Source organism: Felis catus, chromosome C1, assembly GCF_018350175.1.
Source record: "Felis catus isolate Fca126 chromosome C1, F.catus_Fca126_mat1.0, whole genome shotgun sequence".
Classification (NCBI taxonomy): Eukaryota; Metazoa; Chordata; class Mammalia; order Carnivora; family Felidae; genus Felis; species Felis catus.
The window spans coordinates 18,819,001-18,939,446 of NC_058375.1; the positions used below are offsets into that span (position 1 = coordinate 18,819,001).

The 120,446-nt window shown below is 44.7% G+C and overlaps 5 protein-coding genes and 3 long non-coding RNA genes across 15 annotated transcripts; 4 read left to right on the top strand and 4 right to left on the bottom strand.

Annotated features, from left to right (window-relative positions):
• Positions 1 to 4,350: 4,350 nt before the first annotated feature.
• On the bottom strand, positions 4,351 to 11,971 carry SYF2 (SYF2 pre-mRNA splicing factor). The gene is made up of 7 exons (XM_003989666.5): positions 11,819 to 11,971; positions 11,476 to 11,589; positions 8,925 to 9,050; positions 8,112 to 8,229; positions 7,665 to 7,755; positions 6,822 to 6,920; positions 4,351 to 5,552 (listed from the first exon to the last, which is right to left on the bottom strand). The coding sequence occupies exons 1-7, from the start codon at positions 11,843 to 11,845 to the stop codon at positions 5,387 to 5,389; spliced, it is 741 nt and encodes a 246-aa protein (XP_003989715.3). The 5' UTR covers positions 11,846 to 11,971; the 3' UTR covers positions 4,351 to 5,386.
• An 8,294-nt stretch (positions 11,972 to 20,265) lies between these two features.
• LOC101098728 (pre-mRNA-splicing factor SYF2-like) lies at positions 20,266 to 26,495 on the top strand. 3 transcript variants are annotated; one of them, XM_006934408.4, is made up of 7 exons: positions 20,266 to 20,418; positions 20,583 to 20,696; positions 23,538 to 23,663; positions 24,374 to 24,491; positions 24,580 to 24,670; positions 25,546 to 25,644; positions 26,160 to 26,495. In XM_006934408.4, the coding sequence occupies exons 1-7, from the start codon at positions 20,395 to 20,397 to the stop codon at positions 26,323 to 26,325; spliced, it is 738 nt and encodes a 245-aa protein (XP_006934470.1). In that variant the 5' UTR covers positions 20,266 to 20,394; the 3' UTR covers positions 26,326 to 26,495. The 3 variants fall into 3 exon arrangements, with proteins under 3 accessions (XP_006934470.1, XP_044891258.1, XP_044891257.1); XM_045035323.1 differs by having other exon boundaries at positions 25,494 to 25,644; positions 26,160 to 26,299; XM_045035322.1 differs by lacking the exon at positions 23,538 to 23,663.
• A 4,280-nt stretch (positions 26,496 to 30,775) lies between these two features.
• Positions 30,776 to 35,037, bottom strand: RSRP1 (arginine and serine rich protein 1). Its single transcript, XM_023258317.2, has 4 exons — positions 34,533 to 35,037; positions 33,308 to 33,459; positions 31,976 to 32,059; positions 30,776 to 31,223 (listed from the first exon to the last, which is right to left on the bottom strand). The coding sequence occupies exons 1-4, from the start codon at positions 35,035 to 35,037 to the stop codon at positions 31,107 to 31,109; spliced, it is 858 nt and encodes a 285-aa protein (XP_023114085.2). The 3' UTR covers positions 30,776 to 31,106.
• A 512-nt stretch (positions 35,038 to 35,549) lies between these two features.
• Positions 35,550 to 45,322, top strand: LOC102899922. Of its 2 annotated transcripts, XR_440868.5 has the most exons (3): positions 35,550 to 35,679; positions 38,737 to 40,429; positions 45,263 to 45,322. It is a non-coding gene; the product is annotated as an uncharacterized LOC102899922 (long non-coding RNA). The 2 variants fall into 2 exon arrangements; XR_006584012.1 differs by lacking the exon at positions 45,263 to 45,322 and having other exon boundaries at positions 38,737 to 42,252.
• A 2,022-nt stretch (positions 45,323 to 47,344) lies between these two features.
• On the bottom strand, positions 47,345 to 58,152 carry LOC123379520. The gene is made up of 3 exons (XR_006584013.1): positions 56,902 to 58,152; positions 51,479 to 51,604; positions 47,345 to 48,109 (listed from the first exon to the last, which is right to left on the bottom strand). It is a non-coding gene; the product is annotated as an uncharacterized LOC123379520 (long non-coding RNA).
• A 29-nt stretch (positions 58,153 to 58,181) lies between these two features.
• TMEM50A (transmembrane protein 50A) lies at positions 58,182 to 79,238 on the top strand. Of its 4 annotated transcripts, none has more exons than XR_006584010.1 (8): positions 58,182 to 58,340; positions 59,890 to 59,994; positions 62,210 to 62,322; positions 64,994 to 65,061; positions 66,844 to 66,936; positions 70,293 to 70,353; positions 75,815 to 76,030; positions 78,919 to 79,238. XR_006584010.1 is itself a non-coding variant. In XM_003989667.6 (7 exons), the coding sequence occupies exons 2-7, from the start codon at positions 59,902 to 59,904 to the stop codon at positions 75,858 to 75,860; spliced, it is 474 nt and encodes a 157-aa protein (XP_003989716.1). In that variant the 5' UTR covers positions 58,182 to 58,340; positions 59,890 to 59,901; the 3' UTR covers positions 75,861 to 76,283. The 4 variants fall into 4 exon arrangements, 2 of the variants coding, with proteins under 2 accessions (XP_003989716.1, XP_006934472.1); XR_006584011.1 differs by lacking the exon at positions 78,919 to 79,238 and adding an exon at positions 77,139 to 77,481; XM_003989667.6 differs by lacking the exon at positions 78,919 to 79,238 and having other exon boundaries at positions 75,815 to 76,283.
• On the bottom strand, positions 78,049 to 115,125 carry LOC101081236 (RH-like protein). Of its 2 annotated transcripts, XM_003989668.5 has the most exons (10): positions 114,862 to 115,121; positions 104,552 to 104,738; positions 100,687 to 100,837; positions 96,463 to 96,610; positions 95,545 to 95,714; positions 93,724 to 93,861; positions 91,426 to 91,559; positions 86,538 to 86,617; positions 82,775 to 82,848; positions 78,049 to 78,261 (listed from the first exon to the last, which is right to left on the bottom strand). In XM_003989668.5, the coding sequence occupies exons 1-10, from the start codon at positions 115,046 to 115,048 to the stop codon at positions 78,235 to 78,237; spliced, it is 1,296 nt and encodes a 431-aa protein (XP_003989717.5). In that variant the 5' UTR covers positions 115,049 to 115,121; the 3' UTR covers positions 78,049 to 78,234. The 2 variants fall into 2 exon arrangements, with proteins under 2 accessions (XP_003989717.5, XP_019691976.3); XM_019836417.3 differs by lacking the exons at positions 78,049 to 78,261; positions 82,775 to 82,848 and having other exon boundaries at positions 85,813 to 86,617; positions 114,862 to 115,125.
• LOC102900124 lies at positions 91,554 to 94,310 on the top strand. The gene is made up of 2 exons (XR_440870.5): positions 91,554 to 92,318; positions 92,561 to 94,310. It is a non-coding gene; the product is annotated as an uncharacterized LOC102900124 (long non-coding RNA).
• Positions 115,126 to 120,446: the final 5,321 nt, after the last annotated feature.

A 120,446-nucleotide genomic window follows, 5' to 3' on the forward strand; every position in this document is an offset into this window, starting at 1 on the left:
AGTGTGTCTACTTTATTACGGCAGAGGATCTCTTTCGAACTTATTCTCCCCTCATCCCCTCCCTCATAGCATTAGATGATGTTGAAGTTGGAAAGCAAGATAAAGTTTAAGCTAGGCCCTGCACACAATCTGGAGAGATCTTGCTCCAGACACGATGTTGGCTGAGGAAAGTCAGACCTAAAAGAGTAGCTGCTGTATGATGCCATTTATAGGAAGATCCAAAGCTGGAAAACTAATCTTAAGTGAGAGAGTCAGAATAATTGTTACCCTTGGGGGATGTATGATGAATGAGGGACCCCTCTATGGCTCAACATGGTTGGTGGCTGCACAACGTTTGTAAATATAAAAAGCCTCGTCTATATATATGCACTTAAGATTGTGCACTTTGCTGTATGTAAATTATACATCAGTTTTTGAAAAAGAAGTTGAAGATTGTCCTGTGGTTCCCATACTTAGGGATTTAATAAACCAATCAAATCACACACACACACACACTCACACACACACACCCCTCAATCAGAAGAAGTAATTTTCTACAGTGACTATGGATTGACGTAACTAGGAAGAAACAGAATGCTTGCTTCTTGGGTTTAAAAAAACACACAACTGGGGGTGCCCGGGTGGCTGTCGGTTAAGTGTCCAACTCTTGGTTTCAGCTCAGGTCATGATCTCCCAGCTTCGTGGGTCCAAGCCTGGCATCGGCCTCTGCACTGGCAGTTCGGAGCCTGCTTGGGATTCGCTTTCTCTCCCTCTCTCTCTCTCTCTCTCTGCCCCTCCCCCACTTGCACTGTCTCTGTCTCTCTCAAAATAAATAAATAAACTTTTTATTTATTTTTTATTTTTTTAAACATGTATTTATTTTTGAGACAGAGATAGACAAAGCATGAATGGGGGAGGGTCAGAGAGAGAGGGAGACACAGAATCTGAAACAGATCAAAATAAATAAACTTTTTTAAAAGTTTTTTTTTAATACACAACTGACTCGAAGCTATGCTCCTCAAACCTCACAAGGGGGCGCACTAAACAGCCGCTGTGATCTCAGAGGCTCTGTTTAACTGTCCCTGCTTTCCGTACCCACCCTCTTTAGACTTTCAGGCTGTCCCTGTGCACACCAGCCTCTAAGCAACCAGAGAGGTCTAGACCAGCCCTTATTCCAGGGCCTCTGTCATATTTAAAGAATGAGAAATGTCAAGACAGGAGTTTGTAAAACTTCTGGCATAGATTACAGGTTTTGCATTTAACCATCACACGTATGTGATAAACGATGTATGAAAGATTCCGTACATTCCAGACTGTATTTCTGAGATTGTTGGGTATTTGACGCATCTCTCCCCAAGGGGCCACTTCCAGCTGAAGAAACACACACCTGCCCCTCCCAACCTATCACACACACATACACACACACGTGCACACACAGGTTTCAGCCAGGTGAGATGTTGCCAGTATCTCCCAGTTTCTCATGGCTCTGTCTGCTGGCAGAGCATTCCCCAAAGGGGGAGATGTGTCCCACAGGTGAGCACGGGTGACACGGGCCCTTTTCAATCCTTTTGCAACCTGGTGACCATGTCGAGGGGAAAGCCTCAGCACGGTGCTAGCATGTCTTTTAGAACGCCTTTCGTGTTCACTCAGATTTGAACAGAGAGAGACTGAAACTTCAGATCCAGAGTCTTCATGGGCGGCAGTGTTTCCATCTTTTGGAAACTCCAAATTCCAGGTACAGGGCACACAACTCACTGATGCCCTGTTCACACTTTTTAATGTTTGTTTGTTTGTTTGTTTGTTTTCCTTCTTGGAGAACACAAGAGGGGAGAGGCAGAGAGAGGGGGACAGAGGATCTGAAGCGGGCTCTGCGCTGACAGGTTGATGGCAGTGAGCCCGATGTGGGGCTCGAACTCTTGAACCACGAGATCATGGTCTGAGCCGAAGTCAGATGCTCAACCATCTGAGCCACGCAGGCACCCCCTGTTCATGGTTTTTAATACCTTTTCACTCTCTACGTTGCATTTTTGACGGTTCCTGCTGCTTTGTCTTCAAGTTCACAAATCTCTTCTTCTGAGATGTCTGATCTGCGGTAAAACCCGCAGTGTATTTTTCACCTTGGACATGTACTTTTCATCTTTATTCATGTCTCTACTTAATTTTTTTTATCATGTGCGGTAGTAGTTATAATAACTGCTTTGATCTGTGTCCTAATCCAAACGTCTATATCACCTCATTCATTGAGTCCAATTTTCTAGTTTCTCTGATTAGATGCTAAACATTGTGAATTTGATATTTTGGGGTACTGGGAGTTTCTATGTTTGTTATAACAAGTTATTCTTTTTTAATATTTTTTCATTTTTTATTTATTTTAGAGAGAGAGAGCACAAGCAGGAGAGAGGCAGAGGGAGAGAGAGAATCTTAAGCAGCCTCCACACTCAGCATGGAGCCCATGGGGGGCTCAATCCTGAGCCAAAATCAAGAGTCAGACACTCAACCAACTGAGCCATCCAGGCACCCCTATAACTGGTTGTTCTTGATCCTTGTTCTGAACGCATTTAAATTATTTGGAAACCATTTGATTCCTTCATGTCTTGATTTTTAAGATTGTTTTGTAGACAAGACCCAAGCAGCATTTAGTCTACAGCTAATTATTCTCCGCTATGGACACAAAACCTCCTTAGTCTCCTACTCCCTGAATTATGAAATTTTCCATTCCAGCTGGTGGATAAACACTGTTCCTGGCCACACGTGAGTGCCAGTTACCATTCCCACCACTCCTTTCAGGTGGTTCTTTTTTCTCCCCCATCATCAGCTCACACACATGCGGATCATATTCAGCCTCATACTTGAGGGGGCAGAGTTCTGTGTGTGGCTCCCTCCTCTCTCGTACTCGGTACTGTGAGCTCTCACCACTGAGGTCTCCCCAGACTTCCAGCTCAATCTCCTCAACCAAGGGAATCTCTGGGCCCCACTGGGGTTCTCCCTTCCCACACCACAGCCTGGAAGTATCTAAAGACAGTAGGACTGGGGTGATCATAAGGCTACCCTTATTTCCTCTCTTAGGGACCACTGGCCTTCCTTGCCTGATTCCCACTACTTTGAAAACTTGTTTCATACCCACTATCCTTTTATTTGTTTCAAGTGGCAAGGTAAATCCGTTTCTTGTCACTTCATCTGGGTTGCAAGTAGAAGTCTCCTGTTCACTCCTTCAATTGGATTTTATTTTCTTCAGTAGGTCTTGTTCCTTATTAAGTTCCTGTCTGAATATCTAATTTTTATGGTTATTCTATCGCCTCTCCATCCCTAGGTACTTATATGTTTATATATGCATATTGACTTTTGCATATGTAATATCCATCAACAGGTGCCCGGAAATTGAACCACGCATCGGTCATCAATTTATTCAGTGGTGAGAAACAGGAAGACGAGATGTAGGCACCTAGGGCTACTCGGCAATGCCACCAGGGACTCAAGCTCTGCTCCACATTCCAGCACTTTTGTGCTCCTGCGGGTTACCTCATGGCACAAGATGGCTGCTACAACTCCAGGCCTCATGTCTCCGTTCCAAGCAGGAAGAAAGGAGGAGGAAGCAGGGAGTGGCAACTCCCTTACCAAGAAAGCAAAAAGTTTCTCAGAATAAGTTAGATGACGTCTTATTAGCCAGAACTCTAACATTTGACCGTCAGTAGCTCCATCTGGAGAAGCTAACGGTTAGCTAGAAATTTCACCACAAATTCACCAAAAAAATCAGGGTTCTGGTCGGTAACAAAGAACAGGTAATTGATATTGGAAAGGCAACTAATAGGTCTACAAAGCTATTCTTGCATTCTTAGAATAAACTTTGCTGGCTTATAGTGAACTATGCTTTTAAATACATTTGACAATGTTTTGACTTTTTTTTTTTTTTTGGCTATTGTAATATTCAGGACCAAAAACTTAAACAAGATAGTTTAAATGGAAGTAGAAACATATTCAATATATTCTCAGAGGCAGTATCAAGGCCCTGTGATCAGACCTGATTAACTGCACAAATGCTAGAAGCAGAAACGAGTACAAAAATAGAATGTGCTACATGATTTTTTTTTTTTTTTTGAGAGCATATGTGCGCCCCCCCACGCACAGGGGAGGGCAGAGAATCTTAGGCAGGCTTAGCACAGGGCCTGATGCAGGACTTGATCCCATGACCATGAGATCATGACCTGAGCCAAAATCAAAAGAGTTGAACGCTTAACCAACTGAGCCACCCAGGGATCCCAACGGCTACATACATTTTAGAAGGGAATAATCACCAGTGGTATTAAATTGTCTTTAAAAACAAATGCTGATATATTTATGAAATTTTCTCTTTCAGATTTGGAATGCCCCTCATTAGGTATTCAGCATTTTATTCAACACATAGAAAAAGCCATACCAATCTGTCTCTCTGGACTTTTCTTAAAACTATTGTTGTGATAACAACAGTCTTTATCTTTCAGGTACTAAAATATTTACAGACAAAATTATACATCTAATATTTGCTTCAAAGTCACATGGGACTCATGGAGGAGAAAGTAGATAGAAATGAAGAGGAAACAGGCTGGCTAGTTGATGATTCCTGAAGAGAGACACTGGGTATACGGGATTCATTGTATTATTCTGTCTTCTATTGGCTGTCTTGAATTCCCCATAAATGAAAAATTTTTTGTTTATACAGTGAAAGCACAGACTTCAGCATATATATATATATATACACATACACACGAGTATGTATATGTGTGTGTATATATATATACATATATATATACATATATATATACACTTGTTTTAAATGTTTTAGTGTTTAGTAGGGATTCTATTCCATAGGATATTTGCTTTTTATAAAAGGAACTGTATATGTCAATATTCATAGAAGACAGTTCTGCTGCTTCCTGAACTTGGTCCTAAACAGCCGTGGGTAGACAGAGCCCTCCAGTAGCCATGGCCACCTTCCTTCCTCTTCGCTGTACTTAGCTTCGGAGTCTACAAGCTCAAAAGGTTGCCGAGTCCGGCTCTAGATTTTGTCAAATTCATAACAATATTCAAAGCAACAATGACTGCATTTACGTATGCTGCCGATCATCTGAAGCCCAAACGCTTCAAAGATTAGTCATATACGTTTAAAATACATAGAAAAATAATTAGTATTTATACAAAGTAGATTTTTACAGACCAAGTACACTACATCTTAAAATGCATCTTCTATCCAAGCACAGAAATAGGGGAATATACATGGAAGTATATGTTTAAGAAAAACATTTATTTCCAAATGCTGATGAGGAAGGCATCGTAGAATGACTGCTGGTTTCCTGATAAAACTTTGAAGAGAACTTCAATTTGCCAGCATTGTCAAGCTTTTAAAAACAGTTCCTAACAGTTCCTGAAGGGATTAGACCGCTGTTCCTCTTTCCAAATTCTGTTTAATTTCAGCCGTATATTTCCCATAGAATCTTTCTGCTTTCTTGTTGAATTTAGCATTCCTTTCATTAATGTAGTCGATGTCTGCATCGTCGTTATAAGGACGTCTCCGGCTGTATTTGTCTCGTTTTTCGATTCTGGTGGAAGAAGAAAATTTACAGGATTCAAAATTGCCGTCTTTTTTTATCCAAATAAAACATGGCCAGATAGTTATAAAGAGAATCAGTACACTTAGAATAGCCCGCTTGGGGCTTGGGGTTGGGGGCAGTTTTTGTCAACATCAGGCTGAAACTGCTAGTTGACGGCACAGCCCTGGGTATGAACCCTGAAATTCAATAAATACAAACTCATCTTCGGAATTCTTCTAAAAGAGCAGAGATACATTGTCAGCAACGGGACACATGAAATTCTACTTTAAAAAATAATTACAGTATTTATATTACTAATAACCACAGCTAACATGGAGCACAAATGTACCAGATACTATACATATGTACTATGTACTATTCTTTTTAATGTTTATTTTTGCGAGCAAGAGACAGAGACACAGTGTGAGTAGGGGAGAGGCAGAGAGAGAGGGAGACACAGAATTCGAAGCAGGCTCCAGGCTCCGAGCTGTCAGCACAGAGCTCGATGCGGGGCTCGAACTCACCAACTATGAGATCACGACCTGAGCCAAAGCCGGACGCTTAACCAACTGAGCCACCCAGGTGCCCCGAATTTTAATATATATATATCACATATGTAACATATGTTACATATATTAACTCCTAAAATATAAATTCATTCTGCTCTGCCTAATATTCACCCATATCAGTATTAAGAAACACAAATATAACAAAGGTACATTTACCAGAACATTTGTACTTCTTCGAATAATGAACTGGTTATGAAGATAAAAGCCCTTAAAGAAGAATAATTTTCTTTGGACCTTTTCCTGCTTTGATTATAACAACTCAATTTCAGCAACAGTTGGCATCTCCATCCCAAATCGCACAGACTCAACTCACACTTGCTGTCTGTCCCCAGAATCACTACAGATGCTGAGTCAGAACGAGCAAGCACGGTATCCGCCCTTTCTTTTTTTTTTTTTTTTTTTTTTAAATTTTTTTTTCAACGTTTATTTATTTTTGGGACAGAGAGAGACAGAGCATGAACGGGGGAGGGGCAGAGAGAGAGGGAGACACAGAATCGGAAACAGGCTCCAGGCTCTGAGCCATCAGCCCAGAGCCCGATGCGGGGCTCGAACTCCCGGACCGCGAGATCGTGACCTGGCTGAAGTCGGACGCTTAACCGACTGCGCCACCCAGGCGCCCCGTATCCGCCCTTTCAATTCTCTCTCTGCACCCTCTGCCCATTTTGTCATCAAACGTTTAAAACTTCCGGCCGCTGTGCTGAGTACTCACTGCTTTTCCAGATCTGTGACCATCCTATCAACCTCCTCTGTGGAAGGCACGTGTGTTCCGTGAAGAAGACTGTTGGATGTTGGGAAAAACTCTTCTCCACTGAAAAGACAGAATAGTTTTAGAGTGACACTACACGGTTCCACATTTGCAAATTTCAAACTGAACCACCATTCATGGCGAGCGATACAATGCATACATATATTTACTGTGGGATCCCAACTTTTTTTTTTTTTTAAAGAAAATTTAGAATTGGAAGGGACCTAAGACATCACCCACCTCCTCCAACACCTTCATTCTACAGATGAAAGAGCCACGGGCCAGAGGTTAAAGGACTCGCTTCTCGGTTCAGGTTATTTCTCTTCCCACTAATGGGAAGGGTTCAGCGAACTATACCACCTGGTCTGGCACACATTTCACTGGGCCCCAGCCACGCCCATTTGCTCATGACTCCTCCACGGCTGCCTTCGCATCACACCAGCGGGGCGGAGTGGTTGTGACACAGACCAGAGCGTCCACAAAGCCTAAAGTATCTGCAGAAAAAGTTCACCCAGCCGGGCATTCGGCCTCTTAAAATATCTGAGTAACTATGATAATCTGGTTGTTAAACTCAACGCCCGGCTGGAAAAATAACAAGGTGGTAAGTTTACCTGCTGTGGAGTGAGCAATAAATGGTACTGTGAAGGCCAGAGAGCATTCTGAGGCAGATGTTGATAACCGGTACCCAAACATTCACGTGTGTTTGTCTTTATGCGTCTGTGTATGTATACACAACACACACACACACACACACCCCTATGTCCCTTCAGAATGAAAACAGGGCTTGCGTCGTTCCTGTCAACTTACTGTTTTTCTCTCAGTCTCTCATACGATTCCATGTCAGGTTTGATCTGTTTGGTCAGCCGATGATATTGACGTAACTGGGCAGCAGCATAATCTAAAGATAAAAGGAGAGTCGAAAAGATAAAAGGAGAAATCTATTTCCCTGTTTCGTCATTACGATCCACAGAATATCAAAATTATTAGTAATATTTGCACAAGACACTAAGCAGAGCTTCTGTCCTGAAGGTGCTGACAATACAGGCTTTTATCTTACCACAAAGAATAAAAAAAAATCCAGGTGATTAAAGTACAGCCTTTTTTTCCTTCTGCCCTAATGAGACCTGTTTGTATTTTTCTCGGGTTCAAGCCTCTTGGAGAATATTCCGTGAAGGGGCGTATCCTTTCTTAAAACCAGAAACACTAAAGGTAATGCTTACCTGACAGGGCCACTCAAGAAAATAACAGCTTTACCTGAGAATCCCAGGTCAGGGTTTTTCCTCTTCTTTTTCCTCTCCCATCTTTCCGCGTCTTCCGCACTGATCTCCAGCAGCTTCACTTTCTCATAGTCTTCCCCTCTTGCGGCACATTCCTAAAAAGAAAGAAAATGTTAATTCCTGCAGTTATGACAAAAGCAATTATTTGATCAATTTTAAATCAACGTGGAATAAAGATATCAAGCAAAAAATAATGATTAATACTTGAAGCAAATCTGGGCATCTACTATGGTATGTAAGAAGTGAGTGCATCAATTTAAAATACATATTCAACGTTTCTCAGGTGTCAGACCCCCTTTTAAATGTTTTACACGCACTGAATCATTTTTTTTATTTTTATTTGTAATCTTTATTTACTTTTGAGAGAGAGAGAGAGAGAGAGAGAGAGAGCGCGCGCGCGCGTGCATGAGCGGGGGAGGGGCAGAGAGAGAGGGAGACACAGAATCCGAATCAGGGTCCAGGCTCTGAGCTGTCAGCACAGAGCCCGACGCGGGGCTCGAACTCACAGACCCCAAGATCATGACCTGAGTCGAAGCGGGACACTGAACCGATGGAGCCACCAGGCGCCCCTACTGACTCATTTAAGTCGTAATTAACTCAAATAATTATTACAGTCCCCATTTTACAGTTCAGAAAACAGAGGCACAGAGAGGTTCAACAACTCCCCAAAGTGTTGCTACTAGTAAAAAGCAGAACCACCACGTGGACTCCAGCAGGCTGGCTCTTACTGTCTTGATTCAACAGAATAACTGAAGAAACAACTTATGGAGACAGCAGAGTAGATCCTAACCTTCTTCTTTTCTTCTTCCTGCAGTTCCCATTCCAGACGGGCCTTTCTGGCTTCCCAGTTAGCAGGTAACTTGAGTCTTTTATCTTCTTCAACAACTTCTTGGTGATTCAATTTGCGAGCCTCATTCTAAAACCGCGACACAAAAAGTCCGTCAGCTGAGACACAAAAATAAATCCAAACAAAATCTTGCGCACTTTGAGAAGGTCAAGTAAGTCACATTAACAAGGGGACGCCGTGTTATCCTAAAAGCAAGAGACGGCCAAAGGATTTTAAGCAAGGGAACAGCCTAATTAGGTCTGTATGTGCACAGTCAAGAAATGTGTTGGGCTGCACTGGGTTTGCTTTTCCAGAGGCCTGGACTTTCAGGTCAGCTGTGCCTCCATTTAGCCACGTGACCCCTTTGCACTTAGGGTTGGATCAGACAAGGTTCAAAACGTGAAGAAGGCGTACTTAAGGAGACGTTAGATGGCAAGAAATAATATTACATCATATGAGGAGAAAGATATTCTACTTTCAATTCTCTTTTAATCCTGATTAACTCAAGGAAAAAGCCTCAACTTGGGGCTGAGGGCTTTAGCACCGATCTTAATATCTCTAACCTTTTCCAAGCCCCTCCTCTTTTTTAAATATTTTAATAGTTTACATTATGGCAAAGGAAAGGTATTTTCCATTTTAATTACTGTATGAAGAGTGTGATTTATTTTAAAAAAAAATTTTTTTTTCAACGTTTATTTATTTTTGGGACAGAGAGAGAGACAGAGCATGAACGGGGGAGGGGCAGAGAGAGAGGGAGACACAGAATCGGAAACAGGCTCCAGGCTCTGAGCCATCAGCCCAGAGCCTGACGCGGGGCTCGAACTCACGGACCGCGAGATCATGACCTGGCTGAAGTCGGACGCTTGACCGACTGTGCCACCCAGGCGCCCCTGAAGAGTGTGATTTAAAATGAACTTAACTGGGGTCCCTGGGTGGCTTAGTCAGTTGAGCAGCTGACTCTTAGTTTCAATCTCAAGGTTCGTAGGATCGAGCCCCGCGTGAGGCTCTGCACTGACAGTATGGAGCCTGCTTGGCGTTCCCTCTCTGCCCCTCCCCACCTCGCACATGCGTGTGCGCTCTTAAAAAACAGACTTAGAAAAAAAAATGAACCTAACTGCACAAAGCATAATAAGCATATCATCTTAAGGACAACGTAAGCTAGATGTTTCTCAGGTCACAGGTTGGTGGCCGTTAGTCCAGGAAGCCAGGTCTCCTAATTTCCAACCACGTATATTTTACACAGTCCCTCCGAGTAAACACTTCAGTGTGTTTAATCCTTTATTAATGTTCTCTGGACAAAGAGAGGCACTGCTCGGAACTACCATCCCTCTTACATCCTCGTACCCTTGGCTCTGGCAACGCCCTCCGGTTGAAGACACCAAGAGCTCACCCTGCAGCCAAAGTTGTGTTCGCTGCACCGAAGGAGACGGCAAACCACGGGCGCTGTGGGTATTCCAGTGAGGGGTGTTAAAGAGGGGCTAGCTACAGGATTTAGGTTTGTGTCAGGTGACTGGGGCAGGGGCATAAGGCTCAGGAGAGTGTGGTTGTGCTCTGGATTAGACACCATCAGAAAGGCAGGGCATTCGACCACCAGGTGTCCTAGGTTCTTCTACAGGATTAAGGGGGGGTGGGGTGACTAACGCTGTCACTGGTCCTAACAGTCACTGGTGTGAGCAGAAGAGGGGAATGTGGGGTCATTTCTGTGGTCTGACCGGTCTTGCTTCTGTCTCACGCCACCAGTCAGAGTGATGTGGGAGGTTTGTGAGACCACAGCCAAGCTGGCAGTCAGGCTCCCTAAGTTGAAATAGGCTGGAGCCGCTTTTTCCTTCCTCAGCTCCCACTGCAGCCAGTTGTTTGCTGGACTCTTAGCTCTGCTATGAATCTCCTTATTTGCATTTGTTCCTCCAGCTTCTTTGTCTGGTAATACCTTACACATCTTTCCAACAGCAGTTTAGGTGTCACCTCTTATGGGAGGCACTCCCAGGAACCCCTCAAACTGTATCCAACTCTCCTCTGCACTCCCAGCGCACTCTGTTCCTCACGTTAGCACGCCCTGGCTATAAAGCTGTCTCTTCTCCTTAAGAGCAAAAGCCGTATCTGAATCATCTAGTTCCCCACCAACTAGGTGAGCCACTGACATTACAGGCTTGCAGAGATTTGCTGATTATCTTTGAAGGAACAGGCAACCAGCTCTCTTACTAACACTGGAGGAGTTTTTCTTCCGGTCCCCAGCTCTACATATCCCCTAGGTAAAACGAATTGTTTGTTACACAGCAGGGAGGCCGTTAGTAATAGAGACTCCCAAACCCAGCCCAGATGAGTTAAATCAGAAGCGGGTGGGAGGAGGGTTGTGTGTATTTTCAAAAGTGACTTCAATCTGTTGCCAGGGTTGAGAGCACCGGGATAGATATTTCATTCCACTCAGACGATCTGCCAAGCACGCTTTTGCAGCTTCCCGGTACGTCCACGAACGGGCACGGGGTGACCAGCCTCAGGTGCCTCCCGGGCTACTCACCCGCCTCAGGTGCAGCTCCCGGAATTTGCGAAGCCTCTGTTCGCGCTTCTGCGCGGCCAGCTCCGCCGCCGTCGCCAGGGGCTGCTCCCCCTCCTCCGCGCTGTCCACCGGCACCTGCGGCGAGAAAGACCCGCTGCGGGAGGGGTCGGCTCGGCTTTTCCCGTACTACCCTGGCCGATTCCCCGCCGGTCCCGAGCGGCCGGGCCAGGCCCTCACTCCAACCCCGACCTCGGTGTTTGCGCCTCCCTGGCCCGGCACCCAGACATCTCCTCAGCCTCTGGCCTTTGCCGTCCCCCAGAGCCTCCGCACACAAAAATCCTTGGGCAGAGCCGGCGGAACTTACCTTTTCGGCTAAAATTGCAGCCGCCATCACAAACTTTCCCTCGCCACTTCCGGCAACAACACACAACACTTCCGTCTGCCTTTGTCCCGCCCCGCCGATACATATTAAAATCAACCATTAGCCCCGCCCCTTCCTGGCCGTCTCTGGAATTTGGGACCAATCCCTGCCCCTTTTAGCAGTAGGAAGCTTTCGATTGGGTAGGGGCTTGCGCAGCCGCAAAAGGCCGCAGAGGCAAGGGCGGGGAGGGGTGAGGCGGGAAGAAGAGGCCCGGAAGCTCTCAGAAGCGAGTGGCTGCGAAGGGTTCCTGGTAGAAGGTCGCCCCGATTGCGTGCTACTCCCTCGAATGAAACGTGTTTCCCATTCGGCGCTTAGCCTCAGTGTCACCTCCTGCGAGGCAGGCGTCCCCTGACTACCTTGGCTCACGTAGGCCCTTGGTACTGTCACGTGGCAGCATTTTAATTCTCTTGGGTAGTGTGAGATATTTTTCTCTTCTGTGCCTTCTCCTTTTCCCCCACTGTAGAATTGTATAATGTTTCTGGACATGAGAGACTCCATTTTGAGAGAAGCTCCATTTTCCTTTGTAAAACAAACAGCTAATGAACTCTGGAACTGAGCAGAAAGACCCTTGGACTGGGCCAGAAACAGCAACTGTCTTAGGAGCAAGTCGTTCCTAAAGACAACAGGGGTACTGGCGTCTGCCCCATAAAACTGTCAGTGTGGACTTTACGAAGACAGAGTAATTAACGCATACTAGGAGTAGTTTTCGTTCATGAACAGCAATAAATCAGTCCATCAAAATGTAACCAAAAGCCGTTCAGCCTGTTAGTACCAATTGACTTTTTTTTTCTTTTATCCAAGTCATGTGATTGTCCCCCTTCCCCTTTCTCATAAAAATCCCTTGCTTTCCCCACACAAGGGACACATTTTTCTGTGCTGCCCGAATTGCAATTCTGAGACCCCAAATAAAGGCCTTTGTACTTTTTAATTTTGCCTCATTTTCCTCGGTTAACTTTTTTCTTTTTCTTTTTCTTTTTTTTTTTTTTTTTTTTTTTTTTTTTTTTTTTTTGTATGTAAGCACCGAGGAGGGCAGAGAGGGAGACACAGAATCTGAAGCAGCATCCAGGTCCTGAGCTGTCAGCACAGAGCCTGAACTCAGGAGCCGTGATCATGACCTGAGCTGAAGTCAGACACTTAACCCACTGAGCCACCCAGGCGCCCCTCTCAGTTATCATTTCTGGCGTCAGAATGGTGTGGGATGGAAGTAACAAACCACTCTGACTCCTGCGCCAGGCCGCAGTTGGATTTCAGGAAGGGTACCCTCCTGAGCAAATTGTGCTCTGCCTTCTCCCCAACCGGCTCTGAGTTCTGGTGGCAAATCTTCTTGGTTCCCAATCTCCCATTTTTGGTTGAGGTGTCTTTCTGGTGCCAGTTTCTATCTCTTTGATTTACAGAGATACGCTCTCTTCTCTGGTGATTCATTACTCAATGGGGTGTTTGGTTTCAAAGATGGCTGCTGGAGACCAGCCCCTGTCTGGAAGCCCAGCTGTATTTATGTTCAAGTCTTGTGGGTCCATTTCTTGTAAGTTTCTGGCTCGTTGGCCCAATCTGACTGAAAATGACTTGTTACGATGGCCACTTTGGGCATCTTTGGAGATTCCAAAATTAATGTATTTGCATGCACAACTGGAAAATGAAAACAAAACCAAGCATCTAGAGTGGGAAGCATTATTTAAATTGGTATTTGGAGTGTCCAAGAATTAAATAATTCTAAACTTGCTTCCTTATAATAACGCTAAACTTTCTAAAGCTAACTGTAACCGCTTCCAGAGAGGATCTAAACTAGGAAAGCTTGTGGAGTCTTCTGAGCTAACCCTTGTTGCTCGTCTTCAACCTTCTCCCTCCGCTCTCCACCCATCCGAAATCCCAGCCTAGCTGAACTCCCATTCTATAATGACAGCCCAGGGGTTCCCCTAGATACTCCTGTCATCCAAAACTCCTTCTAAAGTTAAACCTAATGAAGGAGGCTCTGAAACGTCATCAGTTAGTTATTCTCCTTGGACTAAGGCAGAATTACAAGCCATTTCTAAGGGCTTGCCAATGCCTTTGAAGACCCTCCAGGATTTGCTAAGGAATTCAACTTAGTTATTTAGATCTGTGAACCTGGTTATTCTAACCTTTATTGACTTATCTATATGCTTGTGAATGGTGGCCATGCAAGAGAATGGATGGGAAAACTAGGCTACACATAGTATTTGGATGATTTTTCTAAGTGAAAAGGCTACAGGGAAAAAAAAAACACAGAAGCTTTTAAGCCAACTGAAGAATTACATAAAACTATTCCTGGGTTTTTCCAAAGACTACAGATTAGAGAAAAATTCAGCAATGTACTCCACGGCCAGATGAACCTGATTTTGATTGTTATGATAGACAGGAAAAAACATTTATTCATTCATTCATTCATTCATTTATTTATTCCAAGCGGCAAGGGTCATTTATTGCAGGTTCGAACCCGGTCCTCCGCGCACTCGTTGCCGGTGATGCTAAGAGGCCAGAAAAAACTTTTAAACAATACTCTGATATTGACAAAATTAACCATGAAATCTCCTTTTAATTTAACTCCATCATTGCTAACAGGTTAGAAGGTGAACTCAGTACTTTAGTTAAATGACAGCAACTCAGCCGGGCCACTATGGAGTCTCATGATCTGGTTAATGTGGCTGATCAGTTATCTCGCACCACGGAATGAGCAGCGAAAAAGAAAGGACACACAAGTCCAAGCTTCTCAGATCATGCGTCTCCAATTACAACAATTAACAATCCCCAGAAATTCCCAAAATCTTCAGGGTCTTTCTCATGTCAAAGGTGTTTGCGATTACTGCAGAAGAACTTGACCGTTGGAAGAGGCTTGCTGCAAAACGTCAAGACAAAGTCAGTGGCAAGAGCCTCAGAGCACTTTCCCCTCTAAGGATACTAGCAGCTGGGGAAGAATGATCATATGGCAGAACAGGGTGGCTCTGAAGACAGGAGGGGGGTCTTCCCATGACTTCAAACTCACACCTTAGGGGAAATAAATCTTATTGGGAATGAGGTGACAGGAGCTCTTATGGTCATGGCAGCAACACCATCAGTTTTCCAACCCACCAGCCTCTCTGTCCTGCTTCCTCAGAGTACAGAAACACTACAAATGGTGGGAGTGGCTAATACCCCAGGACAGTTTTTAAATCCTAACCTATCCCTTTTTCAGCTGGGGCCTTTACAAGGCACTCATGGATTCCTTCTGGTCCCTGAATAGGAATTCGCCTGTTAGGCCACAATTTTCTTGAGACTTATCAGGCACACATTTCCTTCTCTCAAAAAGGGTAAATCCTTTTTTAAAAAAAAGTCTGGGGGGGCGCCTGGGTGGCGCAGTCGGTTAAGCGTCCGACTTCAGCCAGGTCACGATCTCGCGGTCCGTGAGTTCGAGCCCCGCGTCAGGCTCTGGGCTGATGGCTCGGAGCCTGGAGCCTGTTTCCGGTTCTGTGTCTCCCTTTCTCTCTGCCCCTCCCCCGTTCATGCTCTGTCTCTCTCCGTCCCCAAAATAAATAAACGTTGAAAAAATAAAACAAAATAAAATAAAATAAAAAAATAAAAAAAAAGTCTGGGGAGCCTGGGTAGCCCAGTATGTTGAGCTCCTGACTCTTGATTTCAGCTCAGGTCATGACCTCACCATTTGTGAGAAGGAGCCTTGCATCAGGGCAGAGCCTGCTTGGGATTCTCTTCCTCTCTCTCTCTCTCTCTCTCTCTCTCTCTCTCTCTTTCTCAAAATAAATAAATACTTTTTTAAAGTGAAATAAATAAATAAATCAAAAGTGGGTGCCTGGTTCGCTTAGTCAGCGGAGCACCCAACTCTTGATTTCAGGGTCATGAGTTCAAGCCCCATGTTGGGTGTAGAGATTTCTTAAAAAGTTGGGGAGAGGGGGACGGAGGGTGTTTTTGGAAATAGCAAAACAGCACACAAAAAATTCTACACAAAAGGAGCCTCCATCAATACCTTGCTTTTCTGTAATTCAAAACCTATAGCACCACCCCCCCTCCCCACCCACCACCCCGGACACTGTCCCTGACACCCTTTGGTCCAAGTCCTGCTGACATCAGACGCACATACACTCTGCCCCTTCCATCTGGATGATCAGATTGATCATTCCAAACCACTCCCAGACATTACACAGTCTGAAGCCATTGAAGGGATTAAGCCTATAATTGAGGAATATATATATAGGTTTGATTATTCCATGCACGAGTCCTTATAAAATGCCAATTCTTCCCATACCAAAACCTCGTGGTGGAGGATGGAGGTTTGTACAGGACCTCGGAGCACTAAATAACATTGTTGTTCACACCACGCACTCGTGCCTCGCCCTCACCCTTTACTCTCCGCTATCCCCCCAGACAGCAAATCACAGAAGTGGATTGGTGTAGTGCCCTCTTCAGTACGCCTATGGACGCAGAGAGCCAATTTTTGTTTGCCATCAGCTGGGAAGGAAAAAAAATATACCTGGACAGTTAGATCTCGAGGTTACACTGAGAGCCCTACTTATTTTCCCCAAATCTTAAAAGCAGATGCCACTGATGTAACCTTCCCACAAAATTCTACTTATTCTAAGATGTGCGCCTCTTCTTTGCTCCCCTCCATAAAGAGTGGGTCCAATTGACAGTATCCACCTGTTAAAGTAGCTAAAAAAGGACGAAGGTAGCAAAAGAAAAAATTACAAGTTAAAATGCTCTAAATTCCCTCCCCAGCTTGCACTCTGTCTCTCTCTCAAAAATAAAAATTTTAAATGCCCCAAACCGGAGGATGGGGGTGGAGGTGGAGAAAAAAATAAATTAGAAAAAAAATAGGGGCGCCTGGGTGGCTCAGCCGGTTAAGCATCCGACTTCAGCTCAGGTCATGATCTCACGGTTCGTGAGCTCGAGCCCCGCATCGGGCTCTGGGCTGACAGCTAAGAGCCTGGAGTCTGCTTTGGATGCTGGGTCTCCTTCTCTCTCTGCCCCTCCCCTGCTCATTCTCTCTCTCTCTCTCCTCTCTCTCTCTCTCAAAAAAGAATAAACATTGGGAAAAAATGTAAAAATAAATAAATAAAATGCCCCAAGTTAAATATTTGGGATATGTCATTAGCAGACAAGGATTTTCTCTTCAATCCTGAAGTAAGAAGCATTGGCTCCTTTCCCCTTCCTCAAACCAAACAACAGTTGTGGGGATTCCTGGGACCAGCTGGATATTGCTGAAGTGGGATTCCTAATTTCTCTGCTATTGCTCAATCTTTAAATGTCTTACTTAAGGCACTCCAACCTAGAGCCCTTCCACTGGTTTCCTCAAAAACCAACCACAGGCTTTTGAGGAGGTGAAACAGCTCACTCCATCCCTGCTCTGGGGCACCCCAATGATCAACTGTCCTTTTTCCTCTTTGTTCACAAACGTGAAGGTAACGCTTTAGGAATTTTGACATAGAGACACGAAGACCAACACGGGTCTGTACGACAACTGCAATAATGTAATAGCTGGGCCAAAGAGTAAATGCCACTGTAATTTGTATAGATCTTGCCAAACTGCACTCCCTAAGAGTTACCCCAGTCCTACATGACCTCTCCATTTGGCCTGGGCTTCCCCAAAGAATGGTGGCTGGGTTCAAAGAAACAAGCATCTCAGGGCACTTGGCTGGCTCAGTTGGAAGGGCATGCAATTCTTGATCTCAGGGTTGTGAGCTTGAGCCCCACGTTGGGTGTAGAGATCACTAAAGAAATAAATAGAAACTCAGGGGGAAAAAATGGATCCCAAGAGAACCAGGTGGAATCTGTTTCACCTTTTATGACTTTGCCTCAGAAGTCACATAGTGTCATTTCCTCCATAGTCACATATTCAAGGATAGGGACATAGATCATGCCTTTTCTTGAGGCGTGTCAATGTCACATTGTAAGAATAGCACATAGATTGGAAGATCTTCTATCTTCCTGGAAATTTTCACTTTTTTTTTTTATTATTTACTTTTTTTTTTTATAAATTTTTTTTCAACGTTTTTTATTTATTTTTGGGACAGAGAGAGACACAGCATGAACGGGGGAGGGGCAGAGAGAGAGGGAGACACAGAATCCGAAACAGGCTCCAGGCTCTGAGCCATCAGCCCAGAGCCCGACGCGGGGCTCGAACTCACGGACCGCGAGATCGTGACCTGGCTGAAGTCGGACGCTTAACCGACTGCGCCACCCAGGCGCCCCTTATTATTTACTTTTGAGACAGAGAGAGACAGAGCATGAACGGGGGAGGGTCAGAGAGAGGGAGTCACAGAATCTGAAACAGGCTCCAGGCTCTGAGCTGTCAGCACAGAGCCCGACGCGGGCTCAAACTCACAGACCGCGAGATCATGACCTGAGCGAAGTCGGCCGCTTAACCGACTGAGCCACCCAGGCACCCCCATCCTGGAAATTTTCAATTGCCCACACAACTCTTTCTGTTCTTTTTACTAAATCCATGTAAATACAACTTGAACAAAGAATTCTTTAAGACTTCAAAACACTATAGGGGCACCTGGGTGGCTCAGTCGGTTGAGCATCTGACTTCAGTTCAGGTCATGATCTCACAGTTTGTGGGTTCGAGCCCCACATCAACTCTGGGCTGACAGGTCAGAGCCCAGAGCCTGCTTTGGATTCTGTGTCTCCCTCTGTCTCTGTCTCTCAAAAATAAGTAAATGTTAAAAAAAAATTTTTTTTTTGAAGACTTCAAAACACTATGAAATTGTTACCATGGCCCGTGAAAAGAACTATGCTGGGTATTTTGTTTGCTCCTTTACAACCACCCTCCTCCAGTGTCCACCCACCCATTTGTGGGTGTTCTGCACCCACAAATGCTGGCCTGTATGGACTACATCAATAAGCCCTGTTGTTTATTGCTCTCTTCTCATTGGGTCTTGCCAGTGAGTGGCATCTACAGAAGAGAAGTCTGGGAGAAATGAGGTCAGGATACTTATTCCCTGCCTGGATTATGGTTGCATTTCTTTAAAAAAATTTTTTTTCTTTTTTAGCATTCTTATTTTTGAGACAGAGAGAGACAGAGCATGAATGGGGGAGGGGCAGAGAGAGAAGGAGACACAGAATCGGAAGCAGGCTCCAGGCTCTGAGCCATCAGCCCAGAGCCCAATGTGGGGCTCGAACCCACAGACCGTGAGATCGGCGACCTGAGCTGAAGTCAGACGCTTAACCCACTGAGCCACCCAGGCGCCCCTATGGTTGCATTTCTTTACTCACAGCCCCTGTCTGGAGACCCTCCCCCATCCGGTCCTTCCCTTGCCTCTTTAGGATTAGGGGTAGGAATGGCTTCCCTCTGCTTCTAGCCCCAGAATGCTTCACTTTCTTTCGCTGGTTTCTCTTAACCCAGTCTACAGCTTTGTAAACAGCCCTTTCATTAAACTCTCCTTAAGTACTTGGTTTTGGTTTCTAGGGCTCTGACAAAATATTCTGCAAAACCTGTAATTCTGATGTGATCTTACTGAAAATAATTTTGCCACTGACATTTCTGTGTTCCTAAAGAATAGAAATACTTGTAAGACTCCTCTGTCAATTCATTCATGATACAGAAAAAAACAAAGGCCTACATCTGCTGCTTTAAAACTGGTTAAGAAACCTGTCTCATTTAAATCAACAGCATCAAACAAGTAATTCCACACTTATTTAATTACACTTAAGTAAACGCAACAAAGCAGAAAGTATGAAGAGCTGTAAGAGGGGACATTGACCCTTCAGGTGGTGGTGGTTAGGGCTTTCCTGAAGAAAGACACTTAAGAAAATCTCAGACAGGAGGGGGCACATCTAATGCCAACTGATTAAAAATCAGCAGTTCTCATCATTGGCTGCGGGTCAGGTGACTAGTTACAGATACTTCATTCATATTATCTAATTTGTCCTCAAGCTGCTATGTTGACATGGGTATTGCTGTATTATTTTTCATAGATGATGAACCAAAGAACAGACTAATTTGTCAATAAATAAGAGCGATTGTACAGTTCATTATTGAATGAATGGACAGATGTACAAAGAACGGCGTTCTGTGCAGAATTTTCCGAAGAAAGTCAAAGCCTCAAATTAATCCAAGAAATCTTACCGCATCATGAAGATGCTCGAGATCCCAAATAACCCCCAATTTGTTCCTTCTTTTCGATTCGTTACTCAGAAATTTGAACTACAAGGCAGGCCAGTTGACGGGCACAACCTGTGCTCTGGGTCGCTTTCTCATACATTTGGTGGCTTATTCCCTTTTTTTCCCCTCTTCCTCCTCTTTACCTTCCCCAACGCCGTTGACGCCCAGTCTCCGGTTTTAACCACGTCGACCTGGTGGCTCCACTCAAGGCGCCTGCGCACAGGCCTGGCCCAATCGGACACCACCCGGGGCTGCGGCGGGCGGGGATTGGTTCCTCATGTCCCAAAGCAGCAGAAAGGGGCGGGGTTTCTCCGGAAACCTGTGGCGCCTGGCCGCCGGAAGTGAGCAAGAGAGTCAGAAAAGTTGTTTGTTGTCGCCGGAAGTGTGGAGGATAAGGCGCTGTCGGGTGATGGCTGCGGAGGCTGAGGACAAGGTGGGTGGCAGGCTTTGTCCAGGGGTCTGGGATAGGAGCGTCTGCGGGTAGAGGTTTGGCCTAGACGTCGAGGCGATGCCAGAGAGGGAGGCGCACACACCGTGGGGCCGGCGGGGGGAATCGGCCTGGGCCGCCCCGGCTCCAGCGGGTCCTCCTCGCCGCAGGTGCCGGCGGACTGCGCGGAAGAAGGGGAGCTGCCCCCAGCTGCGGCCACGGAGCTGGCCGCCCAGAAGCGCGAACAGAGGCTGCGCAAATTCCGGGAGCTGCACCTGAAGCGGGTGAGTGGCCCCGGAGGCATCCGAGACCTGTCACCCAGGCAGGCCTGTGCGCGTTTGCGGAGGGACGGGGAAGCCGCACCAGCGCGCCTGACAGACCCGCAGGGCAGAGGAAGATCTTTCCCGGCGGACCGCAACCCCGGGAGCACACTGGAATCACTTTGAGAACTTTTAAAAAATGTTCATGCTTAGGCCTCACTTCCAGTGTCCTATTTAATCAGTTTCTCGACCCAGACATTGGTATTCTTCTTTTTAATTTTTTTTTAATGTTTATTTACTTTTGACAGAGAGAGAGAGACAGAGAGACAGAGCATGAGCGGGGGAGGGGCAGAGAGAGAGGGAGACAGAATCTGAAGCCGGCTCCAGGCTCTGAGCGGTCAGCACAGAGCCCGACGCGGGGCTCGAACTCACAAACCATGAGATCATGACCTGAGCCGAAGTCAGATGCTCAACTGACTGAGCCACCCAGGTGCCCCTGGTATTCTTCTTTTTAATCGACCTCTCCCTGGACCCTCCTCTCAGCCCGTGATTCTGTCAAACCCTTCTTTTTATGGAGGGGGGATACCGCGGACCAGAAATGGTCCAAGGAGTTTGTTTGTTGTCACACAGCAAGTTGGCTACTCATTCATTTGTACAAAAAGTGCCCACCACCCCCACCGTCCCCCCAGCTTCTAATGTGCCATAGCCAACAAGATAGTGCGGGTACTTTGGCAAATATGAGAAGTCTTCTGCCTGGTTATGGAGGCAGGTCCATAACCAATAATGACTCCACGACTTGTAAATGCCATTTTAGAGGGAGGAACAAAGTGTCTCAAATACAGAGAAGGAAAAAAAAAAAAAGAACTAAAGACTGATGGGACAACTAAGCTGCTTGAAAGATGAGTAGGATATTATCAGACAAGGAGATGGGAGGGAGAGGTATCCAAGCAGTAGCAACTAGTGGAAAGGTAGAGTCCTCATGGGGGGGGGGGGGGGGGCCGCAGGCAGCTGGAGACAGGGTATGCGTGAGGAACGTAGTTACCCGTATTTGTCCAGAAGAACTCCATCTGAAAACTAGTCAAGCACACATACTTCATTTGAAACCCTCTGTAGAGAATAGGGTGGATGACGCGTGAAGAATAATACAATTTGAACCTCACCCTTTTGCAGTCTTTCACGAATCACTGGATCTAGGTAATCAGTAACTGCAAACATCACAAAAAGGGAGCAAATCAGAGATTGCTTGTGTCTTGATAGAAGTATAGAACACTAGTTCCATATAATAGAGTTGTTAAAAATAACCTGAATTGAATGAAACCACCAGACCTAAAATTTACAGTAAATACAGGGGTCAACGGAGTATGCGAAAGGACATCATAGGAAGGCAACTAGCACTTTGAGAAACAGAGGACGGTCAGCCTGATCATTTTCACAGTCCCCAAAAAAGCAGAGGGCAAAAAAAGATGGAGAAGGAAAGTATAGATTAAATAAACGTTAGGAGATGTATTGACTAATCCCGATATATGGAACTTGTCTGAATTCAAACTGTCAAAATAATGAAGCCTTGAGACCATCAGGGAAATATGAACATTATAGGATATTTGATACTAAGGTATTAATGATTTGGGGAATGTGATGATGGTATTGTTGTTAAAGAGGTATTAAAATACTTATAGGTGGGGGGGGAGGGGAAAGCATCAGAAATCAAGAAATTTGAGTCTTGGCCTAACTCTGCCACTAACTCTGAGCTAAAAACTTTCTCAGCTTCATAAACAATAGGGGAATTAGGTTGGAGTCCTCATATCACCTTCATGGTTTATACGTGTGACCACCTGTCTGCTTGTTCAGTGTTTTTCTTTAAATTGCTATTTAAATTTAATATTACTATTTCAATGGTAATTTAAAATTTTTATGTCTTTTTAATCTGTAGGTTTGCTTTTCATCTTTTCTGTTTCTAGGTTTTGTTTTGTCTTTGAGTTTTGTGTTTTGTTTGTTTTGAGTTCTGGGAAGTCATTCTGTTTAATTTGGTTGGTAAAAAGATTGGTTTTTTTGTAGTTTTCCAGTCAAGATTTTGTGGTTGCATTCTGATGGTGTCTCCTGCCCCACTTGTTTTTAAAAGGTGTTAAGAAAGGTGTTTTCATGGGGCACCTGGGTGGCTCAGTTGGTTAAACATCTGACTCTTGGTTTCGGCTCAGGTCATGATCTTACAGTTCATGCGTTCGAGCTTTGCGTCGGGCTCTGTGCTGACAGCGTGGAGCCTGCTTGAGATTCTGTCCCCTCTCTCCTTGCCCCTCCCCTACTCACTCTCTCTCTCTGTCAAAAATAAACATTTAAATAAAAAATATGTTTTTAAGTGTTTTCGGAGGTGTTAAACTCATTAGTCACTGAGAATTTGTCTTGGACCCAGTTTGAACTAAAGAGATGAAAATAGCATGTGACTCTCAGTATGTGATTTGGTGGCATTCAGTAGCATGTAGCATCCTCTCGAGTAACTCTGTACCATGGAACTCAATACTGTGGGAAGCCCAGTTTCATCCGGTCCTAAAAATCTTGCTTACATCTCACAGCCAGAGAGAGTCAAGTCGGTATATCCCTCAGGCTTCTTACTTTCCATCCCTACCACATGGTTCCTTGAAGGTAGGAAAAGAATATTTAAAGCTATAGATACAGGTGTTTGCCTCCTAATCTCCCGCTCCCTAAAATTCCCCACCACGGATCCCCGCGTAAAATTCTCTAGTGACTCCCTTCCTTTCAGGATAAAATCCAGAAAGTCTGCTTTGGACGCCTGCCATACTAGGAGACAGGTCATGTCTATTTAGATTTGTTTCCGTACCTGGGCTGACAAATTTTGTGTCCTGGTGGTAGAATGAAGCTCGAAAGTTAAACCACCAAGAAGTTGTGGAGGAAGACAAAAGACTTAAATTGCCTGCAAACTGGGAAGCTAAAAAAGCTCGTCTCGAATGGGAGTTACAGGAAGAAGAAAAGAAAAAAGTAAGTACAGTCCGATCCTCAACAAGCTGTGGATTCCAGGGCGTGTTGTGTTTTGTCACGACAGCGTAGGGCATGGGGGGTAAGCATTCTGGCTCCGGTCTCCTCAGCTGCCCCTTAGAGAGCTGTGAGAATAGAATACGTGGAACACTTAACAACGTGTCTGTGAGCTACAGTAACAAAAGCTCCAACAATAAGAAACTGTAGGGGCGCCTGGGTGGCTCAGTCGGTTGAGCGTCCAACTTCGGTTCAGGTCATGATCTCGAGGTTTGTGAATTCGAGCCCCGCGTCGGGCTCTGTGCTGACAGCTCAGAGCCTGGAGTCTGTTTCGGATTCTGTGTCTCCCCCTCTCTCTACCCCTCCCCTGCTCACGCTCTGTCTCTCTCTGTCTCTCAATAATAAATAAACGTTAAGAAAAAAAATTTTTTTAAGAAACCGTAAAGCTCATGCGTCTCCCCTGTGTCAGTTCCTGGTTGAGCAGCCCAAGTGACCTGGCCTGATCCAGCTGCAGGGGAGGTTGGGAAATGGGCAGCCCTGAGCCCAGGAAGGAGGGGAGAAAGCATTTCAGTAGACACCTAATGTGTCCACCACAGCTGTTTTTGGTGTCGTTACAGATGTATTACTTTTTAGAGATCGTAGCCAATTCCACAGTTTTCTTTTCAGGCTAATCAACTTACAGTCTTGATAGCAGTCATGTTTTTCCCCCTTTTTAGGAATGTGCCGCAAGAGGGGAAGACTATGAGAAAGTGAAGCTGCTGGAGATCAGTGCGGAAGACGCGGAAAGATGGGAGAGGAAAAAGAAGAGGAAAAACCCTGACCTGGGATTCTCAGGTAAAGCTGGCTTTTATTTCATTGAATGTGCCTCTTAATAACAGGGCTACTAATGCCCCATCTAAAACAGTCTGGGCTCTCATTTTAGATTATGCTGCTGCCCAGTTACGCCAGTATCATCGGCTGACCAAGCAGATCAAACCTGACATGGAGACATATGAAAGACTGAGAGAAAAACAGTAAGTCAGTGTGACTTAATAGTGTTTTGTTTTGTTTTGTTTTGTTTTTTAGAAAGAGTGTGAGCAGGGCAGAGAGAGAGAGAGAGAAATTCTCTTTAGTCTCCATGCCCAGCACGGAGCCCAACATGGGGCTCAATCCCATCACCCTGGGATCCCCACGACCTGGAGATCATGGAGCCAAAATCAAGAGTTGGATGCTCAGCCGACTGAGTCACCCAAGCACCCCAGTAGCGTATTCTTTATATGTTACTGGAAGGGCTTGAATTTAAGAGTGCTGATTCTGGAGCTTTGCTTCCTGGCCTTGAGTTCTGGTTCCACCACTTACTAGACCTGTCATACAGTTTTTCTCCCTGTTTCCTCATCTGTATACAGGAAATAATAGTAGTGTTTATCTCCTAGGATTATTGTGAAGATGAAATGTACTCATACGGCATACTTAATGTTTGACACATAGTACTGTGTCATCATCCTCATGATTATTATTGTTGCTATTCCGTGTCCCTTACCTGTGCACTTGTGCAGTAAGCATTGCTAAGCTACACTTTCTTTCCCTAAGACAGGTAGTGTGCGTAAGGTCAAGACTGTTTCAGTGTGGAGAGAGCACTAAGTTGGGCAGAGGACACCATGTTTTCATTCAAGCTCTTTCATTTGTATGAACTCGGCCTCCCTTTGTGTCCATTAGCCTCTGGTCCTCAGCTGGCACCTCATTTGGGTACTGGAGTATATAATTTCTTAAATATCTTCTTTTAGGTCTGATTTCTATTTCTTTGAAATCAACTCTGATCACAAAGATTTCCATTTTTGCCCACTAAACATTGTCCAGTTCTGATGGCATAGAATCTCTATGGTGTTACTTACACCCCGCTCTTTCTCAGTGGAGAGGAGTTCTACCCAACATCCAACAGTCTTCTTCACGGAACACACGTGCCTTCCACAGAAGAAATTGATAGGATGGTCATAGACTTGGAAAAGCAGTAAGTACTATAATGCAGCCTTCAGCTTTGTACTGATTTCATGCCTCCTGACAAAAATAACTTCATGGTCTTCAAGTGTAGCAATGAGGTAGAGAGTAAGGAGGACTTGAATTACTAGTTTGAAGAGTGGTCCCATTGACCATCACTTGTGTATTTCTGTTTTGAATAGGATAATTATTAGGCAGAACCAGCAGTATACTATAAACTTTGAAAGTAGTATAATATATCACTGCCCTTGTATTTCAACATGACCCTGGGTTATTTCCCAATCTGAAGACTAGATCTGAAGTAAAGTACTATTGACTTATAAATTCAGGAAAGCTCACTGAACCCATTTCTTTATATAGAATTTCCTAACGATACTGCCTTCCATCTTAACTATGAGAACAAAAAAAGCAGCTTGGGATTTTGTATATTTGTTTCCATTACTGAATTTTATATTCTTAACTATTTGAGGTTTTATTAATATCAAAAAAGAAAGTAATTTTGAATGTTATAAATTTTTCTTCCTCTAGAATTGAAAAACGAGACAAATACAGCCGGAGACGTCCTTATAATGATGATGCAGACATCGACTACATTAATGAAAGGAATGCTAAATTCAACAAGAAAGCAGAAAGATTCTATGGGAAATATACAGCTGAAATTAAACAGAATTTGGAAAGAGGAACAGCAGTCTAATCTCCTTCAGGAACTGTTTTGACTGTCAAGTTGTAACAGTAAATCAGGGCTCTATTAGCTCTCTTTTTATAATTTGTAAAGATGTGTGGCTATGACTATTCATTTTCACTCATATATATATATTTATTATTCACTTGTTTCAGAAAAAAAAATGTCTTGTGTTTTCTGTATTCAAAGTGTGTGCTTCGTGTGTGCATCCTGCTGGGCTTTATTCCTAGTTACAAACGTGAATAGAATCATCATCGTCCTTAGATTCGTCTTGTTGGACTTGACCTACAGTTGAACTTGGGAGCTTCAGAGATAGAATGTTAAATTGGTACTAACTCTTCTTGTAAGCTATGGTAGGTGGTGAAAGGAAGGGGACAGTGGCTCCTGGAAATTCACCTTCAGCCCCCCTACCCAGCAGCAGTCACAATTAACAGGTGCTTGCCTATCCCATGCTCTACCCCATGGCCCATGTACATTTATGGGGCAAGCACAGAAGGTAGGAACCTGATTCTCTAATGACATTTTGTAAATACACCATTTTCAAAAAGCAAATTTCCTTGGAAGAAGGTAAATTAAAACATTTGGTCAAAGTATTAGTAAAACTTACATAGTACAATCTTTTTTTAAAGCCTAGTTAAAATGTTAACCTTATTTCAACTGTTAATTAGGACATGTAGTTTCAGTAGTAATTATGGGAAATATGGGACGGAAAACCTGAACGTCTGGAGTATCCCATAAAAGTAGAGATCGTGTCAGTTTACGTGACTAAAAAGACTAGGACTGGGATCAGTAAGTTGGGCACACCAGTATTTAGTGAACCAGTATTTATGAACATGAAAAGATGCTCCCATCTAGAGAGGCTTGTAGAAGGCAGAGAAAAAAATCCAGCATGTATATACTATTTACACTTGCCTCTGCAGAATGCAAACAGAAACAGTAACTTTGACTTCCTTTTCAAAACAATTCAAGACAAATACTGTCAAAAAGGTAATAATCTGCCAGTTGTATGAGGTTCTCCAGTATTTTCAAAGAAAACATATACCATAGTACTAAGGGGAAAAGGGGAAGGAAAGATTAGTCGGGATAGGTTTCAGAGAAGTCCTAATAACCTGGATTTAAAGGAAAAATAGATTTCTCTAAAGGAGAAAAGCACTCCCAACAGCCACTGCTGCTTCAAGCAAGAGATGTGTGATTTGAGGACTACTCTGAAGGTGACTGGATGTTCAAAGTCACCCATTCTAACAGGCAATAGCAATCATGACAATTAATATACACAGTAGTAAGTTCAGAGTAAGAAAAGTTCATTCATCTTGAAGAGCTGATGGGGTAGGCACTGGAAAAGAGCTCAGGAAATTGATCTGCGGTTAGTAGATGGTAGTTAAAGGCAGACAGTGGAGGAAGTTGCCAAGAGAGCCCGTAGAGGGAGAAGCAGGCCAAGGATGAATCCTAACAACGGGCAGGGCGAAGGACAAAGGGCCAGTGTAGAAAATGGAAGAGGTCAAAATAACAAATGCGTGTAAATCCCTGAAGGAAATCTTGAGGACTTTTATAAAGAAAGCATTAAAAGTAAGCACTCTTAAAGATGACATTTTACTAAACTTAATAGAGGTTTACGGCAAACAAGGCGAAAGAACAGCATGCTACTGTGAGTTAACACGTTTTCTCTAGTTTACGCCTTAAGAAAAAAAAAAAGCGTTAACACCTGAACCTATACACAGGGATGTGCTTTCCAAAATGGTGGTCATCCACCATATGATCATCTACTGATCCCCTGAAAAAGTGGCCAGGACAAATTCAGGTGTGCTTTAGGTCTAAAGTACATGCCGGATCCCAATACTTGGTACAAAAAAAAGCAAAAGAGGGGCACCTGGGTGGCGCAGTCGGTTAAGCGTCTGACTTCAGCCAGGTCACGATCTCGCGGTCCGTGAGTTCGAGCCCCGCGTCAGGCTCTGGGCTGATGGCTCAGAGCCTGGAGCCTGTTTCCGATTCTGTGTCTCCCTCTCTCTCTGCCCCTTCCCTGTTCATGCTCTGTCTCTCTCTGTCCCAAAAATAAACGTTGAAAAAAAAAATTTTTTTTTTAAAAAGCAAAAGAGCACTATTTATTGTAACATTGAAACGCTATCTTAGATATGCTGGGGTAAAAAAATTACACTACTTTTTTTACCTTTTTTTTAATGTTTATTTTTGAGAGAGAGACAGAGTGTGAGCAGGGGAGGGGCAGAGAGAGAGGGAGACACAGAATCTGAAGCAGGCTCTGGGCTCTGAGCTGTCAACACAGAACCTGATGCAGGACTCAAACCCACGAACCTGAGCTGAAGTTGGACATTTAACCAGTTGAGCCACCCAAGCCCCCCCATTTTACCTTTTGCAATGTGGTTCTTATTTCCCCTGGATAGCACTGAATTTGTCTCTTGGTACAATTTTTCACCATCAGGACCATCTATGCTGCCCACCAGTTATACAGTGATAAGGTATCTATCACACCTGGGCAACTGCATCCCACTAATGATGGCCAGTCTGGGTTTACACACACACACACACACACACACACACACACACACACACACACACACACACATTGTAAGTTATCTTCTATGTTACAAAGCCCAAAAACTGACACCACCATAGACCTGACCATGCCCAACAGACAAGGTCAATTTAGACAACAGTAATAGTACACCTGACAGGACAATTATAAAAAAGAAAAAGAAAAAAGGATATAAACTATACTCTCTTCAGGGCATCAGAAATAAAGAGAAAATGAGCCAACAGACTAAGAAATCAAAGAGGAAATAGCAAAGCCATTCAAGCATGCTAACAAGGTTGAAGGAAAAGCTAATGGTTAAGGAGGAAGGATCACTGTAGAAGCAAATGTCAGAAGGTGTAGGTGCAGACCTTTCTTATATGTGAAGGGGTTTGGCTGAAGAATTATAGGACATGTCCAGTGACTTAGCTCATAAGGGCTGGTATATTTGAATACAGGTCATAATCACGGTAAGTGTTGCTACCAGTGAAATGAAGGTAAAAAATGTCATTACCACATCATTCTTTCCCAAAGTCTCCCTCGCAAAGAAATCCTTTTGAGTTCTGCAACTGGGCTAAGGATACCAACTAAATACACTAACCAGGTGATCATGTTAACATTTTCAGTTACAACTCAAATCCTAATGTTTTACTGGACTTTGCTATAACCAGGCCAGTCCACCGATATTCTCTCTCGTTTCCTTAGAATAACAAACCCACCCCAAACTCTTACTCCTTTATGAACACAGGTCACCCTCCCAATAACTATGGTTAACCTAGATATAAACTGGACGTGTTCACACACACAGGAGTGCTGCTGGCTTTAAGGATGAGAATGCAACCAAGGCATCATAAATAATAGGAATTACATGTCTAGGAATGTATCTAGGTCACTGTTTAAATTTTTCGTAAGGCCAGGGGTGCACCTGGGTGGCTCATGTCCAACTCTGGATTTCAGCTCGTCATGAGCTCTCGGTTTGACAGATTGAGCCCTAGTCAGGCTCCACACTGACAGCACAGGGAGCCTGCCTGAGATCTGATCTCTCCCTCTACCTCCCCTGCTGAGTTATTCTCTCTCTCAAAATAAACACACTTGAAAAAATTTTAGAGCAGCTCTTTCCTATACAATGTTCTATGATAGAAGCATTCTATCTGTTCTCTCCACTAATACAGCCACTAGCCTTAACTTCAGAAGTGGTTAGTATGACTGAAAAACTAGGGGCAATAGGGTGGCTCAGTCTGTTAAGCGTCCGACTTCGGGTTGGGTCATGATCTCATGGTTCATGGGTTTGAACCCCACGTCGGGCTCTGTGCAGACAGCCCAGGGCCTAGAAGCCTGCTTTGGATTCTGTGTCTCCCTCTCTCCCTCGCCCTCCTCCATTTGTACTCTCTCTCAAAAATAATAATTAAGACATTAAAAAAAAAAAGAAAAAAGAAACTAGATGAGCTGTCAGCACAGAGCCTACTTGGGATTCTCTCTCCCTTTGCCCCTCCTCCCTTGCTCTCAAAATAAACGAATACTAAAAAACTTTATTTTTTAACTAGAAAAGCATAATAAACAAAACCTCAGATTTTAGAGCTCAATGAGGCATTTCCACTTCTCCCTCTCCTGCTGAGTTTCCTGCCCTAACGATTGCATTTTAACTTGTCCAGCACAACAATGTGCCAAAATTCCATAAATATTAGGCCTAACTTCTCAAATTTTAATGAAGACCCATATCAACTGGTACTATTAAGATTCAGGTTCAAATTCAGGTCTAGGGTGGAGGCAGATTCAACATTTCTCACAAACACCAGGTAAGGGTCAGTGAACCCTATGCTGTCAGTCCATGGATTTGGATTTGGGATTAGCAAGGCTTTAAACAAAAGACACGTTACGCTTCTTTAAATAAACACTCATTATGTAATATATACATACAAAACAAAGTGACACAAATAATTAAAAAAACAAAAAATTTATTAACAAATATAAACAGTTCAATTACTGTTTCTCTTACAAATTTCACTTTTACATTACATTGGTATTATACAAAACATTTACAAGTATTATGTACAAAATTCCCACCTGTACGAATCCTCTGGTCCATGTGTGTTATCTCTTATCTACAAGAGAAATCTCAAATGTTAATATTTAAATATTAAGGATTTACATATTACTGTATCACTGTAATTGCAACAATCATAAATGACTCTCAGAGATGGAATAATGCTTGGAAAAAAACTTGCAACAAAGTGCACTTCAGCCAACCTTATAAATCAGTTTTCTTTTCTTAGACAGGTACCCACAGTCCATATGGACTTTTTTTCTCATTTATTTTGGGAGATCCTGTAGAAGTCTCTTCAGTACCTTTAGCTGATTTCTGAAGCATTGGCTTTGCTACAGAATTCTGGAAGAAAACAAATTCTTAAGTCAGTTATACAAACACATACATTGTATTCAAAAGACTTGCATTTTACAAAACACACTAAATAATTTCATTAAAAATTAAAACACAAAGCAAAGACCCCATATTCATCACTCAATTCAAACTGTAAAGCCAAGAAAACTACTGGGGAAAAATCAGACATTGATACAAAGTATATTACAAAATAATGTTAAAATAGTTCTTAGTTTTTTTAAGCTCTTAGCTGATTTTTAAAATATTCTGATTACAGGGTTTTCTGAGATTTACTTTTTAAATTGTTCAACAAGTGTAAGAGGAGTATTTGAAAAGTAAATACTGATATCAAAAATGTGAATACTGAGGCACCTGGGTGGCTCAGTTGGTTAAGCATCCAACTCTTTTTATTTCAGCTCAGGTCGTGATCTCAGTGTGTGGGACTGAGCCCTGCACTGGGCTCTGCATTGACAATGCAAAGGGCCTGTTTGGGATTCTCTCTCTCCCTCTCTGCCCTCCCCTGCCTGCACATAAGCGCACACGCTCTCAAAAAAAATGTGAATATCAGATACAGAAGCAGCCATTATATTAGCCATTTGTAATGGTACAAAAAATTATGAAAAGTTCTATCGAAAGTGGCTTAGTAGATCCCAAATTATTACCATGTGGACAAAAACAATGAGCTTTCCAACAAAAATAAAAGCCCATATAATTATATTCTAAATCCAATTTTTGAGGGGTCAATGCTTAGATATACTTACATTAGAGCTGAAAGCTATGCTCTTTTGCTGGCAATACTTTTCATTGAGATTTTTAGTTCCATCTTCTGTCAGCTTTTCCGACAGCTTGACATGTAAGAGAAAGTGTTATTTTTAAAAAACCATACCCTTGGTTTATGATACCACATAAAATGCAGCCCAACTGTATATAAATTTAGTTATAGAGACACAAATGGAGCTGGATCTAATCATACAGTTAACAGTAGAAACGACATAGTACTCCAGCTTTCCCCATAACAAAATCAGTTAATAATCAGCTTAAGATACTCTTCCCCATAAAGCAGGATTATATTTCCCCTAGTGCAAATTCAAATTAACTCTGCAAGTAAAGTCATACCAGAAAATACCTAGTTTCAAAGAACCAAGGCATTTGCCGTTGGTTACCTAATCATTTGAAAAAGCAACTCACCTAAGATCTTGTTCACTACTAAACACTTAAGCAAACCCACATCTGGGTCTGAATGATAGGTTCACCTAGAGAACATCTTTCCTGTGTTAAATGATTCTATCAAACTCCTAACTACCTTAAACCTCAAAGGCTAGGAGTTTTCTACTTTGGATTTCATATCATTAACTTAAGACCACAGTGCAATTTGCCAATGCACATCCTGCACGTTTCTGGAGAATTATAATAAACTTATCTGCAAGTGAAGCAGGCCTCTTCTTCTGTAATCTCTCAAAACATCTGGAATATATTGCATATATTATGAAAGGGACAGATGCCCCACCATGACAAAGTGTTTACTTTTAAAAAATTGTCTTCGGTATCTTATCAAAACAGTTACCTGTCCCAAATTCTAGCATGCATAATGGATCTACCAACAAAAAACTAAACTTTCAGTCTGTGAACATAAACTTCAAATTAGTTAAACCTCTGATGCTTTTGCCCATGTATCAATTACCAACAGATTTTCTTCATCAATGTCTGGAGACCACATTCATGATTTCTATAAGACAGAAATAAAGCAGATAAACTATACTGTATGTTGAATATAGAATTTGCGGGAACACAGCGCTGCAAATGAAAGAAAGCTACAGATAAAATACTCTGCAAAAGCTGGACAGAAAAATTTGATAGCTGCATAAAAACTGCCAAAAATACCGCCTGCAACTATGAAAGTAATTACTGCTGTGTCACATGAAAATAAAGTTCACTAATCTCCCATTTTCATGGGGGAGAAACCCTCTCTAGAGCTGCTATTATGCTAACAAATTGTATTTAGGCTTTGTGAAGTAAAAAGTAAAAATGGCTCATTAGATCTTTCTAGCAGCAGCTTTCTGAAGATCTTGTTTGGCTAAGCCTAGAATACTTACCTCAGACTTTGCACCATTGTTTGGTACGGCTGTTCTGCGGTTTGTTTCTTTAGGTGCAAGGACAGTTCTGAGACTGGCCGGTAAGTCAAAGTTGACTGTCCCTAAAGCTTTTGCTGCATTGGCTTTTGCTATTTCTAACAGCTCCATTCGATCTACAAAAACAAAACAAGACATTCATTAATCTGTAGTACATTTCCCTGAAGAACTCCAAATTGCAAAATAAAGTTGTGTTTTATTTAGATGAATAGGTTTTATTTAGATGAATAAGTTTCAATCTTCTATTTTAAAGCATAAAACACAGCTCTGAGCACTAAAACAAAATTCTCTACCTCATTTTTTGCTGAAAAGCAAAAAAGTCCTAAATAATCTCAACAACTACTAAAGGCCTTTATTTCATGGTTGTTTTTGCTTTCTCTTCAACTGTGTATCCTGAACAAGTTCCTCTGTACATTTTAACAGATACCACAATTGTGACAGCTAATGAGTCAATACAGATACATTGCTTAAATCCATTTTCAGACTCCTATCTACAAGTTTTTGTTTCTGTGTCTTTTTCTGTGATCCTATCTAACAGCAAAACAAATCATTTGTTTTAAAATACTGGGACAAAATCCGGTTTTGTTTAAAAAAAAAAAAAGTTTTGAACTCTTCTTCCCGCTCAATAGGTAACAAAACCTTAAAACAGATAAACTACTGAGTCACCCTTAACATTTAAAAGGCCTCAACTAAGGGCCAGCCCCTAGGAAAAAGGATTTCCTCCACCCTGACCCACTGGACACCACAGCTGACTTCTAATCTCAAGGAGCAAAGAGCGTTCACTTCAAAACGGGGAGCCTGGGGCGGGCTAGGTGGCTCAGGTCCAGATCGGGATCTCGCTGGATCCTGAGTTCGAGCCCCAAGGCGGGCTCTGTGCGGACAGCTCGGAGCGTGGAGCCTGCTTCGGATTCTGTGTGTCTGTCTGTCTCTCTCGACCCCTCCACCGCTCACGCTCGGTCCCTCTCAAAAATAAACACTAAAAATTACAAATAAAATAAAACTGGGTGCCAAATAGAGCGGTTTTAACCACTAACCTGCTAAGCTCACTCTTTCCTCCCAAAGCAACTAGGATTACAGCCACCGAAAGCAATAAAAGTATCCAAAGTACACAGCCACCGCGGCTCCGGGCGCGAGCGGTCGCCAGCCACGTAGACGCGTGCGAAGGCCAAGTTCCCGGCAGATGACTCACCTTTCTCGCTCAGGCGAAAAGGGGTGGGGCTCCGCGACCTGGACCTGGACCTGGACCTGGACCAGCCCCTCCGACTGCGGCGATCCTCCGGGTACAAGGTGCGGCCGAAGCCGTAGTAGCGCCGCCCCGGCGCCAGCGCGTAGGCCCGTCGGTAATACGAGCGTCCCCGCGAGCGGGACCGGCTGCGGGAGCGGGGCCGCGACGGCGAGCGGCGGGACCTCCCGGGCGCTCCGTAGCGCCTGTCCCGGTAGCGGCGGCCGCGAGAGCGCGACCGGCTGCGCGAGTAGGAGCGCGAGTAGCGCCTGTACTTCCTCTGGTGGCGCCTCCGGGACCGGGACCTGCTCCTCGGCCGGGGCCGACTCCGCGACGACGCCCGGCTCGAGACGCTGGAGCGGGACTGAGAGCTTCGGGAAGAAGATCGGCTCCTGGACGCCGAAGACAGGCGGCTGGACTGCCCCGACCGGGACGTCGAGGGGGACTCGTCCTGCTGCGAGCCGGGCCACATGGCGTTCACGTAGTGGGACGTGACGACCCAAGACTACAAGTTTCCCCGCCCGGAAACTCGGCTCCTGGAAACTGGGGGGGGGACGGAAGTGAGTCGCGCGGGCGGCCGGGCCGTAAAGCAAAAAACTCCGATTCCAGGCGGTGGCGACCCCAAAGTCTGGCTTGCCCGCCCCACCAGCGGCCCCCACTCTGCGCCCCCGCGCCCCAGGCATGAGACCGACCCCCGCCAGCAGGAAACTTACCACCACAGGAAGTCGACGCCTCACCAAACACGAAAAGAAAGGATCAGCGGAAGCCTTCCTTTCGAAGCTGAACACGAAAAGAGATTTTTACAAAGCACGCTCGAAAGCCGGACCCAAGACCTCCACCTCCGACCTCCGGACGCGAACTGACGTGGGTGTCGGCAGACGCAACAGAAGTACCAGAAGCCTACGCGCTGAGCATGCGCAAAGACGTTGGCGCGGTGGGTGTGGCTCCCCTCTGGCCCAACCGCCGCCCTTCCTCCTCTCTTCCCGCGCCCCGCCCACTAGCGCAAAGTCTTAGACGCGCATGCGTTACCGAGGCGGAACTGCTGCATCCGGGTACTCGGGAGCCTATGCTGCGCGGTGAGGAGGCTTATGTTCTCTTCATTGAAAGCAGTAAGGTGAGGGATCTTCTCGCGGCGGGGCAACTGCCTCGGGCCTCGTGCCGGGCCGGTGCAGGCAGGGTCAGGGTCATTGCCTCCACCCCCTGGGAAGTTGCAGACTCGGGCTGAACCTTCCTGGACCCTTCGCGACTCCTTCCTGACCTGTGTCCAGAGGCTGGAGAGGGCGACCGCGTGGGGTTCCGCCAGGCTTCGGGACAGCGCCCTTCAGCGGACGTCGGGTCATCTCTGTCAGTGCAGTATTAACTTAGAAAAGGTTGCTCGCGCCCACGTTTTACTAGAGTTTAAGAAAGATGGAGACAGACAATGGGAGACACCCACAGTTGACCCAAAACCTGAGAAGTCAGAATGGCGTCCGAGAAGTCAGTTCCGAGGCTTGGTGTTGGGGATTAAACAACTGTGACATTTATTTCCAGGATTTGTAAATAGGATACATCCAAACATACTGACGGTTAATAAAGCATGACAATTGCCTTAAAATAACTTTTCATTGAATAAACTAATCACATCTGTAAATAGAGTCATTCTATGAGCTTCTTTGCAAGTCAAAAGAGTGGCAGTTTTACAAAAGTTACTTTCTTTGGAGGGAGATACAAATTCACTTTTCCCTTGTTCATCTTCACCCCACATTCCCAAACAGGCAAAGAAATGGAGGGAATAAAAACCTTATTACAGAATCTGCACCCACCCACACGATCTGCCTTGGCACTGTCCACAGTATCATAAACATCTCCAAGGCAGCATCACGATGGAAATCATTCTTAAGGAAATGTTTAGAAACATTTTTCTAAATGGCATCACAAGTAAACTGAGAAGACACAGTGCCCATCTGCCAGGAACTTTTGCTGAAAGTTGTCATGAAGCTGTGTGAGTGGATGGAAAAATTAAATGAGTTTCAGATTTGACAAGTGTGAAAAGGATGTGTTCGGGGAAATAATGTGAAACCTTACATATAAGACGATGGCATCTTAAGCTTTTGGTTATTGAAAAGGACAGGGGTGTAGGAGTCTCTGTAAACGATTCAAAATATCAGTCAAATGTGTGCCCAAAATAAGGGGACCAGAAAAATCCTAGATGTTAACAGTAAGAATATTGGAAACACAATGGAAAGCATTACCTTGCCCTTGAGCATAATATTGGTATATTTGTATCTAGAATATGTGTAGTCTACCTGAGTTAAAGTCTGCAAAGAATGTCAGTGTTTATTTTTCTAAGCAATATAGTCTTTTCTGATCATCTATCCCCTCAATTCAAAATCCAGTTTTGGTTATCGGTAAAGCATCTTGCAGAGACTTTGTAGGCTAATGCAGGAAGAAATGACATCTCTTGACAATAGCACATCTTGCCATCCAAGAATGTGACACTTTAATATATTTGTTTAAAAATTTTTAGGTCCTTCACTGTGGTAGGCAGATGAATAGCCCCCAAAGATGTCCACACCCTGTTTCCCAGAACTTGTGAATTGGTTACCTTACAAAAGGATTTTTGCAGATGTGATTAAAACTAAGGACCTGGTGATGACATTATCCTGAATTACATACAGGGCTGGGTGAAGTCAGCCCAATCCAATCACAGGAAAGTTTCAAAGCCTGAGGATGCCACACCCTTTTGCTGCATCTGAAATGTTGAGGGCTATCTGCAAGGTCCTGAGAAGCCTCTAGGAGCTAAGGTCGGCTCCTAGCTGACTGTCACCAAGGTAACAGAGGTCTCAGTCCCACAACCTCATGGAATTGAATTCTGCCAACACCTGAATGAGCAGGGTGTTGGAGATTTTCCCCTGGTCTCCAAAAGGAACATAGCCCTGCTGACATCTTGACTTTTGCCCGGTGAGACTTCTCACCTCCAGAACTGTAAGATGATAAACTTGGTTTGATCCAAGCCACTGAGCCTGTGGTTATTTGTTACTGAAGCAATAGAAAACTAATACTTCCACTGAAATTTTATAGCTTTTTTCATCCACATCTTGCTCTTGTCTTGCTAGGTGTATTCTGAAATATTTTAATGGTATTTGCAGATTGTGAATAGGATCCCTTTTTTACGGGTTCATTTTGTTTCATGTACATAACACCTAACCAAATTTTTACACCCAATATGAAAGATTTTTTTCACTTGATAGGTAAATTCAACTCATTTACACTTATTAGAGTAGCTGCAATATGACATCACTTCAGTAGTGTATCTTATTTATTTTACTTTGCTTTTCTTTCTCACTTTTTCCCATTTTATTTTGCCAGCCTGATCAAATTTCTTCTTTTTCCTCCCTCCCACTATTCATTTAGAGGTTCTGCAATGCTTTACCATGCCATTACTGGTTTCCTGGCTACCTTTTTTTTTTTTTTAATCTCTACCAAACATTTAAACCTGTTCCTCCTCCCCTCCTGTCTCCTTCCACAAATATTTATAGAATGTTTATTGTATTAGATGCAGTTAGGTAGGTTAAGAAAAAATTAGTGGCTCTTTCTCCTACTAAAATTAAATTTTTTTCATTATTTAAAAAAAAATTTTTTTAATGTGTATTTACTTTTGAGAGAGAGAGAGAGCACCAGCTGGGAGGGGCAGAGAGAGAAGGAGACACAGAATCTGAAGCAGGCTCCAGGCTCTCAGCTGGCAGCACAGACACGACACGGGGCTTGAAGTCACAACGTGAGATCATGACCTGAGCCACAGTCGGACGTTTGACCAAGTGAGCCACCCAGGTGCCCCTGTCATTAATTTTCATGACGGCTAATTTTGTAACAAATGAGAAAATCCAAAGATATACAAAATAAAAGCTAATAATCCATTCCTTGGAGATATGGAATCCTCCAAAAGAGGTCCCCATTATTTTGCCCATAAATTAGAGGTAACCAATGTTAACAGTTAGCAAGCACCGTTGTGGATTTTTAGGAGTCTGGGCTCATTCTAAACAAATTTATTTAAAACTTGCTTTTATAACCAATAGTCTTTAAGATAAATCATATAGGTCTAATTTTTTTCTATTTATCAGCTGTATAATATTCCAGAGTCTGGAAATACTAGAAATTAATATTCTATCCCCTATTGCTTATTCACGGACAGTCATGTGGTATCCAGTTTCTCCACCACTGAACACTACGCCTTGGAACCAATGTTGGATTCTGAAAACAGCGGTGGTAGCAGAGCTCCTCTGAATGCTCCTACTCCATGCTTTTAAGGTCAACAGAGCTATGTTCAGGATACAGCCTGGAGCAGCTGATTGCAATGAAGACCCCAGCCCTATCTGAGGAGTCACTTCCAAGATACATGACATCGTAGCTCAGGTGTAAACTCAGCTCTCTCCGACCGAGAGGATCAGAGGAGCTTTCAACCAAGGAGGCTCATCTAAAGAGTGAGCTGCAAAGAGGAAAAAGTGCAGAGTGATTGTGACGCAGAAGAAGACCTATCCATTGACCTTACATCACAGATGAGTTGACATCAGACATCTCTGTTGCTAGAGCTGCTGTAGAATGGTTGCGAATAGTCACCAGTGCAGCATTCAAGGTAAGTAACATGAAGATCAATAAACTCCAGTCTGATGTGACATTCCTTCTAGTATGTCCCAAGGAACTCCTGCCATTGGTTCAGCCATCACCCATGTGGGCTCATGCCTCCACTGCCTACAATTACTGAGCCGTGCTATGGCTGAGCTGTTACTCCTACAGCTCCTCCTGATGACTATGTCTCAGGTTGGTAGCTCTGGCCTGGAAATATCACGCTTATAATGCTGTTTAAGAGGCACCCCTCGATATATCCAGCTTATATCTGTTTCCTGCCACGAAGACTTACCACATGAGGATGTTATCTGTGACATCACCACGGAAGCTTCTGCCTCTGTCCCCATGGCAGCCGCCATAGAGAGGTGTTAGGGATTCTGTACTGTCATTTGGCTTTGAAGAAGCCAGGAAAGCAAGTGAACAGCACACAGATCCAGATGTGTATCTGCCAATATCATTCCCGATAACCCACAAAGGTGCAATTACTGGTGGTGTTATTACAGTATAAGGACTGATGGGTGCCTCTGCCTAGCTAAGAATGTAACATTTGTGTCCATGCCTAATGGCCGCCTATATCACTCGTTTGAGAGTTACTCCATTCCACACAGCAATATAACTCTTCAGTGCACACCTTGCTCACCAGGGTGCTGCTACTTAATCAGACAAGCTGTCTCAGCCATTCTGCCCTGAATGTCAGAGGAACCATAATTAACCATATGTGGATTATGTTACATGACCTTCACAAGGAATTTGACTTCAATAATGGCACATCATGGGACGCAAATTAACTAGAGAATGTCAACTGGTCCAGAATGGAAAGAGGCAAAGTACTGCACAAGGCTACACTATCCATGCTGTAAAAGACTTCCTTTTCAAAGGTTACATATCACGCAGTCTACTGTATGCCTCCTCCCCCAAGTCCTTTCACAGCCTTTACGTGACCATGCTCGATTTTTGCGACCTTGGCTCAACAACCAATCCCAGCTACTGTCTCAGGAGACTCAGCACTTGTCTGGCCCTGTGTAAAGATGAACTATTCTGTCTTCAACCCAACAACAACTGACCTTTACTTCAAGGTACAATGCAGTGAAGCCATGATGCTTTACCAGTGGAACAGGATCTTTTACAGCGCTTTGCCTTCCAGAGACAAAGGATGACACATATCAAGCAGTCTGGCCAATAAAACATATGTTCTTGGGGTAGTCACCCCAGCCATTGCCCCCGTTTTCAACAACCATTTCATCAAAGCACATTAATGGGTAAGTTTTTACTGGGAGACATCCATCAGGATCTTATAGTAAGGTCTCATGTGCTGGATCCATTGTATTATGCAATTGGACCTAAAGCCGATTTCTCTGGAATATTCCATGCATCTCATGATCAGTGCACCTACTTCAATAGTACTTTTTGGCACACTAGATTACCTTAATTTCCTTTCCTCTGTCCACAAGCCTGGCTTGGGAAATTGACCTCATGGACAGCTTGGCTGGGTAGGATTTTAAACCAAAGTCACATGCCACTTTAAGTCCTGGCACTTTTACCGTTATATGATAAAATCCCAAAAGTGGAATTGCTGACCCTTCAATGTATAGAATTGCTGGGTCATTATATTGTACACCTGAAACGAATATCACACTGTATGTTAATTATACTCGAATAAGCAAAAAGAATGAATTTTGGGGTTAAAGGGTCTATGTGATTTAATATATTGCCATATAATTTCCCAAGAAGTTGTCACAACAACGTAGGAGAGAAAGCCATTCTGACACCCCAGACCAAGTTCATTTTCCCCATTAGAGGTTATCCTATTTTCCTGTGCCTCGTTATTATTAGGATTTATCACAATTGTAATAATTAGTTTTAATTCATTTTGTATCATTTTCCTGCTAGAACATAAATTACATAAGGACAGGCTTGTTTTTATTGAACTCCAGCATTCCAGACAGTGCACTGCATATAGTAGGCACTCAGTGTTTACTGAATACACAAATGAAACAGAATCTCAAGTAAGTCTTGAAGGATATGCAGAGGGAAAGAAAGGGACTATTCTGGGGAAGAACAAAGGTCTTAGCAAAATCTCAGAAATGGAAATGTCCATTTTATTATTTGGGGACAAAGTAAGTGACCTTGGCTAGAGCACAGAGTTTGTGGTGGGGAGTTTTGAGAAGATAAAACTGGAGAGTAAATAGGTAAATAGCTGTACTTAATTGGATTGGAAAGAAGAAATACTTGCAGGATTTGAGGAATAAAAATCAAAAGGCTTTTAGTTACATATGCTCTCCTTAAACAAATACTTAAAACAGTCAGCTATACTACAAAAAGCATAATCCCACATCTTATTATGCACTATAGAATACAACGATAAAATACTGTCTTTAATGAACACATTTAGCTTCCTTTCTACAACTTCCAGAATCATCTGTCATGACAAATTAATTTACCAGAGGAATGTTAAACTCTTTATTTTTCCTTGACATTCTGAAAAGATCTTGATTAAAACTACATGAGGGGCGCCTGCATGGCTCAGTAGGTTAGGTGTCCAACTCTTGATGTCGACTCAGGTCTGGATCTCGGGGTCATGAGTTCAAGCCCTGCATTGGGCTCCACGCTGGGTGTGGAGCCTACTTTAAACACACACACACCCACACACACACACACACACACACACACACACACACACACACACACTACAGGAAACAACAGGGCATAGAGGACACTGACGATAGTAATTTCTATGGCATAGTGGTAATGAAAACCAGTAGGCTCAATAAAAAATGTGGGAAAAGAGGCATCAAGATAGGTTTAGATAAATTAGACAACTCTTGAAATTGAAATGCAATGTACTTACCAGAACACTCATCCTTTTAAAGTATACAATCCAGTGGCTTTTAGTATATCTACAATGTTGTGCAATCATCACCACTAATTCAAGAACTTTTTTGTCACCCCCCAAAGAAATCCCCTACCCATTGGTAATTGTACCTCACCTCCCTCCTTCCCCAGTCCCCAGCAACCACTAATTTACTTTCCGTTTGTATGGATTTACCTATTATGGACATTTCATATAAAAGGAATCACGTGACGTGTGGTCTTTTGTGTCTGGGTTCTTTCAGTTTAGCATGTTGTAGCATGTGTCCATACTCCATTCCCTATTATGGCTGACTAATATTCCATTGTAGGGATATACCACATTTTGTGGAGGGTTTTTATTATATTTTTTTCACATTTTGTTTATCCATTCATCAGTTGATGGACATTGGGTTGTTTCTACTTTGGGGCTATTTTGAATAAAGCTGCTATGAGCATCCATGTACAAATTTTTGTATGAACATATATCTACAGTTCTCTTGGGTAAATACCTAGGAGTGGAATTGCTGGGTCACTTGAGAATGCTATGTTTACCTTTTTGTGGGATTGTCAGACTGTTTTCTACAATGGCTGCTCCATTTTACATTCCCACCAGTATTGTATGAGGGTTCCAATTTCTCTACATCCTTGCCAACACCTTATATTTTCTCTTTTTAATTACAGGGGGTATGAATTTAGAGGAGTTTTACTGTAAAGAGAAAAAAAGAATTGGGGTGGTGGCTAGGGAAGGTGGTTGAATCAAGCTTTTGTTTGTTTGTTCATTTGTTTTAAGAGGGGCCATATTATAGTGTATTCATATACTGATGGAAACAATCTAGTAGAAAGGAGAAAATGGATGATGTGGGAGAGAGACTGGACAGTTGTGGGGACCACATCATTGAGAAGGAGTGAGGATAGGTCTGGTGAACAAGTGGAGGATCTGGCCTTACATGGGAACACAGACAGTTTATCCAACATAAAAGGTAGTGCTATGGTCTAAATGTTTGTGCCCTCTCCATTCATGTGTTGAAATCTACCCCCCAAAGTGATTGAATTAGGAGGTGGGGCCTTTGGGAGGCTATTAGGTCATGAGAGTAGAGCCCTCATGATTGGGATTAGTGCCCTTCTAACAGAGACCCCAGAGAGATCCCTCACCCCTCCATCAAGTGAGGACACAGTGAGAAGTCAGCAGTCTATAACCCATAGGTCTTCACCAGAACCTGACCATATGGGCACATGATCTTGGACTTCCAGCCCTCAGAACAATGGGAAGAAAATTTTTGTTATTGTAAGCCACCCAGTCTGTATGACCTAGGACAGGTGGGAAGGCAGAGCATGACTACAGCTGGAGGTAGGATAGCTCAGTGGTGAACACTTGTGGAAATCCCCTTGAGAATTTACCCCCGTAGCTGAGATTGAAGAGAGGCAGGAGATACTAGGGTCTGAAGAGAAAGGAGAAGGACCAGCAGTCATCTAGGGTGACACTGACTAGACATAATAGGACAGTGAGGCATCATTCAAACCCACTTGAGTTTGTGATCATGAGTTTAAAATGAGACCAGTGAGTATTTTCCCCAGCATCTGATCTTCTTTTACCATATTAGAAGTTTTCAGTATTTAAATGAATGAATAGAGTTAATATTGAGTTTATATTACATGCACAAAATACACTTTTTAATTTGCTACTTCTCTGTTAATTGGAACTGGTTCCTGCTAGATTTTATTAAAATTAACGACTTAAGATAATAGCAAAGAGTAGCACACCCTGGTTCAGTTTTTCTGTTCAAGGTAATTAGAATAAGCAAAGATTTTATTTTCGTGCTGTTATTTCTCTTGAGGGTAATGTTGCTGAATAAAAAAAAAAATAAGAATGTGAAACTGACTAGTTTTGAATCTTTCCATCTACATATTTTTTTCAGAAAAGGAGAAGAGAAGTAAATGGTAGCTTCTTTAAGGATCTGGGATTCTCTAGAAATTCCTAGAATTCTGAATTATGCTTCATCATCCATTCATTTATTCAGTCAAAAGACGTTTCTCAGTATTTCCTCTTTTACAGTTACAAGAAAAATGAAACTAAATTAACTAATTTTTTTAATGTTTATTTTTGAGAGGGAAGGAAGGGTAGAGAGAGGGAGACACAGAATTCAAAGCAGGCTCCAGGCTCTGAGCTGTCAGCACAGCTGACAGGGGGTTTGAACCCATGAACCGTGAGATCATTACCTGAGGTGAAGTCGGATGCTTGACCAACTGAGCCACCCAGGCACCCCCAAAATGAAACTAAATTAAATATGATTCCTACCGTGAAGTACATCACAGGCATCTGGATATTACACTGTTTTTAGAAAAGGCAGATACACTTTTATTTCAACCAATTCTTTTAGAGAACTTGGTTCTATGTAGCATCACAGAAAATTAGCACTGATAAAGAATGTCATGAAATTTATAAAGTAAAAATTTCAAAGACATCAATAAGTTTACTTCCTTTATATTTTAAATCTTTCTGGGAGGATCTCTACTTGTTTAACTGTCAACAGTGTACTCCTAAAGACTGCTTTGTCACAACCACAATCATGTGCTTCATGGAATCTTAATGAGAATATACTATTACGGTCTTAAGATTTTTATACTTTCCTTTTTGAAGAGCCTTTCAAAGAATCAACGGTTTTGTGAACCTAGTAGTGTCTGTGTTTCAGACTTTCATGGAGTCCCAAGGGCAGAAGCCCATAATCATTTGGCCGCAGGACACACAGATGGACGGTGTGTGGCAGTGTTTAAATGCTAATGCCACAGTTCCACACTGCAAATGCATCCCACGATATTTTTCTCTTGCTCTGTCACAGTGTGTTTGCCAAACAGGACATGGAAAATGAATAGGCAGTTTTCTTGCACAATTCTTAATAAACGGTCAAAATGAACTCCGTTGCTTAAGAAAAGCATAAACACAATTTAGTCCCCGAACATGCCTGTATATAGGTTGTTACTGTGGGGGAGCCCTGGTATTAGTACCCAAGTATTATTTTCGTTGAAAATTCTGAAAGATCAAGATTCTTTTTTCCAATAATCCTTAAAAAATAAAAATAAAAATGAACATGCTGTCGAATTATCAAAGTTTCACTTTTATAACTAACAATTATAGATTAAAAAATTTGTGAATTTATTTTTCTGGGACTTTTAAATTATGAGCATTATTTGAATGAAAGAGAACCAATTTATTGATTTTTTTTTTTTTTTGTCTTCACGCCCAGTGCAGAGTCCAATGCGGGGTTGAACTCAGGACCCTGAGATCAAGACCTGAACTGAGATGCTGAGATCAAGAGTCAGATGCTCAACTGACTGAGCCACCCAGTAGCCCCTCTATTGTTTAAAAATGAAATACAGTTTTATTTTATGGATTTTTTTCCTCATACAGTACATAAAATAATGAATTTGATGCCACTCCCCAAAACATGGGGGGGGGGGGTGTACCTTCCTTATTATCCTTCACATTCTAAAGTGATTAATATCTTCACTCATGGTGATTGATTTCAGACTAGGTAGTGTAAACAACAGAAATTTATTTTCTTCCACAGCTTTGGAGGCTGGAATTTCAAGTGCAAGGTGCTGGCAGGGTTAGTTTCTGGTGAGGCCTCTCTTTCCTAGCTTGCAGATGGTTAGCTTGTCACTGCGTGCTCACGTGGCCTTTTCTGTGAGCATGTGTGCCCCGGGTGTCTCTTCCTCTTCTTATAAGGACACCAAGTCCTATTGGATGGGGGCCCCACACATGTGACCTCATTGAACCTTAATGACTCCTTTAAAGGTCTTATCTTCAAATATTCAGGTTGGGGCTCCAACATATGAATTGGGAGAGGGGGACACAATTTAGTCCATAACGGATTTGGTAGAAAGATCATTTTAATTTGTGGTTATTGTCTTTGTATATAAACTTTCTCAGTATTTCTCTGCCTTTCAAATACGCTATCATAAAGACTGAGAAAATGTGATTCCTTATTTCCCACATTGCCATTCCATCCCAGTTTATTATAATAAAGATAGGTCTATTCAGTGCTCAGTGTATTCCAGGAACTGCCCCAGATTCTGGGACATATCCATGAAAGAACCAATGCCCCTGTTCTTAGCTCATAATGTGACCAGACCTTTAGAAATTCAGAAAATTGCTACCTTCAAAGACATCTAGCAGTTCAGGAGTCCCAGATTGTGAGCTTTTTAAATTATTTTTTTAATGTTTATTTGGCGGGGGGGGGGGGGGGGTGGTGGACAAAGAGAGAGGGAGACACAGAATCCAAAGCAGGCTCCAGGCTCTGAGCTGTCAGCACAGAGCGTGACATGGGGCTCGTACTTACAAACAGCAAGACCATGACCTTAGCCAAAGCTGGACGCTTACCCGACTGAGCCACCCAGGCACCCCTGAGCTACCCTATTTAACAACTCAACTTGCTTGTTTAAAAAAAAAAGTATTTTATTCATTAATTAACATATTCAGCCAATGTTTATTGAGTGTTAACTTTGAGTCTAAGGTATAGCAATAAACAAATTGGATAAAGTATCTGGTGTGATGAAACTTGTATTTTCATGGAAGAGACAGACAATAAGCAAATAAAGAATATAATGTCAGGTAGTGATAAGTATTTTGAAACAAAGCGAAGGTGAAAAGATGACTTGTGGGGGAGACTGCTCTGCAAGATAGGGTGTGAGGACTGCCTCTCTTTACAGGAAACATCTGAGCAGAGACTTGAAAGGAGTGAAGGAGCTCACTGTGCATGGGGGATGAACGTTCCCAGTAGAGAGGCCAAGTGCAAAGACTCTAGGGCAGGAGCACGGGGTATTTCAGGGTCTGCAGCCAGTGCAACTGAGCCAGGGGGTAAAGTAGTTAAGTGATGGTACTGCTGAGGTGGCCAGGAGCTAGCGCACGAATGCTCTTGTAGGATTTTATTCTCCAAGACGAGAAGCCATTGAAGCATTGGAGAACAGAAGTTGTAGAATCTGACTTATATTTTAAAGCCTCTCTGGCTGCTCTATGGAGAAAAGATGGGGGAGTGGAGGCCTAAGATAAAGCAGGGAGACCACTGAGTGGTTAGAGTGAGAAATGATGGTGGCTTGCACTAAAATGATAGCATGGAGGTGGTATGCGTGTGTATGTGCGTGTGCGCATGCGCATTTAAGGTAATCACAGCAGGTGTTACTATAACTGGTAATTTTTTTTAACGTTTATTTATTTTTTGAGAGACAGAGCATGAGCGGGGGAAGGACAGAGAGAGAGGGAGTCACAAATTCCAAAGCAGGCTCCAGGCTCTGAGGTGTCAGCACAGAGCCTGACGCGGGGCTCGAACTCACAGACTGCGAGATCATGACCTGAGGCAAAGTTGGACGCTTAGCCAACTGAGCCACCCAGGCGCCCCCTGATTGGTAATTTTTAATCACAAAATGTTACACATAAGAAATCATCAACACCTACAATATTCATGACTGGTACTCCTCAAACCTGTCCATCAAAAACAAGGGAAGTCTGAGAAACTGTCACAGCTACTACATATTAACCTTATGCTTACGGCATTTTCAACTACAGTAACTCTGTGAGGCGCACTTTAGCTTCCTCTTCTAACCCCAACAAGAGGTAGTGCTACTCAAAGTCAATCTGTTAAAGACTTAGAGACACAGAGATTGAAGAAAACTGAGCTATCACAGTCATCCTCCGAGGGAACAGTCTCCAAGTTTTTCGTGATTCGCTTTCGGACAGGCTAAAGTTACTAGGAGAACTGGGGCTAACCCACATCTACTTCCATTTCAGTTCTCATTCCATTATCCATATGGATTGAACTTTAAAACATTGTAAACTTGAACTTCAGTAAGATATTGAGAATTTTCCAGACAGCATCGTTGTACAAATTGGCTTTGGTATCTCACGGGCATGGGTGATAACCCATAGTATAAGTTTAACTGCAAAGTTGGAAACTTAAACTTTAGCAAGTTATTAGACGTTTCTGGATAGAGGTGCAGGGTTTTGTGGGTTCTGCTGTCCCGTAGGCGCTCGTGCTAACTGGCAGTATTTGGCTAAGTCTTTGTGCATGCGGTTTTCTTCAGGGGTTCTCTGTTGCCTATAAAATAATATAACATCTAAGATTTGCTTCAAAAGAATCCAGTGAGGAGGGTTGGATACGTGTATAGATGAAACAAGATTGGCCAAGCGTTGATAGTTGTTGAAGCTACATGATGAGCAGATGAGGGTCTATTATCCTGCAATATGTACTTCTGTGTATGTCTGGAGTTTTCCGTTATCAAACGTTTAAAAAAATATAATTATTATTTACATTATAAAAGACAAGCCTGGTGAGTAATAGGATCTAGCTAGCAATAAAGTAATGAAGGGAAGGGCAGGTGGTACAGCTTGTAGATTGTTCTTTTTTCTACACCGTCTTCTTGTAGGTCAGCATATGCGGACATAGCTCAACTACACGACACTACCCCTGGAAGCTTCGATATCACAACCTCACTTCTGGCTCTAAGGTCTTATACACATCTCCATCCCCAACTATGACGTTTCTTCATAGGCAAGAATTGGTTTGCAGGGACTAAGGCAATAAGAAGCCTCTGACTTATTCAATCTTCTATTATAAGGGTGAGACTTTTATGGCCTCGGGTTTTCAGGGGTACTGTGGAAGCGGTTTAGAAGGATCAATCTGAATTTTAATGGGCTTGACGCTTCTGATTTTTTCCCCCACATCTGTGAAAAAGGCCCACAGAGTAGCAGGGATTTCAGAGAGATCTATAGCATCTACACTTCCATCGAATTTAATAGTCTCCTCAGGACAATCAATTTGGACTTGGAGAACACATCATGCTTCAGTGTCTGATGAGTCTGGAAACTCTATCTCTCCTGAGGAAAATTTTATGTGGCCTCCTAATATAGAAAGCAGGTCTCTACCTCGGAAATTCACAGGGGCAGTATCACATAATAGAAAGGTATGACTCAGAGAGAGGGCCAAGGGTAACAGCTATGGGTTCCAGTAAGGGAACTCTTTGAACTTGACTAGAAACTCCCACCACAAAGATATTTTTATTGCTCCAAGGTAGTTCTTCATGCATAATGGTAGGGTTTAAAGGAAATAGAGTTGCTCCGGTATCTATCAACAAGGTAGAAATTTCTCCATTTAAGTTTAGGTTAATTTTCCCTGATGATTTAAGGAATTATTGAAGTAGCTTACCAGGCAACTTCTCAGAGCTCTATCAGTGTTGACAGTTATCACCAGAATCTGGGAGCTGAGGGCACTCTCTTACAGGGCAACTGGATTGTTTAACAGGCGCTCTATTTAAAAGTGGGCAATTCTTGGGGCGCCTGGGTGGCGTAGTCGGTTAAGCGTCCGACTTCAACCAGGTCATGATCTCGCAGTCCGTGAGTTCGAGCCCCGCGTCGGGCTCTGGGCTGATGGCTCAGAGCCTGGAGCCTGTTTCCGATTCTGTGTCTCCCTCTCTCTCTGCCCCTCCCCCGTTCATGCTCTGTCTCTCTCTGTCCCAAAAATAAATAAATGTTGAAAAAAAATAAAAAAAAAATAAATAAATAAAAGTGGGCAATTCTTTTTCCAATGTCTCTTTTGATTACAGTATTGACAGGAATCTCTGTCAACTTGAGGCAAGATCCCTTGAAGTTAGGTCAGGGTCCTCATAATTGTTGCAGCTGTAGGACCATGACTTTATTTGTTTGATAACATTTTTTCTGTTCTATTATTCTTTCAAAATATTCCACAAGAGGTTGAAGCTCTGGGAGAGGAGTGATGTCCCATTGGAAATGGGACACATTCCACAAATCATTTGTGTCCCACAAATTTGTGGGACACGTTCCACAAATCATTGAGGTCTGCGTGAAGCCCATTAATAAAATGGGCACACAAGGCAAAACTAGCCCCAGAGTCTTTTGTGGCCAGGGTGTTGTCTAAATACTAACTCTAAATAAATTCAGAAGTCTGCCACTGGCTCATCCTTTTTCTGTTTACAGGGTTGTATGCGGCCCAGTATGTTCTCATAGGAAAAACTTTGAGAACTGCTTCTTGAAGCAGTTGACTCGTTTTTTTCCTCTTTTTATTTATCTCTGGAAGCATGTTTGGTGGGATCCTCAAACTCTTAGGTAGGGACTTTCCAATATAGTTCTTGAAGCCATTTTTAAGCATCTTTTGGACTCACTATCATGCTAACGAACTAGTAAAAATCAGGTAGTCTAGGATCACAGGCACCAAGAAAATGTTTCAATTCTTCTGTCTTTTTAGTGTTGTCCTTTTTAGATTCTGGAAAATCATTTACAATGGCTCAAAGTTTGGTTTGAGAACACAGTTTAACTTCTGCTGAGGCTAAAGATCCCTGGTTCATTAGAAGGTCTTATCTTAGGACGTCTGATATTTAAGGGGCTTGGAGGGAAAGGGTAAAAGATAAAAGTGGTTAGTGGGCTCAGAATAATCAGGTAAAGGAGGATAAAGAGGAGCAGAGGGATTAGCTGGAGGTTGCTCAAGTCTCTCATGTCAGAGGTTTGCCCTTGAGGTTTTCATTGGCTTGTTGTAATGATTCCTCTAGAGTTTATATTTTTAAATTTAATTCTATTCTATTCTATTCTTTTTTATTATTTAAACATTTTTTAGTGTTTATTTTTGAAAGACACAGAGAGACAGAGCACACTCAGGGGAGGGGCAGAGAGAGAGAGGTAGACACAGAATCTGAAGCAGGCACTAGGCTCCGAGCTCTCAGCACAGAGCCCAATGTGGGGCTCAGATTCACAAACTGTGAGATCATGACCTGAGGCAAAGTCGGATAATCAACCAACTGAGCTACCCAGGCACCCCTCTATTCTTTTTTAAGTAAGCTCTATGCCCAACATGGGGCTTCCGTGCACAAGTCCAAGATCAAGAGTCATATGCTCTATGCACTAAGTAAGCCAGGCCCCCCTAGGGAGTCTATTTTAGAGTCATTTTGTTTTTTGGAGGCCTCCATACCAAACAAGGAATACATTCTATTGTTGTTGCAAGGTTCAGGATCATCTCTTTCAGGAGTATCCCTACTAAGTATCCCTATCCTTAAGATAGGTGGACTATCTTATCGACTATCTTACTTAAGTTAAAGGTCCCCCAAAGTGGCCACTGTAACTCCAAGTTATCCTATATAGAATGCACCCATTTTTCCAAAACGGACAAGATCCTGGTTATTAAGTGAATATACATATAGGAAGTAGGAGTTTTTGAAAGAAGTAGGGAAAGAGTTTTAGGCCAATTGGAATGAATCTTTGCCATAGAGTCTCTAAAATGGCTGTATCTATAGGGATCTCAAGAATTTTACTCCTGTCTAGAAACTCAAGGAATCATGGGTTTTCCCCCCTTACAGACAGAAGGGTAACCAAGAAACTGGAACAAAACATAGATATGCACAATAAAGTCAGAGAGCTGAAAACACAAAGAGAATGGAGCTCTGATCCAGGAGAGACTTACCTGGAACTCCGTGGTTGGTGAGAAAGCAGTGAGAACAATGGGCTCGGTAGGTACTGGCACCCGGTTACTTACCACCCTTGGGGCTCTTCAGGGGACTAGTTCAGATCCCACTTCTGACACCAGAAACTGTCAAAAATAAAATCAGATCAAATTAAAATGTTGAGTTTATCATACATACAAGAAAAAAGTTCACAAAGTGGGAGACTTCAAACAAAAAATGACAAAAACTTCAAAGGTATGTTATTACAGTATGCTTATAATATGAGACTGGGGAAGTTGTTTAACTTTGCAATGATGGATTATTACAATGGGGGTTTCCTGACAGCAGGGGATTGGTTAAGAGTGATTATCTTACACCATTTTAAAAGAACAATTTGGGGCGCCTGGGTGGCGCAGTCGGTTAAGCGTCCGACTTCAGCCAGGTCATGATCTCGTGGTCCGTGAGTTCGAGCCCCGCGTCAGGCTCTGGGCTGATGGCTCAGAGCCTGGAGACTGTTTCTGATTCTGTGTCTCCCTCTCTCTCTGCCCCTCCCCCGTTCATGCTCTGTCTCTCTCTGTCCCAAAAATAAATAAACGTTGAAAAAAAAATTTAAAAAAAATAAAAGAACAATTTAAGTTTTGTTTATGATTATCAGAGGCATTTACAAGACATAGCCTAAATTAAAATTCACAAGCCTAGTATCCATTTTATTTCAACAGACCAATTTAGCTACAAGGCCCTTCCTTATCTCCTCAACCAAAAGTAATTATTTGGTGGTTCTCTTTAGCAAAAGATAATTGGTACTGAGGAGGTAAAATCCCAAAGAGAATCCACTTAAAACAAGGACCAAAATTCCATAATTAAGAAGGATAAAAGGACTGATTTAGGGACAGCCAATGTTGGACAAAACTAAAACAAACCAAAACAGACAGACACACACACACACACACACACACACACACACACACACACCATAATAGAAAATAATTATACACAAGTATTATAACTTTAACATAAAAATATGAAAGACTTGAAAATATATGTTCCATTCTTTATCTTTCGGTTACATAAATGGTATTATTTAAATAGGAATAGTTGGGGCGCCTGGGTGGCGCAGTCGGTTAAGCGTCCGACTTCAGCCAGGTCACGATCTCACGGTCCGTGCGTTCGAGCCCCGCGTCGGGCTCTGGGCTGATGGCTCGGAGCCTGGAGCCTGTTTCCGATTCTGTGTCTCCCTGTCTCTCTGCCCCTCCCCCATTCATGCTCTGTCTCTCTCTGTCCCAAAAATAAATAAATGTTGAAAAAAAAATTAAAAAAAATTAATAAATAGGAATAGTTAACAGAGACAATTAGTAATAATAGGACTAATTAAACAAATAACATATGAAAAACGTAACAATATTTTTATTGTCTCCTCTAATACAATAGTTAATTAACTTTTTAAAAACAATTTGAATATTTAAATTTTGAAGGTTATATTGATCTTTATCCTTTTTTTAAATATTTTTTTAAGTTTATTTATTTATTTTTAGAGAGAGAGAATCCCAAGCAGGCTCCACACTATCAGTGTGGAGCCCTATACAGGGTTTGAACTCATGAACCTTCAGATCATGACCTGAGCCAAAATCAAGAGTTGGGATACTTAACTAACAAAGCCACCCAGATGCCCCTAATCTTTATTCTTAAGATGCAAAAATATGTGACTTTTTAAAAGGAGAAACTAAATACAATAGGATTAACTAAACAGACATTTGCTATTCTTTTCATTTTTTAGTGTTTGTTTGTTGATTTATTTTGAGAGAGAGAGAGAGAGAGAGCAAGAATGAGCAGGGAAGGGAAAGAGAGAGAGGTCAAGAGAAAGAATCCTAAGCAGGCTCCACGCTGTTAGTGCAGAGCTCAATGTGGGGCTCGATCTCACGAATAAGGAGATCATGACCTGGGGTGAAATCGAGAGTCAGACGCTTAACCAACTGAGCCACCTGGGTGCACCAGACGTTGCTATTTTTATTAAAAAATAAAATATGCAATGGCATATTTCTTTCTATCTCGTAATTCAGGATATTTTTATTCTTTCAGTTTCCTTTTCCAATAATACTTCTTAAACTGCCTGCGGCCTTTAGAACGTCCTCCTTTTCTTTTATGTAGTGGTAAAACTGAATACAATGAAACGTAAAATCATCTTGACTTGCAACTGTGCTCTTATCAAACCCACATTACACTGATTCCTGGTGTCAGTCCAATGTGATTGCATCAACTGAAACAGCTTCTCAACAAACATATTTGAGCATGGTACGCTTAGGATCTTACTTACTAGCAACAGCAGGTTTTTAGGCTTGTAGGAGTTTGTTTCCAGCTCTCCCAAAATGTCCATCCATATTTATCTATAGCCTTCTTTTGGTAGACCAGCTATTTGTCAATCAGGTTCTTTGCATCCATAAATTCATCATAGAGGTTATCCATGTCTAAAATGTCTGTCATTTTTAAAAAATGTTAATTTATTCATTTTTGAGAGAGAGAGAGAGAGAGAGAGAGAGAAAGAGCAGGGGAGGGGCAGAGAGAGAGAGCGAGCGAGCGAGAGCCCAATGTGGGGCTCCATCCCATGAACCGGTTTGTTTTCAAAGACCACCAAGCAGTTGTGGAGTAACAGCATATAAATTTCTGTTGTATTGTAATCCTTTTCTCCATTTTCATCTTCAGTGTGTTTCCCAACTAGAGAAGGGCATTCGTCTTTTCCCACACTTTGAAAATAGGATTTTATGGTAGGCCAACACTTTAACATCTTTTCTAAGCCTGGCAACAATGACAACCATCTTGTAGGCATATGTCTAAGGAGTCTATCTCTTTCCATTTCTACGAAGTCAGAAGTCTCATTAACTGCTCCTCTGAAACTGAAGTGTCACCAAAAACTTTCATTACGTAAGAGTCAATGTCACAAGAAAGTAAATCACATCCCTGTTTAGCAGCCTGTGTACAAGGTGTGCAGGACATTTAACAGGTAAGAGGTTTCCATTTTTTTAGACTGAATGGAAGTTTCTGACATTTACATCCGTACTATCTGCTGAATATGCAAATAAGTGAGCCACGTCTAGATTGTATTTGGACAGGATTATCAATGCTCTTTTGTTTAATGTTTCCTAAGGTGTCATTAAAATCTTCACAGAAACCAAGCAGCCTATTTGAAACCCCATTTTTCAAATCAAAGAACCAAAGAGGTAGGGAGAACTCTTTTTTATTGCCATGATACAACACATCACTTGACATACTGCAGAAGGCACGATTATTGGTGAGATCTGACAGAATCGGCTCCATGCTGGAAGGGACCAATACATCCTAATCAAAAGTTCCCCTTTTGTTCGTCCACAGGACATTTTAGTCGCAACCTCTGAATCAGGAAATGTAACTTCACTCAGCTTCATAGAGCAATCAAGGAAGCAATAACGTAACACATGTTCATTTGGGGGGTATGCCCACACTAATTCAGCGACTGCTACCTTCCCTCAAGCACTGGCGTCTTTTTAGGAGAGGAAGACACTTGTAATTGATTCAAAAGTACTGCTTGTCTCATCCCACACTTGTGGTACTCAGTCTCCGTATGTTTTTTCACACCCCCCCTCCACCATACCCAACCCCAAATTCTTTTCTGCAAGTTGTGCAGTATGCTCTCTTTGGATCATTTATCCAAAACCAGTTGCCTGTGTCCTTCCGCCTGTCAGTAAAACAACACAGACGTTTAGTCTTCTTTTTCGGTATTGGCTGGGTCCTGCTGGCATTGGTGTTGTACTCTTGCATTTTCATCATCTCAACTCTTAGAAAACATGGTCACAATATTCACAAAGTTAAAAATTAAACTGCCATTAACTCCATCCAAAGCGCAACGGTTACATGGACTATGAACGCACGTGATTAGAATTTAAGTTGCTCTGAGGAAATGCCACAATAGATACATTATGGTCAACCACAAAATCATGGCTGCCAGTGTCAGTGGTCAACATAAGGCAGATAATCACCCTATTCATTTGTCACTAAAAATGATGTTGTCTTCCTTTTTGGGGGGAGGGGACATAATATGGGTTTTGTATCTCTTCCTATCCCCCAATCTCTGGCACTCTTTGCTGAAAACCCGGGCTTGTTACATCCAGGAAGGGTTTCTTGGAACGTGGGATTTTCAAGGACAGTCCCAATCTGGTATGGTTGGTCACCAAATATAAAGTTGATTACTCTCCCATTTTCATGAGTGAGGGCTTGTCTAGTATTTTCAGATCTGCTATTTTGACATTAGCAAATTATATTTAGCTAGAGTTTCTGGAAGTGTAGTCTAAGGCAAATCAAATAAAAATGGTTAACCAGGTCTTTCAGGCAATAGTTTTTTGCAAAGTTTTGTTTAGGTTAATCTGGATTGTCTTGAACTTTGCATTATTTGTTACAGCTGCTCCTAAGTTTCTTTCTTTAACTACAGGACCAGTTCTGAGACTGGTTGGCAAGGCCAACATCCAGCTGCACTGGCTTTTCCTGTTTCTAATAGCTCCATTGTACCTACAAAGGACAAAAACAAGCACTCATTCTACAACTTATCCCAAAAAGGCTAAGAATGACAAATTAAGCATGTGCTTTATTATAAAAGCCATATAAAGATGCTTACTTATGTTTATAAAATATTTGACAATCATGTTAACCCCAGTAAATGTAAAAAAGTGTGGAGAGAGAAAACATCGAGAAAGGAAAAGTTGATTAAAAAGCTCCTATGGGGGTGCCAAGGTGGCTCAGTTGGTTAAGCTTCCGACTTCGGCCCAGGTTGTGATCTTGAGGTCTGTGAGTTCCAGCCCCACATGGGTCTCTGCACCGACAGCTCAGAGCCTGGAGCCTGCTTCAGATTCTGCCTCTCCCTCTCCCTCTGCCCCTCCCCTGCTCATGCTCTGTCTCTCTCTCTCAAAAATAAATAAACATTACCAAAAAAGTTTCTATTAAGAACTGCCTGCAGTAGAATCCTCCACTCGGAGCCATTTAACAGTCACAATTAATCTTTAGTCCTAAGGGGTAAGAGCAATGCCCTTTAAAAATACGCTATCGATTGTATTGTACAGTTTTGCCTACTAATCAGCTAATGCCCCCACCCCCACCCCCCGCAAAACACAAAGCTACATTGTATGCATCAAAGGAAATCAAAGAAATTAAACGACACAACGACCTTGGTTCCCAGCTTCCTCATACACTGTAGCCCCACATGTAAAAAAGGTGAACTTTGCGCCCCTCTTGACGACAAATGACCCGCGCAACCTTTAACTTAAGCAAAACGGGGTTCTGCTCTGCGACCTCTTGCTGGATTTCTTCCTCCAACCACTGCATTCTTTCGGGTACACCCTAGGCTAGCGTATTATACCCTAAGCCATAGTACTGTTGCCCCCGAGTGATCCCGTAGTAATACAACCCTCCCGCAGGACCGGACCTGCTGCGAGAACTCCACCCGCTCAGCGAGTAAGACCACGAGTGGCGCCCGTGCTTTTTCTGGTGGCGCCTTCTGGACCTGGACCTGCTCCTCCTCTGGGGCGGCTCCGACTCCGGGAGAACCTCTGGCTAGAGCCGATGGAGCAAGACCAAGAGCTTCTTGGGAGAAGAGCAGGCGAGCCAGGCCACAAGTGGTTCTTGTAATCAAGACTTCATTGCTTCCTGCTTTTGAAAAGGGTCACTTCCCCCAAACCGGTATTAACAGCGGCTCTAACCTAGATGACTCCCCTCCCCCCAACGGGATATTTGGCAGTCTTGAGACATTTTTGGCTGTCACAAGAGCAGGAATAACCCCGGCATCCTGTGGGCAGAGGTCAGGGATGCAGATAAACACCCTACAGTACACAGGACAAGCCCCCATATACAAAATTATCAGGCCCCAAATGGCAGCAGTGGCTTGGCTGAGAAACCGGGCCTTAAAGCAAAGGGTGGGGGCGGGGAGGGGGGGTGGAGGCCAAGCCCCAGAAGAGGGTCAGCATGCGGATTTGGGCTGCACAGTACACCACGCCCTCACCTGGGTAGTCCCTGCCTCCTGGGACTGAGCCCGCCCCTCCTGGAGGCGGAGCTACAATGAGGGCCGGGTCAGGCACTGAGAAAATAAGACTTAAAAACCTAGAACTCGGGCATTCCTGGGTAGCTCACTGGGTTGACCCTCTTCTTGATTTCGTCTCAGGTCTTGATTCTTGGGTTGTGGGTTCAAGTCCCCCATCCGGCTCGGTGCTGAGCATGACACCTGCTTGGGATTCTCTCTCTCTCTCTCTCTCTCTCTCTCTCTCTCTCTCTCTCTCTCTCTGTTTGCCCCTTCCCCCACTCTCTCTCTAAAATAACCAAATAAAAAGAAAGAAACAAACACCCTCAACAACTTAAAGCTGGGGCGGGGGCTGCAAACCCAGAGCCACTCTTTGCCCCACGCGGACCGGCACTTCTTCCCGCCACCCCAGGCCCGAGATAACTGCAGGGCCCTCCGCAGCCCTCGAAAATTTACCACCTCACACAGGACAGATCCAGGGCCCAACTGACGCCTCCCTTTTGGGAAAGCTGAAGACCAAGGGCGACTTTTCACACCTCTGCCGGGAAGGCGTACTCAGGCTAGCCCGCCCATCTTCCAAACGCCACGAGCGCCCGGAGCACCAGCCCACTTTGGCGCGGGGCACTGGTTCCCGCCGGCCCCCAGTCTGCCCTTTCCCCTCCCCCTCCGCGCCGCCCCCTCCGCCCCAGTCTCCGCATGCGCGACCGAGCCCCGGGGGGCGGTGCTGCTTCATCCGGGTACCCGGCGGCGGTTGGCTGTTTTGTTTTCTTGGCTGCAAACTGGGGGAAAGTGAGGCGGCCGCGCGCGGCGTGACACCTGGCTCGGGACTTACTGCACTGGCGGGGCTGGCCGTAAGTGCCGGGCGGGAGTGGGGGAGGGGGTCGCCGCCACAGGCCGGAGAGGGCTCGGGCCCGGGCCCGTCTGCCCGGCCGGTGCCGACCGAGTCATCGCCTCCACCCTCTGGGAGGCTGCGGGCTCGGGTTGTGCCTCCCTGGACCCTTCCCGGACGCTTCCTCCGTCCGGCTGCCGGGCCGCGCCCCTCCCCGGGACGTCGCGGGGTCCCTGCGGCGTCCCCGCGGTCCCCTCCTTTAGGGTTGGAGAAACAGCCCCCGAGAGGGAGTGTCACCGGCGGGTTCACGCGGCAGGGGGTGGCCGAGCTAGAACGAGTTCCCACATCCTCCCAGCCCGTGTCCACTGCGGACCGAGAATCCCGAGCCTGGGGGCGGGGTTTGTGCGGCAGTGTGACGGTAATAAACTTGAGAAAAGTGGACTCGGATGGGCTCGGGGCGGGGACATTGAGACGAACCGAAACTAACACAAACTGGATTGCTCTTCCTCCCAGGGAAAAACAAAGGTGAATGGTCAAAACTGGGCTTGTCTTAAAAACATATCAGTATTGGTTACAATCTCAGTTTTTAATATTTAATGCTGAAAAGGGATGTTACGATTGGACTCGTTGTTCTTTTTTAGAATGTCATGTTTTTGGACAATCAGGATTGCTGGCTACAAGAGTAGTTGAACAGACGGGTTCAGAGTCGCTGGTAGGAGTTTGGGTGTGTCTTGGTAATTAGCAAGTTATACGTAATTCAGGCTTTTTCATGCTCTGAAATAGAGATAATCCGGATGGGTTTTAGGCCAGGTCTGCCTAGGTCTGCTCGCAGGAATGGTTTTATGTAATTTGTTAGGTCGGGATTCATCACAGCGGATGTTTTCGCGTCTGAATTAGTATTAACTTCAATTTTGTGCTTTCTTTTGGCTGGAAAACATCTGTTAGAATCAGAAACAGATATTAAAATGAAATTGGTGTTCTTTACTGGAAGTGACACTAACACAAAGGGTTGGAGAAGGAAAAAAAAATGAAGTGAAAGGACGGGATGTGAGTAGAAGACCCGTAGGGCAGTGTTTAACTTCTTAATCTGAGTAGAAACACATGTCCTATGATAAAATGTGAAAATTACTAATACAAGTATTTTTTCATCTAACTGCATGCTTTACCTCAGCCAAAGTCTATCATTGTCTCTCCATGATGTTAGTGCCCCTGGATTGTAAATGTTAAAATCACATAATAACTTAGTTTGGAATTAAAATTAATCATCGTTATAAATTTTTTTCAATATTTGGATACCCACCTTTGTTCCTAGTTCTTAAATATACCAAAACCGTCTTTTAAATTAAAAAAATAATAAGCTAAATGAATCTAAATTTTGCCTTCCAAAGTTTTGATGTGGAAATTCATCAAAAATTAAATATTCTGAAGAAGTATATGTAGCCAAAATAAAGTCTTTCACTTTTATTCAGTTACCCCTGAACTGTTAATTATCTTCTAGGAACAGAAGTCATGTTTGAAGCAAGTAAATAGAAGTACTTTATTTAGTTGATTTTTCTGTTTGTTTTTTTAAGTGACTTGAAAAAATGTCTGGATTTCTAGAAGGCTTGAGATGCTCAGAATGCATTGACTGGGGGGAAAAGCGCAATACTATTGCTTCCATTGCTGCTGGTGTTCTAGTAAGTGTCATTGGTAATTTGGCCATTCGTTATTTTGTTTGTTTTTATGTGTTTTGAATTCTGTATGAGGTTTTTAAATATGTACTATTTATTTTCTCTTTGACCACTAAATTTGTTTTAACAAATGTTGATGGTTTGTTTATGCGGGGGTTGAGTTATTCCATTTTAAGAGTTGACCTTATGGTTTGATAGTGATTAGTAGAATGGTTGGTTTTCTTTAAATGCATGGTATATAAGACAGTAAAGGTTTCTACATTTATTTCATTATATGAATAATGCCTCTTTTTTGTCAGTACATTAAGTAACCAGAAAGTGTTTAAGAAAGAAACAGGTCAGAACCAGTGGAGAGAGATGGTTGCACTTTTTCATAATCCAGAGTTAACTTTCTTCTCAATCTCATTGAAAAACAAAAACCAAACAGGAAACTCATTAAAGTGTATTGCCGAGAAGTAATCTATAGTGTAAAATTTTTATTGACATTGCAAATCCCTCAAGGCATCTGATATTTGTGTTTTATGCTCTTATGGGGTCATGTGCTCTAAATAATGGATTTTAAATAAACAAACAAAAATCTAAGTTTAGGGACTCCTGGCTGGCTCAGTCAGTGGAGCATGTGACTGTTGGTCTCAGGGTTTAAATTCAGGCCCCACACTGGGTGTTAAGATTACTTAAAAATAAATCTTGAAAAAAGAAAATCCGAGTTCAAATATCTCCTCTTTGCCTCGTCTGTGACATTTATAATTTATGAAAAATGATTACCCTATATTTTTCCAAAGTAACAGTAAAGTATAAAACTACTGTAGAGGGGCACCTGGCTGGCTTAGTCCATAGAGCATGGGATTCTTGATCTCGGGGTTGTGAGTTCAAGCCTCACGTTGGGCGTAGAGATTACTTAAAAATAAAATCTTAAAAAAAAAAAAACAAAAAAAAAACTGTAGAAATTCTGCTCTTACAAACATCCAAAAAAAAAAAAAAACTTTACATTTTAGTTTACGAAGAAAATATCTTGAATAAAAGCATTGAGATGAGGGTAGAAAAATGAAAGAGGTGGGGCGCCTGGGTGGCGCAGTCGGTTAAGCCTCCGACTTCAGCCAGATCAGGATCTCACGATCTCGCGGTCGGTGGGTTCGAGCCCCGCTTCGGGCTCTGGGCTGATGGCTCAGAGCCTGGAGCCTGCTTCCGATTCTGTGTCTCCCTCTCTCTCTGCCCCTCCCCCGTTCATGCTCTGTCTCGCTCTGTCCCAAAAATAAATAAAAAACGTTGAAAAAAAAAATTAAAAAAAAGAAAAATGAAAGAGGTACTCCGGCTAGCCGGTAAAAATGTCATTAATAGAGTATGGAGCTGTCTGTAACCTGATAAAAATAATTTGATTAGCCTAAATTAGTTATTTTTAAAGAATTGCCAGAAGATGTCAGTTCCCAGAGCTAACTGGGTCATGACTGGGAATGGGGGTAGGGTACGGTGTTATTTTCAAAACCTTCTCAGTTACTTACCAGAATTTGGTTAATATTTTACTCCTAAGTTTGTGGCTAGCTAATATTTGTGTAGTTTTAATGTTTTTCCTTATGTATCGGCCCCGGATAATATCCAGAACCAAATTCAATTAAGATAAATGATAACTTCGTGTTTAAATTGAATTTAACCTCACACGTAAAAGCATCCATACACCGCATTATAATGCATCAAAAGGAAAAGCGAACTGCGGGGCCCTTACCTATCTCACGACACCAAGAGGACGGCTCAAATGCTGCCAACAATCACTGTTCCCCGTATTGTTTTGAATAATTTTTTTTTGTCTTCGGTGATAACATCTTTCTGGAAGCTTATAACATCAGCCACAAGCCACTCCTTCTGTCGATTGGCATGTGAATCACTTTTTTCCTTTCTCCTGCCATGAGATTATCACAGTTTATTTCCAGTTCACACGATAAGATGACAGACTTTATTACAACAATATAAAATAATGACCAAAGTGGGCTTAGAAAAGAAGTTCGTGTTACGTGGTAATTGCTGGCCGACTTAAGGGTATCAAATATTTCCTCAGGAGTTAAGCCACGTGCACATTATATGCGAGAAACTGCCGGAACCTTTAAGAAAATTTTGAAATTCATCCGAAGGGGTCTCTTAGATACTTTGCTTTCTTTTTAGCTAGTAAGATAGGAAGTTACTGTAATTTCTCACTAGTGTCACATTTTTTTGTGCGTGTCTGCTTTAGTTTTTTACAGGCTGGTGGATTATCATAGATGCAGCTGTCATTTACCCCACCATGGAAGAATTCAACCACTCGTACCACGCCTGTGGTGTCATAGCAACCATAGCCTTCCTCATGTAAGTGTCACTGTCCACGCTACTTATGTAGATCGCCACAAAATAAAAACGTCTTACATGTAGTCGAGTAGAGTTCAGATTTTTAAATGTCATCAACGTATTGGACATGGATTAAAAGTCAACTCGCAGAGGAGGACTTACAAAGAAAAACAACCGTTCTCTTTCCTCTTCTCCCTTCCACCTCTCCTCTTCCACTGCCACCCCCAGCTTCTCTCCTCTCTCCTCTTCCTTCTGTACTGCTGATGTTTGTGACTTTACGTTTAGGTCAGAAACCGTGTCCTTTGTCTAAGCGTTTGTTTATTCACTCAGCCAACAAATATTCTTTAAGCTTTTGTGTTCTAGGCTCTGCTCTAGGTATAGGAAATACAGCAGTGAATAAAACAGGAGGAAATCCATGCACTTATGGAATTTATACTCAAATGAGCGAGGCAGAGAGTAACCAAGGAGAAATAAATTGTATACATAGCCTGTGAGATACCAGGAAGTGCTACAGAGAAGGCAGATAGATGTCAGCAAGGGTACAGAAATTTTCAGTAGAGTCAAGGAAGGCCTTATGAAGAAGGCGCTTGCATAGGAAAGGCTTGAAGAAATGAAGGAGGTGATTGTGGGGCTATATGAGAGAGGATCATTCCAGTCCTATGGAATAGCAAGGAAAGAGGCTCCATGGCAAGGAGACCAGGATGGCTGGAGTAAAGGGTCAAGGTCATAAAAGCCAGAGAAAACTGAGGAGACTAAAGAGGCATGAGAACGAAATGTGTTTCATGATTCTGCTCTTTTGCTGTTAAGAGCATTATTGGGCCAACTGGGGAACTTGAATGACGTCTGAAGATTAGATGGTGGTAATGCGTCATTGTTAGTATCCCAGTTTCGAGGCTTGTATTGTTCTCTGAAACTGTCTTGTTTGTAGGAAACACATACACATTTCTAGGGTGATGGGGCATCAGGTTGGCAACTTTCAAAATTTACTTGAACTGTACTTGACATCTTTTGTGTAAGTTTGAGATTATATGTGAAATTAGTAATGCCAGAGAGCAAATGGAGATTGTTCATTTCAGAATGTGCCTGATAGTGGAGACTGACATGGCAGGGGCGTGACTGTTTGACAGAGGGCTAGAAAGTTTATTGAGATGGCTCAGCAAGGAGAAAATCAAGAGCAAAGTACCACTAACCCAAGAACATCTGCATTTTTAAAAAACACTAAGCTTGTTTGGGGCGCCTGGGTGTCTCAATAGGTTAAGCGTCCAACTTTGGCTCAGGTCACGATCTCATGGTTGGTAGGTTCGAGCCCCCCGTTGGGCTCTGTGCTGACAGCTCAGAGCCTGGAGCCTGCTTCAGATTCTCCCTCTCTTTTTCTGTCCCTCACCTGCTTGTGCGCTCTCTCTCTCTCTCTCTCTTTTCCTCTCTAAAAAATAAGTAAAACATTTTTAAAAATTTTTATTAAAAAAAACCCTATGCTTGTTTTAAAATGTATTTATTTTGTGTACCAGATAATGTGGTTGATAATAGAGATCACTGAACATAATTATGAGTATTTTGATCATTCTAAAACTTAGATTTGAATGAATAATTATGACTTCATATTATTATTTAAAAAATTAGGGTTCACATAGTCAACACATTTATTGGGCACCTGCTATGTGCCAAGCCCTGTGCCAGGCACTGAGAATAAAAATGGGAAACAAGGTAGACACAGTCCTTGCCCTCATGAAGCTTACATTCTAGTGGTAGACACACACACACACACACACACACACACACACACACACGCACGCACGAGTGGAGAGATATATAGATATACACACAGATAATAGTGTGTATAAAATTTTATAACTTCTTAACTTGATATATTGTTAACATTGTCCTGTGATGTTTAAATTTTTGAACAATTACTTCTAAAGAAAGCCAGGTTATCTCGATTTAGAGTGGTTCTCTGTGAAAGTTAACGAAAGATTTCCTGTTTGGAACGTGTATCGGGCTAAAAAAACCCCAACATTTTACCACTTGAATCCCTTTGATAATGTCTTCAGAGCAAAAAGCTGTTGTTTTGCTTGAAGTATAATTATTTCTCCAAACATTGGACCTTACTACAGAATTATCACCGAAAAAACCCCTCATTCCTAAGCCAATTTTCAGTACTTTGGGGTTGTCTAGGGACCACGCCCTCTCTGTTTTGTCAGCATGCATGTTACAGGTGGCGTTTGCATAAATGGAAAGCTAGATAGATCCAAAGCTAAAGATGGTTCCATCTTAGCAAGATCATTTTGAGGATTTCACTCTCAAACTTTAACAAATGAGACATAATTTTGAAAATGTCACTCTCAAATGTTAGTGAGCGTCAGAATCACCTGAAGGACTTGTGAAAACTCAAATTGCTGGGCCCCTTGCCCAGAGTTTCTGCCTCAGTAAGTCTAGGGTGGGGCTGGGGAATTTTCTCTGTAATCAGTTCCCGGGTGATGTTAATTCTGCTGGTCTGGCGGCTGTCACCACTGCTTAGACGGTATCTGCTTCAAGGGACTTGCTTAAGTTTACGTGAGCCCATTACTCAAGACTCATGAGGCCTCACCTTGCATTTGAGGCACTCTAGCTTATCGGCTCTGGTGATTTGATGTCGTGGGTAGTTTCCTCTTGGAGTCAAAGACCGTGATATCTTGGCTTTATTTTATTCACACAGGATTAATGCAGTATCAAATGGACAAGTCCGAGGTGATAGTTACAGTGAAGGTTGCCTGGGTCAAACAGGTAAATAGGTGTAAACGACATCTTACCGTATACATCCTTAAAAGTGAGAATTCTACATGGAAGGACCACTCGTCTAACCCCTTCACATCAGAAATAGGATGGAGGCCTGTCTAGAACAGAGGCTATAGGTTTCAAGGCATAAGGTACAAGTCACATTTAATCGAAGTCGGCTGTATAGTATAGTGTACATAGTCTTGAGTATATAACCCCATGCAATAATATGTACCGCGGACGGTAAAAGACAATAGCTAATAAAAGAATCCATGTGCAAAATAGAACTTCTGGTACTTTAAGCTATACCATATAAGTTATTTTCTTCTCTTTTTTGCCAGCCTCACTTGATTGGATTGGCATTTTTGAAATAGTTTAGAATCATAGTATTTGGGGTGTGTTTTGAAATACACAACATAAATTGTACCATCTTAACCATTTTTAAGTGTACAGTTCAGTAGTCGTGAATGCATTCACATCATTGTGTAACCAACGTGCAGAACTCTTTGCATCTTGCAAAATGGAGTAGAGTAATAGAATTTTGGTGCTTAGGTTCACCCACTCCCTTCCCTCTCCACTGAGACTCCTGGGCCGCACGCACACCCAAGGGAGGCCAAATACAGCATGTGTGTGGGTCGGCTTCCTCGAGAGTCCAGTATACGCAAAGACATGGGGGGCACATTTAGTAAGCAATTTAAATGGTAAACAAAATATTACATCCATACAAAAAGGAAACCTACAAATAAATACATTTAGGCAAAATTCAGGTGACTTTTTTTCTTTTTCTTTTTTTAATGAAACAGGAGAAGCTGCAGGAGTCAGCTCTGATCTACACTCTCAGACTCTCTGGTTCACTGTCTCTGCAGATGAACTTAGGTAGCAGAGATACAGGAGCCCTGACCTGCCATAACTGTGAACTGTAAACGAACAGACAGATGTTAGCGGCCAGCGCTGATACTGCTAAGCCAGTGATAGCTAGAGCCAGGACTAGAATGTGGCCCTCGCATCTCTGACTAACATTGGTTAGCTAGCACAGCTCGGGGGGCCAGAGTCCGTTGTATTTAATACCATATCTAAAACTGTCAGCTTATTATCTTCATAATGCTCTTATGTTTTGGAGATGAAATCAGAAATTAAATACAGCATTCTATTTGCTTTGCTGTATGGAAGAGGGCAGTGTTTTTACTAAAATGTATTCGTGCCAATTAAAGTCATGTCAGTTCATCTAAGGGCTGTTTATTTTATAGCAAATCTTCATAAATATTATATAAATGTGATTTAAACCTTGTTTGTCCTCCTCTATTAACATAATTTTAATGTAGCTTTCCTAAGCGCCAGTCACAGTAAGTTTGAATTTATTTTGCTGCCTGACTTACCTATTCATCTATCACGGAATATGAATTTTTTGCTCAGTATACACATGTTATTGCCTCAAAGTTCTCTTGGAGGAGTCTAAATTTTGGAGTACAATTTCTAAAAATATATGGAGAATGAGCCTGTAAATATGAAACATATTTTGTGAGATTTTTATAGGATGGTTGAGGAGTTTTTCTCAGTATTCATATTTAAGGAGATTAATTATAGGCACTTAGAATACAGACCAGCCAACAGGAAGAAGGCCAACGTCTGCACTGATGAAAGATACTCAGCACATCTTTCATTCTTATTTTAGATTTTAAATGGCAATGATACATTTTTTCTGTTTTGGTTTTTGCTTTCCTTTTGAAAAGTTGATTGAACTGACTGCTGCCACATGAGAAACAATTCTGGTAAAATGTTATTTCTTTTAAGGTGCTCGCATCTGGCTGTTCATTGGTTTCATGCTGGCCTTTGGATCTCTGATTGCATCTATGTGGATTCTCTTTGGAGGTTATGTTGCTAAAGGTAAGAGAAAATAGGTTACATTTTACTTCAGTGGATTACTGAAGTTGTGCATTAAAGTTGGTTATTTTATTTGTTTATTTTGAGAGAGAGTGAGCGTGCACGGGGGAGGGGCAGAGAGCAAGGGAGAGAGAATCCCAGGCAGGCTCTGTGTTGTCAGCTTGGAGCCGGACCCAGGGCTCAGTCTCACAGACCATGAGATGTAAGATCATGACCTGAGTCGAAACCAAGAGTTGGACGCTTAACCGACTGAGCCACCTAGGTGCCTCAAAAGTTGGTTTTTTTATTTTTATTTATTTATTTTTTTGTAAGTTTATTTATTCTGAGAGAGAGAGAGACAGAGAGACACAGAACAAGCTGGGGAGGGGCAGAGAGAGAGAAATACAGAGGATCCAAAGAGGGCTCTGTCCTGACAACAGAGAGCCCAATGTGGGGCTCGAACTCGTGAACCAGAAGATCATGACCTGGCTGAAGTTGGAGGCTTAACCGACTGAGCCACCCAGACACCCCAGGTTATTTTAGAATAAAGCTTTTTTTTTTTTTTTTTTTTATCTAGATGGGTCAGCTACTAGCATTTATGCCTGGGAACTCCCTTCACCCTATCAGTATTTTGTTCGTTTGGTATGTTTTTGGTATTCCTTTCTTCTGTTTTTTTTTTTTTTTTTTCCTTCGAATAGAGCCTAGAAGTAATGGGACACAGCTCCAAACCTTGCTTCTCGTTGGCTTCCAAAAACCTCAAAAGCAGAATATATATGTTCTCAAGCTATTTGGCAAGTTTTGACTTGATGAGTGATATCTATGCAAAGCTCTAACATCCTATAATTAAAATTTATTGAGGTTAGCCTCCCTGGTACTATGACATCATCTCCTTCTAGATAGAAAGTAAATGAGCACTTAATGTGCAAGTATCAGGCCACTTTAAAGCAAGGCCTACAGGAAAAGGCCTGCTCTTAGATCCCTGGTTGAAATTTCACCTTGAGGGACCCCGGAAAAATACGAAAATCCCTTAATGTTCCAGGTAAAATTGACTATGCTTCTCACAGTAAAAATATGGTATTAATGATTTGCAAAAACTGGACCAGCAGAGATCTAAACTAGCCCATATTTTAACCCTTTATTTCTTTGAACAGAATGTAATTCTTGGATTAAAATCGTGGGTTTCCTGAATTTTTAGGAAGATCTTTTAAGTCTTATAGACAGGAATGATAGTCTTTTTTAAATAGGTATGTTTTTTGTTGCTCATGTAAGTTATTACTCAAACCATGTTACCAAAAATGTAGAAAAGAAAAAAAAAAACAACTATAGCAGACTATAATAACGTACTGCTCTGAAATGTTTTGGTGTATTTCCTTTGGTCTCTTCTTTTGTGTTTTTGTGTAGTTATAATCATACTGTAAATAAAGTTTCGAACACAGGCTTCTGCAGTTTACATGACACCTTAAGTAGTTCTCTTGCTGCTGCAAAATCTTTTATCACCGTATTTTGAAAACAAAAATGTTACTTTTTTATCTGAATTCCATAATACTTGTTTATTGTAGAATACTGAAAACATAAAAGAGCCTAAAGAAGTAAATAATATTATTTATAATTCTTCTTTCCTGGATATAGCTGTTATTAGTACAGAGCCCCTTTTTGTAGGAAAGTGTTTATCTCCTAGAGTTTTTAGTGATTTTTTTTTTCCTAAAGGCTTCTGGAGTCAAGTTATGCTTTGAGAATTATTATCAGGAGATGTGTAATTTTATAAGTTGCCTTTCTGTAGGATCTTTATGAGCCATTGTTACCACTAATACAGGATATTTAATGTGGCCTTGTAGTAGTGAAGGCCTATGCAAACCAGCTGTTACGGTAATCAGATTAAGTTAAAACTATTCTGAGAAAAAGTGGATAATTTATCTATTCATCACACCTTGGCTCCAGTAGTAGAAACTTAGGAGAATTTCAACTTCAGTCTGGGATACATTGGAACAAATGTTCCCCTGGCAGTCACTAGTGGCCACTCTGTGCCTCCAAATGTTTAGGCCAAAAACTGGGTGATTAAGGCCTGTCAAAGGTGATACCTCTTGTTCTCTCTCACCCCACATCAGTCCATCAGCAAATCCTATTGATTCTGCTGTTAAAATATATCCTGAATCCCACCACTTTATTTTTATGGATTTTATTTTTTAATCTCTACACCCAGTGTAGGGCTTGAACCCACCACCCCGAGAAGAAGAGTTGCACGCTCTACTGACTGAGCCGGCCAGGCGCCCCCCGAATCCCACCACTTTTTACCATCTCCATTACTGCCACCCTCATTCAATCCCTTGTAGTCTCTCGTCCGACTTCCTGAAATAGCTTCCTCTTTGGTCTCTGTTTCTCCCGTTACCCTTTTACTCTCCCATCCCCTCAGCACAGCAGCCAGAGGAATCCTCTTAAAATATGTCAGCTCATGTTACTTTTCTGCTCAGACCCTCCATTGGCTTCTCATCTCCCTCAGAACGAAAACCAGAGCCCTCACCATGACTGCAGAGCTCTACAGGATCTTCACACACACACGCACACGCACACGCACACACACACACACACGCACACACACGCCCAGTTCGCCTTCGTACTTTTCTGATCTGTCTCCTGCTTTTCTCTCTTTTGCACACATGACCATTCCTCTCATGTGCCCGTATGTTCCCACCTCCAGGTGTTTGTGCCCTCTGTTCTGCTGCTTCTGCATGGTCCCTACCCTCACATCCTCCCTGACCTTATGCCAGTGTCACCTTCTTGCGAGCTCTTCCTGGCCACCTGTAGAAAATACCATCATTCAAGGGGCAGCTGGGGGCACCTGGGTGGCTCAGTTGGTTAAGTGTCCAACTCTTGATTTCGGCTCTACTCGTGATCTCACAGTTTGTGGGATCAAGCCCCACATCGGGCTCTGTGTGGACAGCAGGGAGCCTGCTTGGGATTCTCTCTCTCCCTCTCCCTCTGCCCCTCCCCCACTCATGTGCTCTCTCCCTCTCAAAATAAAAAAAATAAACCTTTTTTTTTAAATGGCATCATTCACTACACTTCTCTTACCTTTTCCCACTTCATTTGTTTCTCCTTCTTTTCTACATTGTTTAGCTTCATGAAGATGAAAAATATTTTGCCTGTTTTATTTACTGCCATATTCTCAGCGCATAACGATGCTGAACATAATATGCACTTGCTAAATATTTGTTAATTGAAGGAATCACTTACTAAACCAGTGCTAGACTCTGTCACACGTATTACATCATTTAATAAATATTCAAACCAACCATGGTTACTAGAAAATTTAATTATGTAAGGCAGGAAAACCGCTGTTCACCAGTATATCAGAAACTAAATGTTTGCAACTATTTTTACAGAAAAAGCCATCGTATATCCTGGAATTGCTGTATTTTTCCAAAATGCCTTCATCTTTTTTGGGTAAGTTTCTTTTGCATTCTTCATCCTATTTTCTTAATTCTTTTTTTATAATTGTTTCTTTTAAGTCACTTACTATATTTAGTTGCTTAAATTTACCCTGTCCAGTGCCCCTCCCCCATGCTGTGTCATTACATGTGAAGAATGAGGCTGAGAAAGATATTTTAATACATGAGTTGGTTCGTTGCCAACCTTGGGAACATACACTGGTTTTTTAAACTGCAACCATGTCCCCTTTAATGAAGAACTATGCTTTGTGTAGATTTAGTTATGTAACACTGACTATGTTCATTTTATTTTATTCTTTATTATTTGCCTATGTTTCTTTTCTTTAAAAAGAGAGTTTACATTCTTTTTTTCCAATAAAAAAAATATATATATATATATATTAGAATTTAGAATAGAATTTAGAATAGAATTTAGAATAGAATTTAGTGATTCATCACTTCCATATAACACCCAGTGCTCATCCTGACAGGTGCCCTCCTTAATAACCCATTGCCCATTTAGCCCATCCCCCCACCCAACACCCCTCCAGCAACCCTGTTTGTTCTCTGTATTTAAGAGTCTCTTATGGTTTGTCTCCCTCTCTGTTCTTACATTATTTTTGCTTCCCTTACCTTATGTTTATCTGTTTTGTATCTTAAAGTCCTCATGTGAGTGAAGTCATGATATTTGTCTTTCTCTGACTCATTTCGCTTAGCATAATATCCTCCAGTTCCATCTGCATAGTTGCCAATGGCAAAATTTCATTCTTTTTGATTGCCGAGTAATACTCCATTGTATATGTATATATACCACATCTTCTTTATCCATTCATCAGGACAATGTTCATGTTAAATCTGTATCTCTAACAGTTGCTTTCAGTGAAAGCCTGCTTAAAACCCTTTCTCCTTACAATTTTGTTTCCGAGTACATTTTATAGTTTTTTCTATCCTTGGTGTTACTAGAACTTATGCATGAGATTTGAGGTGTGGAGAAGTCCTAACATTCTTTATCCTTCTGATGCAATGACAAATTAAAAGATTAAAAAATCCCCTGAAAAGGGACACCTGGGTGGCTCAGTCGGTTGAGTGACTGACTTCAGCTCAGGTCATGATCTCACAGCTCATGAGCTCGAGCCCTGTGTCGGGTTCTGTGCTGACCGCTCGGAGTCTGGAGCCTGCTTCAGATTCTATGTCTCCCTCTCTCTCTGCCCCTAATCCACTCGCATTCTGTCTCTGTCTCTCTCAAAAATAAATAAACATTAATAAATTTTTTTAAAAATCCCCTAAAAACCTTAATACGTTTATCAATAATCTTCTTCAATGTTCACTCTTTAGGGAAACTAAGGGTCTGCCCTTTTCCCTGGCCTTAGCCTCCCCAACCCCAGCCCCACCACAGCTTCTCTTTGTCTTCTGCATCAGGGATTCTTAACCATCATACCATGAGTAGGGATCTGAAGATGGGGAACCGCCAGACATTTGTGTATGCAAGACACTGGTGTTTCAGCTTGTTTCTGGGAAGAGATCTATGGCTTTCACCAGATATTCCAAGAAGTCCCTAATCCAAAAAAGGTTCAAACACTACTGTATGTTGTAGGACAGTCCACGGTCAGACTTTCCTTCTCTGCTCCTTCCTACCCACCCCCCCAAAAGGGGAAATCGAAGCCCCGTATCTACTTGCTGCCATTCAGTAACATTCAGCCGTGATATTCAGACTTCTTCCTTCACCAGGAATTCTTGGAATTTTATAAAATCAGTTTGGAAATAAGACAAATGTGAACTTGGGGACGCCTGAATGGCTCAGTTCATTGAGAATCAGACTTCAGCTCAGGTCATGATCTCGCAGTTCATGATTGGAGCCCCTCTCTGCTGTCATCATAGAGCCCACTTCGGATCCTCTGTCCCCCTCTCCCTGCCCCTCCCCTGCTGGTTCTCCCTCCTTCCCCCCCCCCTCAATAAATTAACCTTAAAAAAAAAAGTGTGAACTTAGGAGTGGCAAGAGGCACAACATCTTTGGGTCATTCTTATAAAACTAGTGGAGAAAACCCAAAGAACAACAACAATAACAAAACAATACAATAATAACAACAATAACAAAATAAACAAACAATAAACAACAATAACAAAAAGTTAAGCCACTGATTTTATGTGGAAAATAATAATGACCAAAGTTCATTGAGCAATTATTATGCACGAGGCACCTTTCTTTTTTTTTTTTCTTTTTTTTTAATGTTTATTTCTGAGACAGAGACAGAGCATGAGTGGGGGAGGAAGAGAGAGAGAGGGAGACACAGAATCCGAAGCAGGCTCCCGGCTCTGAGCTGTCAGCACAGAGCCCGACGCGGGGCTCAAACTCCCAGACTGTGAGATCATGACCTGAGGCGAAGTCGGTCGCTCAACCGACTGAGCCACCCAGGCGCCCCATGAGGCACCTTTCTTAGTGTTTTACCTGTATGCTCTCAGCCAATCCCCGGCACAGCTCTGGAGGACACCCCGTCATCCCCATGTTATATGTGAGAACAAGCACAGAGAAGGTAGGCTCCTTGTCTGAGATCGTCCGGCTAGAACTGAGGCTGACTCGAGTTCAGGCTCCAGCTACTGGGATGATGACATTTGAAATCTGGGGTGAATTCAGTTGGCGTTTTCTCCTTTTGCTGTCCGCAACCGGTTGTTTCGTGTTAGTTCTGTTTCCCTCCTCCCCCGTCCTTTTTTTAGAGTGTAACACTAGACTTCAAAAATGCAGCATGAGTAAACCTCATTCCTCAACGTATGAAATAAAATTTGAGGACGTTTGTTATTTTGTAGGGTAGTGTAGCATGCTTATGAGAAAGACAGCGTTGACAGTTCGGATTTCTTGTCATTTCAAGCTGCGGTGCTGAGGCTTGGGCATCTGTAAGGAAGGACCAAGCACCCTGAGCTCGCTACTCCCGTATGTCCCCAGCGGTAGAGGTGCCCCGAGAACTAAGTACCCCACAACTTCAGCCAAAGGAAGGTAGCCTAAGGGTGCGTAAGAAAAGCTTCCTAGGGAGGGGATTTACTGAGAACCAGCCAGGGAGGGGAAACAGCAGCCTTCTTAATCATTATTTACTCTGGCAGTGATAAAGGATGAAACAGGTTCCACGCTGAGATGCTGCTTGTGGCAGAGAAGTCACTCTGTCACAGCACGGAGGAACAGAGGATTGAGGGGGAAGATTTTCGGGAAATGTGTATCTCTTCCAATGAGAGAAGAAACACTAAGTTCATACAGCAGGTTTCATATGTCACAAAACCTCGGAAACCAGTCATGGACTCGTCCCAAATTACGATAAATTCCTTTTATATGCAACAAGTTTGGTTAGTTTCTCATTTGGTCCTGTTGTCCCTATTAGGTCTAAAAAGGAATTCAGGTTTTTGAAAATACTATAAGCAAAGTGAAGTCAAATTCAGCAAATAGGCACTGCTACTAGGATAGTTGTAGCTGATTGCCTACCACTCTGATTCGTGACAGAACAATACTCGGCAACAGCTGAGAAATTACGGTTTCAGAAATCAGACACAGATGTCAGTACCAAAGGTGACCATCTGACAGTGTAGGAGGGACTGGCTTTTGCCCAAGAAACTCTTCAGATTACAATTTACATCTGTTGGGTAGTATTCTGAAGTGTGTCGCATTCAGGCTCTCTGGAGGGTGGAGGCCTCCCTCATCCTAACCAGAAGATAGAGACCAGATCACTTTTTGGAGCATTTAGGAAATCCTTTATAAAGAGAAATTAACATACTTGCGAGAGTGTATAGACCGTTTCCTGGTTGCATTTTTGTTTTCATCAAAAGACGCTCAAGTGTTTATTTTTCTAAGGGTAAACTGATCATTAGGATTGTAGGCTTAACCTTAAGTATACACTGGTAACTGGGAAACAGATGAGAAAACAAAATGAAAACCTCCATATGCCACTGGCGTCTGCTTCCGTCTTCAGTTTCGCCCTCACGCTGGCCCCCCACATCCAAGGCCCAGTGAACCTGCCTCTGAATTGTCTTACACTTGTTCCCTTGTTGTCCATTTCTCCTGTTCGGTCACCACCATCCCGTCCTGAGCAGTTCACATCCCTGATTGGTTCCTCCCTTGAATCCAGTTTTCCTGTGTCACTTTTCCTTCTAAAAACATGGCTCTAATCCTGTCATTTCCCTTGTTAAAATTTTTCAAAACTTGGAGCTGTCTCCAGAAGAACTCAACACTAGCGGCCATCCCGCAAGATTCTGTCCACAGTTCTGTCTTGTTTATCCTGTACGGTATTTTCTGTTTTATTGAGCCGACGGTTCAGAATCAAGAGATTTTTACCTCAAAATCTGAATTTTTGGCTTTTCTTCAAAAACTGGAAGATCTGACGATCCTGAGCCTCGCATGGCAACCATCAGCTGGAGGCGAATAGTTGTTCCTTTCGAGTAGGGGACGCAGCTCAGCATAACTGCATTTCAGAAATCGGCCGAGAGGGGGGTCAGTTGCCCCCTGGAGTAGAGCGCACAGGCTGGCACTGCCCTCTTGACTCACTTAAGACTCGGAAAGCCCCTGTGGGCAGTTTGCCACCCTGGTCAATTGGCTTACCAAATCCTGGCCACCTCCATTCCCTCTCTTTCTTACCCCTGAAGCTCTAATCTAGCTGTACTGGACTCTTCCTGTTCTGCACCTCAGACACCTTTATGTGTATCTGCAGATCTAGACCTAGACAGGTGTCTTCTTATGTGTGTACTAGCCCTCTTGCCCCTCTTAAGTTGAAACCTTGAAGAGAGCTGTAGATAGCTCCGCCCCAAGCCCTGGATCGTACGTTCTGTGTGTGCGTGTTCCTGACGCCACAGTCCCCTGGGCTTTTCCTCCTGGGCTCTTCCCGAGGCCCCGTGGTCTTTTCTTCCTCTTTGCCTTTTGATCTACTGTTTCCTCTCCTGAAACCTCTTCCTTCATCAAACTAGCTTCTGTCCCTGCAAATCTCCCATTCAGACTCCTGCTTGCCCCTCAAAGCCCATCTCCAATATTACTGCCCCTGTAACTCCTTTTCTAACACATTCAGGCCGAATAAATTCTATAGGCTTCTGTGCTCCCTCAACATGTGGTATAAATACCTCCTCCCCCTTCCTCACCTCTCTCGCCATTACCACGCTGTGTCATCAAGAACGTGAACAACTTGAGGGCAGGGACCCTGTATCTTACTCATCTTTGTAGCCCTAGCATCTAACACGTCTACACTCAAGAAAGGTTTGTGGAATGAATATGATACCAAACTCTGGTTAACTTTTTAAGGGTGACATACGTCTTCAGCCCCTGGAAGCTAAGGCGGTGGTGGAGTTGGTGGGTAACCGCACATGATCGGTGTCTATTCTGATACATTCCGTGGCTTTTTTCATACAACTCGTCAAGTCTTTGTTGCCAGTTTCCCACCATTTTCCAAATCTCACATACTCATTTTAGCCCCAAACTCAACTAGGTGTGATGTTTCTGATTTCATTTGCAGGGGACTGGTTTTTAAGTTTGGCCGCACTGAAGACTTATGGCAGTGAAAACCTCCGATTTACTTCTGCGCAGCAGCCCTGCATGGGTTTTTTACTTCTCACTCCCAGTTTTTTGTAATGCCATTTTCTAAGCTCATTTTTGAGTGTGGTCTCAGCTTCAATTTGTGTAATACTAAAACCATGAGAACTTCCTGTGTAAGCAACACAAATCGATTGTGGTAAGCATTGGATTTACTTATAAAATGTTGAAAATATGCCACATGAGTAACTTTAATTAAGTCTTATCATGGTATAACTTGTAAAAATCAATTACAGAAGAAATTACGGATACATCTCATATGAGCATTTGTCATATCTAAGGTCCAAAACTGTGATTCAAGTGCTCTGAAGATTTAATGTGTCTGTGTAAATGTGGCTTCTTCTGTGTCAGATGTTAAGTAAGGTATAAACATTTTCATGTTTTTAAATCTACACGGTGGCCAGAATTCTTTCTTGCTATACTTTGTGTTTGGTTTCTACAGTTTTGCCCAAAATTCTGCAAACATTTCAGTGTCAGTAGCCACTGAGGGTCTCCCAAGGGGGAGTGAACCTGTTGGAGGAGAAGCTCCTGATTTCAGCCACGAGGCTGCTCAGAAGTGTCCCTTCAGTACCACTGATGGGGGAGGCAGGGGTTGGCAGTCACTCAGCAATGACACATGGTCCTGGCGGGACGCCGACAGTCAGTTCGCATCCACCATCGAAGGAAAGAGGAAGAGGATAGAGACTTGACGCTAGGCTTTACTCTGGCGACAGGATTTTATGTTGTTGGTTTGACAGTCATTTGGATTCCAAGTTTCATCGTATCTCTGTACTGAACCACCAACCTCAAGACAGACCCAGCAAGGTCAATTATAATTACAAACATTAACTACCGTGAATTCTCGTAGTCTGTTTCTCTTTGGAACCCTGTTATCTGTCAGGCTCTTCCTGAATCTTGGCAAAATGGGAATCTTTTTTTAAAGATTTACTATGGGATAAATCTAAAGATAACTATGGGATCCGTGTTCTTCAGAACTACAGCTCGAAATGTTTTCTTTCATAAAACTTGCTGCAGTTAGCCCTTCGTGAAACACAAAATACCTCTTAGATGATTTAAATTTGTGGTACTCTTTTCCCTACCAGCCATGTGGTCTTCTAGCACATATGGTCTGGAATATTGCCTGGGCATCCACACACACTCAAAGAAATGGCCGTATTTTTGCCATCCCACAGCCAATCATTCACGGTGGGTTTTTAGAGAACTGGAGGGCACCTTAGAGGTTGAAGGTCCACCTTCTCTTTTTACAGATGGAGGAACCAGATGGTGGAAACTTAAATTTCTCAAGGCCGTACATAGAACTAGTTTTGAAATCTTGAGTCGGTGTACCTCCACAATGGACCACAACATCTTCCCCTGTGCTTGGGGAATAAGAACTACTTTGTGAAACTGCTGGAATAGAAACACAGTGTCCACATTATAGGACTAAATATAAGTGAATTCTTAATTTTTCCCTGTTTTATATCATCTGCTCTGCTGATATAGACAAGAGTTCACTGGGTAGCACAACACACTTTGTTGAGCATGAGAAAGAATCTTAAGAATTGTCAATAAAATTGAACCCAATACTGGGACGCCTGGGTGCTTCAGTCAGTTGAGCGTCCGACTCTTGATTTTTGACTTGGGTCATGAGCTCATAGCTCAGGAGATAAAGCCCTGTGTCAGGCTCTGTGCTGACAGCACAGAGCCTGCTTGCTTGGGATTCTCTTTCCCTCTCACTCCGCCCCTCCCCACCTCACACATGTGCACATGCTCTCTTTTTCAAAATAAATAAACGTTAAAAAATTAAACCAATGAAATAAAGTTAAATGTGTATGTTTAAAACAAAAAGTTGAACCAATATCTTAATTATGTGTCTGCACCCAAGAAAATATTGATAGCATCATCTTTAAGGAAACCAAACATTTAGGGGCGCCTGGGTGGCTCAGTCGGTTGGGCGTCCGACTTCAGCTCAGGTCATGATCTCGTGGTCCATGAGTTCGAGCCCCGCGTCGGGCTCTGTGCGGACAGCTCAGAGCCCGGAGCCTGCTTCCGATTCTGTGTCTCCCTCTCTCTGGCCCTCCCCCCACTCACACTCTGTCTCACTCTCTCAAAAATAAATAAACGTTAAATTAAAAAAAAAAAAAGGAAACCAAACATTTATTTTAAGCTATTACGAAATGACCATTGAAACAAATGTTTAATCTTTTTTTAAATATCGCATTTATCTCTGACCTTGTCTCGTTGTATGTAATTAGGGAGACTTCACTGTAAAGAGTGTCTGTTGTACACACAAAAAGGGTGAATAACCATGAAAGGAGGTGGTCTCGATTTCAGACAGGACTTCTGCTTCTTGTATGCTTTTGCTTAAAATCCAACAGCCAAATGAGGAAACTGTAAAAGCAAAGCAAACAGATGAGCCCTTAGACTTTTGAAATGTGGACACATACTGAGTCTGGTCTTTGGAAACTTCTATTTGGACCAAAATGCTGTCTCATCACAAAGATCTTAGAAGGTCTTTCATAAAATCTGAATTGGAAGAGCTCTTCGATAGACCTTCATTCTCAGAGCTCTTTGCACAAGTCGTGGATACACGGTGATCGGCTCTTGTTTGAATGTCTCCAGTGATGGAGGACACACTACCGTACAAAGCAATTCGTTCCGTTTTGCAGACAAGTTCAACTTGTTCGGCATTTACACAGCATTGCCCACTGGGCCTACTTAAATTCTTTGGAGAAGCATAGAAGAACATCGTTTTCTTTTTCTCCATGACAGTCTTTGAAGTATTTGAAGATTGTCTTTAGGTCCCCTTTGGGTGTTCTCTTCTGCAAGCTGAAAATACCAAGTTGTTTGGTTGTGCTGTGTCACGCCCACCAGACATCACTGCGTGTTGAGTAACCTGGATCACAGAATTCTAGAACTGGAAATCCGAGGAGCTAACATTTATGGGGCGTTTTTTTATGGATCCGTGTGCTGTCGTTTCCCACACAGTATCTCCTTTAAATCCTACAACAACCTAGTGAGATACTGCTATCACTCTGTCCATTTCAGAGATGGGGGCACTGAAGCTCGGAGAGACCCCAGGACAAGAGGTGGTGGAACCCAGATCTGCCTCCAGAATGTGGAATTTGAGCCCATTTTACAAACGAAGAAACAGCCCCAGAAAAGGAAAGTGACTTGCCTGAAGGCACCAGCCTGCCACTGGGGGAGCTAGGACTTGAATTCAGATCCACCTTCCAGAACAATGCTCTTTTTCAGGGGCCTCTCCAGGAGGAGAGGAGTCAGTTGGCAGGCTCCTAATCTGTTTTCCTACTTTGCTCTAAAAACCGCCTCTCCTCATTTTTGTTGAACAAGCATTTGTTGGATCCTTACTGCGTGTCTAGAACATTTATTTTAATCGGAAGCTGGGGTGATACCCGTGCGACAAGGCTAGGTTTCGAGAATTTTACAAAACAGCAGGAGGAACTCGTAACACATTCTGAGGTATTTTCATGCTAAATCAGTGGTGGTGTTTGTATTTCTTGGCAATGAAATCGTGTTAAAAATAAGCTGCAAATACTTGTTCAGAAGCCAGTGGATGATCTTCAGCATACTTGACTCGTTTCAGAATCCATTCTACAAGCTTAAACTTAACTTTACTCGACTCTCAAACGTTATCTGTACCATTTCCCCACCGAAACTTCTGGGAGCTTCCAGCTGCCTGAAGGGTAAGTCAAGTGGCTCTAGCCTACCTTTCATCCTTCCCTTCACCAACTCTCTGCTGAGCCAGATGGCCTCATGCTTCTCCTGTTCCCCTTGCTTGCAATGTCTTTCACTTCCTGTCACTCACCCAAATCCAACACAACTCCAAGCTCCATCTTCCCTGACCTCCCCAGACTCAGGATCCTACCCTCCTCTCCTTCCAGCAGCTACTGCCAGGACCACGTCCTCCGTTCTGAACAGAGCTATGCACCTAGAAAGACCCAGCCTCTCCAAGGGGTGAAAGCCCTAGTTTCTCTGAGATGCCCTCCTCCCCCACGGTACCCAGAACAGGGGCTTGCCTGCGGCAGACTCCCAACAAAGCTATTTTCTGCAGAAAGGTTAACTGTGGGATTAATTTGAATAAGTGGATGCCAGTGAGTCCTTGTGCTTTGGAAAGCACAAAATAAAATCCATGGGTTATTGAAATTAAAAGTTGAAGGAAGGAATTTACTCTCTTAGTGAAGGCACAAACCACATGAAATCTTGTGTTATGAACTGAATTTTTGTAAATCAGTATCTGAGTTAGGATTATTGTCATCTACAGGAAGACAGGGGATTAGTATATGCAGTTTCTTGAGACTTAGAACTGTATTTTGTTTAGATTCGTCTCCCTGGCTCTCCACCCAAGAGCTCTGTCACAGATCAGGTGATACTTTAAATGGAATTAATTAGTGAATAAATAATCAATTAGTAATAGAACCATCCGAGGATGAGATGGGGGACCTCTGGGGAATAGCGAGTACCCCAACCCCCAAACCTCCAGGCATGGTCTGGGCAACCAGCAGAGGAATGTCCCTTCCAACCCCCAGGAGTCTGGTTCCCTGAAGTGCATTAGGAGATTCAATAATGTTTAAAATCCTTTTTGGATGGCTTACGAAAAAAAAAAAAAAATCACCCCTGGATTTTTCAGCTTTGGAAGTTTGAATTCTTGCCTCTTTAATGGATATTTGGCTTTTCAAATGAAAGCTGTGTTACACTGCTGAGTAAATGGCTCTACTCAGCTGTAAGAAACTAAATCAGAATAGCGGGGCGAGAAGGGACTGTCCTCCAGCAACTGCCCACAACACACACACACACACACACACACACACACACACACACACACGCTGTGTCTTTGGAGCCAGACACCAGTTCAATTCCTCCTTTTCCATTTACTTACTAGCTCTATCATTTTGGACAAGTTACTGCTCATCTTCGAGACTGGGATCCTTACTCTTGGGCACGGTTATTGCGAGGATAAAAGTCAGATAATGTTGAAAAGCATCTAGCACAAAATCGGACACCGGAGGCTTACGATAAACGATAAGTATTAGGCTTACGCATTCCTTTGTGGTTGGTTAACCCCCCGTTTCACATTCATGTGCTGCTTTGCATTTTACAGAATGTAGTTACGGACATTATTGCCTCTCGTTTGGTCTCCCAAACAACCCGGTGAGGTAGAACAAAGATTGCCATCCTTATTTCACCAGTAAGAGAGGTTGAGAAACTGGCCTATGTGACACCCTGCAGAACTGGTCTCCATTCATTGTCCCATCTCGCCCACTGCTGCAGTGGCCAGTGTGAGGCGGGGCTCCTCAGATTTCCCCCATTTAGTTAGCAAACATTTATTGCAACTCAAATAATTGAGCTGGACATTTGTCCTGTTTGCGGCATATCTGGTTAATCAGCAGAATGCTTGGCGTATAGTAGTTGCTCAATAAATACTTGCCCGATGAATGGCTGGATTCAACCAGTTTTCTGAGTAACTCTTTCACTAGATCACCCTGCTGCCGCCAGAGGGGCAGGAACCCTTGCAGGGACTGGGAGAGACCAGCTGGAGGGAAAAGCTGGTACGAGATGAGACGCTTTACAAGCACCCACGTAATGGGTGACTCTCAGAATAATTACGCTGGCGAAAAGATGCCAAAGAATGTTCCGTGTGATTCGTTTTTACAAAACTGTAGAAAATGTAAACCAATCTATTGGACAGAAGGCAGTTAGGTGTTTGCCTGGGGACGGGATGGGGTGGAGCGGGGAGGGAGTAGTTTCAAAGAGGCATGAGGAAACATGGTGGTGATGGTTTTATGGGCATATAAATATGTTTAAATGTATCAAATTATATTACTTTAAATATGTGTTTGCTGTCAGTTACACCTCCATAAAGCTGTTTGAAGAGGAAGAGAAGGAAAGAGAAGCGATGAAGAAGGGAGGAAAAGGACAAGAGGCCGGTTCTCCTTTTTGCCTCTACAAATGCTGATGCCCAGGCCCATCCATAATAAGGCTGGTTCTCTGTCCCTTTCGTGATCAGTATCTTGGCATGGCAGGTGGAGAAAGGATCGGCCTGGGACTCAGGAGGCCTGGTTCCTGTCTCTGCCACTCACAATGGTATGATGTTGGGCGTTAGCCTGACCTCTGTCAGCCCCAACCTCCCATTTATAGTTTTGCAATGTTTGCCCACTCGACCTCAGCATCAAATGGAAGTTACCTAAGGTGACACATATCAAAGTTCTTAACCGACCGAGCCACCCAGACGTCCTACACATATCAGAGTTCTTAGTGAAATGTGAGAGTGTAGGTCAAAGGGAGGATGACAGGAAATGAGCCCTGACCCTCTTTCTAGCCTAGTCATGAGAACAAATGCGACACGGAACACAGAGACCCACAGCAGCAGCTGCATTGTTTGAGCTCTCTGTTCTTTGGCTGAATGATCCCAGACTCCTATAGTATAAGTTTTCTTGTGTCCACTGGCTATAATTTATCAAGAGTTGTGTTCTAGATCAAGCTGTGCCACACACTCACTCGAGAACTTGAACAGTCATGGTTCCACTCAAGTGTGTCTGTCAGATGAGGGGAATAGATTTGTTGGCCCCTGCAGGCCTTCTGGCCCTTGCCTTGCAGGATTCTATCACCTTCATGTCAAACTATTTGCCCACTTTGATGACTCCAGATGGGAGAAGTGTGGCCAGCGGCCATTCTCACATCTCTGACCTTCAGTGACCTTGAGGCATCAGGGAAATGGTAACCTTTACCACCTCCCCAGCCCTCACCAACACATGTATACACACACGCACGCACATTTTGTTTTTATTTTGTTCTTCAAACACCAGGTCGACCTATAAACAGATATACCAGATATCTTTTTGAGTTCATTCACTCAAAATCTATGACATTAGGTTAAAAATCTTACCTCCCAGAAAGCTTGGTCATCAAAATATTTAGATACATGAGGTCCTCTCCATATTTTGAGGTTTAAGACCAAACCTGTTAAGATTCAAAATTACATGTTAAACATTTAGGGCACAGCATTTGTTATCTCAAAATTAATAAAAATATCCTATGCCAGGTATGGTTATCTCCACAAAAAATCCCTTTTTCTTCTACAACCAGGAGACAGACAAATTGGAGTGCTGTCCTTCCTGGACCAGCTTAGTTAATTCTACAAACACCTTTTAAAGGAAACTGGCAAGTGCAATTATATCTCCAAAGGATTAAGATGACAGTGAGAGGTATGCAATAGCCACGGATCTGACATGCTTCCCAAGATGGAATAGAACATGGTGCCCCCACCTAAAAGTGGATCCAGTAAGAACACAGGAACTACCATGGACAGCAACTCCAATTAGGTGCCCCTGTAGGTCCTGCGTCACCAGCTCCAATAAACTCTCCATGACCTCAGCTCAAGATTCCACTTGTTAGTTAGGAAAGTAGTTTATACCAACTTGCTTTTGTGCCTACTCTTCTCTCCACCCATCTCGCCCCTGCCCAGAGAGCTTGGCCCTGTGCCTTCCTCCAGCTGCACAAAGTTGGCCGAATTTTCCAGGATACATGAAGTGATTGCTCATTTTTCTTTTTTTTTTTTTTAATGTTTATTTTTGAGAGACAGAATATGAGCAGGGGAGGGGCAGAGAGAGAGAGGGAGACACAGAACCTGAAGCAGGCTCCAGACTGTCAGCACAGAGCCTGACACAGGGCTCAAACTCACGAACTGTGAGATCATGACCTGAGCCGAAGTCAGATGCTTAACTGTCTGAGCCACCCCGGCACCCCTTATCTATGTATTTTTAATGATGATCGGCCCTCATGCATTAAATATTAAGATTAACAAGAGTAGGCATGTACTTAGTCACATTTTCCTTTTGTAGGGCACACCTTTAACTGATATTGGCATGTAGGAGGCAACCAGCACCCTTCATTTAGCTAGAATTACTCAGAAACGATCTCTAACACCTACATGAACTTTCCAGATAGCTGATGAAAATCCATTCAAAATATGCTATATTTTCGTGTCTTATGAGACAACACTAAACACATTTAGACTTTTTTTTTAATCGGAAATATTGCTAGGAACATCCATTTATGAAATGCACTATATAATGCAGAGAAAGTATATAGCTGTTGGGGTTGTTGGCTTCTTCTCTCAGCAGCCCAAGCTTTACATGTTCTAGTGTCTGGCTTAAAGAATTTCTTTTCTTCTGTTAGGCTGTCTACTTTGACCTCTAACTTCTACCAGTGTGCCTTACTTCGAGAAAACTATCCCACCTCTAACCTGCCATTTCTAATCTGCCTGAATTCAGAAACCCAATAACCATGCTTGATAGGATCGTTTCTTTTTTTTATTATTATTAAAAAAAATTTTTACTGTTTATTTATTTTTGAGAGCGAGAGAGAGAGAGTATAAGCAGGGAAGAGGCAGAGAGAGAGGAAGACACAGAATCCAAAGCAGGCTTCAGGCTCTGAGCTGTCAGCACAGAGACCAATGCGGGGCTTGAACTCATGAATGGTGAGATCGTGGCCTGAGCCGAAGTTGGACGCTTAACCAACTGAGCCACCCAGGTGCCCCCATAGGATTGTTTCTTAAGTAAATGTAGACAGGCCCCAAATCAGGGGCCTCTTGACAAGCGAAATGCTTGGCTTTAGGGAGTCAGGTGCTATCTTGGCTGCTTAGTGGCCTCTTTCCCCTTCCATTGTTCACGTTTTTCTTATTCACCAGCTTTCTTATGTTCAAAGCTACATGGAAAGACGGACGCTCATTGGTCTTGACTCCTAAAGGAACACTGTGAGTGTCTTTTCCTCCATTTTCTTTTTTGACTCCAGTGAAGCATTAAAAAAAGGCCCTCCCAGGGGTTTTACAAGACAGTGCACATGAGTGTCATTTTGTGAATACTAGTGACGATGGTGAATGGTGTCATAGTCCGGGTGAAAGTTGCCAGATAAAGTAATCTAGGATGCTCAGTTAATTTTGAATTTAAAAAATGGGTGCCTTGTATTTTCACTCGCTAAATCTGGTAGCCCTACTCAGGATTGGACTGCCACCACAGATGGAACGCAAACTTACAGAGGGAGGCATTTTTCTCGTCTGTATTTAATCTCCTTGACTCTGATGAAAGTTGAGGCCAGTTGGTATATTAAAGTGACTCTGGTCAGTCTTGCTGTCTAAAATCACCCAGGCAATTCCAAAAAGTACCTTCATATTTGTTTTGGAGCATAAAAGAAGCCCAATGATCAGCTACCACGGTCCATTCATTTTACAGAAAAGCCTCCCAAGGCCCAGGCTCAGAGAGAGTAAACCGATCTGCCCAAGGCCATACAACTCTTTTACGTCTGTTAATGCTATTTTCTCTCTTATTTGGCATTCATTCCCTGCTTAGGGAAACAATCTATGAATGTCTAACCAATAAAGCTGTTTGCTTGTTGAATAAAGGTGAGCAGTTCTGGACAGCAAGCATCTTTTCAGCTAGCATATAAACAAGACTGGCAAATTAGTAACTCCCTGAGGTTCTTCGCTATTCTGTCATATTGCAGGAGCAAAAGCATACTTCAACCCTCTGTTTAAAGATTTCTAATGGCTTCCCATCTCAGAATTATCTCGCTCCTTATTACCACTCTGTTCTCAACCCCTGCCACTCTCCCTTTCGCTATATCCATATCAGCCACCCTGAGCATTCTTTGCTCCTGCCTCAAGGCCTTTGCACTTGCTATCCCTTTTCATGGAATGCTCTTCTGCTAAATAAACACATGGGTGGTAGGTTTTGTTCCCTCTCTCTGTTCAGGTTTCTGCTTAAAGGTCAACTTATTAGATAGACCTTTCCTTCCCATGCTTTTTTTTTTTTATGTTTATTTATTTATTTTGAGAAAGAGAGAGAGTGCGAGCAGGAGAGGGGCAGAGAGAGAGAGAGGAGAAAAGAGGGAATCCCCAAGCGGGCTCCACGTTTAGCACAGAGCCTGACCCAGGGCTGGATCCTACAACCATGAAATCAGGACCTGAGCAGATATCAAGAGTCAGACACTTAACCCACTGAGCCACCCAGGGGCCTCACCCTTCCTCCCCTTCTAAAAGAGTACCCCACCCTCACACTGACTCTATGCTCCTCTACCCTGAGTCTCCGACATAGCAAATACTCTACTTCTTCGTTTATTTATTGCCACCCCCTCCACTAGAATATCAACCCCATGGGATGAGGAAACTTGTTTTGTTCACTGTTGTGTCCCTAGTGCCTAAGAATAGTGTCTGGCTCATGGTAGATACTGAATAAATATTTGCTGAACGAAATAATACTTTGAGTATTCTCAGGGAATAAAGGTAAGCTTTTTGGCATAAGGGTTTCCTTGGCTTTATGCACAAAACTGGGTGAAGCCACCAGCCCTGGGTTCACAAGGTTGCAGTGTCGCCACTCACCCCTACTTACAACCTCAGGAAAGTCTCTTAACTTTCTCTGGCCCTCAGAGTCCACACCTACAGCAAGCGGCCTCTGAGGGCCTTTCCAATGCTGAAATGATGTGATTCTCTTGTTGTTGTTAATCAAGGTCTTAGTGGTTTGCCTCATTTGGCCGGAGCTGAGGGGGTTCACAGAGAAGGGGATGGGTATACACATCCAGCCATGGGGCAGGTGCACTCTGGCCCTGGGGCCTGTGCCCTGCACCATGGGGAAGAAGGGTGGTCTCATACTTACCTGTCAAAAGACCAATTAGCAGACCCATAGCCATGGCCAAGCTCAGTGCCCCAATGTCCAAGAGCAACTGGTAGTTAATCCTAGAAATGACAAAGCAGAATATAGTCGCATTCAGGCATCAGACTGCAGAGATCAAAAAGGACTGTCTGCATCAGTAACGATGCTGTCAGGAAGGGCTACCAGCAGAACAAACGTCCTCTCCCCTGGCAACACATTCCCCTGTCACATTCCCGCAAAGCCACACAGACATGTAAGAAGGGAAGGGGGGATTCTAAGATCCTCTTCGGCTTACTTCAGTTCTCAGAACCCATGGGTGATGAACTTGATCAGGAGGCAGAAAGCCCAGGTTCATGTTCAAAGACTGTCACTAGCTGCATAATCCTAGGCAAGTCACTTAACCTTTCTGAGCCCCAAGTTTCCTCATAGGCAATTAAAGATGAGAATTCTCTTTCCATCAGGGCAACGCGGAGCATAGCTTGGCTATAAGGCTCATCTCCCCTGCCCACCCCTGTTGAACATACTTCCCTGTCCTCCCTCCTTCAAGACAACCCCGAGACCTCGCTTTAAACTACTAAGTGGCCTGGCAGGACATCTATATGACCTTACAATAGAGAAACATTTCTTAAACAGAACATGCAAATGTAAAGGGAACAATGATAAATTGAACTGTATTAAAATGGAGAACTTCTGTTCATCAAAAGACACCATTAAGAAGGCAAAAGATAACCTACAAAATGCGAGAAGATATTCATGACACATGTATGTGACAAAGGCTCTATAACCAGAATTCCTACAAATCTGTAAGAAAAAGACAGAACAGCACAACAAAAAAAATGGGCAAAAGAACTAAAGAACTCGGAGAGACGTTTCACAAAAAAAGATAATCAAATGTCCAAAAAGCATATGAAACGTGCTCTATTTAATCAGTTATCAGGGTAATTAAAATTAAAATGATAAGTTTGAGTGGGTGGCTCAATTAAGCATCCAACTTCAGCTCAGGTCACAGTCTCACGGCTCTTGAGTTCGAGCCCGACATAGGGTTGTCTGTTGTCAGCACAGAGCCTGCTTTGGATCCTCTGTCTCCTCTCTCTGTCCCTCACCCACTAGTGCTCACACACGTGTGATCTCTCTTTCTGAAAAATGAACAGTAAGAAAATAATAAGAAAATGATAAATTTGATGCCTAGGAGCACCCAGGGGGCTCAGTCGGCTGAGCATCTGACTTCTGAGCATCTGACTTCGGCTCAGGTCATGATCTCACAGTTCATGGGTTCAGGCCCTGCGTCGGGCTCTGTGCTGACAGCTCGGAGCCTGGAGCCTGCTTCTGATTCTGTGTCTCCCTCTCTCTGCCCCTCCCCCACTCACACTCTGTCTCCTTCTCTCAAAAATAAATAAACATTAAAAAGTGATAATAATAGGGGCGCCTGGGTGGCTCAGTCGGTTGAGCGTCTGACTTCGGCCCAGGTCATGATCTCACACTTCGTGGGTTCGAGCCCCGCGTCGGGCTCTGTGCGGACAGCTCGGAGCCTGGAGCCTGCTTCGGATCCTGTGTCTCCCTCTCTCTCTGCCCCTCCCCCGCTCACGCTCTCTGTCTCTCTCTCAAAAATAAACATTAAAAAAAAAAGTAATAATAATAAATGGGGTGCCTGGGTGGCTCAGTCTGTTGAGTGCCCGACTTTGGCTCATGTCATGATCTCTTCGTTCATGGGTTCAAGCCCCACATCAGGCTCTGTGCTGACAGCTCAGAGCCTGGAGCCTGCTTTGGATTCTGTGTCTCCCTTTATCTCTGCCCTTCCCCCATGTGTGCTCTGTCTCTCTCCCTCTCTCTCAAAAATAAATAAACATTTAAAAATTAAAAACATTTTTAAAATAATAATAATAAAATGAGAAAGTCTGATGCCTAGGAACACCTGGGTGGCTCAGTTGGTTAAGCGTTTGACTCTTGATCTCAGTTCAGGTCTTCACCTCAGGGTTGTGAGCTCAAGCCCTGAGTCGGGCTCCACACCATGTGTGGAGCCTACTTTAAAAGAAAAAAAGATAAGTTTGATGCCTAAGTGGAGAAAATTAAAAAGATGAAAAACATGAGGTGTTAGAGAATATATAGGGTAAGGGGAACTCTCGGGTGCCACAGGTGAAGAAACCGGCACAGACTATGGTGGAAAACTGGAAGTTTCCTCTAAAAGGGATCATGGGAATACTGTGATCCAACAATTCTGCTTGTGATCCAACAATTCTGCTTCTAGGCATTTGCTCAACAGAAGTGCATTTGTATGTTCTAAAAAAAAAAAAAAAAAAAAAAAAGTGCTAGAATGTTCATGGCGGCAACACTAGAATATTCGTAATAGCTCCAAACTGGAAAGAACCCAAATGCTCATCAGTAGTGGATACATAAATTGTGCTGCATTCATACAATAGAATACTGATTTTAACTGTGTTTCTTGGATTCAGTATTTGTCTACTTGGCACTCATTTATCACTGGGCCCAACTAACAGCCGAAATTGTTTACTCCTCTCTCTCCACCAGTCAGCTTTCACGGGAGTGCAAAATTCATATTATAATCTGCCCAAGCACAAACTCTAATATATGCTTTCTCTTCCTGCCCAGCCGGAGACCTCCCCCCACTCATTACCCCACCACTACAAACCCAAAGACATAGTCTCAGTTCCAGACCCTCTCTCCCTCTCTCTGCTGCCCGGTGCCTGTGTGTGATAAGGTTTCGCAGTCAGAGTTGACTCACAGAGGTGTGCTAGAGCCTGCTCACAGGGTGGGTGCACAGGCCGTGTTCTCAACCCTTCCTAAGTGTACCCGCTCAGTGACAGCCCCTTGATGGCTTGCAATTGGCCACAGAAGGGAGTATTTGCACCACTGCAGTCAGGGCTTTGTTTGTTAATCCTTTAGCAGCACCCCATTGGTCAACCGGCCTTTGTTTTCCTGTTCTTTGCTATAGGCCAGCGGTCTCCAACTGGTTTATGGGAGAATCACCTAGAGGGCTGGGTGGAAGACAGATTGCCGGGCTCCCATCGCCAGATCTCTTTAAATTTTGCAGGGTGAAGAGAGAGGGGGGCGGGGGAGAGAATCTCAAGCCAGCTCTGTGCCGAGCGGGGAGCCCCATGCCGGGCTGGATCCCATGACCCCGGGATCGTGACCTGAGCCGAAATCAGGAGTTGAGCACTTAAAAGCCAACAGCCACCCAGGCGCCTACCTCATCACCAGATTTCTAACCATGCAGGTCTGGGGTAGGGTAGGATTTACTGCTCTAGGAGAGCCACAGAATCACAGACTTAGGAAGCTAGAAGGGCCGGCGGCTCTGAAGTCACAGATTGGCCACCCCGGAGCAGAATTTGGCCCACACGATGTGTCTTGACGATTTTGAATCTTTTGCCCATGCTTGGGAGTGTAGGTGCATAGCTCTGGAGTTTTGGCTTCTCTTGAAAAGTCACATCTGGGGACACTGAGCCTTGGTCCCCGCGCAGTTATGGCCGCCTGGTGCTGAGGAGCAACTTCCCACTGTTTTCCAGCCTCCCCTCGCTGCTCCCATTTTTTGACCTTACCGGCCCGGCCCCAGCAGGCACCTGAGCTTTACAGAGGGGACTCAGGGGCCCAGAGAGGGGAAAGGATTTGCTGAGTTGCACAGCTGTTAAAACGGTGGCCGACACACCATCGGAGCCCCACTGAGGTGTCTCCCCACCTGGAGATGGGCTCCAGCCAAGTGACTTAGGGCAGATCACTACCCCACACGTATCATTTCTTGGAATATGATAATACCTCACAGGGTGGTCGTGAGGATTCCATGAGATGATGCCTACGATGATTTTCGCGTAGTGAGTGCCTGGCATCTAGAAAGCTGTCAATCAACAGCGGCGATTGTTATCAGTACTATTACTGCGATCACTATATCAGTTCATCCGGAAAAACCTATCCCCGTATCATGCCCAAGTCACTTTTTCATTTTATGTGCACCACGCCTGGAAGATAGTCACGCAAGCCCCGGGAGGTGATGGCCAGGGCTCGGGTACGTGAAACCGGTCGCCGCCATCCGTTGTCTGGAGGACATAGGATCTGAGCCGAGTCCGGAGGCCCACGTTCCTGCCTCACAGTGAGACCTTGGCCAAGCTCCTCCTCTCCCCAGGCCTCAGGGAGGATTGTGCTTTGTGTTTTCTTACATGAAAGTATTACATCCTAGGGCGCCTGGGTGGCTCAGTCGGTCGAGCGTCCGACTTCAGCTCATGATCTCGCAGTTCATGGGTTCGAGCCCCGCGTCGGGCTCTGTGCTCACAGCTCAGAGCCTGGAGTCTGCTTTGGATTCTGTATCTACCCCTCTCTCTGCCCCTCCCCCGCTTGTGCGCGCTCTCTCTCTCAAAAATAATCAACATTAAAAAATGTTTAAGAAAAAAAGTATTCAATCCTTTTAACCACAAGGCGCCTGGCCTCAAGTCGCCTCCAACAACCCTAGGAGGGAATGCGCCATCAGTGTCTGCATTCATAATCAGGCAATGAGGCTTAGAGAGATCAGGTAGCGTGCCTGCTGGTACAAGGTCAGAACAAGTCCGACTGCACAACACAATCTTCCCCGGGACCCAAACCACCAGCGGCTGTAAAACAGACTCGGCTGGCTTGGCCTGATTGACCTGCTCTGTCAGGTCATCTGGGGGAGCCTCACACCTGTCTGCCTTTGCCCTGCCCCTAAGCTGTCCTTCCTGGAAAGCAGCCACGGCCTGGAGAGGTAGGGGCTCTGCAGGGTTTACTAATCCATCTGCCGACAAATATTTGCTAAGGCCTGCTGAGTGCCCGGCTCTGAACACGTGTGCTTCAGCGAAGGGTGCTGGCGGGGGGCGTGTTTCACCCCGAGCTGAATGGGGGCGTGAAGGGGATGAGCTGAGTGACTCACATGGCACTCTTGGTCTGGTCAGCTTGATACGTGATCAGCACGATGTGGGCGATCTCTCCGAGGAGCCCCGGCAAGCCGAAGGTGTAGTACACGCCACCGGTGTCGTAGATCCCCAGCACGTGGTTAAAATACATCTAGAACAAGCGTCACATAAGCAGATGTACGTGCAGGACTGGGACTCTCCCCCCGGGTTTTCCACAGATCCTTGGCCTCCAGGGCCACCCAAAGAGGGTAGGCATTGGGGCTCCCCTACGGAAGCGCATCTCAGACCTGCACGTGCCCGGGCATCACGCGGGGAGCTCGTTAGACCGCAGAGGTAGATACGGTGAGCCTGGGGCCTGAGATTCTGCATTTCTAACAAAGTTGCGGGTGATGCCAAGGCTACGGGCCCACTGACCAGCCTCTGGGAAGCAAGGGTCTAGCGCAGGCCTGATGACCCTGTGTTGTGAAAAGTCCGTCCTGTGTGTCGTAGCACGTGTAGCAGCATCCCTGGGCTCTCCCTCTAGATGCCAGGAGCATCCCCGCACAGTGTGTCAACCAAAAAATGTCCGCACATACTGTCAAGCGTCCCTGGAGGGGACGATGGTGGGTGACTGAGACCCACTGGTCTAGTCCAAACTTAACTGCCACCCCAAAGACAGCATGGCTAATGAGAAGAAAAGAATGTGACCACCCCTCCAGACTTATCCTCACCACTCCTTCCCCTCTGCCGCTTAAGCCTTCCAGGGGGCCATGAGCCAACATACGCGGATACAAATGCAAATTAGACAGGCCAGTTCCCTCCTGAGGATCCCCTGTGCCGTCAGAATAAAAACCCAGACTCCTCAACCTGCCCAGGGGATATACCTGAGTATCTCTCGTCTCTCAAGACTGTGGTGCCACCACACTCCCAGGTGAGCTCAATGCTTTGGTGTCTCTTCTCACCATTGAGCCTTTGAACACACTGTGCCTTCTGTCTGGAATACGTTGCCCCTCGCTTTGCCTGGCTAATATTAGTCATCTGTCAACATGTGGCTGAGACACCCTCTGCTCCAGGAGGCATTTCCTGATCCGTCCCAGGCTGGCTTAGATGGGCTTTGCAGCAGCTGCCACGTGGTTGTGTGTTCATCTGTCCATTTCCCTCACTGCCCTACAGCCCAGGAAGCAGGATCAATGTGAAAACATACATGCTGAATGAACGAACGAACGAACGATGAAGTGAATCATCTCTGAATCATTCCCCCAGTGACAGAGTCAAGGAAACAGGCACAGAGGAAGCAATGGACGCCCAGCCCGATGAGAACTCGTTACGCAGTTTTTGGCTGTATGTTCCTCCTCTCAGAATCAGGCCTCAGAGCAGAAGAGCTACAAGACATTTATTCCAGTTCCAAAGGTGAAGAGCAGACTACTCACGGCTGGTCAGATCAAATTGTCGGTACGTTTTCCCCTATCTTGGATTGAAACTGCCTCCCGGAATATCCACTGTTCATCCAAGTTCAGCTTCTTAAAAATCTACTCCTTTTTCTCCTCCCAAGCCTTCAAACCCATGAAGGGTTGTTGCTCCTAAATATTTCTCTTGGGAGCGTATTAGAACAAAGTGGCTATTATGGGGTATCTGGGCATTATTAGTAACTGCTGAGTATGGAAGGAAGAAAAGTCCATCTGCTTAGAAGAACTAAACAATCAGAAGTGGACATGGCCTGGATTGGCCCAGCGTCCCTCTTCTGGCTGCTGCCCTCCCCCCCTCATTCATGTGGCTCAGGGGCAGCGGCCACGTATGTATGTTATGCTCCAGCACCCCCTACACCCCAGCCCAAGATAAGCACGCTGTCCAAGCTAAACCAAGGAGTCCCTTCTCCAGAACACTTGGGTATAGGGCCGAGAGATTCTACCTGGCTGCTCTCCCGAAGAGCAAGACTACATTCCCCCATGTGGGTAGGAGAAGAAGAGGGGGAAGGAAGTCTACAGAGTGAGGTTAGAGCGGATATCCAGGAGAAGCAAAGAAAGAAGAAGAGCTGGGGCTTCTTGGGCTCCTTACGACACTCCTGTCCCTGGTGTCAGCCATTCTTGGGTTCCCAGCAGCATATTCTAATATTCCCCCCCATGCCTGAGCAAACTTGAGTGGATTCTGTTAGTTGCTCCCCAGATCCTAACAAATGTCCCATCCAACCTGGGTGGGTGTCTCACCCAAGCTTTGAAGCCAGCCTGAGAAGGTGCCAGTGCCTGCCTAATGCAGCCCATGGCACTGCATGGCCCCACCATGCTCCCGGGGCCCTGCTGGTCTAAGGCACATCAGGGTGTTGGTTGCCCGGTTCTTACCGGCAGGCACAGGGCTCCTCCGGTGGAGATCAGTCCAGCCGTAAGGCCCAGCACCATGGCGAGCCAAGGCGAGCTGATCAGATAACACGAGGCACCCACAGCCACACCTCCGGCCAGTACCGCATTGTGGATATGATTCTGCAAAGAAACAGCTCGTGGGCGAGTGAAGCGAGGCACAGAGAGGACAACATCTCGCCCAGGGTTGCTTGGTAAGCTGGTAGCAAGCAACACCGTAATATCTTCCCTGCTTCACACCCCCTCCTCTCCATTGAGAGTCCATGGCCTTCATCAATTGTCTTCATCTGACTCCACTTCTCAGGCTCAGGGGGCCGGCAACCTGACTGGGAGGCATTGAACTTCAAAGCGCATCCCAGTCACCCTCGCGCTTGTTAGTGATGTGTCTTTGGCCACCTAAGCATTCGTGCTTCAGCTTTTCCGCTGGAAGATTGGAGTTTTAGCAGCACCTACTTAATGCGGTTACGGTAAGATTAAATGAGTTACCGCATGTACAACTCTGAGCCCAGGGCCTAGCTAGCAGGGACCGTGAGTAAAGGCTCAAGAAATATAACCCATCATTATTGCTTTTACTATTTTTATCATTATTATTGGCTACTTAGTGGTTCTGCCACTCTGTACCACCGGACCTAACGTCAGTAAGCTCGCCCTTGTGGGGCGCCTGGGTGGCTCAGTGAAGCATCCGACTCTCGATTTCGGCTCAGGTCATGACCTTACGGTTCACGAGTACGAATCCCATGTTGGGCTCCACGCTGCTGGTGTGGAGCCTGCTAGGGATTCTCTCTTTCCTTCTCTGTCCCCCACGCACGCACTCTCTCTCTCTCAGAAGAAATAAAAAATAATAATAATAATAAGCTAGCCCTTGTTCCTGGGTCACATTTCGGCTATGTCCTTTGTTCTTCTAGAACAGGGGGGGTTCTTGCTACTTCCCTCTGCTCCCCTCCACTCAAACCAAGTCTTGGGAGATCTGGGCCCTGGGACCAGCTTCTGGCTTCTCTGACCTTCCGGCCACACTTGCCTCCCTAGATGTCCCCCCCTTGTCTGAGCCTAGACTCCCTGTCACCATGGGGCTCCCCCAGAAGGACACTCATGCCTCTTAGTGTTTAGCCTGTCATGGATGGCCACATTCTGTCCACTCCAGGCCTTGCTGTCTCTCTAGACTTTTTCCCATGTCCCCTGGCTGGTTGGGGACATACCTGATCTTCATGGGAAACCGTTTTGTCTTTAGCTCTACCTTTTCACACGTCTCTTCCCCCCCCCAAACTCACACACACAGACTCCCTGGCCACATTGGTAATAGCCAGTGATGTTTGCCATGGAGCACTTTATGAGCATGTTCTTGTCAGTCCTTCTTCACATATGAGCCAGTGTAGCTCCAAAGGTTTAAGTGGCTTAGCCAAGATCACATGGCTAAAGTAACATACTCCTTTACCTCTGATTCTATTCACTCCATTCTAGAAATTTCTTAGGGGAAGGGGAGAGACTGACCGATTCTATTCTAGCTCCTCTCTGCTGACTCTTCCTCATGGTGGCTGGCTTTAGTAACTAGCAGAAACAGGTTTCAAACTTATGTCTGTTTGATGTCAACACTGATAGATTTAATCACTTCCCGAAGACAGCCTTTGATCATTTCATGGTCTCTACGCTGTAGTTCCCATTTTGATAAGCCAGTGCCCTTCCCCGATGCTCTGATGCTCCGTGACACTGCAGATAAGACTCTGTCACCCAGTGACAGGGACAGGAAGCGTGAAGATGTGTCCAGCCTGCAAGACCCAAGTGCTCCCCAAGGGACAGCCCCCTCCTCACCATGTTGATCTTCCCTTGGGGGTGAGCCAAGGACGACACCGAGATGGCTGTCACCGCGCTGACCGCAAGAGCATAGTAGGTGTTGAACATGGCATTCTTCCTTTCGTTTGGAGAGTCCAGCAGCAGAGCAGAGTTGAAACTCGGCCAGAATATCCATAAGAAGAGGGTTCCTGGGGGCCAGAAAGGGTCACTTCCCAGAACCAGGACTCCTACTCCAAAGCCTGAGCCTGTGGGCGCTTCCTGGAGTGGGCAAGTCTCAGCCTGGTCACTTTCTAGCTATGTGCCTTTGGGCAAGTCATGTCTCCTCTGAATTCTCAGGTTGATAGGGCCCAACTAACACACTTTACAGGCAAAAACCTTAAGGCCCAGAGAGTTGAGATCACCAACCCCCAGGCCTCCTGAGTCCGACTTGTGATGGCCCAATGCTTATTTTGAGAACGTAATGTGCCAATTTCATTTGGCCTCATAGCTGGCTGTTGGGTCACCTGCTGCCCAGCTCACTGCCTGATTTCCTCCCAGCCTCTCCTGGGAGTCAGGGTTCAGCATTTCCGCTGCAGCTTTGCAGGATACACCAGTATGACCGTCCTCTTCCCCTCCCTGTCCCTCTCTCCACTGCTGGCCTCCGCTTTCTCCACTAATCCACTTCCCTCCCTTAGCTTGAGGACAAAAGGATTGGGCAAACTGATTTAAACTCAAGTACATGAGTCTTCCCTCTCCTCTGGATATTAATGAAGGGCGTTGCCCTAGAAGGGATTGTGAATCCATTCAACACCACTCAGGGAAATGAGTCATCATGGAGGAGCTCCGAGGACCCTGAGTGGGTTGGTAAAGGAGAGAGAGATTTTTCCCCAGAGCCATCTGGGAACCTCTGGCTCACTCCAGGGGTGAGACCCCCCCCCCCCCCCACCTTGTCCTCACCCAGCATGCCAAACAAACTGGAGCTCTTTGATGTCTGATCTTTCTCCATCACTCTCTCATGCAGAGGCCTCCGGAAGCTCCAGGCCACCATCAGCCCAAAATAGGCTGCAAACACGTGGATGTGCATCATGTTGACGTGGTTGTCCTTCTGCAACAAAGGCAGTGAATGCCCACAGCCTCCGCCCATGGGCCCATCCCCGGGAGACAGTTCTGAGCTTCACCCTAAGGTGTGACTTGGGAGTCATGAGACCAGCGTTTGGCCCTGAGCCAGCCCAGCAGCTCCCCTCTCAGAGGAGACCTGGGAGTAACCATGTACTTATTCCAGGGAAATTGCTGGTTGGCCTTATCAGTAGCTCTTACGTGCTTTTGGCTGGGATCCACTTAGGTGAGGCAAAAAGCCACATGGACATGCGCCCCCACTGCTTCCTACTTTTGGCAGAATTGATGGAGAGGTGAGCAATATAAATTTTGCAGCATAAAGCAGCCAGACTTTATAATGCTGAACTAAAAGTCTTTAGTAAATGCTAGACATACGCTAAGTTTGCTTTATGAACATCCAAGTTAGTCATCCTTAATAACTCACTTAGTGGACCACTCGTAAGTCCTGTCAACTGTGCCTTCAAAGAAATATCCAGAACTGGCAGAGTTTTTACCACCATGCCTCACTGGCCCCACCATCACCGCTACCCCAAATTATTGCAATAATCACTGTCCCTGTACTGACTCCTCTCCACATGGCAGCCAGAGCGACCCTGTGAACATCTCAGTCAGCACATGGCCATCTCTGTTCAGAATCTTCCAATGGTTCCTGTCTCGCTCAATGTCCACGTCCACGTTCTTGCTCTGACCTATAGAACCCTCTGTGACTTGCTCGCTCCCTAACCTCCCCGGCTTCACCTCCTGCTCCACTCCTGACACACTCTCACTCTTTCTCAAACCCACAGATATGCTCCCATGTCAGTCCCACTTCACACTGGCTTTTCCAATGCCTGGAATGCCAGGTGAAAGGAGTGAGCCACCATGGGTGCAGGCAGGCAGGGGGTGCATTGTCTGGAGAGAATTTAAAACAATAATAAAAGCAATTAAAAGCCTGTCTTTTTATTATCACCACGCGCCAACAATTCTAAACAGCGTGGGCAATAAAATACTCCTGGAAGAGGCAGGCCACTCCCACCGCCCTGCCCTTGACCTGCCCTTTTACGCAGACACCCACGTGGCTTGTACACTTGCTGCCTTCATGTCTCTACTCATTTTTTTTTTTTTTTACTCAGGGAAGCTTTCCCTGGCCACCTTAACATTTTATCCCTCTTTCAACTCTTCGTATCTTTCCCATTTTATTTTTTCTCTGTGGTACTTAACACTCTCTAACACGCGATACCGTTTGCCTATATGATGGTTTATTGGCAGCCTTTCCCTCTGGAATGGAAGGTCCCCAACAGTTGCATTGCCTAAAAGACGCCCGGTACATAATAGACATGGAATAGACATGTGAAATGAACAAGTGAACGGGAAGGATACCTTCACACATTTCACTTACACATGAAAACCAAAGTCTGTGATAGTCCCTTGTAAAAACTGTGTGAGGTCCCCCAGGAATCCAGGAACCACAAGTGGGGATTGTTGGCGTGGAATACTGTACCCATTTCTCGAGTTGCCGCCACTGAAACAGCTCTGGTTGCTGCCTCTGGTTTCCTCCTGAGTCTTTCCACTCAAGAACCCAGGCTGAACTGAAGTTCCGAGGTGAAGCGGCCACCTCTCAAAATCAGTACCAAATCCTCCTGTGCACCATCGCAACTAGCGATTCAAAGCCGCAGAGAAGAGAGGAGAGGAGACGGCTTTGAAAAACTGCGGCCTTTTGAAACAATCATTACGAGGACCCTGGCAAAGCAGGCACAGGTTTACAAAGAACGGCACACAACGCGCATTGCAGCTCTGGGAATTTACCCCTTCTCTTGACTAGCCACGTGTTTACTCTGTGGCCGCCTACGCTGGCTGCAGCTGATTGGCCCAGAGTAGACATGTGGCCGCGGGAGCCAATCAGATTCTATCTTACTGGCCCATAGACCTGGGACTAGCTGAGAGCAAAGAGAGCTGTTTCCTGTAGGATCCGGGCCTTAGAGGCGCATGAACAAGAGCGGTAGGAGAGATACGTGGTCTCCACCAAAGAGAAAGCTGAGGTGCACAGAAGTTGGATGTACAGGGAGGAACAGAAGCCAGAGATGGAGAGCGTGAACTGCCTGGGGTCTTCAAGACTCCTCAGATCCAGTTCCAGTCCTGAGACTGGCTGCCACCCCTTGCCCTTGGTGGTCCTTATGTTAAATCCCCTTCGTTTTGTGTAAAAAAGCTCCAGTGCAATTTTCTTCCTTGAAAGTAAGGGGTGGGAATTAATCCTTGTAGTAAGCAGAGAGAAGCGGTAGAAAGTGGAAGTATGCCTGGGTGAATCCCTGAGCCCATAGTGATCTAAATAAATAAACAAACAAGCAAATAAATAAAAGCATGAATGGAGAAGAAGAGAAAGTTCTTTCTTACAGCAGAACGGTAACTAATGAATGTGGAAGGGAAGATGGAATCAGAAAAAACAATATGGGGGGGGGGGGCGCCTGGCTGGCTTGGTTGGTAGAGTATGTGATTCTTGATCTTGGGGTTATAAGTATGAGCCCCACCTTGGGGTTTGGAGATTAGAGATCTCTAAATAGAGATTATTTAAGTAATACATAATTTAAGTAAACAGATTACTTAAAAATAAAGTCTTTTAAAAAAAGAAAAAAATACTGGCAATCATCGTACTGTTTCAGGCAAAAGAAAAAAATCAACATGCTAAAATCAGTGTGTGAAAAACATGATAAGAAACAGGGTATTATCTTCCCACAAGATGTTTATTAATTATAAAGGGGAAAACAGTAACTTTGCAGTGGAAGAGCCCGGCAGACATCATCTTAACAGGTGATCAGAGTTAACATCCTCAGTAATGGGACAAATTGACAGCATGTGTCTCTTGATTCTTCGCACTGAGTAGGACATGACATCGCTCCCGTGTAATTTCTGCCAAAAATGCATATTCTTCAACTAATCATGAGGAAACACTACACAAAGCCACGTTCAACAAAATAACTGGCTTAGGTGCAGTATTGGTGATATAGTGGTGAACATAGCTGCCTTCCAAGATAAATGGCTTATAACCTCGGAATATGTCCAGTTCATGAGAGATAAAGACCGAGAAGCTGTTCCAGATCAAAGAAGTTTAAGGAGACATGAGAAATGAATGGAAAGTGTGATCATGGACCCAAAAGAAAAAAATATAACATTTATATTTATATATTTTTAACTTCATGTATATAAACTTTTCAAACTTTATATATAATATTATATATTTATATATATTTATATATTTATATTTATATAAACTAAACTTTATATATATTTTATATATATATAAAACTTTATATATGTAAACTAAATATATATATTTATATAAACTTTAAACTTTATATGTATGTAAACTTTATATATTTATATTTTTTAAACTTTGCTGTAACAGGATGTTATTGGGAAAATTGGTGAAATTTGAATAAGATAATATTGTGTTAATGTAAATTTCCAAAGTTTGTTCATTGAACAACCGTTATGTTAGAATGCCCTTATTTATAGGAAATATACACTGAAGTAGGGGTTAAAATGAAGTCCTATAGACAGATGGGGAGAACCAAAAATTAATAAATGGTAAGAACTTCCTATCTAAATTTCCACTCTAAACTGTTCCTTTTCCCTCCCCAAATGTCTCCAGCTCCCTTGAAAAGACCTGCCAGCGGACGCTATGCTCCTTGCTGATTATCTACCTGCCTCTTGGTCGCTGAGGATTTCAGCACCTGCCTTACAGTCTTTCTCTCCATCACTCCCCCAGGTCATCATCTTGGTCCATCCAACTCCCTCTATCTGTTCCTTGATCCTTTTTCTTCTAATATCTTTCTCCTGCATTACACTTCCGTCACCCACATCCCCTGTCAAACCTTAGACCTGTCATCACCAGCAACTGTACCACCTCTGGTTAAAGCCATTAGGTTGCTATGTTTAAACGTTTAGCATAGACCACGCTTTGGATCCCCATCTGGGCCCGTATTTTGTTTTAATCCCAGAAAACCCACCAAATGGAGGTGGTGTTCCGCACCCCCCGCACCTCCTGACCCCTCCTCCCCGAAGTCCCCTCCTCGCAGCGCCGTTACTCACAATGAAGTACTTCCTTTGGATCATCCTCATGACATCAAAGGCTGTCACCTCCACCAGTGCCATCAGCACCAGCTGCACCAGGTTGGTCTTGCCTAGAACGGCACCCGCTGAAATGAGCACAGACATGGCGCTCATGGTGGCCAGCTTAATACTGGGGGAGAGAGAGAGATGACTGAAAAGACTCCTCTCATTCATGCATTCACTTATTCCCTCGTTCAACCAGCCTGGTGCTGTTTAAGAAGCTGAGGACGCGATAGGAGAACAAGAAGACAAGATTCCACCCACACGGGGACTGATGATGCCCCATCTAGGGTCTCCTTGGGCTCCTTCCCCCATCAGGGGGGCATCAATATCTGAGAAATTGATCCACACATACTCATCCCTGCTGAGGACACTCCGATTCACGGTGTAGGAATTTCTTGTAGGAATGTCGTCGTGAGTTACAGGGGCTGATTGTTGCCTCAGGGCCCCCTTCTGGGGTCTGACGACTGGGGTGCTGCTCCCCCAGCTTCTCTTCTGCCTTCATCTCGCAAAGATGCTCAATAGAGGGCGCTCTTCACCTGTTGGCCTGCCTGTCATTCAAGCACCCGCCACCCTCTCCTTGGTAGTGGAGCCTGGGTTTAGAAGTAGGACAATCCTGGCTTCCAGTCCCAGCTTTTCCACTTGAGCAGCTCTTTAATCTCACTGAGCCTGTTCCTTCCTCTGTAAAATACGACCGATGATGATATTTATCTCATGGTAGTGCTGTGGGGATTAGAAGGAAAATTTGTGCATGTGTGTCTAGCACCGCGATTGGCACAAAGGACTAACTCGGGAGTAGGAGCCTGCATTGTTAGCACTATTGCTGATTCCTTCCTTGCCTTGACAAATGAGCAAGCTCAGTGTGGGGATTCAAGAGGAGAAAACAACTTGTTTTCAAGGTACTTATGATCCAGCTGAGGAGATGGGGCTGACACTGTGAGTCTGTCCACAAAGACTATCCATGATATTATGTGGCTAGGGGGGTGGCTCACTGGAGGGAGAGAGCAGTGTGGACTGGGTTCATCAGGGAGGGCTTCCTGGGGGAGGCGGCACTAAGCAGAACGATCCATGGTGGTTAAGCCAACCCACCCTCCTCTGGGCACCTTGCTCAGAGACTCCCTCCCCTCCCTAATGCCACCACCAACCACCATCAGTACAAAATAACATAATTTGTTAAGCATTATGTATAACAGCCTTGCGACTACACCCCCTCGTTTAAATTTTAATCTTCTGGTGTACCTGGATGGCTCAGTCAGGTAAGCATCCAATTTTTTATTTCAACTCAGGTCATGATCTGTGCTGGCAGTGTGGAGCCTACTTGGGATTCTTTCTCTCCCTCTCTCTGCCCCTCCCCTACTCGCTCGCTCTCAAATAAACCTTTAAAATAAATAAGTAAATAAGTTTTAATCTTCTAAGTGGCCTTCAGTAAACGATGCTAGGGTACCAGTCAGTACCTTCACATTACAGAACAGGACACTGAGACTAGAAGAGGTGACTCTTTGGGCCATAAAGCTAGTTAACAACAAAAGTTGAGGCTCAAACCCAGCTGGCCTGGATCCAAAGCCTGTGCTCTGAAGTCTGGACACAGCCTCCTCGGCATTTGCTGCCAACATAGTGTCTTGCTTAAGGTTCAAGGACTTCAGAGGGAAGATCAGGAGAGGACCAAGGGCCTGGGAAGGAGTCTCACAGGGATCAGGAATTATTTAGAACCGGAGTTACTCAAAGTTTCACCACGACTGGCCGTGTTATGTCTTTTGGGTGAGCACTCGTTTAACTGGCAAGGGCCTGATTCAAGAGGACATGTGCCAGTGGTGGGATTCCAGACCCCAGGGGCCAGTTGGCACTGGGGAGGTGTCGAGACTGGGAAGTACAGTGTTTAGGAGTGCCGTCTCCAGTCCAGCCAGCTTAGGTTGGAATCCTGGCTGTGTGACCTTGGGCAAATCACTGAACCACTCTGTGCTTCTGTGTCCTCACCTATAAGGTGGAGGCAAGGCCTATGAGGCTATTCTAAGGGTAAACTGAGTTGATATATTTCAAGCACAATAAGAGGGTTGGTTATCACCACTATCCTCCGGTGGAGGCCTCCTGAACCTTTCAAACTACAGCATTAAAAATATCACAACTTTCAGGGTTCTTTTTATTTTCATTTTGTTCCAGTAACCATTTACTAAGTCTTCACTACGTGAGGAAAACAAAGGACAAAGCTGAGTGGGACAGGCCCCTGCCCTGAAGGGACTGGTCATCGGTGACTCAAAGCAACTCAGTGCCAAGTCAGTCTGCACAGCTCAGGGGAGGCTCAGCTCAGGGGGAAGGGGAGGGCGCTGTACCGGAGGCAAGCCTGGCCCTGTCCCCTGCACCAGCCCAGCCCCTGGAAAGGTCGGGAAGAAGCTCTCTGTTCCAATCTGGGAAGCCAGTCCCAGTGGCGGGAGGGGGGGGGGAGGGGGTCACAGCTGGGAGGATCCAAGTGGTCAGAGGCGGGGCAGGGGAGTTCACTCAGGCTGCAAAGGGCCTCTTCTTGTCTTCCTGGATTGAGTCAAGAACAAGTTGGTCCCTGTGGGCGGGGGACCTTAGAAGGAGCAGCCCAGAGATTTCTGGACAGTAGGTGCAGGAGGCTGAAGGTTTGTGCGACCTTAAGCCAAGGCAGCAGAAACGCCAGACTGGGGCCACCCCTGTCAGAGCTCCTTCGGAGAGTGCCCTTTGCCTCTTCCCAGGTGTTTCTTGGGGGGATGGGGTGGGGACAGATTGAATCCCCGTGGGGATTAGCCTAAAACTTGTCAGAAGAAAAAAATGTGGAGGTTTTTATCAGGGTCAGTAGAGAACCGACCGGGCTCTGTATGTTTCATGTTCTGACCACCCTGGAGTGTGTGGGAAGGGCTGCATACGGATAGTTAAAAGCTAAAGCCATTTTCCACCCCTTAACTGTGTGACCCTTGGTAAATGCCTTATGCTCTCGCAGCCTGTACACCAGTTAGCCCGCTGCTGGAAGGGTTAAACGAAACCATGTTTGTGCACTGCCTGGTACAGCTCACGGGGAGATGTTCAACAGCGGTGCTCAGAGATGCAGGGCTTCAGAGGGGAGGATGGAGTGGCCTGGAGAGCTGACAGGTCCCCCAAGATGGGATTTACCATCATCATCTGGGCAGGACAGAGATTCAGAGGTGGAGAAAACCAAAAACCAATTTTCAAGGTAAATTCTACCTAGTTTCTCCTGTCATGGGCTAACGGCCTTTTTTATTTTAAAAAATTTTGTGTCTTCTTTTTGGCGGGGGGCTCGGCACCATGCCCAACGTGGACCTTGAACTCATGCTGCCGAGATGAAGGTTTGCGTGCTCTACCGACTGCTCCTTCCTATTCAGTAATCATCGCATTCCCCATGTAACCATTATTCTGACTCCTAGCAACGTGGGTCATCTTGCTACTTCTAAGAGTTTCATATAAATACAGCCAAATGGATCAACCTTAATTGAAAGGCGTGGCTATTTCTTGCTCACCAGCATTTGAGGACTAGCAGTACTTTTTTATTTTCAAGAGACTGTGATATTTCTTTTTCTTTTTTCTGTAATCTCTATTCATTTTTCTTTGAACCCATGCTGCTTGTGTAACTTTACAAAATCACAATCGATAATAAAGGACTTGGGGAGGGCTGTAGATCTGAGCCCGGGGTTGTCAGAGAAAATACAGGATTCCCAGTTCAATTTGAATTTTAGATAAAGAGTGGGTAATTTGAGAGGGTATATCCCAATATCGCATGACTTCAAGGGGACGTCCCAGCTATTCTAGAACCAGCCCTCTTGGGCCCCATACCTCAAGGATCCACAAAACGATCCAGCCACTGTCTGCTTACCTGGACAGTTTGATGACCACCTTCTTAGGGGAGAGCTGCTCCAGGAACCCATCCAGTAGGACTGCCCACTGCACCGCCAGGGCCAGCAAGAAGAGGTTGAAGGCCACGCTGCTCCAGCCGTATCTCCGCAAAGACGAGTTGATGAAGCCAAAGCCAAGGGCCACCATGATGGTAACATCCTGCAGGACTGCCCAGGAGCAGATATGGGGAAGGAGAAAGGGAGGCAGACGAGACGGAAAGTTGTATGAAATTGGAATTTACAGAACTTACAGAATTAGAATGTACCTACATTCCGTGTGAATTTGCGGGGGTGGCAGCTGGAAGGGACCATTAGAGAGTGCTTGGGCAAGTTGCTTTGGCTCTTTGAGCCTCAGTCTTCTCATCTGAATCATGGGGAAAATACATAGCAGGCAGGGCTGAGGCAAAGATTCGATGAGCTAATGCTGGGTAGGCACAAAGGCAGGGCCTGGCCCATAGTAAGTGCTCAGTAAATGTAGCAATTATTATTACTAAACTCGATGGAATGAACATGTGTAAAACATCTGGATCGATGCTTGGCACACGGTTGACATTCAATGAAGGTAATTACCGCTGCTACAGAGGATCAGATTCAACCTCCTGATCATGTACGTGAGAAAATAAGGCCACGTGGGGCACCTGGGTGGCTCAGTGGGTTAAGCATCTGACTTTGGCTCAGGTCATGATCTCACGGTTCATGGGTTCCAGCCCTGCATTGGGCTCTGACAGCTCATCCGCTGACAGCTCAGAGCCTGGAATCTGCTTCGGATTCTGTATTTCCCCCTCTCTCTCTGCTGCTCCCCCAGTTGTGCTCTGTGTCTCTTTCTCTCTCTCTCAAAAATAAATGAACAGGGGCGCCTGGGTGGCGCAGTCGGTTAAGCGTCCGACTTCAGCCAGGTCACGATCTCGCAATCCGTGAGTTCGAGCCCCGCGTCAGGCTCTGGGCTGATGGCTCAGAGCCTGGAGCCTGTTTCCGATTCTGTGTCTCCCTCTCTCTCTGCCCCTCCCCCGTTCATGCTCTGTCTCTCTCTGTCCCCAAAATAAATAAAAACGTTGAAGAAAAAAAATTTTTTTTTAATTAAAAAAAAAAATGAACATTAAAAACAATTTTTTTTAAAAGAAAGAATGTAAGGCCACAGAAGCCAGTGACCTGGCCCAGAAAAGAGGGGGCAGAAGCAGGTCCCGAAGTTCTGTTGACGAGAACCAGATTATCCTTGCAGAAAACAGCTCTCTCCCTTTGTCCCTTGCTGGGAGGGACCCAGTGCTCGGGCAGAAAGCACCGGGGCCTTCTGAGTGACCCTCACCTTTTTCCAGCCTTGGACCCTGCTCAAGGGCTGCCGTGGCAGGTGAGCGCAAGAGACTTGCCTAATGGCCGGGAGAGGTCCGGCAAAAGGAAAAGGCTGGACCCTTGTATTTACTTCCAAGGTTGAAAACTGGTTGGCAGCTTGACACACGTGGGTTCAAATCAGGGCTCTAGCAGTTTCCAGCTGTGCGGCTTAAGCTAGTTGTGTAACGTCTCCGAACTTTAGTAGCAGCCTACATGTATTAAGTGTTTCCCATATGGCAACACTCTTTTATTTACTGTATTTTTCTAAGTAATCTCTCTGCCCAACGCGGGGCTCGAACTCATGACCCTGAGATCAAGCATCCCACGCTCTCCGGACTGAGCCAGCCAGGATTTTAATCACCTCACACAGACCATCTCACTTATTTCGTACAACCACCTTCCAAGGCGGGTGCTGTTCTTATCCGCACGTCACAGATGTGAAGGCTGAGCCACGGAGGAGTGAAGTAACTCACCCCAGCTCGTACAGCCAGATTTAAACCTAGATGATCGGCCGCGAAGCCTGCGCCTTCACCCACCACACTATCTGCTCTCAGTTTTCTCACCCGCTCAATGGGAAAAACGATCACACCCCTCGTCGGGTCCCCAGAGTCCGATGCTATAATGCCCACCATCACTCAGGACAGAAAGACTGATCAACAAACACTGACTATTTCACATGTATAAATACCCAGGGAGAGAACTTGCAAGAACTTTTCCCCCGATGAATATTATCCTCTGGTTCGGGGAGAGTTTTACTTTTTTTTTTTTTTTCTTTTCCTTTCCTGTGTTTAAATTTTCTACAACCAGCACTTAGTGAACAAAAACAAACAAAACAACACACGCACACGCACCAAAGAAAGCACAGCCTTCAAGTTTAGACACTTCTGTTTGGTCCCAGTTCTGTCATTCCCCGTTAGGTTGAACCGTATTAAAATTGCCAACATTTGGCCATTTTTGACCTATAAAAATGGCATTTTATATAGGCTTCAACCTCATAGCTCTGTGCCCTTGGAGGTGCCGTACCTTCCTCGTCAGCTAAATAAGGGCCATTACACCCACCTCCGAGGGGGCGGGAGAGCTGAAGGAAGTGATATTTTGTTCAAGCGCCTGACACTCCGTAAGTGGTGGAGATTCACCAGCACCACCGTCATTCTCTTCACCGTCACCGTTACCAGAACCCACCTGCTCTCCGCGGGCCTCGAGCCCTGGCCCTGATGACAACGAGGAAGCACTCGATTCCAGAACTCTCCAAAGTCTCAGAAAGCTACTTCGAGTTACATTTAAACCCACTTTCATTGAGAAATGCGTAGACCTAGGGTCGTACACATCAAACTTGATCACACCAGGATGTTGGAGACCCCTGAGGACCCCAAAGGCTCTGGGAGCTTGGGGAGTAGGTGAGAAAGGGCACTGATTCAACTTTTTGCCCCTTCTCCCCTGACATGGGGGGAGAGAAAGGTGCAGGCAACATTTCAGTCTCGTGTTGGCACCCTCTTGGCACATGTTGCATAGGGCGTTCCTCTTGGGAGCGCTCAAATTCCTTCAGGACCCAAGCAGGAAACCGTATGGATGAAAGGGCCTGTGGCCAACTAGAGATCGGACACCCCGCTTTCAGCATTCAAATTCAATCTTGTCTTAAAGACTGCTGTTAAGCCCAACCCGTGTGCCATTGAGCAGCAACTCTAAATGCGTAGGGTCCAGGGGCGCCTGGGTGGCGCAGTCGGTTGGGCGTCCGACTTCAGCTCAGGTCACGATCTCGCGGTCCGTGAGTTCGAGCCCTGCGTCGGGCTCTGGGCTGATGCCTTAGAGCCTGGAGCCTGCTTCTGATTCTGTGTCTTCTTCTCTCTCTGCCCCTCCTCCCTTCATGCTCTGTCTCTGTCTCAAAAATAAATAAACGTTAAAAAAAAAATTTAAAAAAAAGAAAAAAAATTAAAAAAAAAAATAAATGCATAGGGTCCAGACTTACTGAAGATTCCATGAGTCGGGAGACCCTTTCATTTTCCTCCCATTGTGTAGAAGCAGACCAGAGAGAGCCTGTGACCTCCTCAAGGCCACAGAGCATGCTGGCAGCAGAACCAAGCTCTGACCCCCAGGTATGGTGCTCTTTAACCGGGCTGGGCTGTTTCTCGCTCTTGTCCGCCCCCACCTCACTCAGGGACCTCAGGCAAGGTCCTTGTCCTCTTTTGGGCCTCAATTTCTCTCTCTGTAAACAGGTAGGTGTTGGACTTGGTACTCTCTAAGGCCCTTATAACTCTGGCATATTCTTTTTTTTTTTTAATATTTAATGTTTATTTATTTTTGAGAGAGAGAGAGACAGAGAGAGCATGAGTGGGGGAGGGGCAGAGCGAGAGAGGGACACAAGAACCCGAAGCAGGCTCCAGGCTCCGAGCCGTCAGCACAGAGCCCGACGAGGGGCTCGAACCCACGAGCCGTGAGATCACGACCTGAGCCGAAGTCGGACGCTTAACCGACTGAGCCACCCAGGCGCCCCGACTCTGGCATATTCTGAGGAGAGGATCGATGGGTGGGGAGAGGAGGGTGACCGGGATAGGGCAGAGGCGGGGCCCTAAGGAGGAGGAAGTCAGAGGATCTTGGGGGGGGGGGGGGGCTTTATCAGGCACAGCTACCGTCCCCACCGCTGCCCGGTGTAGGAGCTCGGGGCCTTCCTCCCCAAGGCCCCACGCTGTCCCTAAGGGAGGAGCTGTACTCCACCCAGCGGGATAAAGTCAGGGTGGCAGTTTCTGGGAGCTGCCGACAGAGCCCATTCACCCTAAATGAATCCGTCCATGACGTTAGAATTCAGGCCTTTCCGCTCCCTGCATCCCCTGCTTCTTCTCCTGGTCTCCCAGGCCCCTCTCTGATTCTTCCTAGGTCTCATTATCCGGACCCCCACTTCAGGGCCAGGCCCCAGCTCAGAGCACCCCCAGTGGTGCCAGCCTCCACCTCTCAGAGCCGGCGCTGCACCCCACGTCGGCTGCTGGGCTGATAGGCTAATGGCCTCTAAGGTGCTCAGGGGTGATAAGGAGTGGGTGTGCGACAGGGGCCCCCGTGACCGGGCTCCAGAGGGGAATTTTACAGTCTAAGACAGGCCTCCAGAGAATTTTATGAAAGCCCCATGACTTGCAGAAAGGGTCTAGCCTGAGAGGCCAGTGTCGAGACGAGGCACTTGTTACCAGCATTGTGACAGCAGCCACGTATGTGGTGCGCGCCCCCACACCAGGCCCCCTTCTAAGTGCCTGGCAGCTTTAACCGACAGCAACTTCGCGCAGTACGTCCTCTTTGTCACCCACATTTTACATATAGGGAAAGGGAGGCACAGAGAGGTGCTGTAACTAGCCCAGGTCACACAGCTAGCAAATGGTGAGCGATCTGAATCTGGACCATCTGGGTTTAACCACCACACATCGTGCCTCTCCGTATAGCACACACAGTGTAATGGTGAAGAGTATGGACTGAGTCAGGTTGTCAGGGTCCAGAGGCTGGCTCTACCTCTGTGTCCCGGCTGCCTAATCTGTAAAATGGGTATGAAACAATGGTGCCTGCTCAGAGGATTGTCGCGAACATTTTCGCCGGTTCGCGCAAATCACGTATCCTGTGCCTACCACTCATTAGCTGTGTGACTTTGGGCAAGACTCTTCCCCCCCTCCTCTGGCCTGGCTGCCCCTGTGATCCTGGCTCTGTGTTCCCACCCGCCTTTGCTCCTTCCTCTGGCCTGCAGGCACTCCAGCACCAACAGCTCTGAAGCCAGACCCAGCTTCTGTCCCTTAGGAGGCTCGACTTCCGCACTATTCTCCCCACTGCTGACTGAGATCTCGGCAGCCCCAGACTGGGACCACCCATAGTGCCCCATGTTGATTTCTGCTCCCCAATAGCCTCTACTCCCACCCTACCTTCACCCCTACAGCATTCTGGGAATAGAAAAAGAGATTTCCCAATCAAAGGGGACAGCCAAGGCTAAGACATGGGACGTTCTAGGATTTGGGGGTACCATATTTATATGTCAGTGGGAAAGCCCCTCGTGTCTTTTAGTAGCTCTCCTCCCTTTGGGGAGTAAGGGGGGAGTTGGGTAGTATCCACAGTGCAGGGCCCAGGATGTTCCCCCAGTCTGGCAGTCCTAGAAGAGGCTCTGTGTATGGATCATTACAGTAATGGGTTCCGATGAAGGAATCATGCCTTCCAGTATAGGCCCCTCCCCCCTGGGTTGGGCCTTGTGATTTGCTTTGGCCAATGAGACATGAGTAAACACGATACAAGCAGAGGTTTGGAAAGCACCCACCCATTGGGGCTTGCCCTCTTTTGCGGCAGTAACTATTCTGCTACCGTGTGAAGAAGTCTGGGCTAGGGTGATGGAGCCACATCACATGCACTACGAGCCAGCATCACCCGCCAAACATGTGAATGAGGCCGTCCCACCCCAGTCAAACCTCCAGGCCGCACATGCACGAGAGAGCCTAGGAAACCGACAGAAGAACCACCCGGCTGGGCCCAACCCGTATCGCTGAACCACTTAATCACAATCGGGAACAAATCGAATGGCCATTAACAAATCAAAATGGCCATTTGAACTCACTTCGTTTGGGGGTGGTCTGTTATGCAACAATGGATAGCTGATTCGCTCTGCTTCCCCTAAGCATCTCAGAGGCGCCTCAACCCCAAGCCTAGAGTGAATATATCGTTGTTCATTTCGTGGACCTGCTTCTCACCTCAGGAATTGGCACGTCCATATACCCAACCACACGTCTAAAGCCATCCTGAGCTCCCTTCACTTTCACCGGGTACAGCTCATTTGATCTCCTAGCTATCTCTTGAATGTTGTGACTCTTTGCTTCTCCCTCATGGTCCCTGCCCATTTGGTCTCATCGCCGGCCGTGTGGACGGTGGTCGCCAGTGTAGGGAACGCACACCTCAGAAGATGCTCCAGAAGATCCACGGGGGCTCCCGGAGGAACATATTAGCCCTTCCAGTTTTGTTTCTTTTTATAAAAGTATCAGGAACTGGGATGCCTGGGTGGCTCAGTCGGTTAAGCGTCCGACTTCGGCTCAGGTCGTGATCTCACAGTTCATGAGTTCGAGCCCCGCATGGCTCTGTGCTGACAGCCAGAGCCTGGAGCCTGCTTCGGACTCTGTGTCCCCCTCTCTCTCTGCCCCTCCCCCACTCATGCTTGGTCAATCTCTCTCTCTCTCTCTCAAGAATAAGTAAACATTAGGGGCGCCTGGGTGGCGCAGTCGGTTAAGCGTCCGACTTCAGCCAGGTCACGATCTCGCGGTCCGTGAGTTCGAGCCCCGCGTCGGGCTCTGGGCTGATGGCTCGGAGCCTGGAGCCTGTTTCCGATTCTGTGTCTCCCTCTCTCTCTGCCCCTCCCCCGTTCATGCTCTGTCTCTCTCTGTCCCAAAAATAAATAAACGTTGAAAAAAAAAATTAAAAAAAAAAAGAATAAGTAAACATTAAAAAATGGTATTTAAAAAATAGAAGAAATTAAAGTCTATTAATAATAAAAGCAAATACGTTTAATCAGTCTTTATATGTGTTTGTTCTTCCAATCCTTTCAACAACGTATGGAGAAAGCACTATTGTCATGTGATAGCAATGAAGCAGAGAGATGGTGAATAATTTGCCCAAGGTCTCACAGCTAAGGAGAGGCAGAGGCGGGGTTTGAATCTGGCTCCAACATTTGTCAAACTTTTCACATGCATAAGAGTCACTTTGGGGGCTTGCTTGGGAAAACTCAGGTTGCTGGGCCCCACCCCGAACATTCCTGATGGATAGGTATGGAGTGGGCCTGGGAATCTGCATTTCTAACAAATTCCTGAGGTGTCTGTGGCTGAGGTGGCTGCTCTGGGGACCACACTTTGAGAACCACTGATCTAGGCGCCTCTTCCTCCAAAGGCCCTGGGTGAAGTTTACATTTCTGAGAGCATTTAAGATCCACGTTACCCCAGGAGCCTCCTCTGCCTGCTCAGGATGTCAGACAGCTTCCAGTCTCCTAGCTTTGGAAGGTGGCCTGAGGGGAGTATTGGGCCACAGGGAAGAGGGGACATCTGTTTCTCTGTATTCATCATGTTGCAACGGATGGCAGGATTTCGTTTTGTTTTTGTTTTAAATTTGATTATGGATTGTGGAAAAGTTTAAGCATATACAAGAGCAGAGAGTCACTTGATGAATGTCATGTGCCCATTCCCAGTTTTGATGATCGTCACACGGGGCCAATCTTATTTTATTATCCTTTTCCACTGTTTTCTTTTTCTTTCTTTCTTTTCTTTTTTTTTTTTTTTTTTTTTTTTGGCATAAAGCAAGTCCCAGACATTGCCTCATTTCAGTATATCTCTCTAGCAGATAGGGCCTTTAAAAAAAACCCCAGCATGCTGCTCTCAGACTTAACAAAACTAACAACAATTCCTGGGTATCGTACAGGATTCTTGCTGATTGTCTCAAAAATGTCTTTTTGGAATTGGCAGGTTTGAATAACGTTGTCGTTCCCCTGGACTGGATTAGATTAAGTGAGCTGACAGATTAGGTTACCTAGTTCTGGTTCAACTAACCTTCACGGAACGGACGCCTGCCTAAAACCACCGAATGAAGGCAAAACCGTAATGGCAGCCAAGTGTATGAAAAAAAAAAAAAGGGCAAAGAGTTGTGCAAACTCTTTACTGGTCACAAAGTTAAAAAGAAGTCAGTCTAATTAGATCTGACAGGAAGTCAACCAAGAGAATTTGAAATTATCAAGAAGACCCTAGGAGGAGTGGATTTACATTCTTTCTCGGTAATGGGAACAATAGACCTTGCCTCGAGATTGACTGGTCCTGGTACCCTCACAACCCGTAATTTGAAAATATTATGTATTTCATTTGACCTCTTTCAAATTTTCTAATTTGTGTGTATGCATTATTATAACGTATAAAAGATATTAACGTAGCAGTACTTTGCCTGTAACATGTAAATATGGTGCATGTCGCCATAACCTGAACCCAAACTCGTCCTATTAGGTCAGCAGCATGAGGGTCAAACTCCAGACTCAATCCAGCCGGTCTACCATGTCCTACCCCCATCTTGGTGCTCCAATGTTGCAATGTTAAGCCTTCACCTGGTCCACTCCAATGAGTGCACACACAGTGGCTCTTGATGTCCTCTCACTCTGGATGATGATCCATTTCACATGGTTGACTCCTACTGAGCCTCCAAGACCTGGCTGGGCAGTCACTTCCTTCCAGAAGCCTTCCCTGACACTATCCACTCCCTTGCCCAGGTTATGGGCTCTTCTCTGTGCTTCTATGGAAAGTGAGTGTCTGAGGACACTTTATGCTAGCAGCACAGCACAAGGCTGAAGAACACGGACCCTGGAGCCACTCTAGAGAGTTTCAATACTGGCTCCTACACCCAATGGTTATACGACAAGTGACTCTACCTCGTTGTGAAATGGGGCAGTGAAGCCAAATGGTTAAATACATGGAAACTAAAACCAGGCTGTATAAATTTAAATTTGCTATGCTGTCGCCACTGAGTGACCTCTCTTCAACATCTATGTGCCTACTTTCCTTATATGAAAAACAGAGATCATAATCATACCTACCTCATGGGGTTGTTGTGAGGGTTCAACATAAAGCATTTAAATAGTGCCTGGTACATAGTGAGAGTTCAAGAAATATTAGCTCTGATTGGCATGTGTCTAAATCCCACATTTAGGGATATGATAACAGGGTTGAATGAATGAATGCATGCATGCATTGAATTACACTGTATTGGATTGAAAAGAATTAAGGTAAACTGAAATGAATTTAAATAGTGCCCAGGCCTTGCTTGTTAGGTACAACAAGCCTAGGGCCCCTCCCTAGGCAGCCCCTGAAGTGTAGATGCTTCCCTCCCCCCACCTACCTCCCTGCCTGCCCCCTCCCCCCCCCCCATGTCTTTGTCCCACTCCTGCTGCTGAGGCCCCGGGATGCCTTACCTTTGCTTTAACTAACTAACCAGTTCACATCGCTTAGGAAGAAGCAGGCACTCAACCAGACTCCAGGTTCAGCTTTGTCTCAGGGAGGTCACTCAAGGAGGCCCATCCATTATCATAGATAAGATATCATCCCCCTGAGATCACTTGAAACTCATCTCAATTTTTTTTAAAAAAAGCAAAAAGCAGGGGGCACCTGGGTGACTCAGTCGGTTAAGCGTCTGACTTCGGCTCAGGTCATGATCTCACAGTTTGTGAGTTCGAGCCCCGCATCGGGCTCGCTGCTGTCAGCGTGGAGCCCCTTAGGATCTTCTGCCCCCTCGCTCTCTGCCCCTTCCCTGCTCATGCTCTCTCTCTCAAAAATAAATACAACATTTAAAAAATAATAATTTTTAAAAAATTAAAAAAGCAAAAGCGACACCCCCGTCTTGTTGACAGTTGTCCTCGTCACAGTCTGTGACTATTTTTAGCTGCATGTAGAATAACAACCATTCTACACTCCTCTTCAGCCATACCTTATGGCTCTGGGTTTGCAGACAGAATGTAGACTTCCGGCCAATAAGTGAGGAGAAGGCTGGGGGTGGAGGAGGGGCAACAGACCAAAGCTCCGGAAAGGAGGGTGGCACAGAAATGAACAAGAGAGACCCCCAAGCAGGAAACAAAAACTAAAAGCCGAACAACGTGAAATGCCTTGCTGTTAAGGAGAAAGGGGAGGAGGGGACAGAGAAGCAGAGACTTACAAAGACCATTTGGCAAAAGGAATTCTGTAAATACAGACTAGGAGGGCCCCGGACTGCCCTGACAAATCAAGGAAGGCTTCGTGGAAGAGGGGTTGTCCACGCTGGTCCTAAAGGAGAGCCTACATTGTTGGCTGGGTCTTTGCACCACCCACGGAAGAAGGCGTGGGAACCTATTTACTCAACGACTTTGTGGAAAGGAACCTCTAGGTCCCCGGAGGATCACGGACCTCCTCTTCCCTTGTCCCTGCTGCTTGCCTCTGTGACCACCTCCCCTCTGGACACTCACCTCGATAGGTCTCCATGAGCTTCTTTGGATCCTGTGAGGACGTGTCATAGGAGGTGAAAAAGAAGAAGATGACAATGAGAGCCACCTCCAGCACTAGGGTCCACAGGGGCAGGAAGCACTGCATGGATCGTGGGTACTTAGAGCCCATTCTGGGTCCGGCTCTGTGTGGCACTTTCACCAGCTCCATGCATCAGCCGTCTGCCCTCGTCCCCCCCTCAAGGGAGTCTTAGGGGAGACACCCGCCAACAGCCTTATCTCAGGCTGCAAGACTGGCTCTGCTGGCCTGTCTATGGAGTTAACACAGGAGCAGAGGGACTATGACAGGGAGGGGGAAGAAATGCACTTATTCCAACACGATCTCATTCATTCGCTATTTATTTATTCATTCCACAAGTAGTAGCTGTGCTCCTACTCTACGGCAGGCACTGTGCTCAGTTTAGAAGACGGCATTCATGGGGCGCCTGGGTGGCTCAGTCGGCTGGGCGTCTGACTTCGGCTCAGGTCATGATCTCGCGGTCCGTGAGTTCGAGCCCTGCGTCGGGTTCTGTGCTGACAGCTCAGAGCCGGGAGCCTGCGTCGGATGCTGTGTCGCCCCCTCTCTCCGCCCCTCCTCTGCTCGTGCCCCGTCTCTCACAAATAAATAAATGTTAAAAAAAAAAAAAAAAAGAGAGAGGGCATTCATTCACTCAGCACCCAAACATAAGAACCCTCCTTTGCTCGTTCCTTCAGTTTCCCTCACCAGACAGGTAGAGAACGGGTCAACACTCCTCTTGTACAGATGGGGAAACTAAGGCTCAGAGGGGGATTTGGATTCACAAAATTTCTCTTTAATACCTTACCACCTCAGAAAGGGCACCCAGTGAGTGCTTCACAAGGACGTATTGAACAAGAAGGAATGAATGAATGAATGAATGAATGGAAGCAAAGAACAATACTAAGCCCTGAGGAGGATGCAGACAGGGCCCAAGGGGAACTAACTTCTCAGAGTTACACAGTTGAAATTATTTGTATTTGAATCTGTATTTAAATCTATTTGTTTGTAAGTCTTTTAAGGGTAGATGGGGGAATAAAAAGGAGACTTGGGTCCAGCTCTAGTAAAAACCTGGCAGGGTCCTGCCCCAGCCCTAGGCTGTGGTTGTCTCCAGCCCTACTCACCTCCTCACAGAGCGACCCAGGATCCTGCCTGGGGCATGAGGGGTTGGAGCTCATTGGAGGCAGGCCACCAGCCTCAGCACCCCTGTCCCACAGCCTTCGATAGTCCCTTGAAATGGGATTTAGAGCGCCTGGGATCCAGTTCTGACCCTGCAGCTAATTTGGTAGCTCACATCCCTGAGGCTAGCAGAAGGTCGGACGTATAACAAGCATAAAGAAAGAGGGGGAGGGAGGCAGGGAGGGAGGGATTGAAGTTTTCCTGCTTTCACACTGGCCCCAGCCGCTGGCCACTGAGTATAGACTGAATTTGTGAGGCCTCAGATAATGAAACCAGACTAGGAGTTGCAGGGAGGCACATTTGGGCCCAACATGAGTGCATCCTGTATTGACCATTACAGCTGTCCAGTGAAACAGGCTGCTCATGAGGTAGTAAGCACCCTGTCACTAGAGGAATGTAAACAGAAGCTGACGGTTATTTGGCAGTGATGTCTCAGAAGTGACTCAGACGTGATTTGCAGGGGATTGTAATCACCCAGTAGAATCTTGTCATTTGTTTTTCGATGACTAGACTCACACTCAGAAGGCCATACCCAAGGTCGTACAGTCAGTGGAAATCAGTTCATTCTTGCTCAGTGCGGCTTATTTGTAGAAGGAAAAAAAATCAAAAATAAGCTGAATGCCTAATAGTAAGGGACAGGTAAGTAAACTACGGGCCACACATCTTGCCACTAAAGCCGTGGTTCTGAACATATGTGGAAAAGTCGAGAAGAATTGCTTTTAAGGTGTATCAAAAGTGACACAGAGGATACACTATTTGGTAGAAAAAGCAAGTAATAATACAGTATGTAAGGTATGTTCCCATTTTTGTTAAAAAAAAAAACAAAAAACCAAACCAATATATTAATGAATTCAGCCTGTAAACCACCGACACTGGTTTCTTTTGCTTTAGCTAAGCCCTCTTCCAATTCTAGGAGTCTAGGAAAGGAGGCTTCCCAGCCCTCTGCCACCTGAACAGTAGCAACAGAGAGAAGGTGCCCTGACCCCTAGAGATCAGGGACAGAAGTCTCCATTCCCTCATGATCGCCCCCTGGTTCTGATTTCTGGCCTTCCTTAAGGAGGAACTCCCCGGTGTGGGGGATAAATAAGGCCCTGGCTGGCCTGGGTCCTGTACCAGCAGCTTGTAAACCAGGCAGCTCGACCCACCTGCCCAGGGGCACCAAATGTCAGCCAGATGAACGCTAAAGATTTTCAGTCACTGCCAGCCCCCGTGCCTGGAGCCCCCCCCGATGGTTGTTGACGGGCTGGCAGACGCAATGTGGGCAGAAGCCGGTTCCACAGCACCTGAAACCCCCGTGGGTCCTGCCCCTGCCCCAGTGAGGGACTGGCTGCTCCACGAGAGGACCAAGCTCCTTGCCAAACAGGCTTTCTTTAATGAAGGGAGGTGTCCCCCACCCTGGACCTCTCCCAGCAGATTTGTCAAAAGCACCATTTTCTTTCTGTCCCTCTAACGCTTGCAAAAGGTCCCTGTTTTCTGACTACTGTTCCAGACACTCTGTCCCCAAATCACCAAGGCAGCTCACCTGGTACAAGAAAGCACAGGGATTCGAGGGCAGCTATGTCCTAAAACAAATACAGTGGGTGGCTCAGTCGGCTAAGTGTCCGACTCTTGATTTTGGCTCAGGTCATGATCTCACGATCCTGGGTGTGGAGCCTGGTTAAGATTCTCTCTCGCCCTCTGCCCCTCCCCCACTTGCTCACGCAGGCACACGCAGTCTCAAAAATAAGTAAATAATAAAACAAAATGTAAAAACCCCAACACAGTTCAATGTCACTTGCCAAATCGAGGCGGGTTGTAAATGGCTTTCCGTCGTAGAATTCTTTCAAACCTTTTTGGCGTACGTTAGAAATTTTTCCTAAGAAAATGTTGGGGGAGAAAGCACGGTGCGCACCTGCTGTTCCTCCTGCCTGAAACCCTCTTCCTGCCAGATAACCCCTCCCGGTCTCAGCAGCTCAGATCCGAGCAACGTGAGAACAGGGACTTTTGACTATCGCAGCTCAGCACCTAGTGTTCGGTCCGTAGTAGGTGATCCATAAATATTTGTTGAATAAGTAACAGCTGCCGTTTCCAGAATGCCAAGCACTGGACCCAGCATTCCGCATACGTCATCTTGTTTTCTTTTCCCCTCAAGCCTCTGAGTACAGGCACCGTCTCTTACGGATGAAGGAACTGTTGCTCAGAAAAGGCTTGGGAGTGCTCAAAGTCACACAGCTAATAAATGGTAGGGTTGGGACTCAACCCACAGCCATGTGACGCCACGGCTTATGCTGGTGACTCCTTTGCAATTCTGCCTTCCGTTTAGTAACCCACTCACAGTCTCAATTTCCTTATGAGTCAAAGAAGACGAGCTGCTCTGCTTTCCTCGCGGGGTGATTACAAACGTGAAGCTACATAAGCGTGAGAGGCCACCGGGTTATTGAAATGAAGGTGGGCAAGGGAGGCCATGCCCGCGGCAATCTGATCCGAGCGACCAGCCTCCCTCTAGGTGCAATGAATCAAGGCAGAGAGACTGCAGAGTTCCCACGTAATCACGCGTTTTCTGAAAAACAGGACTCCGTGAGAACACTCACCATGCCGTCCTCATCTGAGTCAAGCATTGTAAAGCTCAGTCACGGGCAGTGACCGAGGAAGTAGGTGGGTCCTCCGTTCCCTCTCTGGAAGTGTGTCCACGCCAAGGGTGTGATCCTGCTCTGGCCATGCCCGTTTGAAGCGTGGCTAAGCCCATCATTCATTCATTCCACAAACGTGAGCTCCGGAGTCGGCCAAGCCGGGTTCAAATCCTGGCTCTGCAAATGATCGGCTGTGTGAACTTGGGTATGATGATGGGTATCTCTGAGTCTGTTTCCTCATCGGTAAAGCAGGGAGAATCAGTGTCAACCTCACAGGGCAGTTGTGAGGATTGAGTGAGGAAGTTCATGTAAGTGTCAGAAGCATAGAAAATGCTTCATAAATGTTAGTTATTATTATTATTGCATGGGGTGGGCAGATTTACCGTAGAAAACTTTGAAAATGCAGACATGCACAAAGTTTACATAAAGCACCCATGATTTTTAATATCTCCTAAAACCAGCTCTCCTTCTTTTTGTATATTTGTCTGATTTTTTTTTTCTATTCATGTGAACGTATGCCTTGTTTTTTTCCCCTACAAAAGGGGGATTATGTAGCACATACTGTGTGCTAACTTGCTCTTTTCACAAAGAGTGTATCATAAGTAATTTCTAAGCCAGGAACATCTTTCTATAACACTAAATTATGGTGGCTAAGAACTCAGGCTCTGATACCAGAATTTCTGAGTTTGAATCCGGGCTCTATCACTCACTGTGTGACCTTAGGCAAAGAACTGAATGGCTCTGTGCCACAGTTTTCTCATTTGTAATATGACTCCAGTAATAATCTCTACTTCATAGGGTTGCTGCAAGGATTAGATCAGAGTGCATATGGTACCCAGTGCATATGTACATGGTAAGTGCTGTGTGTCACCATTCTCCAGGCCACACTGACTTCCACAGTAAGGATGTGTGATCATTTGTTTGGCCAGTCCCATTTGTGGGATTCTCTGGGTCATTCTAAACACCACAGTGAATATCCTCCATTAACAGGGTTCTCTGGGGGACACAGATACATGTATAAGAGGTGACCATCCCGGGGTGCCTGGGTGGCTCAGTCAGTTGAGCTACTGACTTCAGCTCAGGTCATGATCTCAAGGTTTGTGGGTTCGAGCCCTGCATCGGACTCTGTGCTGACGGCTCAGAGCCTGGAGCCTACTTCTGATTCTGTGTCTCCCTCTCTCTGCCCCTCCCCTGCTTGTGCTCTCTCTCTCTCTCAAAAACGAATAAACTTCAAAAAAAAAAAAGAGGTGGCCACCCCAACATCTGGACTTTTCTGTGACTCCTGTGGGACAGGAAAAACATTAAAGGCAGCTGGGCCAGGCCTGCCCGGTGGACTTGAGAAGATCAATGCTATTGAAAGAGGTGGGAATGCCATTTTCTTATTTGTGAATCAGGGTGTGATGGTTACTCTCCAGGCTATTCTGAGCTACTCTGAGCTCAGGTGAAGCTCAAGTGCAAATCCCAATCCCTTGCCCATCAAGAGTCCCAGGAGAAGAGGAGGGACAGACCTGAATTCTTGTTCGGGCCTTGGCCTTTTGAATGAGACCAAATGTGAGGTGCCTGGGCGGCTCAGTCAGTTAAGCGTCCGTCTCTCGGTTTCGGCTCAGGTCACGATCTCATGGCTTGTGAGTTCAAGCCCCACATCTGGCTCTGTGCTGACAGTGAGGAGCCTGCTTGGGATTCTCTCTCTCTCTCTTTCTCTCTCTCTCTTGCTCTCAATAAACATTTAATGAGAGCAAATGATTTCCCTTCCCTGTCTTACTCAT

Excerpts from the sequence above, each read along its gene's own strand:
- TMEM50A (XM_003989667.6), top strand. The coding sequence starts at position 59,902 with ATGTCTGGATTTCTAGAAGGCTTGAGATGCTCAGAATGCATTGACTGG. Across the intron at positions 59,995-62,209 it reads CCATTGCTGCTGGTGTTCTA|TTTTTTACAGGCTGGTGGAT; the intron begins GTAAGTGTCATT and ends TGTCTGCTTTAG. Across the intron at positions 62,323-64,993 it reads GCAACCATAGCCTTCCTCAT|GATTAATGCAGTATCAAATG; the intron begins GTAAGTGTCACT and ends TTATTCACACAG.
- SYF2 (XM_003989666.5), bottom strand. The coding sequence starts at position 11,845 with ATGGCGGCTGCAATTTTAGCCGAAAAG. Across the intron at positions 9,051-11,475 it reads GGGAGCTGCACCTGAGGCGG|AATGAGGCTCGCAAATTGAA; the intron begins GTGAGTAGCCCG and ends TCGCGGTTTTAG. Across the intron at positions 7,756-8,111 it reads CCCTGACCTGGGATTCTCAG|ATTATGCTGCTGCCCAGTTA; the intron begins GTAAAGCTGTTA and ends TTTTATCTTTAG.
- LOC101098728 (XM_006934408.4), top strand. The coding sequence starts at position 20,395 with ATGGCTGCGGAGGCTGAGGACAAG. Across the intron at positions 20,697-23,537 it reads GGGAGCTGCACCTGAAGCGG|AATGAAGCTCGAAAGTTAAA; the intron begins GTGAGTGGCCCC and ends TCCTGGTGGTAG. Across the intron at positions 23,664-24,373 it reads AGGAAGAAGAAAAGAAAAAA|GAATGTGCCGCAAGAGGGGA; the intron begins GTAAGTACAGTC and ends CCCCCTTTTTAG.
- RSRP1 (XM_023258317.2), bottom strand. The coding sequence starts at position 35,037 with ATGTGGCCCGGCTCGCAGCAGGACGAGTCCCCCTCGACGTCCCGGTCG. Across the intron at positions 33,460-34,532 it reads TTTTCGCCTGAGCGAGAAAG|ATCGAATGGAGCTGTTAGAA; the intron begins GTGAGTCATCTG and ends TTGTTTTTGTAG. Across the intron at positions 31,224-31,975 it reads GCATAGCTTTCAGCTCTAAT|AATTCTGTAGCAAAGCCAAT; the intron begins GTAAGTATATCT and ends GTTTTCTTCCAG.
- LOC101081236 (XM_019836417.3), bottom strand. The coding sequence starts at position 115,048 with ATGGAGCTGGTGAAAGTGCCACACAGAGCCGGACCCAGAATGGGCTCT. Across the intron at positions 100,838-104,551 it reads GTGGTCATCAAACTGTCCAG|TATTAAGCTGGCCACCATGA; the intron begins GTAAGCAGACAG and ends TCTCTCCCCCAG. Across the intron at positions 93,862-95,544 it reads CCCAAGGGAAGATCAACATG|AATCATATCCACAATGCGGT; the intron begins GTGAGGAGGGGG and ends GTTTCTTTGCAG.